The sequence below is a fragment of the Elephas maximus genome, chromosome 5 (genome assembly GCF_024166365.1).
Source record: "Elephas maximus indicus isolate mEleMax1 chromosome 5, mEleMax1 primary haplotype, whole genome shotgun sequence".
In the NCBI taxonomy this organism is placed as follows: Eukaryota; Metazoa; Chordata; class Mammalia; order Proboscidea; family Elephantidae; genus Elephas; species Elephas maximus.
Window position 1 is genome coordinate 107,523,109 of NC_064823.1, and position 144,179 is coordinate 107,667,287.

The 144,179-nt window shown below is 38.7% G+C and overlaps 1 protein-coding gene across 1 annotated transcript; it reads left to right on the top strand.

The window, feature by feature from the left end:
* The first annotated feature begins 19,766 nt into the window (after nucleotides 1-19,766).
* On the top strand, nucleotides 19,767-70,026 carry CHIC2 (cysteine rich hydrophobic domain 2). Its single transcript, XM_049886925.1, has 6 exons — nucleotides 19,767-20,268; nucleotides 49,086-49,140; nucleotides 49,259-49,414; nucleotides 65,887-65,943; nucleotides 66,110-66,169; nucleotides 69,853-70,026. The coding sequence occupies exons 1-6, from the start codon at nucleotides 20,150-20,152 to the stop codon at nucleotides 69,901-69,903; spliced, it is 498 nt and encodes a 165-aa protein (XP_049742882.1). The 5' UTR covers nucleotides 19,767-20,149; the 3' UTR covers nucleotides 69,904-70,026.
* Nucleotides 70,027-144,179: the final 74,153 nt, after the last annotated feature.

A 144,179-nucleotide genomic window follows, 5' to 3' on the forward strand; every position in this document is an offset into this window, starting at 1 on the left:
AGAAATTAATATTGCCACTTCTGCTCTTTTTTGATTGTTGTTTGCTTGATTTTTTTTTTCCCCATCCTTTGAGTTTTAGTTTGCTTGTGTCTCTAAGTCTGAGGTGTGTCTCTTGTAGGCAGCATATAGACGGATCGTGTTTTTTTCATTCATTCTGCCCTTTCTGTCTCTTTATTGGTGCATTTAGTCCATTTCCACTCACCGTAGTTATGGATAGGTATGAGTTTAATGCCATCATTTTGATGTCTTTTTTTGTGTGTTGTTGACAGTTTCTTTTTCCCACTTAATTTTTTGTGCTGAGTAGTTCATATGTTGTCTTTTCCTCTTATTTGTTGTTGATTTTGTTTTTGCTGAGTCTCTATTTTTTTCTTGTATTTTATTTTGATGAGCAGGATTGTTAGTCTCCTTTGTGGTTACCTTAATATTTACCCCTGTTTTTCTAGGTTTAAACATAACTTTTATATCACCTTTTCTTCCTCTCCATATGAAAGATCTTTGACTACATTTCTTATTCCCTCTTTATTGTTTTAATGTTGTCTTGTTTTACATAATAAGATAACTGTTTCCCTGTTTTGAGTTTTTTTTTTTTTAAGTCTTGATTTATTTTTGTGATTTCCCTATCTGGGTTAATATCTGATTGCTCTTTGAGTGTTCTAGTCCTGGGTTAATTGATTTTCTAACCAGGGAACTCCTTTTAGTATTTCTTGTAGTTTTGGTTTGGTTTTTACAAATTCCCTAAACTTCTGTTTGTCTGGAAATGTCCTAATTTCACCTTCATATCTGGAGACTGTTTTGCTGCCTACATGATTCTTGGCTGGCAATTCTTTTCTTTGATGCTTATGTAAGTCATCCCATTGTCTTCTTGCCTGCATGGTTTCTGCCAAGTAGTCCGAGCTTATTCTTATTGACTCTCCTTTGTAGGTGACTTTTTGTTTACCCCTAGGTGCTCTTAAAATTCTCTCTTTTTCTTTGGTGTTGGCAAGTTTGATCATAATATGTCTTGGTGACTTTCTTTTAAGATCTACCTGATGTGGAGTTTGATGAGCATCTTGGATACACATCTTCTTCTCATCTTTCACAATATCAGGGAAGTGTTCTGCCAGCAACTCTTCTACAATTCTATCTGTTTTTTCTGTTATCCCTCCCTGTTCTGGTACTCCAATCACTCTTAGGTTGTTTTTCTTGATAGAGTCCCACGTGATTCTTAGGGTTTCTTCATTTTTTAAAATTCTTTTATCTGATTTTTCTTCAAGTGTATTGGTGCCAAGTGCTTTATCTTCAATTTCACCAATCCTATCTTCCATTTATTCTATTCTGCTCCTTTGGCTTTCTATTGAGTTGTCTAATTCTGTAATTTTATTGTTAACCTTCTGAATTTTTGATTGTTATCTCTCTATGATTCTTGCAGCTTATTAAAATTTTCATTATGTTCTTGAATAACATTTTAAATTTCTTCAACTGCTTTATCTGTGTTCTCCTTGGCTTGTTCTGTGTATTGCCTGATCTCCTTCCTGATGTCTTGAAGAGTTTTGTATATTAAGCTTTCTTATTCTGCATCCAGAATTCCAGAAAGGCACCTTCATCCAAAAGATCTCTTGATTCTTTGTTTTCAGAGCTTGTTGAAGCAATCATGGTCTGCTTCTTTAAGTAATTTGCTGTTGACTGTTGCCTCTGAGCCATCTATAAGTTATTGTATTAGTTTATTTTATGTTTGCTTACTGTATCTTAGCTTCTTGCTTTGTTTCATTTTGACATGCCCAAATAGGTTTATTGAGTGAGCTAGCTTGATTAATTTCTCCTTTGAAGCTCTAACATCATGTCAACAGATGGCTAGAGCTGTTATCAGGTATATAAGCCTAGGAGTCCATTCACTTTTCTTGTGTGGATTCAGCTCAGGTGTCCAGGTAGTTGGTCACCAAGTGTGGGGTACAGGCTCTGTTCTACAGTCTTAGAGTAGGTACTGGTATCTGGTTGCAGGAGGGGGTCATGATCTGAACAAGGTAGGGGTCTGACAACTGCCCCCTGGGTGTCTGTGAGGAAAGCACATCCCTGTTCCCTAGATCGCACTGGTGGGTGGCTTCTGTAAATGGACCATGGGCACCCAGTGCTCTTGGTTGTAAGGACTGGGAGGTACCAGTTATCCTTGGACCCCTGTCACGGGTCACTGGGTTCCCTGAGTGGAGCCACCAGTCCTCAGAACCCTGATGTGGGTAAATGAGGACCCTGTTTAATAGGCAAGGCAATGTCAAACATAAAACACCCACCTCTCCACTGCACAGCTGAAACGGTTGCAGTCTGCCAACAAGGGCCTATTCTCCTGAAATAGGCCCACACAGGTCCATGCAATGGGGAAGTGTATTCAAGGTCCATGGACCGTTTATGCCTGGACTGGAGCTGCTTCTGTCCTGAGCTCCCCAGGTTAGTGGGTCTGGTAGATTATCTCTTCCCCTAATTGTGAATTTTTTCCTTCTCTAAGGTTAGAGTGCTCAGCAGGGTTTGTCTCAGGCCCAGGGAAATCAACTGCCACTGAAGCTGGCTTGGGGATGGGAGGCACGGTAAAACATATGCATGTACTTAGCTTTTATGAGAGTGCAGTTCTCTGGTTCTGGAGGTGTGAGTAGGCTGTGCGGCTGCCTGTGTCTCCTGGAGGAAACTGCAGTCAAACAGTACCACCAGCTCGCTGCATTTGCTCCCGGGAATGGTGCCTGAGGGTTCCCAGAGATTCAAGTCTGGCAACTGCTCTCCACTTCTGAAATGTCTCTTCCTCCCCCTGCTGCTCTGTCTGTTTTCTAACTTTGCTTTGATGTTCTGGGCTCCTAGCTTGTCATAAACATAATCGTTTCACTTGTTTTTTAGGGTCTTTGTTCTAAGAGGGATCACGGGAAGCATCTGACTACTCCACCATCTTGGCCCCACCTCCTAGTCTTTTTTATGTTTAATGAGACAGGATTACTATAGGGTTTATCTTGAGTTAATCTCTTTTGAGATATAAAAGAAAATAAACAAGCAAAAGAGAAGTAAGCAGATATGGGGGAAGGGAGATGCCAAACCACATGGAGATTGCCCAGGAGCGGAAGCTCAAAGAGAAACGAACCTTCCTTCAGAGACAACAGAGAGAGAGGAAGCCTTCGCCTAGAGCCAGCACCCTGAATTCAAACTTCTAGCCTCCTAAACTGTGAGAAAATAAATTTCTGTTTGTTAAAGCCACCCATTTGTAGTATTTCTGTTACGGCAGCACTAGATAACTAAGACAAATATCTTCTTGTATTTCCTGCTTTATAGGTGCTCAGAACATGATCAAGCATGATGAATTATTTCTGTGAAAGAGGTAGCTGAGAAGGAATATAGTTTTCATTCTGTATATAAGAGAATTGTAGGAAGATAATGTAGAGTTGGATGATTACAATGCAGATTTGAAAATTCACATCTAGTACTCTTTGTTCTAAGGAGCTCAGGTGGTGCAATGGCTAAGTGCTCAGCTGCAACCAAAAGGTTGGCAGTAAAAATGCACCACCCAATCCATTCCAGGGAAAACAGACCTAGAGATCTGCGCTTGTAAAGATTTCAGCATAGGAATCCCTATGGGGCAGTTCTACTCTGTCTTATAAGGTCACTATGAGTGTGAATCAACTTGATGGCACACAACAACAATTCTTTATACCAGTATTCTATCCAGTGTGCTTGAAATAACACCATCATCATCAACAACTAATGTATGAGCATTTATCCTGCTTTACACATATTATCTCATTTAATCTTCCCAACAACTGAAATAAGTGCTATAATTAGCTCCCTTGTACAGATTAGAATAACAACTTTTGTGTAAACCTAGTTTCCCCAGTTACTTAAATATCATTCTGAGATTGTTAAATGTTTGGGGAGGTATGTGAACTCTTTCTATAACCACTGAGCAATTCCTCATTATACTGAGCAAAAACAGTTAACCTTATTTTCTTACTAAGTTTGTATTTTTTACTTCTTATTTATCTTCCCTCTCTTGTAATGGCAATTTATCTTTAAAAGGAGGCTTAGACCTTAGCTGTATCTCGGCTTTTTAGGAGCTCTACTCAGTATAGAAGGAGCCCTAGTGGCACAGTGGCTGGGCACTCACCTGCTAACCGAAAGGTTGGTGGTTCAAAACCACCAGCCACTCCACAGGAGAAAGATGTAGCAGTCTGCTTCTGTAAAGATTACAGCCTTGGAAACCCTGTAGGGCAGATCTACTCTGCCTATAGGGCTGCTATGAGTCAGAATCAACTCAACAACAGTTAGTTTGGTCTGGGTATTCAGTATGGGAAGGAACTACAGAAGGGCACGAATATCAGATGGTGTGTCTCCTTAAGGGCCATCTTGGAGGCTTGGAGGCTATCATACTCATTGAATCACACTGTGTCTGGTTCTGAGCCCCAAGTGTTAAGAAGGGTATTTATCAAACACAGACTGATAGATGTCAGAGACAACCTCCACAAATAGGACAGAACTTGAAATAAACTTGGAGGAAAAAGAGTTGAAGTAAAGGGGCATGTTTAGCTCAAAGAGAAAAGATTTGGGATGTAGACATCTTCACATATTTGAAGGACTGTCACATATATGAATGAGTAGACTTGCTTTGTGTCTCCACAGAGATTGGAACTAGAACTAACAGATAATGATATGTTGAATGACTCTTGGATACCAAGCAATATCCACAAGCTTGGAATAAAAAAAAATTAGTGAAGACATAGTTCTAGACCTTAAAGAACCCAGTCTTTTATGTATGTGGAAAAAATATACTAAAGTATTTTTATATACTCTCAATATGCTATAGATATTCAGTATAATTACTGGAGGTGTTCAATTAGAAAAGGAAGCACCATATGATTTAGACCGAAGCATAGTTTTGAGGTCCAAGGTAGACCAGATGACTTCTAGGTTCCATTCTGTATTTATGAGCCTATGATTCTGGGAGTAGTATGAAGACTCAATTATCTACCATTTAATTTAAAATATGGCAGTGAGGAGAACTCAGTACAACTTACATTTCATATTTACAGCAATGGTTAAAATCAAGAGAAAAATCTAAAGAAATGAACACGGATTTTATAAATTTATTATAAAAATATTTTGGGGGCAGACTTTGAACTAAATATGTATACACAGTTTGAAATAAGAGCCACTGGGTGTCACAAATGGTTAAGTGCTCAACTACCAGTCAAAAAGTTGGCAGTTCAAACCCACCCAGAGGTACCTGGGAGGACAAGCCTGACAATCTGCTTCCAAATGGTCACAGCCTTGAAAACTCTATGGAGCAGTTCTACTCTGAACACAAGGGGCCACCATGAGTTGGAATCAACTTGACACCAACTGGTTTGGTTCTGATTTTAATAAAAAGAAAAATAGCTAACACATTCTGAGTGATTACCAGGCTCTAGGCATTGTATTCTAAATACCATCTTGCCTTTTCGGAAATGATATAATCCCACCCTCAACTAATTTCTTAGGCTGGCATTTCTGGAACCCAAAATTTGGTGTAAATTCAGACATGGCACCCAAGCAGAGTACAGTCCTGGGGCTTTGCTTTTTTCACCAAAGACCTTTTTTCCCTACACAGAATTCCAAGAGAAAAACTTTCTACACTGACTCCTTGGACAGAGTTTTTCTGGTTTCCATTTTCCTGAGTAGACAGCCTTTCTAAAGGCCTAGTTGGATGCAATCAGGGATGGATTACCCAATAAGCAAAGTAAGCACTTGCTTAGGGCATTGTCATAGGTTGAATTGTGCTACCCGCCCCCCCGGTATGTGACACAAAACATATGTGTCAACTTGGCTAGGCCCTGATTCCCAGTATTGTGTGGTTGTCCTCCATTTCGTGACCTGACGTAATTTTCCTTTTTTTTTGGTAAATCCTAATTTCTGTCTGTGGCTAATGAGACACAATTAAGTTATGTTAAAGAGGATTAGGATGAGATGCAACACCCTTACTCAGGTCATAGCCCTGATCCAATGTGAGTGGAGTTTCCCTGGGATGTAGCCTGAATCGCCATTTACTTTATAAGAGATAAAAGGAGAAAGAAGTGAGCAGGGAGAGGGGGAACTCATTATCACCAAGCAAGAAGATCCAGGAGTGGAGTGCATCTTTTAGACCCAGGGTCCCTGCACTGAGAAGCTCCTAGACCAGGGGAAGACTGATGACAAGGGCCTTCCTCCAGAGCTGACAGAGAGAGAAAGTCTTCCCCTGGAGCTGGCATTCTGAATTTGAACTTCTAGCCTCCTAGACTGTGAGAGAATAAATTTCTCTTTGTTAAAGCCATTCACTTGTGGTATTTCTGTTATAGCAGCACTAGATAACTAAGACAAGCATCAACAAAACAGGGGCACCAGTTGTCCAAAGCAAAGACCCATAGATACCAAGCAGACAGGACACAAGGAAAAGCCAGTACCTCAGTAGAAGGGAAATAGCAGGGCCCTAAATGAAATTGATACCAGCTCCAGTGTGTGAGTATGTGCTGGCCAGAAATAAAGTTCACGCAAGGTCATGAGGGCACCCATGCACAAGGTTGTTTAAACTATAAGGCCTCTACCACTTCAACATCTTCACTGATATCTGTCTTTTATGGTCCCCTCCTATGTGATTGAAACTCCTTATCTTGGCAGGTCTCTTGGGAGTATACTATTTCATTCTAATAAATAAGAGGTGGGGGTGGGCTGTACAGTCTAATTCTTGTTACGTTCACCCAACATGAAGCTGGATCCAACATTGCAGTTACTGGGCAAGGAGGGATTATTTTAATAGATAACAGGTCTCTAATCCATTTTGAGAGAACTGTCTTGTACACCCATGTCTGCTGATCCAACAACTCCAGCCAGAAGGGCCAGCAAACACTCTTTGCCATGATACAAGCAAATGGTAAGTTCTTTCGCACATCCTAGTAAACAGCCAATGGGAACTCCAGCCACAGATGATGTAGAAAAGTGAGGGAACTCGGATACGTCGACCACTGCAATGAGAAGAAACCACTTGTCTGCTCTCTGTCACCATAAACTAGAGGAAAAAGATAACTGTGTGGTATCTGTAAAGAAGAGAGAAAACCTCAGATTGTTTTGGCAATCGGATTTTTTTTCTAAAGAGTAGCCATTTAAAGCAAAATTTGTGAAAGTCAATTTTCTGTTGTGCAAGATCAATAAAATTTTATATTGATTGTTGAAACAATTAAGTTCACTGACTCATTTTCTTTGTTGTAGAATATACAAACTATTCCTTTTGTAGAAAATGTGGTATAGAGTCAAAATCTTAGTACTGTATATCCACTAAAAATTTTATAATCTGGTTCAACTCATGCTACTAAAATGTCATATGCCACTTTTGAGATTGGTCTTTTAATACAGTTGCATTTAAAAAGAAGTTACATCATGGAGAGCTAAGACACACACACACACACGCGCGTGTATATAACTCACATATCCCGTTCAAATCTGAGGAGTCACCAAAGATTATGAGTGTTTAGAACCCTCACATGCCTTAATCTGGCCCTGGATGCAGCGGTCCTACCTTAAACTGATTTCTGACCAAGTCTACCACAGCACGGGTGTTAAAACTCTGGTCTCTAGCTGCTAGTGCCTACATCCAGCTCAGTAATTTTTTCCCCACTCCTCCGAGCCCTCTGACCCCAGAGTCTTTGTTATCTGGTGCTGCTGTAACAGAAATCCCACAAGTGGATGGCTTTAACAAACTAGAAGTTTATTCTCTCAGTTCGTTGTTGTTGTTAGGTGCTGTCAGATTGGTTCCCACTCATATCAACCCTATGGAGAAGAGAAGGAAGCACTGCCTGGTCCTGAGCCATCCTCACAAATCATTGTTATGCTTAAGCCCATTGTTGTAGCCACTGTATCAATCTATCTTGTTGAGGGTCTTCCTCATTTTCGCTGATCCTCTACCAAGCATGATGTCCTTCTCCAGGGACCGATTCCTCCTGATAACATGTCAAATGTACATAGAACAAAGTCTCTCCATCCTTGCTACTAATGAGCATTCTGGCTGTACTTTTTCCAAGACAGATTTGTTTGTTCGTTTGGCAGTCCATGGTATACTCAATATCCTTCACCAACACCCTAACTCAAAGGCATCAATTCTTCTTCTGTCTTCTTTATTCCCTGTCTAGCTTTCACATGCATATGAGGCGATTAAAAACACCATGGCTTGAGTCAGGCTGTCCTTAGTCCTTAAAGTGACGTCTTTGCTTTTTAATACTTTAAAGAGGTCTTTTGCAGCAGATTTGCCCAATGCAATGTGTCATTTGATTTCTTGACTGCTGCTTCAAGTTGATTGTGGATCCAAATAAAATTAAATGTTTGAAAACTTCAATCTTTTCTCCATTTATCATGATGTTGCTTATTGGTCCAGTTGTGTTTTTGTTTTCTTTATGTTGAGGTGTAATCCATACCAAAGGCTGTGGTCTTTGATCTTCATCAGTAAGTGCTTCAAGTCCTCTTCATTTTCAGCAAGCAAGCTTGTGTCATCTGTATAATGCAGGTTGTTAATGAGTCTTCCTCCAATCCTGATGCCCTGTTCTTCTTCATATAGTCCAGCTTCTTGGATTATTTGCTCAGCATACAGATTGAATAAATATGGTGGAAGGATATAGTCCTGATGGGCACCTTTCTTGACCTTAAACCATGAAGCATCCCCTTGTTCTGTTCAAATGACCTCCTTTTGGTCTATGTACAAGTTCCTCATGAGCAGAATTAAGTGTTCTAGAATTCCCATTCTTCACAGTGTTATCCATGAATTGTTATGATCCACACAGTTGAATGCTTTTGCATAGTCAATGAAACACAGGTAAACAGCTTTGTACTATTCTCTGCTTTCAGCCATGATCCATCTGACATCAGCAATGACATCCCATCCCATGTCCTCTTCTGAATTGGGCTTAAATTTTTGGCAGTTCCTTGCCGATGTACTGCTCCAACCACTTTTGAATGATCTTCAGCAAAAGTTTTACTTGCGTGTGATATTAATGATTTTGTTTGATAATTTCCACATTCAGTTGGATTACCTTTCTTTGGAATGGGTACAAATATGGACCTTTTCCAGTCAGTTGGCCAGGTAGCTGTCTTCCGAATTTCTTGACATAGACCAGTGAATACTTCCAGTGCTGCGTCCATTTGTGGAAACATCTCAACTGGTATTCCGTCAATTCCTGGATCCTTGTTTTTTACCAATGTCTTCAGTGCAGCTTGGACTTCTTCCTAGAGTACCATTGGTTCCTGATCATATGCTACCTCCTGAAAGGGTTAAATGTTAACCAATTCTTTTTGGTACAGTGACTCCATGTATTCCTTCCATCTTCTTTCTATGCTTCCTGCACCATTTATTATTTTCCCCATAAATCCTTCCGTATTGTTTATTTTCCCCGTAAATCCTTCAATATTGTTTTTTATTTTCCCCATAAATTATTTAATATTGGAACTCAACTCTTGAATTTTTTCTTCAGTTCTTTCATCTCGAGAAATGCCAAGTGTGTTCTTCCCATTTGGTTTTCTATCTCTAGGTTTTTGCACATGTCATTATAATACTTTATTTTGTCTTCTGGAGTCACAGTTTGAAATCTTTCATTCAGCTCTTTTACTTCATCATTCCTTCCTTTAGCTACTCTGTGTTCAAGAGCAACTTTTAGAGTCTCTTCTGACATCTGTGTCAGTCTTTTGTTTCTTTCTTGTCTTTTTAATAACCTCTTTCTTTCTTTCTATGATGTCCTTGATGTTGTCTCATCTTTGGTCATTAATGTTCAGTGCTTCAAATCTATCCTTGAGATGCTCTATAATTTCAGGTGGGATATGCTTAAGGTTGTACTTTGGCTTTCGTGACTTGTCCTAATTTTCTTCAGCTTCAACTTGAACTTGCATATGAGCAACTGATGATCTGTTCCACAGCTGGCCCCTGGCATTGTTCTGACTGATGATATTGAGCTTTTCCATTGTCTCTTTCCACAGATGAAGTTGATTTGATTCCTGCGTATTCTATCTGGTGAGGTCCATGTGTATGGTCACCATTTATGTTGTGAAAAAAGGTATTTGCAATGAAGAAGTCGTTGGTCTTACAAAATTCTATCACCAGGGCCATATTTTCCAACCATTGATGCTTCTTTGTTGCCAACTTTTGAGTTCCAATTGCCAATAATTATCGATGTGTCTTGATTGCACTTTTGATTAATTTCAAACTGCAGAAGTTGGTAAAAACCTTCAACTTCTTTTTCTTTGGCCTTAGTGGTATTAACTGGTCTTCGAGGCTAGATATCCTAATACAGAGCACCAGCTCCAGGGGAAGTCTTACTCTCTCTGTGGGCTCTGGAGGAAGGTCCTTGTCACTAATCTTCCCCTGGGCCTAGGAGTTTCTTAGCGCAGGGAACCTTAGTCTAAAAGATGCACTCTGCTCCTGGCTGTTTTTACTTGGTGGTAATGAGGTCCCTCTCCTCTCTACTCAATTCTCTCTTTTATACCTTGAAAGAGATTGACTCAAGATACAAACTAATCCTGTAGATTGAGTCGTGCCTCACTAACAAAACTGCCTCTAATCCTGCTTCATTAATGTCATCATAGAGTTTAGAAATTACAACACAGGATAATCACATCAGATCACAAGATGGTGGACAATCACACAATACTGGAAATCATGGCCTAACCAAATTGACACACATTTTCGGGGGACATAATTCAACTTGTAACACCCAGAGTGTAGTCTATGAGCTTATCACTGAAGTTTATACTTATGTTTGTTGCTTGCACTAAGGAATTTCTCTTCTCGAACTCAGCTACATACTACCGTATTATTATTTTTTAATAGACTTTATTTTTTACAGCAGTTTTAGATTATAAAAAAATTGAAAAGATAGTACAGAGAGTTCCCCAGTACCCCTGTACTATGTCCCCAATTATTAATATCTTAAGGTATATTTGTTAAAATTAATAAACCAATATTGATACATTATTATTAAGTTCATAGTTTATTTAAATTTCCTTAGTTTTTACCTAATGCTCTTTTTCTGTTCCAGAATCCTATCAAGGATACCACATAACATTTAGGTGTCATATCTCCTTAAGCGCCCCTTGATTGTGATAGTTTCTCAGACTTTCCTTGTTTTTGATGGCCTTGACAGTCCTCAAGAGCATTGTTCAGGCATTTTGTAGGATGCTCCACTATTGGAATTTTTCCTAACGTTTTTCTCACGTGCAGACTAGGTTTAAGAATGTTTGCGAGAGAGATCTGAGTGGAAAAGTGCCATTTTCATCACATCATATCAATAGTACATATTATCAACGTGATTTATGACTGTTGATGTTGAATTTGATCACCTGGCTGTCAATATTTGTCAGATTTTTCCACTGTAAAGTTAGTCTCCCCTTCCCCCCCTTTGCATACTTTACATTTTGGAAAGAAGTCAGTATGTGCTGCCCACACTTAAGGAGTGAGGAGTTATGCTTCCCCGTATCACTATTTTTTAATGGTTATATTTAATCTAGGAATTCTATACGTTTATAGTACGAAGGAGATTTGTGTTGTCTATCAGTCAAGATCCTGGTTGTGAAAATTGAGTCCTTCCCCAGGGGTATTGATTGAATTCTGTTCCCCAAAAGATATGTTCAAGTCATAACCTGTAATACCTGTGAAGGTAGCCTTATTTGGAAATAGGGTCTTTGTTCATGTAATTAGTTCAGTTAACATGAGGTCATTCTGGTGGGCCATATCCGATAAGACTTATAAAACGAGGAGAAGAGACACATAAATAGACTAACAGACCCAGAGGAAAGATAGGCATGTGGAGATAGAAGCAGAGATTGGAGTTATGCTACCAAAAGCCAAGGAATACTTGAGGCCAGTAAAAATTGGAAGAGATAAGGAAGAATTATCCCCTAGAACCTCGGAGAGAGGTTGGACCTGCTGACACCATGAATAAGGATTTCTAGCCTCCAGAAGTGTGAAAGAATAAATTTCTGTTGTTTGAAGTCACCCAGTTTGTGGTAATCTGTTACAGCAGTCCTAGGAAACTAATATACCCAGTGTTACTAGTTTCCTAAATAAAATGGACACTGGTTCCCATCTTATGCCACCTCTGCAGCTTTTGGCTTCTGTGATACTACACCCTCAGTTTACCTCTCACCACTTTGGCTACTCCTCTCAGTCTCCTTTGTCAGTCTCTCCTCTTCTCTTCATCTCTAATAATTGAAATTTCTTAATCCTATGTCCTCTTTAAGAAGCCGTGGTGGTGCAATGATTAAGCGTTCAGCTGCTAACCAGAAACGCTGGCTGTTCAAACCCACCCGGCAGCTTTGTGGGAGAAAGGCCTGGTGATCTGCTCTTGTAAACATTACAGCCAAGAAAAGTGTATGGGGCAGTTCTACTCTGTCACATGGGGTCACTGAGAGTCAAAAATGCCTGGACAGCACCTAACAACAACATATCCTCTTTAACTAGAACATAAAGAAAACAAAAATGATCCTTACAAGTAGACCAGTAAACAACATGATTTCATTCTTCTTGGATCAATAATCAATGCCCACAAAAGTAGCAGTAAAGAAATCAAACAACGTATTGCATTGGGCAAATTTGCTGCAAAAGGTCTCTTTAAAGGGTTAAAAAACAAAGATGTCACTTTGATGAATGAGGTACACCTGAAACCCAAGTCATGATATTTTCAATTTCCTCATATACCTGTGAAAGCTAGACAATGACAAAGGAAGACCAAAGAAGAATCGACGCATTCGGACTGTGGTGTTGGCAAAGAATATTGAGTATACCATGGACTACCAGAAGAATGAACACATCAGTCTTGGAGGAAGTACAGCAGAATGCTCCTTAGAAGTGAGGATGAGGAGACTTTGTTTTGCTTACTTTGGACATGTCATCATGAGGAACCATCTCTGGAGAAAGGTATCATGTTTGGTAAAGCTGTTCTAAGGTGCTGTCGAATTGATTTTCAACCCATAGTGACCTTATATGACAGAGTAAAACGGCCCCAAAGGGTTTTCTAGACTGTAAACTTTATTGAGCAGATCACCTGGTCTTTATCCTGTGGAGCTACTGGGTGGGTTTCAACAGTTTACCTTTCTGGTTAGCAACTGAGCACTTAACCATTGCACCATGAGGACTCCTTGGTAAAGTAGAGGGTCAGTGAAAAAAAGGAGACCTTCAATCAGATGGATTGACAGAGCAGCTGCAACAATGGGCTCAGACATATTAATGGCTACCAGGATGGTACAGGACCAGGCAATGTTTCATTCTGTTATACACAAGGTTGCAATGAGTTGGAGCCAACTCTACAACGCCTACCAGCAACAACAACAACACATCCTCCTACCTTTCACTCTTTCCCTAGGCCATCTCACCTCTAGGCGTCTTGGTCACCTTTGCCATCTAAGAGCTGATGGATCCCAAATGTATTATTTCCCTCCAAGACTTCTCTTTTGAACCCCTCCTTCTTTTTCTCTCCCTTTTTCCCTCTCTGTGTTAGTTATCTATCCATCCATCCACCCACCTATTCATCTATTCATCCATTTAATATCTCTGTCCATCTATCTATGTTCTACTGGATGTCTGTCTATTTTCGCTTGGGTATCTCACATTCCCTCAACTGAATTCTTCATCCTCTCCTACAAATCTGGGAGATCTTTAGGTGTGGCTAACTTCAGGGGACTCAATCATGGTCATCAAGGTCATCAAGGCCAAGTTAATGTTTACTTCGTCTCCTGGCCCTGTTTTCTATAATGTTGGCGTAATTCTGGGGCTGTTTCTACGATTGCAGGAACAAGATGGCTACTGGTACGTGCACAGAAAAAAAGAGTTGGTTTCCCCCTACTCCCTTCCCAGTAGTGCTATTAAAAGCCCTAAATCAAATCTCACTGGCTCTGTCTGAAGCTGTACTTATTCGAACCAATCAGTGTGCCCCAGGACAGCCCATGCCTTCTGATTGATCAACCTTAGGTCATATGTCCACCCCTGAAATTGGAGCTATGGGCCACTTAACCCAACCCACATGTACTGAGGGTAGGGAGATATGATTTACCAAAATGAAAATTTGGGAAAGCATTGTGTGCTGTTTTCAGAAGACAGGGGTCATGCATGTCAGGTAGGCTGGATCACTAGTCTCTCATTTGGGGATTTTAAAATGTGTAACTGATAATGTCACTCTCTTGCTTCAAATCCTCAGTTTAGATTGATGAACTGCAGGCCTTTGACTTTCTGCCCGCGCTCTGACCACATCTCAAGTTTGGCTCTGCCTTCTTTACTATGGTCCAGCCACAATGACCTTGGTTTGTACCTCATTTGGACCATGGTTTTTTCTGCATCAGGGTCTTTAAACACGCTGTTCCCACTGCCTGGAACTTGCTCCTCCTCTCTTCTCTCTACTTCCCACCCCCATACCTTTGCTTAGCTCATTGACTTAAATGTCATTTCCCCCCAAAATAATTCCTGTTTTCTCAGAGTGAGTTAGGTCTGTTAACTACTCTCATGGTTCCCTGTACTTCTTCACAGGACTGATCTTAATTCTAATTAGTTGATTACTTTTATAATTATCTGTCTGTCTTCTCCAATGAACTTTAGGCTCAATGAAGGCAGGACAGTGTTTGTTTACTGCCTTTGTGCTTTAGCACTGCCTCGCACAGTGTGTGTGGCCCATAGGAATCATTTGATGCATATTTGTTTAATGAGTGGATGAGTGAATGAATGAGAGTTTACATGATAACTATCCCATGACTTAGGATCTATTTTAGGATAAGAAAAGGAGGTTCGGAAAGTTGCCCAAGATCATTCAGCTAGGCAGTGGCAGAACTTGGATGTTTTCATATCTAGGAATATTTGTCTTAAAAACAACTGAAGATTTGTTACCTCATGAAGCCTCTGAGACATTATCCTGTTGGTTTGTTTGGATTTTTTTTTTTACTTACCTTTCTTCTTTTTGGAGTCTCTGGGCGGTGCAAATGGCTAATACACTCGGCTGCTAACCGAAAGGTTGATTGTTTGAGTCCCCCCAGAGGCACCTCAGAAGAAAGGCCTGGCAATCTGCTTCCGAAAGATCAGCTATTGAAAACCCTATGGAACATTCTGCATCCCACTTTGAAATGTGGCGTCTGGGGTCTTAAATGCTAACAAGCGGCCATCTAAGATGCATCAATTGGTCTCAAGCCACCTGGATCAAAGGAGAATGAAGAACACCAAGGTCACACAATAACTATGAGCCCAAGAGACAGAAAGGGCCACATGAACCGGAGACTTACATCATCCTGAGACCAGAAGAACTAGATAGTGCCCAGCCACAACCGATGACTGCCCTGACAGGGAGCACAACAGAGAACCTCTGAGGGAGCAGGAGATCAGTGGGATGCAGACCCCAAATTCTCATAAAAAGACCATACTTAATGGTCTGACTAAGACTAGAGGAATCCCGGCAGTCATGGTCCCCAAACCTTCTGTTGGCCCAGGACAGGAACCATTCCCGAAGGCAACTCATCAGACATGGAAGGGACTGGACAATGGGTAGGAGAGAGAGGCTGATGAAGAGTGAGCTACTTGTATCGGGTGGACACTTGAGACTGTGTTGGCATCTCCTGTCTGGAGGGGAGATAGGAGGGTAGAGAGGGTTAGAAACTGGCAAAATTGTCACGAAAGGAGAGACTGGAAGGGCTGAATCATTAGGGGGAGAATGAGTGGGAGTATGGAGAAAGGTGTATATAAGCTTATATGTGACAGGCTGACTTGATTTGTAAACGTTCACTTAAAGCTCAATAAAAATTGTTTGAAAACAAACAAACAAAAAAACCCCATGGAGCACAGTTCTACTCTGACACATAGGGGGTTGCCATGAGTTGGAACTGACTGGATGCCAACTGGGTTTTTTTTTTTTTTTGGTTCTTTTTATCCGGTTTCCGTTTGAGCCATCTGCTCTGGAGGTAAATGTGAAAGTGCGTGAGGCAGGAGTATAAAGGGGAACTCAAAAGAAGAGATGTCCATGCAGGGATGGGCCCTTAGCAGGGAACAGGAGAGCACCTGACAGAGGGAAAAGATACTGAAAAACTGTGGTTCATTCCACAAGTGATTGGGGGAAGGAGTTTGACAGGAAACCTGATTCTAGGAGGTCGGGCATGGAGCTTGGAGTTCTGATGTCAATTGTCATCAGGAAAATGTTTGACTCATCTTCCTTCACCCTCTCAGCCTTGTTACCAGGTCCCACACCTTTTTGCTGGCTCTGACAGGTTTTTTGCAGAGCAGGAAACAGAAGAGCAAAATAGGAAGAGCAAAAATAAGGCAGCCCTACCTTACACTCAGGCCGTGGGAGTTACAAAGATTTCTCTGTTGAATAGATCTTAGAAAAAGAACATTTCTCCCACATTGAACTGGTATTAAGATAAGGGTGAGGTTCACACAGTCCTCTGAAGCCTAAGGAACTCATGATATTCTGGAAATAGCACTAGTAATAATATATCTCAATTCAGATAACATTTATTGAGTTCTGAAGCAGGAACTGTGGAGAGCGCTGGAGATTTACGTAGCTGTGCATGACTTCCTCTGCCCTTGAGGAGTTGTCAGCTACGTGATGATTTAGATACTTTGGGGTGCCAGCCTCTTACCTTGGCCACTGTTTCTGCAGAAAGGTAAATTCACAGCCACAGCACACGGAATGCGGGCTGGCTAGGACCATGCTGACCTTCCTTCCTCTTGTTCTTTCTTCCTACCCTCCCGTTTGCAGCTGCACCTTCTACTGAGTGCAGACTACCTCCTAGTTTCTGCCAAGAAGGAAATTCAGAGTCTGGCTTACCCAGTGCGCTGGAGTTGAAGCCCTGAGTTTGATCATTAAATAATTATGTGATCGAAGAATGTCATCAGTGTCACTGAAATGTACATGTACAAACTTGAATTGGGTGTATGTTTTTGCTGTGTATGTTCTCAACAACAAAAATTATTAAAAATAATAAATAAATATCAGTCATAATAATTTTATAAAATGTAGTCTGTAAAATACTTTGTATCATGTTTGGAAAATGATTTCCTTGTGGCAATGTACTTGTGGAAACATACTTCCTCAAATTCATTAAATTAACATGATTGTCCTAAAAAAAAAAATAGTCATATGGGTAAGTCACATAGCACCTCTGAAACTAAGTAATAAATGACATTTCTCCTTGCTTACCTTACAGAGTTCTTGGGGGAATATTACATGTTTTATTATGTATGTGCATCAAAAACTGTAAAGCCACCAGGGTTTCCGTAAAGCACTATACAAATACAAAAATTGCAATGATCCTTCTAGAGTCTGGGGGCACTCTGGATGGGGCCTTAGAGTTTGTTCAATGTCGCCTGTGTGCCGGGCACTGTTCTAAGCACTTCACATGTATAAAGACATTTAATCTTCAGAGCAAGTCCCTGGGTGGCACAAGTGGTTTGTGATTTGCTGGTAACCTAAAGGTTGGTGGTTTGAACCCATGCAGCAGTGCCATGGAAGAAAGGCCTGGTGATCTGCTTCTATAAAGCTTATTGTTATTGTTGTTGGTTGCTGTTAAGTCGATTCCAACTCATGGGGATCCCGTGTGTGTCAGAGAAGAACTGTGTTCCATAGGGTTTTCAAGGTTATGACATTTCAGAAGCAAATCTCCCAGGCCTGTCTTCCGAGCTGTAAGGATTACTGCTAAAAACACCCTATGTAACAGTTCTACTCTGTAACACACGGGGTTGCCATGAGTTGGAATCGGCTGGGCAGCAATGGATCTAACCTTCAGAGCAACCCTGTGACATAGTGTCTTAGTTATCAAGTGCTGCTATCCCAGAAATGCCACAAGTGGCTTTAACAAACTAAAATTTATTCAGGCCAGAAGTCCAAAATTGGGGTGCCGGCTCTAGGGGAAGGCTTTCTCTTTCTCTTCACTGTGGGGGAAGGTCCTCATCAATCTTCCCCTGGGTCTAGGAGGTCCTCAGCGCATAGGCCCCGGGTCCAAAGGACTCGCTTCGCTCGCGGCTCTTCTTTCTTGGTGGTGGTAGGTCCCCCCTTCTCTGCTCAGTTCTCTCACCTTCTATCTCTTGTAAAATAAAAGGTGATGGAAGCTACACCACAGTGAAACTCCCGTTACATCAGATCAGGGCTGTGACTTGAGTAAGGGTGTTGCATCCCACCCTAATCCTCTTTAACATCATCTAATCTTGCCTCATGAACCACAGGCAGAGATTAGGATTTACAACACATAGGACAATTACTTTAGGTCACAAAACACACAATACTGAGAATCATGGCCTAGGCAAGTTGACACACATTTTGGGTGGACATAATTCAATCCATGACGTGTAGGTACTATTATTATCCTCATTTTACACAAGAGGAAGAGAGAGGTTAAATGACTTGCTCAGGGTCACATAGTAAGAGGCAGAGCTGAAATGCAAAGCCAAGCAGTAATGCGTTAACCACCAGACTAAGCTGCCTCCTGTGTGCACCATTAACACCATCTGTATACTTCTCTAGGAGTCAGAATCAAGTAGACTACAAAGGGTACACTTGACTAGGAACACTTGGTAGAGAATTATAACTGCTTGCCTTAAAGGTAAATAAACTCCTGGAAGGCTGGGACTGTACCTCCTTCATACACATGCTCACACACTTGCACATTGCCTGCCAATTAGCTGGAGCTCTGTAAAATTTGCTGAATGAATAAATGCGTTTTGGGGAGGGATACAAGTCTGGTACACCTGCTGTGTTTTTCCTTCTTTTCTTGGCTGACTGCTTATTTCCTTCAACCATTCCCAAGAGGAGATTGTCATTTCTCACTGTTCTCGTTGCTCTCCTTTGCACAATCTCCTCTTCAACAAATGGTGCATCTTAAGTGAACTACCTTAATGTGAACAGAGTACCTGGGGAATATTCCGGGTGGGGTGGGACTCTTCCTTCCTCCCCTCACAGTATGTTCTCACTATCCAGGACTCTGTCCTCAGAAGTCCACTCCTGCCCCTGCAGTATTTGTTTGCCTGGGCAAGTTCTTGGCTCTGAGATCAAGTACCCGAGATGACCCTAACGCCTTGACCAGAGGTCTAGGCAGGTAAACGGAAATCAATCTTTTTTATTTTTGCGGAGGACGGGGCGGGGGTGGAGGGAGTTGAAAGGAATTCTTTAAGCTTTTAAAGAAAGAAAACTGATTATGGGGAGGGGGGGAGAGTTGGGGCAGGAAACTGCATCTTCGAATCTAGAACCCAGAGAATTATTATCCATTTCATTTCCTGGCGCTACTACGGTGATCTTTCTTGAAAGAAGATTTCGGGACTTGGCCTCATAAGTTGGACTGTATTTAAGGGGATAATAGGGCAAGATATATGAATTTGGAGATGTGTTGGAAAATCTTGTAGTAAAGTGGACAAAAATGTTTGCACTGTGTCTGTTTGGCTCCTCAAATTGGGAAAATACAGACCCCGGTTCACAGTCCGAAAAGTCTGATGAAAAGAGAGATTAGATTATTAGATAAACTGGCTATCATATGCGGGATAAATTTTCCAATTCCAACCAGGGCTTTATTCTTCGTTGTTTGTTTTGGTTAGAGACTACTTTGGGGAACTGTACGCTCCACTGGACGCTCCGCACTGTTCTGGGTAACAGGTCTCGCTGCCATTCCCCAGAGCCGCCCCTTTCCCGGGGCAGGAGGGCGGGGCCGCGCTGGCGGGAGCGCGCGCCCGAGGCGGAGTCTGCGGTGGGAGTGGAGGAAGGAAGGCGGCCTGGGAGCGCGCGAGGCTGCCAAGTGCGCGCGCCCGCCAGCCCGCTCTTGCGCCCACGCGCTTGCCCGCACTCCCGGGAAGTCTCGCGATGTCGTAGCCGGCTGCTCCCGCTGCGGGTGGCTCGGGCTGTTGCTGTGGTTGCCTGAGTTGCTGCTGCTGCTGTTGCGGCAGCGGTGGTGTTGGTGGAGGTGTCGGCCCCGGGGCGGGCGGATGTTGACATTGTTGGTGTTGTTATTGCTGACGGTAATGGCGGCGGCGACGGCCGGGACCCCATCTCCTCTGTAGCCGGAGCCGAGAGACAGCCTAGAGCGAACTCCGCGGCCTCCGAGCCGGCGGCAGCAACTCCCCTCAGCCTCCGCCGCCTCGCCAGCCCGGACCCCCGCCCCAGCTCCTGAGTCAGGCCCCTTTGGGCAGGGGTCGCGGAGGCTCGGGATGGCGGATTTCGACGAGATCTATGAGGAGGAGGAGGACGAGGAGCGGGCCCTGGAGGAGCAGCTGCTCAAGTACTCTCCGGACCCGGTGGTGGTCCGCGGCTCCGGTCACGTCACCGTGTAAGGCCCGGAGGAGGGTGAGGGCGAGGACGGGAGGTGCCGGCCATGGGTGGGCCCCACTTACACCTCGGGAGCCCCTTTCCCCCTCGGTGTCCGCTTCTGTCGGGGGCCTTCGGCAAGAGAAGGCGACCAGGAAGTGAGAACTTGCTTTATTTTCATTTGCTTGGGTTTCCCAAGTAGGGACAGACACTGCCCTTCCTCGCCCCACACACCCCTTTTAGCAGGCCCCACAGGCCTGGGCAATGTGACGGATCCCAGTAGCGAAGGTTTTTCTTTCGGAATCTGCTCTGCGGGCTACCTGCAGCTTTGGGGTGAAGTACACGTATTTTCGAGGTGCCCCTCCCTTGTTTTCTCATCCAGTTACCCTGCGGGTCTCTCCTTCTCTGCCTTTGAGACTAGTGACATATGTTCCGGAGGCCAGATCTGGGCCATGGAAACTGCAGTGACCATCAGGATGGAGGTTCACTCTCGTTTGTGTTTTTCACACATACGCCAGGTCTTCCCAGTTTCTTTCAGAGTTAGTTTCTGCGGAACTAATGGCAAGTTCCTGTAATTGTTTATGATACAATATATAACGAAAGTATAATTAAAATGTGCAGAAAGATATACCGTTTACAACTAATTTTTTAAAAATCTACATGATAGACACACTCTGTTCAGGTTACTGAGGATTCGCAGTAATCTAAGTCCCTTCTTGGGCCATGAACCCTAGCATGGCTTCTTCATTTGATAAGGTTTTTTGTAAATCTGGCTAGCAACATTGTAAAAGTCCAATATTATTCAAACAATAGGGAATGAAAGCTTTCTGAAGAGTCATGACTAATAAAGGAATGTGAAGACTTGAACCAAATAATGAGCTGTCTGGAAGCAGGAAGTTTTGTATGTTTCTGTGAGAAGTCCAGAGTTTTGTACAACTTGAAGTATTTATACGTTGTCATTTTAGGCCTTTTGTTTAGATCATCGATCAAACTTTCATATATGCTTTACCTTTTTAGTAAAATAGAAGGACCAGCAAGTCTGAGACTATCTGGAGCAGTTTCATTATATTTTTGGTATAGGATGAGTGGCATGTGCTGTGAATAACTTAGTGAAACAACAGAAAGACTTTCATGTAAGATTTTCAGCAAAATCCTTGCATTTTTCAGTGTACAATATGACTAGTCATATTGTTGTTTGGGTATGCTTATGTAATGCTTTGGTCTGTTTAACACCTGTTAGTTTATATTCACGTGATTTACCAGGGTAAAACACTGTGTAATTGCTGTCACAGCACCATAAGACAATGGAATTTATCACCACAATAACAGTTACTGTTTTAACTCTCATTACCAGTTGCAGTTAATACATATAACCAAATCTGGATATTAAGCCTTTTGTTAACATACATAGCAGAACTTTTTTAGTCTCATAACCTGACATTTAATTTTTAGTTCAACTCTTAAGGTCTTTTTACATTATTTTAAACCTGAGGAGTAAATGAGTGCTTAAAGAAGGGATTTTTCAGACTTTTTCATGTTGTCTACTCTTCCCCTTGTTCTTATACATTCCTCGTGTCAAAGAAAATCTGGTGACATTTTGTTATTTAAGAAGGTGGAGCTATAGTTGTACTGGAAACCTGGCGGTGCACTGGTTAAGAGCTAGGCTGCTAACCAAAAGATTGGCAGTTTGAATCTACCAGCCACTCCTTGGAAACCCTATGGGGCAGTTCTACTCTGTCCTCTTGGGTCGCTATGAGTCGGAATTGACTCGATGGCACCCAACAACATCAACATAGTTGTACTCTTTCCTTTGTTAAAGGTAAAGAAAAGCTAAACACTTTGGGTGCCTAAATGGAAAATATAATGACTGAAGTGCTCAGAACCAAATAGGTGATCAGTAAATCGGATTGTATAGGCAGTCCCCAACTTAAAACAGGGTTCTGTTCTGACGACTCTGTCATAAGTCATTTCTGATGTAAGTCAAATCTCTCTCTCTCTTTTTTAGTTTTCATTATTGTTGTCTTTTATTCCAAAAACCAAAGACCAAACCCAGTGCCATCAAGTTGATTCCGACTCATAGTGACCCTATAGGACAGAGTAGAACTGCCCCATAGAGTTTCCAAGGAGCGCCTGGCGGATTTGAACTGCTGACCCTTGGGTTAGCAGCTGTAGCACTTAACCACTGTGCCACCAGGGTTTCCCTACCTTTTATTAGCAGTATGTTTATAAATGAGGACCCCTTGTGGCATAGTAGTTAAGCACTGGGCTTCAACGGTTCAAACTTACCAGCTGCCCTGCAGGATAAAGATGTGGTGATCTGCTCCTGTAAAGACATTAGCCTCAGAAACCCTATGGGGCAGTTCTACCCTGTCCTGTGGGGTCACTGAGTTCGAATCTACTCGACGTCAGTGGGTTTGGCTTATCTTTATAAATCTAATCTTTGAACACCTGCAAGTGAAAATTTAAGAATGATAATATTAGCAGTTATGTGCTGCAATATTGTATGTAGTACATGCTACGAAGAATAAGATGTACCAAAAACAAAACAAAACAAAAAAGCCCCAGACAGTCTGTAAGTGCAGTTTGTCGAAACTCAAATATGTTGTAAGTCCTGCCTGTGTGCAACCCAAGCCAACTGAAGGCCAAATAGCTGAGAGAGGGGCCTAGCGTTGCTATTTGGGAAAAAAAAAATCCCACAGATGATTCTAACATGAGCAAGGGTCGAAAACCATTCCATGGTATAAGAAGGAAATATATGTCACCAGTAAGAGTATGCCTTTCTACATTGGAAATTAATGTTTTTGTGATCCACCTCAACCACTTCCCTCTCCTAGTTACCTTGGTTTTATGCTCTGGATTCAAATATAACCTCTCCCATTTCTTGGGTAAATTATTTAGTCTGTGCGTTTTCATTTAAAATAGGGATAGTTACAGTCCCTAGTTTTTAAGATTATTAACGTTTAAATGAGACAGTCCATGCAAAGAATTCATCACAGTATGTGGTGTGGTGCTCAATAAATGTTACAACAACAACAAAAAAAAACCCAGTTGCCATTGAGTTCATTTTGACTCATAGCAACCCCATGCGTGTCAGAGTAGGACTGCGTTCTGTAGGGTTTTCAATGACTGGTTTTTTGGATGTCTTTGTTAATTATTATCCTCCTTAGATACAGATTTTTTTCTTTGAGAAATGTAGGTGTAAATCACAATACTAAGAAATCAGGACTGACATTTTCAAACACACCGTAGATTCACTTTAGCTTATTTTTCCATTTCTAAATAACTTGTTTGAGCTTAAATTATGTGTGTCGATAATACTTAACTGCATTGAAGACTTAAGCTTTTTTAAGGGGGGAGTAGCATGAATATAGTATACTTGTTGCTGTCGAGTCAATTCCGACTCATAGCGACCCTATAGGACAGAGTAGAACTGCCCCATTGTGTTTCCAAGGAGTGCCTGGTGGATTCGAACTGCCCACCTTTTGGTTAGCAGCCAAACACTTAACCACTGCACCACCAGGACCCTGTGGATGTAGTATAGTAATAGTATTATAAGCCTTTTTTTAACATGGCTCTGTCATGCATAATTCATAAGTGTTCTGTGCCAGTGGGTAGCCCATTTAGCACCTATAAAGATTTTTGAAATTGGTGCTTATGTGTTACTATAATTGTTAAACACTTTCAGTTTTTCTTGCCTTTAAATATAAATGGGAAGAACTATTAAGACAATTACAGTAAGACTGGCTAAGTTTATCACTGCCCCGCCTTCCCTTCCTCCTTTCCTCAGAGCAATCGTTCCTCACCACTTTGAATGAAAATAAACTATAGTGTATTAATATAGTGTAAAAAATAAACAGAATGTTCTACAATCCTGAGCTGTCTGGAAAGGATATAGATCCTTCTGTATGTGTTTTTCATAGATTTCATTTTTAGTGGGTTTTTGCAGTTGAGTATCTCTACTCTCTTTCTGTTTTAATATATCCTACTAGAGTACTGCTTCATTTTAGACTTCGTGTTCTCATATGACATGATTGGCATGTGATTGTGGTGATGTGAGAATGTGAAGTACCTTCTGTTTTCTACTACAGGTCTGGATTTTTGGGACATAAGGCTGTAAAATGCTAGTCTGCCTAAACAAAGCCCAATGTGGTTTTTAATACAAATATTTTCTTATTGACCCTCAAATGGAGCCCTGGCGGTGCAGCGACTGCTAACCAGAAGTTCGGCAGTTCGAATCCACCAGCTGCTCCTGAGAAACCCTATGGGGCAGTTCTACTTTGTGTTATAGGGTTGACGATTGATGGCAACAGGGTTTTTTTTTTTAACTTGGACCCACAAATCAGACATATATTTTACACTTTGATCATGATCAGTAGTCTTTCTTGATAACCTCTGGATGAGTATAATATTTTTCTTCATTTTTAGATTTGGGTGCAGCAATAAAGAAGGCAACAGCTCACACAGAAAACTTACACAAAAACATATTTTGGGGAAAAGTGATATTGAAAGGAAAGAAATGATAACTTATATTGTTATGGCATAGTATGTATGTATACATGACTTAAAAGACTTGAGTTCATGATTCAAGTAAAAGTACATTTCCTGTTTTGGTGGAGACTGACTATATGACATAGTTTTCAAAGTGACTTTATATTATGTAAGAAAGATGAGAAAAAAAGTGACTTATTAGGAAGTATTTACCAGATCTTAAAATTATGGACTTCTTTACCCCTCAGAATAAATTTGAGCAAAATATATTGATCATCTGTTGAAGATTTTCATATTTCACAGCGATAACTCAAAGGGATGTGTTAATTCAAAAAATTAGAATTTAGAAGTGGTTTTAGGCCATTATTTCCTAGTTAATTTATCACTAAAACTGATATTTGTTTCTTTCTCATTTTAGGCCTTCCTATATTAGAATCAAATGAGCACTTGCCTAGAGCATGTACAGCCTTTGACTTCTAATATAAGCCCTGTCACAGAGCCAAGTTACTTTGCTGAGTTTTGTTTCTAATATTATTCTCTTCTAATTTCACTAAATTGTGGGTGTCTTTGTGTACTTTTTCCTGAGGTACAGTCTTCTTATATTTCCACAAATAGTTCTTTATCCTTCAGCACCAGTTTTTATCAATTGCTGTTATTGCTTGTCTTCATCTTAAGTGTGCGGTGAAAAACAAAAAAGAAAATTAGAAGTGTGAATTGAAATGGAAAAGTTTGGAAACTATTTTGGGGTACAACATGATGTTTGCGTAGGAAGTATCACAAGAACACCTCAGTGTTTGACGTTCCAAATGGTAGAGTTAATAAAAAATTGTCTTGAAATGCATCAGTTTCTCAAGATTGCTGCTAGATGCTGTGGTTACAAGAGACCCAAACGTGAAATCACTTCAGTTAAATGTTTTTTCTTTAAACTTCATGACTCCCACCTAGTTTTCTCCACTCAGCATGATAATATAAGGCATATTGCATTTTTAAAGATTAAACTTTTGAGATTCTTGAAGACCGTATTGATTTTTCTCCACAAGACTGTAAACTCCTTGAGTGCAGGGACTGTGCATATTGGTCTTTATTTCTTCACTACTTAATATAGTGTCTGGAATATTATAGATTCTGTGGTATTCTTTAAATGAGTGAAGTGATTGCATACATCTTTGGATCTTGCCAGAATTGCCAAAGGAATGACCTTTTTTTCCCCCTTTCTGCATCTCCTAATAAAGGAGAACTGTTTTAAAATAGAACTCTTACAAAATCACATTCACAAGATGTGGCTCTTTTTTTCTTTTTAAACAAAATTTGGTAACTGTGAGGAGATTATCAAATTAAGATATATTTTTCCTCAGAAACTTTTCTTATTCCTTATCATTTGAAAGAAAATTAATTTGATTTAGAATATAGTACTGAACATATCTTTGGTAATATGAAAAAATGCTAAACATTTTAATTGGAGCAACTTTTTGAGTAAACTTCCTTGGAAAAAATGAGACATATAGTAGTGAACTAAGTTTCAAAGTTTTAGCGTACTTGAATTTGAAAATTCACCTGGTGTTTCAGTCCAAGAAATTCAATCTTGGTTTCCTGCATACCAAGAGATGTGAAACTGACTAGTTCTAAAAATTTTATGTGACTAGCTAAACAGAGTACAGAGGCTAAGTGGTGAAATGTAAATTATATTTAATTGTTTACAATGGCAAATAGTTCATCGAATACTATTATTATCGTAGATAATAAATAATATTACTCAAAAAAAAAAACCTTTTAATATGAGATCTGCTCTTGAATTTCAACGTGTGTTTATATTCCTAATGGGCTAAAAGACTCAGAACATTAGACTAGCTACCTACTCAGAAGGGAATCTTTTAAGTCTCTGTAGTATGTATGGAAACCCTGGTGGCATAGTGGTTAAGAGCTGTGGCTGCTAACCAAAAGGTTGCAGTTTGAATCCACCAGGCGCTCCTTGGAAACCCTATGGGGCAGTTCTGCTCTGCCCTATAGGGTCGCTCTGAGTCAGAATTGACTTGATGGCAATGGGTTTGGTTTTTTTGGTTTTATAGTATGTATATCTGGTTTAGCTTTCTAAGATTTCATTCTCAATAAAATTAAGCTTTAAATATAACGTTGGCAACAGATGCTCTCAAGTTTCCTTACTAGTATCTCCTGTGCAGGATTTTTTGGTGACTTTTCACATTTTGTTTCAGAACCCATTTATAAAATCAGATCCTCTGCCAGTATGTCCATGTGCATGCAGCCTAGCTTGATCTCAGGGTGAGATTTCCTAAATTTGCCTGATTATCAGAATCATCAAGGGCACTTGATGAAAATACAGACTTTAGGTTCTTACCCTAGACATCCCCAGACAGAATCTTTAGGGAAAGGGTCTAGGAGTTTTATTTTTAGTAAGAGGTTAAGTGACACATTTGGAAAGTAATGGATGCTATTATAGACAGACTGATTTTGAAGTCCAGCAGATTGGTTTCAATTCTCAGAAACTTCCTAACTGTAATCATAGGCAAATTAATCTAAGTTTCAGTTTTCTGATCTGTAAAAGGAGATAGTATTTACCTCACAGCCTAGGTGCGAGAGTCAGAAATAACTTATGTAATGACTTGGAACTGAAAGATTGGAGGTTCAAGTCCACCCAGGGGTACATTGGAAGACAGGACTGGTGATCTACTTCTGAAGAATCAGCCATCGAAAACCCTATGAAGCACAGTTCTACTTTGACACACATGGGGTTGCCATAAGTTGGAATTGACTTGGCAGCAGTCAGGTTATAGTGGAGGAGGCATAGTAGGCATTCAATGAATTACTGCATCTCACATATTTTGATATTTCTGCATGTACATTTTTTGTTAATATTTACCATTTTGTTGTAAATTAATCTAAAATGTGATATATGCTTTCCTGCTTTAAAACAAGATCCTGAACATAATTCAGATTTATCTGGTTAACTAAATCTAAAAAAAAAAACTAACCCTGTTGCCATCAAATCACTTTTGACTCGTAGCAATCTCAAAGTAGAACTTCCCCATAGGGCTTTGAAGGCTGTAATCTTTACAGGAGGAGACTGCCACATCTTTCTTCCTCTGAGAGGCTGACCTTTCAGTTAGCAGCCGAGTGATTAACCACTGCACCACCAAGACTCCTTTCTGATTGACTAAAGGAGTTATTTCATCAAAAGTAGGTATCGTCATGTTGGTACACAGTGATGTACTTAGGGATTGTTGAGGTATGTTGGGGTTTAAGGGCCTTCTCTAAATGGCACTTTCTTTTGAATTTTGTATGTGTGGACTGTTGCTTTCTGTTGGAAGTGAAAGAATCTTGGATGTGAAATAACCACCATTACTAGAACTATGTATGAAGTAAAAGAAGTTGGTTCTGAGTGCTGGATTTAGATGCCTGAATTTTAGGACTTGAGTTTTTTTCTTTCTTTTTTTAATTGTGGTAAAACACATGTAGCATTTGTCGTTTTAATCATTTATTGGGTTTTAAGGTATTTATTTTGTTTGCTCAGATTATTTTTTGGCTTAATTCTTGATTATCAGCTATTTTATTGAGATTTCCTGATAAATAATTTAAAAATATTTATTAAATTCCCATTGTATTATGCCAGGTATTTTGTGAGGCTCTGGGTATACAGTTGTGAATGAAACACACATAATTCTTGGCCTCATGGAGACCACAGCTAATAGACAAATTGTATGTGAGAAAATCACTATGAAGGAGACTAATAGGGTATTGTGAATGAAAATAATGTAATGAGTAAGAAACTCTGAGAAGGTAACATTTAGGAATGATGAGAGAGTCCTGGTGAAGAGCATTCCATGTCTGGAGAACAGCAAGTGCCAAGACTCTAAGCCAGAATGAACTTGGTTTGTCTGAGGAACGGAAAGGATACTTGGATATTATGGCTAGAGTGTAGTGAATAAAGGGGATATAGTGCTTTGAAATGAGGCTGGAGAGTTCAGTACGAGCCAGAAAGGACAGTAGAGTGATTAGAGTAAAAATGGGGAGAGTGATTAGGAGGCTATTGTAGCAGTCTAGATGAGACATGATAGTAGCCTGGGCTAGGGTGCTGCTCTTTAGAAAAAGGAGGTATTACAGTTCCGGCTATAGGCCAACACATTTTATGAATTTCCTATGAGATATGGAAAAATAGCAATGGCTACTTTGTCATCTAACCCCTGAATTTGTTTTCTTTCTTTTTTTTGGGGGGGGGTGCTTTGTGAAGGGTGGGGTCAGAGAACTGTGGCTGAGGACTATCTTGATGACATACCTGCCCTTCCTGTTCTGCTGCCAAGGGGCGGCTAGGATGCCAAGACAACAGCCTGGCCAGAAGTACAGAGGGGCTTTCTCACAAGATCACAGATTTTGAAATGAGCACCTTCGTAAAGTGGCAGTCTATAATTAAAAAATGTGTGATGTTTGACAATAATCTGTTCATTAGATTTGAGGAAAGATAGAAGAATTAATGCCTTTGACTTATGGTGTTGGTGAAAATACTGACTATACCATGGACTACCAGAAGAATGAATATGTCTGTCTTGGAAGAAGTACAGCCAGAGTGCTGCTTAGAAGCAAGGATGGTGAGACTTTGTCTCACGTACTTTGGACATGTTATTAGGAGTGACAGTCCCTGGAGAAGGACATTATGCTTAGTAAAGTAGGTCAGCAGTAAAGAGGAAGACCCTCAATGAGATGGATTGACCAAGTGGCTGCAACAGTGGACTCAAACATAGCAACCATTGTGAGGATGGTACAAGACCGGGCAGTGTTTTGTACTGCTGTACATAGGGTCGCTGTGAGTTGGAACTGACTTAAGGACATCTAACAACAACAGCAACAGTGCTTTTTATATCTTATCCTTAAAGCTGAATTGGATCCACAGGAGCTGAAAATTTCTCACAAGGGCCCTGAAAAATATAATTATTTTCCCTTTAAGCCCATGAGTCGGAATCGACTCCATGACAGCAGGATATAGTAAATGAAGTTCACTTATGGTAGAGTTGGTTGGGCTCTGACGGTAACCTACCTTTGTTTTTTTGATTGATAAAGGTAAGCGCATATATAATGAGCTTCCTGCCAGAGCTCCTTGTTTTATTCTCTGTCATCTTGCATTGTAGTTATATTGCACTGTAGTTATATTGGTTAGTCTAGTAAAGGAGTTCCTGTGGAGTCAACCTTCTTCCTCTGTCCTTGGTTAACTATTTGATTGTACTGTTGAAATTGATATTTTTTGGTGGTATATCAACCATATACTGTCTCTTAAACCAAAAACCAGTTACTGTCAAGTCAGTTCCGACTCATGGCAACCCATGTGTGCCAGTGTAGAACTGTGCCTCACAGGGTTTTCAGAAGTAGATCACCAGGACTTTATTCTGAGGTGCCTCTGGGTAGACTCGAACCACCAACTTTTGGTTAGCAGCTAAGTGTTTAACTTTTAGTGCCACTCAGGGACTAGTATTATCTTTTAAATGAACATAACTTAATTATCATCATTGTTTTTGCTCATAAGATTCATTTAAGTATGAAGAATATTCTAAACTATGTATAAATTAGATATACAAAGATCTTTTTCCAAGAATGGTAGAGATAATTTAAAGTAGTTGAGTGGGATCAGTTGAATCCCTATATCATCAGAAGTTAATACCATGAATTTTAATAAGCATACATTTATGGAACTTTCACTGTTTAACAACATACGTAATAGTCTGTTAAGAATTGAAAATATCTTAAGAATTGGAAATTAGTAAAATGCTGATGCTGGAATACTATAGGACTGTGGATAGTGATGAGTTTTATGAATACAGTACATTCAATACATGATTTAAGTAAGTCGTTGATTTCACTAGTTTCATGAATGAGATTGTACTTTCATTGAGCCAGATGAACCCGAACACTGTTCAGAATTTGGTTACAAAGTTAAATTTTTTAGACTTAGTTCTGAGAGTCATATATGTGTTTCCAGCTCCTAGAGGTCTCTATCTTCTGGGTAAACATAGTACACTTTCAGTTCTATCTTTCCTCTTAAATTAGGCCACATTAATATTCAAACATATATTGAGGCAACCAGAAAAATTTAAAGCATGATTTATGTGCATTAAAACCTGTTAATTTCTTCCATAGTTATGACTTTATCTCCAAAAATAGCTAAAAATCTGATTCCATTGAGCTCAGCATTCAGCATTAGGAAATAAGTGCTGTCTTCACTTGCCTTCTGCATAACCCCTGTGTTCAGCTTGAGTCTGCAATTTCTAGTTAACGTGTTCATAGGTCTTGTCACATCGTAGGAAGATTCAGTTCTGTCAGTCTGTCAGTTTGGACAGGTTGAGTGTCTGAGAATCCAAAATGTCCAAAACTGAATTCATAACCTTAACACCTCCATATCAGCTTCAACTGCAGCCTTCCCATTTTCAGTTGATGGCAGATCCGTTGTCCTAGACCAAAAATCTTTGAGATATCCTTGATGCCACACTTTCTCTTTTACTACATCTAAGCTGTCAAGAAATCCATTTATTCTGTCTTCAAAATATATTCAGAATCTGACCACTTTTTACCACCTCCAACTGCTGGTATGAGTCGCCATCGTCTCCCTCCTAACTTACCTTAGGACTTCTCTTCTCCTTGCTTCCACCTTTGCCTCTCCCCCTTTACAGTCTTCTTGGTGCATCTGCCATAATGATTCTTCTCAAACATAAGTCTGTTCATCTCTCTTTTCTGTATAAAATCCTCCAAAGGCTCCCCATCTCCTTAAAGTCCTTTTAATGACCTACAAGACCCTACATGATCTGCACCTTTGTTACTTCTCTTCTTTCCTACTGTCTTCCACTTGCTTACCCTACTCTAGTCACATTGGTCTCCTTTCTATTCCTTGAACACTCCAGGCACTCCTGATTTAAAGCTTTTGTGCTGGCTAGTTCCTATTTCTGGAATATTCCTCTAGATACTCTAACGGCAAACTCTTTCACCTTCTTCAAATCTTTCTCAGTTATCTTCTTAATGAGGCCTATGTTCTTCCCTGTTAAAAATTACAACTCATCTACCTTCCCCTTATACTGCTCTTTCTTTTTTTTTTTCATAGTGTTTCCTCTGTCAGAATTTGAGATGAGGTAGACTTGTTAAAGAGTACAAACGTCTGACAACCTTTTATTGTAAAGGGGAAAACTCTCGGTGACCTTTGACGATAAAGTTTTAAAAACTTTCTCCCTATTTTTTATCTGTTGTCCTATCTGTAGAAGGTGAACCCAGAAAACTTTGCTGATTAGATTTTGAATTTTTTTTTCTTGAAAACTTTGGTGGACAGCATTTGACCTTTGGGTGTTGCCTTACCTGAGACAAAACCAGAGGGAGATTTGCTTTCCTAACAGAATATACTTAGTTGATATCTGAATTAGGATTAGAATTCAGGCATTCTGTCTCTCTTTTTTTTTTTTTATTGTGTTGGGTTTCTGTCTTTACCACAGCAACTTTTTTGTACTTTTCAACCTTTGTCTTATCTGTTTGGATTCCTGGCCTAATGCTTGCCAGTACTAGTTAAAAACCCTTTATTATTGGCTGGCTCTCCTGAATCCAGTACTTCTCTTGGGCACCCTGTTTCTTCCATTCCAACTCCGAACTTGGAGAGATTGGCAAAAAGTTCAAAAGTCTTTGATAGTTAACATTAGCCAATTTGATAATTGTTTATTTGCTTTGCTAAGTGTATCCTCCTTGAAGAGAATACTTGTGAAGTCATTGAGATCTGGATATTTTCTTATTCAAGTTATCTATAGTGGATATTTAAATGATAACACTGCTCACTTTATTAGAGGATGATAACCATTATAAAAACACAGCAGACATTTACACTGTTTTGTAATAATGAAAGTAGCTAAGACTTATGTAGGGTTTGTATGGTTATATATGCCATGCACTGTTGTTGCTTATATATGTCAGTTCATTTAATGAATTAGGCACTCTTATCATCCCTGTTTTAAATCTAGGGAAACTGAGGCTCAGAAAAGGTAACTCGCTTCCTCAAAGTGACACATCTAGAAAATGGCAGTGTCAGGATTTCACTCCAGGTAATCTGGCTTCAGAGTCCATGTGCTTAAGTGCTCTTTTATTTTGTTGAATCAAAACCACTTATGTGTTCTCTATGGCATTTCGTCCTGTTATATATGAGGTCGCCATGAGTCAGAGCTGACTCAATAGCAACTAACAACAGCAGCATAGTATTTTTCAACATAAACATTTATAACGAAATCCTCTATATTTTGGGATTTTAGATACAAATGTGAAAAGCTCAAAAACAGATTTATTTTTCTAGACCTGCATGGAAATTTAATATTTGTTACGTACTAGTCTTAATTTTATGGAGCCATGGAACAGTGGTTAAGAGCTATGGGTGCTAGCTAAAAGGTCAGCAGTTCAAATTCACCAGCTGCTCCTTGGAAACCTGTGGGGCAGTTGTACCCTGTCTTGTAGGGTCACTATGAGTCAGAGTCAACTTGATGGCAGCAGGAACAGGTAGTCTTAATTTTGTAATTTCTTTTTGATGGAAAAAGAAGATATTCTGAAATATGTTCTCACTTTAGAATGTCTAATTCAAGGGAATGGAGTCCCTGGGTAGTGCAAACAGTTAATACACTTGGCTGCTAACAGGAAGGGTAGAGGCTCTGTTCTACCTAGAAGTGCCTCAGAAGAAAGACCTGGTGATCTGCTTCCCAAAAATCGGTCATTGAAAACCTTATGGCACGCAGTCCTACTCTGGCACACATGGGGTCACCATGAGTTTGAATCGACTTAATGAATACTGGTACTGATAATTCAAGGGGATAAATATTTTCTATGCTTGCAGAGAAAGCTATTAGAGACATTGTCCTATAGTACACAGAGCCCTGGGTTTGGTTCAGGAAGAGTATGACTCTAGCCGAGATCCCATGCCTTAATTAGCCATGAAACTCAGAGTCAAGTAACTTGGCTCTTGTGTATCAATTTCTTCATTTGTAAAGTGAAATGTTTTTTCTAAATGATTGTTGTGGTCTCTTCTAGCTCTTAAATTCTGAGATTCTGCTGTTGTAGAATTAGAAATTACTTTTTCTCTTTAATTTCTAAATTCTCTATTGTTGTAGTGGGCCACTGTTGATTCTGACTCATAGCAACCCTATAGGACAGAGTAGAACTGCCCCACAGGGCTTATGGGAGGAGATAATCAGATCTTTTTTTACTGCAGAGCAGTTGGTGGGTTCGAACCACAGACCTTTTGGTTAGCAGCCAAACGCTTAGCCTTGCACCACCAGGACACCTCAAATTCTCTAGTATACTTAAAATATACTCTAAATCCATTAGGATTATCTCTAAATCTGTATAGATCAATTATACATCTATTTAAAAAAAAAATCTTTCAATCATTTTTTTTGTTTCTTTAGGTTTTAATCCTTTTTTTAATTATTAAGAAAAATGTAAAGATTATTTAAAAAATTGGGAAGTAGAACTTCCTAGTGAAGGAGAAAATAAACCACCTATAATCACTAAGTGGCAAAAGTCATTTAACATTTTGGTATATTCTTATTGTTTTTTCTTAAATAATATTGTGTCTTAGGTAAAAATTTACACAGCAAATTAGCTCCCCCTAACAATTTTTATACAAATTGTTTCATGCCATTGGGTACAATTTCTACAATGTGTCAGCATTCTCCTTGTTGCCATTCTGTTTGTTCTGTTTCCATTGATCTAGCTTCCCTTCTCCTCCTTGCCTTCTCCTCTTTGCTTTTTGGTAACTCTTGACTGTTTGGTGTTAATTGTTTAAGGGAGCACATTACTCAAGGTTGATACTATTTTATAAGCCAATCAATTATTTGGCTGAAAAGTGACCTGCAGAGATAGCTTCAATTCCAAGTTCAAAGGGCATCTTAGGGTGATAGTCTCGGGCCGCCTTCCAGTCTCTGTTGGTCCAGTATGTCTAGTCTTTTTTAGGAATTTGAATTTTGTTCTACATTTTTCTCCCATTCTATCCAGGACCTTCTATTGTGTCCCTGGTCAGAGTGGTAGGTAGTGCTAGCTAGGCACCATCTAGTTCTTCTGGTCTCAGGTTAGAAGAGGCTGTGGTTTGTGTGGGCTATTATTCCTGTGGACTAGTTTCTTTTCTGAGCCCTTGACTTCCTTCATTCACTTTTGCTCCATACGAGTAAAGACCAATAGTTGTAGCTTGGATGGCCACTCAAAAGGTTTTAAGACCCCAGATGCTACTCACCAAACTAGGATGTAGAACATTATCTTTGTGAACTGTGTTATACCAGTCGGCTAAGTTGTCCCCTGAGACTATGGTCCCAAGCCTTTTGACCCAGTAAACCAATCCTGTGAGTTGTTTGGATATGTCTAGGAAGCCTCTGTAGCTGTGTCCCCTATCTAGTTATATATGTGGATATGTATGTAGAACACACAAATGTACGTAAAGATACGCCTGCAGATACCCCTGTACATGTGTGTGGATTTACTCTTACATGCCGTCCTATACACATATATACATCCATATCTACCTGTGTAACCACATATGTTTTTTGGTTGTTTTTACTGGTGTTGCAAAATTTTATATATTATAGCATTTACTGAAATTGTCCCATTTTCTGGCATACTTCTTAGTGTCTTTATTTACCTTGGTCAGGTTGTGCTGACTTCACCCATATCTGGAATTACCTTTCTCATCACCAAAAGTAACAAGTGTCTACTATCTACAAAGTGATTCCCCCTCCTTTTCCTTCCCATCCCTTGTAACCATCAAAGAGCTTTGTGTTCCCTGTGTGTATCTATTCTTGACTCTATAATAGTGGGACTATACAGTTCGGTTTTTTGGTGACTCACTTATGTCCTGCACATTTCATCCATGTTGTAAGATATTTTGCGGACTTGTTACTCTTTATTAAAAAAAAAAAAAAAATGGTATAGTATTCCATTGTATGTATGTACAACAGTTTGTTTATTCATTCATTCATTCATTGATGAGCACTTAGTTTGTTTCCACCTTTTTGTTATTGTGACTAATGCTGCAATGAACATAGATGTGCTTATGTCTATTTGTGTCACTGCTGTTGTATCTCTAGGATATATATCTAAGAGTAGGATTGCTGGGTCATAAGGTATTTCTATTTCTAGCTTTTTGAGGAAGCACCATGCTGTTTTCCATAGTGGTTGTACCATTTTATAATACCACCAGTGATGTACAAGAGTTCTAATTCCCCCAAAACCTTGCCAGCATTTGTTGTTTTCTGCTTTTTTGATCATTGTGATTTTTGTAGGGGTGAGATGGTATCTCATTTTAATTTTGATTTGCATTGCTCTAAAAAAAAAAAAAAAATTTTTTTTTTTTTTTTTTTAATGGCTGTAGAGCCCTGGTGGCCATTAGCTGTAGAGCCCTGGTGGCCATTAGCCAAAAGGTCTACAGTTTGAATCTGCCAGCTGCTGCTTAGAAACCTTGTGGGGAAGCTCAACTCTGTCCTATAGGGTTGTTATGAGTTGGAATGGGCTCAATTACAATGGTTTAAAAATCATATAGGTGCTTGACCAGAAGTGGTGAGATTGAACCAGGAGCTAGAATCTATTCTGGAGCCATGCTGGCACAGTGGTTAAGTGTTGGGCTGCTAACCAAAAGTTGGCATTTTAATCCACCAGCTGCTTCTTGGAAACACTATGGGGCAGTTATACTCTGTCCTATAGGGTCATTGTGAGTTGGAATTGACTTGACAGCAAATGGTTTGGTTTGATTTTAATGCCTAATAATCGCAAGCATCTTTTCATGTATTTGTTAGCTGCCTGAATGTCCTCCTTGGTGAAGTGTCTGTTCATGTCCTTCACTTGTTCTTTGATTGGACTGTTTGTCTTTTTGCTGTTGAGTTGTCGAAGTTATCTATATATTTTAGAGATTAGATACTTACAAGATACGTTGTTGCCAAAGATTTTTTCCCAGTCTGTAAGTTCTCTTGGTAAAGTCTTTTGATGAGCTTAAGTATTCAGTTTTCAGGAGGTCCTAGTCATCTTGTTTATCTTCTGCTATTTTTAGTTTTGTTTGATAGGCTAGTTATGCTGAGAATTAGGCCGCTTAGTTTTGACCCTATGTTATCTTCCAGGAACTTTATAGTTTTAGCTTTAATATTTAGGTCTTTGATCCATTTTGAGTTAGTTTTTGTGCATAGTATTTTTTTATAAGGTATGGATCCTGATTCGTTTTTCTGCATATTCATATAGATACCTAGTTTTACCAGCATCATTTATTAAAGAGACCGTTTCTTCCCCGTGGAATGGATTTGATCCTTTGTCAGAGATCAGCTGCCTGTGGATGGATGGATTTACTTCTGGGTTCTCAATTCTGCTCCATTGGTCTATGTGTATGCCGTTAAACCATTACCAGGCTGTTTGGTTTACAGGGGCTGTGTAGTAAGTTTTGAGATCCGGAAGTGAGAAGCCTACTTTGTTCTTCAGTATTGCTTTAGCTCTTCAGGGCCTCCTACCTTTCCGTATGAAGTTGGAGATTAGTTTTTCCTTTTCATTTAAAGAATGTTGTTGGGATTTGGATTGGGATTGCATTATATCTATAGATCCCTTTTGGTAGTATTGACATTTTCACAATGTTATGTGTTCCAATCCATGGACTGGAATGTTTTTCCATTCATATAGATCTCTTAGTTTCTTGCAGTAATGTTTTATAGTTTTTCTTGTATAAGTCTTTTATGTCCCTGCTTAGGTTTATTCCTACATATTTTATCCTTTTGGGGGCTATTGTAAATGATATTGTTTTCTTGATTTCCTTTTCTGAGTCCTCCTTGCGACAGTTTTTTGCATGTTGATCTTGCACCCTGTCACTTTGCTGAATCCTTCTATTAGTTCTAGTAACTGTCGTATAAAGTCTCTGGGTTTTTCTATGTATAGGGTCATGTCATCTGTGAATAAGGTTAGTTTTACGTCTTCCTTTCTAATTTAGATACTATCTGTTTTTCCTTCTTACTGCTGTAGCTAGAACGTCTAATACAGTATTGAATAAGAGCAGTGATAAAGGGCATCCTTTTCTCATTCCTGTTCTCAAGGGGCATACTTACTCTTTTAATTTTCTTTTTTTAGAAATATTTTTTAGATTAAAATAGTAGTATATTTTATTATAGAAATTTGGAAAACATGACCATATGAAAATGAAATGTCACCCATACCTTATTAGTTATTAATATTTTGGTGGATTAACATTTTCTGTTTTTCTTCTTTTGTGTATGTATAAATATTTTTATAAAAAAAAAAACAAACAATACCATATTAATAAAATTTTGTATCCTGAATTCTTCATTTAATATTATATTGAGAACATTTGCCGGCGGAATTGACCCAATGGCAACTAACAACAACATTAGGTTTTGTTGCAATTATCTAGTGCTGCTGTAAAAGAAATACCGCAAATGGGTGGCCTTAACAAACAGAAATTGATTTTCTCACACTTTAGGAGGATAGAAGTACGAATTTCAGGTCCTAGCTCTAGGGGAAGACTTTCTCTTTCTGTCAGTTTTGAAGGAGCTTCCGCTCCTGGGCAGCCTTCATGTTAGCTTTGCATGTCTCTTCCCTCATCTCTGTTTCTTCAGCTTGCTTATTTAATCTCCTTTATATCTCAAAAGAGACGGACTTAAAACGCAGCCTATACTAATCCTGTCTTATTAACATGACAAGGACAGCCCATTCACAAGTGAGATTATAACCACAGGTGTAGAGGTTAGGATTTTCAACACATATTTTTGAGGGACACAATTCATAACAGGTTTCAAGGGAGTCCTTTGGTGGTACAAATGGTAAAATACTCAGCTGCTGACTGAAAGGTTTGTGGTTTGAACCCATCCAGAGATGCCTTAGAATAAAGTGCTGGCAGTATGCTTTGGAAAAATCAGCCATTGAAAACCCTGTGGAGTTCAGTTCTCTGCAACACATGGGGTTGCCATGAGTAGGAATTAGAGTCAAGGGCAACTGGTTTAATTTTTTTGGTATTAGATTTCAAAGAACAGAACCACCCAGGTAGCCTTAAGCGATGTAAATTTATCATATGAATACCTGGGGACTAAGGAAGATAGGAAGCTTTGCCTGACAGGAAGCCAGGCTTCAGGGGGATCAGGCATATTATGTTTAGAATGTAGCAGAGCCCTGGTGGCACAGTGGTTAAGACCTTGGCTGCTAACGTAAAGGTCGGCAGTTCAGATCTACCAGCTACTCCTTGAAAACCCTGTGGGGCAGCTGTACTCTGTACTATAGGGTCACTAGGAGTGAGAACCGACTCGATGGCACCCAGTGACAACAACTGGTGATGAAGTTATTCTGTCTTTTTTTCTCGGCAGAGTGTCCTTTGCTTCCTGGTCTAGTGCTCTGTCAATGGCTTACCTACTTTCTGTTTCAGTTTCTGTTGTCCTGTATGTCAGTATCCAGTATTTCCGCTACTAGGCAGGCCCTCAAGGGTTACTCTCTAGTACAGATGGTTTTTAACTGTGTAGTATTTTTTGGATTGATGTATTATAATTAATTTAATGTAATTGTAAGATAAATTGTTCACTGTTAAAACTTTCACTTTTAAAAGCAGCATTGCAACTGAGAAACAAGAAAAATTAACGGAGCTGTTTGGCTAAGGATAAGACAAGTTGAAGCAGTCAGATTCTTGTAGTTCTAAATTTAAATGGCAAAGTTCACCATGAGTTTAAAACATATCTTAATTCAAAATGACAACAGTGAATTCTAGGAGACTTAACATGAGGAGATACAAGGAACATAGCAGAGTTAAAAACTGAAGTAAAAAAGACTGGGGTTATGTGGACTTGAACTATGGAAATGGTTGAAATGCATCCAAGGAAACTGTTGATTTAGTGAACCAAAACCTCCCTGTTTACTTACGATAAATTATCTAGTTAATAGTTACTGTAAACCTGTTGCCATCAAGTCAGTTCCAACTCCTAGGGACCCTAGAAGATAGAGTAGAACTGCCCCATGGGGTTTTCAAAGAGCTGCTGGTAGATTCGAACTGCTGACCTTTTGGTTAGCAGGCGTATCACTTAACCACTGGGCCACCAGGGCTCCAGCAACTATTATATATCCACTGAAAAATAGCTCCTATTTTAAGAAACAAGAAATGAGACAAATTATCTTTAATGTCCCCTTCCCAAAATGATACTGCAGAACATTTGATTGTTATCAATATATTTGTACCACTGTAATTATTTTCTTCTGATACATTTCTAGAAGTATAACTGCTGGTCAAAGGGTTTGAAAATTTTTATATACTATCAAACTGTATTCTTCAAAGTTCTATCAATTTGTAATTTTTTTTCTTTACAGTTGAGATCTTGCCATGTGTAGTTTTTTAAATATTTTTTTCTTTAGAGTATACACAGCAAAACATACAAGCAGTTTCTACATGTACCATTTAGTGACAGTGATTACATTCTTCAAGTTGTATAACTATTTCCTCATTAACATAAATTCACTGCCCCTAAGGTTTTTATCTTTCCAGTTGCTGTTGTCACTTTGATTCCATATAGATAGTTCTTAAAAGAGCATAATGTTCAAGGCAGACATTTTTTACTAGTTAAGCTAACTGTTGTTTGGTTTTAAGAAGACTTCAGGGAATATTTGTGGTTTAAGTTTTAAATTATCTCAGGGCAATGATTTCAGGGTGTATGTACAGTTTTTCGTTTTCTTTTTTACTTGTTAATTGTTGTCAAGTCTACTCTGATTCATAGCAACTTTATGTTTAACAGCACAAAATGTTGCCTGGCCCTGCCCCATCTTCATGATAGAGTCCAGTGTTTTGGCCATTGTGTCAATCCATCTCATGGAGAATTTCCCTTGTTTTTGGTGACCCTCTCCTTTACCAAACATGATGTTATTTTCTAGTGATTGGTCTTTCTTGAAAGTAAGAGAGCCAGAGTCTCACCATCCTCACTTATAAGGAGCATTCTTTTTGTATTTCTTCTAAGACTGATTTGTTTGTTTTTCTGGCAGTCTCTGGTATATTCAGTATTCCTTGCCAACAGCACAGTTCAAATGCATCAATTCTTCCTCTGATTTCCTTTTTCTTTGTTTTATATGTACATGCCATGTTATTAAAACCTTTGCAAACTTTATTAAAGAGTTGTACGTTAAGTGAAAGTTTACAGAGCAAATTCCTTTCCTATTTGGTAGTTTGTATAGAAAGTGAACAAACATTGTACATGAAACATTGGTTTCATTCCCCACAATGTGTTAGCACTCTCCCCATTTCTGCCTTACGCCCACACTGTTTCCTTTTGTCCTGATTTTCTACTGCTTCATGCCTTCTCATCTTTTCTTTTGGGTAAATGTTGCCGTTTAGAGCACATATAATTCATTGTTCTAAGGGGCATGTTCCTCTCAGATGTTATTTTTTATTTTATGGGCCTGTCTATGCTTGGCTGAAAGGTAGTCTCCAGGAATGTCTTCAGTTCCAGTTCAGAAGGGTGTCTTAGGGCCATAGTCTTGGGTGTTCCTCCAGTCTCTGTCAGACCAGTAAGTCTGGTCCTTTTTCTGGATTTGATTTTTTATTCTACAATTTTTTCTCTTCTCTGTCTGAGACCCTCTGTTGTGATCCCAGTTAGAGTGGTCAGTAGTGGTAGCTGGGTACCATCTAGTTATTTTGGTCTTGGGGTCATGTAGGATGTGGTTCATGTGGTCTATTAGTCCTTTGGGCTGATTTCTCCCTTAAGTCTTTGGTTTTTGTCACTCTCCTTTGCTCTGGATGGTAAGAGACCGATAGTTGTATGATAGGTGGCTGCTCGAAAGCTTTTAAGACCCCAGACGCTACTCACCAAACTAGGATGCAGAACTTTGTCTTTATGAACCATGTTGTGCCAGTTGACGTAGATGTCCCCCGAGTCTATCGTCCTTCACCTTTGAATCTAGGAACTTCGTCCCATGAGGTGTTTGGTTATGTCTAAGAAGTTACCCTGACTTTGTGTTCTATTGTCTATATTAATATATAAGCAGCACCTACAGTTATGTGTGTAGAAATACCTGCTACCAAACCTATATCTGCGGGTGGTTATGTTCACCTACATCCGCCACACCCCTTGGTGTATCTATCTGTGTATCCATTTTAAATAAGTATTTGTTAATATTATTGTTGCAGGATTGTCTATGGTATAGTAATTACTATTGTTGCCCTTTGTTCTTACATTCCTCCCATTCTTGGTCATGTTCTACTGACATCCCCCATATCGTGTATTGCCTTTCCCTTCACCAGTATTAACATATATCTTCTATCTACTTAGTAATCGCCCCTCCCCCCCCGTCACTGGTAACCATCAAAGAATTTTTTCTGTGTGTGTGTAAACCTTTTCTTGTTTTTTTATAATAGTCGTCCCATACAATATTTGTCCTTTTATGATTGACTTATTTCGCTTAGCATAATGTCATCCAAATTCCACCATGTTGTGAGATGTTTAGCACATTCTTTATTGTTGCATAATATTTCATTGTGTCTATGTACCACAGTTTCTTTATCCATTCATCTCTTGACGGGCACTTAGTTGTTTCCATCTGTTTGCTATTGTGAATAATGCTGCAGTGAACATGGGTATGAATATGTCTATTCATGTCACAGCTCTTAGTTCTTTAGGGTATATAACTAGGAGTGGGACTGCTGAGTCATATGGAATTTCTATTTCTCGCTTTTTAAGGAAGTGCCATATGATTTTGTATAGTGGTTGTACCATTTTACATTCCCACCAGCAGTGAATGAGAGTTTCAGTCTCTCCACAATCTCTCCAACATGTGTTATTTTCTGTTTTTTTGATTGATTAGTGCTAGTAATGTTGGGGTGAGATAGTATCTCATTGTAGTTTTGATTTGCTCTCTGTAGTGGCTAGCGATTGTGACCATTTCTTCATGTGTTTGTCAGCCATCTGAATGTCTTCTTTGGTGAAGTGTCTGTTCATATCCTTTGCCCATTTTTTATTTGCATTTTTTGTCTTTTGTTGTTGAAATATTGAAGTTTTCTATAAATTTTAGAGATTAACCCTTGTCAGATATATCATAGCTGAAAATTTCTTCCCAGTCTGTAGGTTTTCTTTTTACTGTTTTGGAGAAGTCTTTTGATAAGCATAGGTGTTTAATTTTTAGGAGGTCCTATTTATCTAGTTCATCTTCTGCTGTTCGTGCACTTTTAGTTATGTTTGTTATTCTATTTAAGCCATGTATTAGGGCCCCTAGCATTGTCCCTATTTTTTCTTCCATGATCTTATAGTTTTATATTTAGGCCTTTGATCCATTTTGAGTTAGTTTTTGTGTATAGTGTGAGGTAGGAGTCCTATTTTCTTTTTGTGCTTTTTTTTTTTTTACAAAAGGACATACAGTTTTACCAGCACCATTTGTTAAAGAGACTGTCTTTTCCCCATTTAATGGACTTTGGCCCTTTGTCAAAGATCAGCTGTCCATAGGTGGATGGATTTATGTCTGGGTTCTCAATTCTGTTCCATTGGTCTATATGTCTGTTGTTGTACCGGTACCAGGCTGTTTTGACTACCATGGCTGTATAATAGGTTCTGAGATCAGGTAATGTGAGGCCTCCTACCGTTTTCTTCTTCAGTAATGCTTCATTTATCTGGAGCCTCTTTCCGTTCCTTGTAAAGTTGGTGATTAGTTTTTCCATCTTATTAAAGAATGCTGTTGAAATTTGGATCAGGATTGCATTATTTCTGTAGATTGCTTTGCATAGTATTGATGTTTTCAGTGTTGAGTCTTCCTTTCTATGAACATGGTATGCTTCTCCATTTATTTAGGTCTCTTTTGGTTTCTTGCACAAACTTTATTTTTAATGGTTGTCTAATATTGTGTTTGGACCCTCGGTGGTGCAGTGGTTAAGCACTTGGCTGCTATCCAAAGAACTGGCAGTTCGAATCCACCAGCTGCTCCTTGAGGCAGTTCTACTCTGTCCTGTAGGGTTGTTATGAGTTGGAATTGTCTTGATGGCAGTGGGTTTGGGTTTTTTTTTTTGGTAATATTGTGTTCCACCACTCATCTGTCAGTTTGTTGTTTTGTGGTGGCTTGTGTGGTGCTACGATGCTGGAAGCTATACCATTGGTATTTTAAATATCATCAGGATCACCCATGGTGGAAAGATTTCAGCAGCGTTTCCAGACTGAGACAGACTAGGAAGAAAGGCTTAGAGATCTACATCTGAAAATTGGCAGTGAAAACTCAATGGCTTACAATAGAATATTTTCTGATAAAGTGCTAGAAGATGAGCCCCTCAGGTTGGAAGGCACTAAAAAAAAGAAAAAAAAAAAGTGATGACAACAGTAGCCTCAAGAATACTAACAATCTTGAAGACGATATAGGACCAGACAACATTTCGTGCTGTTGTACATGGGCTTGTCATGAGTTGGAGCTGACTCAGTGGCAACTAACAACCGTGAAAATATTCTTTCTCACTGAGAGACCATCATTTGTTAATCATTCCCCTAGTGTTATTTTGTTTGTTTTTCTTTATTGTAAATACAGCATCAGTGAAGTTCTTTATACATGAATTTTTATCCACATTTTAGATTTTTTTTCAAGATTATATTCCTAAAAGAGAAATTACTATGACAAAGATACAATAAATATTTTTAAGACTGAATTGATTTCTCGATAACTGAATTAAGATGCCACCCAACTTGAATCATATGTTTTTAAATTATTAAATGCTGCTTCCAGCTTTTTGGATTAACAGAGTATTAGGTTATTAGATTTGGGTTTGACTTCTAAGTTTAAAAGAAGTTCAGCTTTCTACGCAATGTAGGAATCATTGTTCTTTCAAACGTGTGAAACCATGATTTTATGGAATGAAAGTTAGCCTTTCTAATATTGTCCGGGGCCAACTGTACTTTGTTATAGAATAAAGGAAATTATTTTACAATGTTTAAAAACTTCAACATAAAATTGTAGGAGCATAATGGATAAAAGAAGTAATTTGTAATGTCAGTTTAAACTGAAACAGGTATCCCATTTTTACTACTAAGAACTCCCACCTCCTGCCAAACTTACAAAAAATAGAAAAGCCAGAAGGAAAAAAAAAAAAAAAGAAGAAGAAGAAAAAAGGTAGTATCAAAACTAGTCAACTTACATTAAATTAAAACCATGAAGGGAATATTTTGCAGTTGTTATATTAACATGAAGTATACCTTATCCATTTAATAAAATGTGATGGTCTTAAAACTTCACTTGACAATATTGTTTTGGTTGGTTTAGATTTAAAAGGGGGCGGGGGAATAGGCTTTGACAGAGATGAAAGACATAGAAAAGGAGGTATTTGCTGTGACCCGTGTTCCAGATATGACATTCTCACTCTGACTGTCAAGCTCTTAGCTAGGAGGAAGCATGCTGCATGAAGGAGGATCTGCTGAAAAGAGTTGTTTTTAGTGGCTCTAATGAGAGAGAAGTCTTCTCAGTAAAGAAGTGTGAGTTAAAGTCTGGATGTAGTTTGAATAATGAATAAGAGGTGGGTGAGATAAGGGTAGTGAAAGTAGACTGCTCTTTGAAGACACTGGTGTAAGAAGGAGAGGAGATGGATACCTTCATACATTAAGAGAGAGGAATAGGGGCTGAGCTTCTCAGGCTGGGTAGACTTGTGCAGATTTTTAGACTACGTGGGAGGAGTTAGTAGAGAAGAGAAATACAATGGATTACTGTGGAGACTGGAAAAGATTCAGCCAGAAGCAAATGGTTAGCTTTGGAAAGCTTTCCTTCACTGAGAAAGACGGTAAAGATAGGGAAGCCATATAAATAAATTTAAGAAGGAAAGGGAGGGAAGGTAAAGCAGCTCACGCCCAATGATCTTTTTTTCTCTAGTTGATGTTAAGGGCTGTGGTTATCTGCAGAAAATATGGGTTGTGAGGATAAGGTTGAGTACATAAGGAGAGGGGCAATAACTGGAGCATGGAAAAGGTAGCTGATTAGGAGTCAGTAAAGATTGCTATAATATTAATTTAACTTGTTAGAAATAATATGTTAGTAATGGTTATGTGATTTTTTGTCGGTAGCTCCAGGCAATGGGAATTGAAGTGAAGAAAGTAAACAGTTCAGTTGATCCTGGGTTGGCAAGAGACACTTTAGTGATGCAGAAAATAAAGTGTGCCTGTTAGAGTATAGTCAAAATGATTGACCTTGTAGTTCTGCCAGATAAGGAGGGAAGTGGAGTCATAAGGGAGCCGATATGGAATGGAAAACCAGGGAGAGGTGGGAAGTGATAGGTTACAACCAGAGACTGCTGGGTAAGGGTGGGAAAAGTGAAATAATTGATGGTAGTGATAAGAGGAAAACTTTACAGCTCAAAATTTCAGAGACAGTAACAGTGTTATGAGTCGGAATCGACTTGATGGCACTGGGTTTTGGGGTAACAGTGCTGGTGGCGTAGTGTTTAAGAGCTATGGCTGCTAACCAGAAGGTTGGCAGTTCAAATCCACCAGGTGCTCCTTGAAAATTCTATGGGGGCAGTTCTCTGACCTATAGGGTCGCTATGAGTCAAAATCAACTCCACGGCAATGAGTTTAACAGTCCCAAGTAATACAGATATCTAGAGTATATCACAGTGAGTCGGGTGCTGAATTAGTGAAAGTGAATTTCCTCCAATGAGGTCAGGTAACCAGTTAGGCTCTGGTGCTGAATATTAAACTAATTGGGATGAAGACACTGTCACCACAGAAAGGAAAACTGAAGTGGCCAGCATCCTTAGAGTGAAGTTGTACAGCGAAGAGTTAACAGCAGACCTGAGACTAGAGAGGCTTGCATGCAATGTTGGTCCTTTGCTGGTATCTGGCAACTTGAATTTTGGAAGGGTTCCCAGCATTCCTAGAACTGCTAAGACTGGCTCACTGTGCCTAAACTGTACAAACAGTGTGGTTTATACTGAACACCTGCTTTCCTTCTGGTAGTCTAGAATTTTAGCACATGTTAGGCAAAGAATTCCTATATGTATGTGAGCAGCCATCAGTAAAAACCTTGTTCACTGAGTCTCTAATGAGTTTCCCTGGTAGACACCATTTTACATGTATTGTCAAAACTTGTTGCTGGAGGAATGAAGCACATCCTGTGTGACTCCAGTGGGAGAGGACTCTTGGAAGCTTACACCTGGTTTCCTTTGGACTTCTCCCCATGTGCCTTTCCCTTTGGTGATTTTTTTTTTTTTTTAAATCCTTTTTCTGTACTAAATCTTGGTAGTGAATAGAACTATGTGCTGAGTCCTGTGAGTCCTCCTAGTGAATCATTGAACCTGGAGGTGGTCTTGGGGACCCCCAACACAGGGAGTGACCTGGAAGGATGAAAATGACAGTAATTGGTGTTTGGAGTAAGGTGGTATAATCAGAAAGCATGGGCATCAGAGGGAGAGGGAATGTACAACAATAGGTTGGAATTTTGCAGTGAGGAGTTAGTGGAATGTAGATGTTTCATCTGGCCCAGAAATTTATTATTTGTTTAGCAAATATTTATTGAATACTTATTATTTACCAGGCAGTGGACCAGGCATTTGGAGTATAAAAATAAGACACTCTAATCCATTGTCATCAAGGCGATCCCCACTCAGCGACCTATAGGACAGGGTAGAACTGTCCCATAGAGTTTCCAAGGAGCAGCTGGTGGATTCAAACTGCCAACATTTTGGTTAGCAGCCAAGCTCTTAACTGCTGTGCCACCAGGGTTCCTAAGACACTCTTCTTACCCATAAATGACTCATTGTTTAGCAGGGGAGGGAGTTAGGCTTGTAAACATTAATTATGATAAGGATTGTTTAAGAGAGAGAATTTAGGGAATATGGAAGATGGAGCCTGGAGAATGAACTGTAGTTGAGAATTTTTAAGGTAGGAGTATCAATTTCAACAGGATTTTTCGTTGAAGTGAAGAAATAGAGGTTTTTGTTTTTTTTTTTAAGACATGCTATAAGGAGGTATTCTAGAAGCAGATTAAGAGAGTGTTGAAAGGAGTTTGGAAGGGGAAGAATCTTTCAGGAAAGGGAAATGCTGAATTGGATGAGAGTTTAGGGTAATAGATTGGAGTGGTTTACACTTTGAGTTATAGCTATAGACTATAGGAATAAGGAGACAGTGAAATGGAAGTAGGCAGATGGGATATGAGTGTAACAAGCCTATTTCAAGATTCCAGTTAGAATTTAGATGTAAAGTTGTAGTCCCTCTACGAAGCCTTACCAGGTATATTACATGAACTTTAAAGTTACCTCAAATTATATAAAAGTTAAATTGGCCTTGTATATGATTTCATTTTTTTTAAAAATGCTATAAAGCCTCCTATTGTAGGACCTTGTGAAGTGGCACATAGAAGGTGTTCAGTATTTGTGGTTTGAATGAATTCTCTTTTCTCCAAGTACTAGTAGACTCCTAATAGTTACGCATGGAATTGCTTATTAAGTTTAATATGTCTTTTATCTTGGCATATTTGCCATTCTTTGAAAATAGTTTAAATCTTTTATCAATTCTAAAGCCATGAAGTACTTCAACTGTGATTCAATGAAAGGCCTTTTAGGTAGTAGAAACATGTATAAATATAGCAGGTGACTATATTTTCTTGCCTACCACCTAATGAACTGACAATTTAAATAGGTATTGAACGGTACCCAAGGCAGTTGTTGGTGGTACTTTGCCAATTCCTATTTCCCTTTTTAATTTTGTCTCTTCCCTTTCTACTTCCCCACTCTTTCCTCTACATTTTTCCTTCTCCCACTTAATTGCTTGTGTATGCAAAGGACATCTGCTAAAATTTACAGCCATTGCTTATCTCCATCAGTAGCATTGAAAGCTAGAAAAATATTGCTATCCCATATATTACAATCATGTTCTTTGAAGTTAGTTTTTAAGGTTTAAATGGTAGTTCAAATAAAATAGGACATGTGAATGATCCACCTATTCTCTTGTTTCTATAACCCAAAAAACTGATTGCTCTTGAGTCAATTCCAACTCATAGTGACCCTGTAGGACAGAGTAGAACTGCCCCATGGAGTTTCCAAGGTAAGCAGACTGCCACATATTTCTCCCGCAGAGCAGCGGGTCAGTTGAAACTGCTGACCTTTTGATTAGCAGGTGAGCGCTTAAGCACTGCACCACCAGGGCTCCTTCTTGTCTATGTACTGCCGGTTCATTAAGTCTCTTATCACTATATAAAAGTTATGATTCAACTGCCAAAATAAATGCTTGTTATATTTCATAAATTGCTGATGCGGTGTTTTTGTCTTAAACTTCCATTGTTATTAAATGTATATAAAGGTACATTTTAGTTATAAAGAACTAAAAAATTTTTTGCAGCAATGGCACGTAATAACATATTCCTTTTTTTTTTTTTTTTAAATAGATTTGGACTAAGCAACAAATTTGAATCAGAATTCCCTTCTTCATTAACTGGAAAAGTGAGTGTCTGTTCATTATTTAGGTACTATTTATATGCTTTAAAACTAGAAAAAAAATTGAGGCATATTTGTTGACATTAATATTGTAATGTTTTTATTTCTTAAATTTTTTCTCTAGGTAGCTCCTGAAGAATTCAAAGCCAGCATCAACAGAGTTAACCGCTGTCTTAAGAAGAATCTTCCTGTCAATGTACGTTGGCTACTTTGTGGCTGCCTTTGCTGCTGCTGCACATTAGGCTGCAGTATGTGGCCGGTTATTTGCCTCAGTAACAGAGTAAGTTGAATCATATATTTTAACTTAAATGTAGAAGTAGACAAACAAGTCTTGCATTATTTAGTTTTTATTTTTTGTATTGAATGAATCACATTATCCTGAATGCTATCCAAAAATAATCGGATCCAGTAGAGGAGTGTTTATGTGAATTATGTTACATCCACATGCTGTTATATTAAATAGCCATTAAAAATTATATTCATAATAGGATAAATATTATAATATATAAATATATATTTTAAGACATAGGAAATTACTTAACAGCAAAGAATAGAGTATAGCATTCTGTATATGTAGTAATGGTGGTATAGTGATCAGGAGTGCTGAGTTACTCTATCACTTACCTCTGTGACCTTATGACCTTAGGCATGTTTTCTAATCTCTTTAAACTTTGGTTTACACATCTATAAAATAGCAATAATCATCTGCCTACCTGAATAGGATTGTTGTAAGGATGAAATAAAATAGTGTCTGTAAAGCTCTTAGCTTAGTAGCTCAAAGGAAGTGGTTAATAAATAATTGTTAGCATTATCACTGATATGTAAGATAGTATCCACAGAAAAAATAAAACCATTACAGTGGTTGTCTCTAGTTGGTAAGATTGTTGGAAATTCTTTGTTCTTTTTATTTGTATTTTATGATCTTGTAATGAGCATATAGTGATTCTGTAATCTGAAAAAATGAGTCATAGTTTCGACTACTTGTAATAAAAAATTCCCAAGATGTTGGTAGAGATGGGGTAAAGTCAGTATAGATTGAATTCATTACATTTTTATTAATTTTTTAAAAAAGTAACAGTAGTTTTATGTGTAAGAGTGAAATATTGTTAAGTTGAAATTGAATACATGGTTTTTGTGTTTACATTCCAAATAATGGAATCAAATACAGAAAATACGGAAAAGCAAGTTGCATTTGCTCCTTGACTTCTGTTTTAAGAGGTATATTCCTACTAAAAAATTTTTTAACTAATACATTTTATTGATAGGGAGGAGGTAATGCATTTGTAATAGAAGTACCCTTGTAATATTTCCTGTAATATTTGTAATATTTATTTTTCTCCAAGAATATATTTTTTTTCCATAGTTCTCACCATATTATCTTCAGACCATAGGAATTTTTTTTTTCGTCTCTAGTGGTCCCTGGACCCACAGTTGAATACAACTCTTATAGTTTAGATCCCCTCACTTTGAGTGTTTCCATTATTCAAATGACTGCTAAACCTTGGTGGTGTACTGGTTAAGAGCTACAGCTGCTAATGAAAATGTTAGCAGTTCGAATCCACCAGGCACTCCTTGGAAACTCTGTGGGGTAGTTCCACTCTGTCCCATAGGGTCGCTATGAGCCGGAATCAACTTGATGGCAGTGGGTTTGGTTTGGTAAGTTGCTGTCATTTAACCCAAGGAATCATGGAGTTTTATTACTGATGGAAACCTTTGAGATATAGTCCATCCTGTTTTTCACTTTTAAAATGAGTAACAACATATTGCAATGTATACACAGTTTAGAATTTTGAAAAGTAAACTTTTTTCCTTTGCCAAACATTCCTAGCAACTTAAAATAATTTTCCAAATGGTTTCATTACCTTTTTATTTGAGACATTTGGTAGATTGGTTATTTTAGGCTATTCCATCTGTAGTTTCAGAAAGTATATTTCATTTAACATTGTAGTATTCAGCTTAAGGTCTCTGTATGTGTGACTAGGTTGAGCCTATGTTTGATACATGTAATTTTACATGAAATCTACTACCTAGTAAGCATAAACAAATATGACTACTGCTTAAAAAAAAAAAAAAAAGTTGGGCATTTCCCTGTCTTGGGAGTAAACTCTCATATAACCATGGACAGAGTGACACTTCTTGTACCTGTGAAGGATGTTAGAGGTCCTGAGAAAGGGGGTGCTTTGTAAGATGATGACAAGATAATTTAGAACAGGGATTTATAACCTTTTATTTTGTCATTGACCCCTTTGGTAATCTGGTAAAGCCTACTATGATTCCTTTCTCAGAATAACGTTTTGAATGTATTTTAAAAAAATTTAATGTATCTTAGATGGCTAAAATAAAATACATAGGATTACAAAGAAAAACCAATTGTATAAAATATAGTTATTAAAATACTAAAACACCTCAGATTTATGATGTGGAAATACTTGTTTATTAATGCATAGAAAATATGATAACAGGGGGTCTGTGGTAGTACGATGTGAGATGGAAATAACTGTGATTTCTGTGAATGATAAAGGCACAGGTCCCATTAGTCTATTGCAGTTAGCTGTGCACATTCATAACTTAAGGAAATAATACATTTCAGTTAAAGGTTAGTGAAAATAAAGATGAATTTCTGTCCCACCCACTTTCATGTGATAGGTCTTTTTAATTTTAGCCATTTCAATTGGTATATAGTGGCATAGTGGTTAAAGAGGTTGGCTGCTAACCAAAAAGTCGGTGGTTTTAACCCACCAGTTGCTCTGCAGGAGAAAGATGTAGGAGTCTGCTTCTGTAAAAACTTACAGCCTTGAAAACCCTGTGGAGCAGTTCTACTCTGTCCTATAGAGTCACTATGAGTCGCAATCAACTTGACCGGAGTGGGTTTAGGTTTTTGAGTATAGTGTAATCGTTATGATTTTAATTTGTATTTTCCTAATGACTAATGATGTAGAACATCTTTTTATGCTTATTTGTCGTTTGTATATCACCTTTAGTGCAGTATCTGTTAAGTTTTTTGCCCATTTTTTCGTTGTTTATTTTCTTATTGTTGAGTTTTGAGAATTCTTTACATATTCTGAATACAAGTCCTTTATCAAGTATATTCTTTGCCTAGATTTCTCTCAGTCAGTGACTTGTCTTTTCTTTCCCCTAACAATCTTTTCAGGAGCAGAAATGAGTGTTTAATTATGATGAAGTCCAATTTATCCATCTGCTCTTTTATGGATTGTATCTAGTAGCTCTTTTCCTAAGTCTAGGTCACAAAGAGTTGTTCTAGAGTTTTGTAGGATTTTGAGTTAATTTTTTTATATGTTTTTATGATGTATGGAGTAATTTCAGTTTTTTTTTATGTAGCTATCTAATTGTTCTAGTAATATTTGTTATAAAGATTTTTTTCTTCACTGAATTGCCTTTGCACCTTTGTTAAAAAGCAGTTGTCCATGTATGTATGGTTCCCTTGATTCAGTTCTATTCTATTGATCAGTTTGTCTGTCTTGATGCTAATACTGCCTTGAGTACTGTAGCTTTATTAATTATGTCTTGAAATTGGGCAGTGTTAGTCCTCTAGCTTTGTACTTCTTTTTCAAAGTTGATTTTGCTTGTCTAGATTATTTGCGTTTCATATGAATTTCAGAGTCAGCTTATCAATTTCTACAAAAAAAAAAATCCTGCTGGGATTTCAGTTTAGATTGCATTGACTCCATGGGTCAATTTGTAGAAATTGGTATCTTAAAAGTATTCTTTAAATCCATGACCACAGTATTTCTTTCCATTTTCTGAACAATGTCTTGTAGAGTTTGGTGTATAGGTCTTGTACATTTTTTTTCAGAGTTATCCATAATTATTTTTTTAATGCTGCTTTAAAGGCATATAAATTTTAATTTTATTTTTTTCCTTACTTGTATATAGCTTTGGTAAATTCACCTGTTAGTTTCAGGCACTCCTTCGTAGATCCCACTGGATGATCTTCGTAGATGATCATGTCTGCACATAGGGTTTTACTTCTTTCTAATCTGAATGCTCTTTGTTGCCTCTCTTTGACTTATTGCACTGGCTAGAATCTCTGGAAAAACATTTATTAGAAGTGGTGAGAACAGGCATCCTTGTCTTGTTCTTGACCTTAAGGGGAAAACATTTAGACTTTCATCATTAAGTATCGTATTAGTTGTAGGGTTTTAGTAGATGCCTTTTTTATCAGCTAAGGAAGTTTTATTCTACTAGTTTGCTGAGACTTTTTGTCAGGAATAGATATTGGATTTTGTCAAATGCTTTTTGGCTCTATAGAGATGATTGTGTAGAGGTTTTTCTTTTTAATTTGGAAATATGTGAATTACACTGATTGAATTTCAAATGTAAAAAACCAGCTTTGCAGATTGAGATGAATCCCACTTGGTCATACGTGCTTTTCTTTTTATATTTTTATTGGGTTTGATTGCCTAAAAGCTCATTTAAAATTTTTTACATCTATGTTGATGAAGAATATTTCTTCATAGTCTTCTTGTAATGTCTTTGTCTGGTTTTGGCACCAGAGTAATCCAGGCTTCATAAAATGAGTTGGGAAGTATTCTCTTTAATTTTCTGGAAGAATTTATACAGAATATGTATTTTTCTTCCTTAAATTTTGGTAGAATTCACCAGTGAAGCTATCTGGTCCTGGATATTTTTCCCTTTTGTTGGAAGTGTTTAACTTCAATTTCATGGGGCTTTTCAGGTCATGTATTTTATCTTGTGTAACCTTTGTAGTTTGTATTTTTCATGGAATTTGTCCATTTTATCCAAATCGTAGAATTATAGACTTAGGGTTGTTCATAGTATTCACTAATTATCCTTTTACTATCTATAGAATTTCTGATGATGTCACCTGTCTTATTTAATCCTTTTGATTCTTGCTTTTATGGTTTTTTTTTTTTTTTTTTTGAAGAGAGACCAGAGCAGTGTTCAATCTAGAACTAATTATTCCCCATTACTGAGGCAAGTCCCTCCTGGGTAGTTCACCCAGTGCGCTGTGAATTATGCTGGATTTTTGAGTGCTGGGCACTATTACCTCTTATCCTTTCTCGTAGTTCTTTGCCCAGCCTCTGGTAGTTTCTTTACATGCATGTGCTGCTCGTGCTCATTTAACACCTAGTAGGGACTTTCTTCAGATCTCTGGAGTTGGTTCTCTGTGCAGCTCTCTTCTGTCTCAGCTGTGACTCTTTAACTCAGAGACTCTGCAAGACTATAGCTGGATTCCCCTCCTTTTGCTATGGCCTGGAATCTCTCTTATGTCAGTATGCTGGGGAATTGTAGACTCATCTCATTTGTTCCCTTCCCCTCAGGGATCACTGTCTTTTATTGCCTCAAGCCTAGTGTCTTGAAAAACATTCATATATTTTGTTTTGTTTAGGCTGGAGGGTAGATCTGGTGCCTTTTGCTGCATCTTGACTGAAAATGGAAGTATGAATGTGTTCTTGTTATGAAAGATAATATTATAGCCAAATCAATATTATTTGACTCAATCACCTATTATATGGTTTGTTAGTGATCACTATGAGTCAGAATCGATTCAACGGCAATGGGTTTTGGTTTTGTTAGTGTTAAGGCTGGGACAAAAATCTGATTTCCCTAGAATTTAGGGTGTCTTATTTATGAAATTAATTTATGTTCTTTTTTTTTTATGTAAGTGATCCTGTTTTACTTTCCTACTCTTTTGGAATGAACAAATAAGTGAAGGAGATAGGCAGTAGTATAGAACTGGGAAGCAACTTGCAATGTAATAAGGTCAGTATTAGAGTATATTTCTCTTACATTTAGGAGACCTTTTTTTTTTTTCAGGTCACTTGTAACCAAATAGAATATAAAATATCTCCACCCTAGGAGTTGATTCACAATTTGCAATATGTTCAGTTATTAAAGGAGACTGGTGGTACAATGGTTAAGGGATCATCTGCTAACCAGGAGGCCAGCAGTTTGAATCCACCAGCCACTCTTTGGAAATCCTGTTCAGCAGTTCTACTATAGCCTGTAGGGGTCAGTGTCACTGTGAGTCGGAATCGACTAAATGGCAATGGTTTTTTTAATATTATTAAAAGTACCTTCGTTTCATGTTATCTTTGAGGAAGTTAGAGTACTCTAATAAACATTGCATAATTTACATTTAAGTGTAATTTTTCGGTAGGTGAAACGGTAACTTTATTTTCAAGTGGGTTAAATTAGTATATGTATGTTCTCTGTCTTGTTTTGGATCCTTTTTTTCCTCCTTAATTTCCAGATGAATATCAAGAAGGGGAAAAAAATAGCTAAGCATTTATTTCTTGTCAGCGTCACTCTCATTTTCTTGTGACTTGAAAGCTTTTACTTTCTCAAAGACATAATTGGAAAAAAAAATGACTTTATACCCTGTTTTGACTGTTTCACAGGCCTTTCTCTGCATCTGGAACACATGTTGGTACTTCTCTCTTGGTCTTTTTGAAATATGAAATTCTGAAATTATAAAGAAATCATAGTCAGAGATGATGTATGTTTTAAATCTATTTCAGTCTGAAGAAAGATCAGAATAGTTTGAAACAACCCATCTGTGAAATCCACAAGCATTAAATCTGTACATTAGCCCTGCTTGGTATCATATAGGATATGGCCCGATTGGGAAGTCAAGATGGGAATAAACCAAAACCAAAAACCAAACCCGTTGCCGTCGAATTGGTTCTGATTCATAGCGACCCTATAGGACAGAGTAGAAGTACCCCATAGAGTTTCCAAGGAGCGCCTGCTGGATTCAGACTGCCAACCTTTTGGTTAGCAGCCATAGCTGTTAACCAGTACGCCGCCAGGGTTCCCAAGGTGGGAATAGTAGACTGAAAATTAGAGAAATGACCTTAGAAGTGACTTTTATGGACCAAGGGGAAGACATTATTGTTGACAAACATCTGTGGAACGTAGTTGATATGTAAGTACCACGCTAGGTGCCAGGGGTAGAAAGTTTTGTATGTTAATGCTCTCCTCAAAGAGTATATAGTCTAGTTGGAGAATTGACTGGATGAGTACAGAGATAGTATAAGTTTATAAAGACTCAGATTTTTCTAAAGTAGCTCCAGTAACAAAAGAGAATAAATAAGTATCATTAAGAGTTTAGAAATATGAAGTAGCTCCCCTATAATCACAAAGTACGTTTGAAGTTTTATATTATATCTCTAACATTCATGTAAATTTTCATTCCATTGCATAATATATATTTATTTTAATAGAAAATGTTTAAAATTACTAATTATTGAATAAAGTTAATGTTCTAGGAAGGTAAGCATATATGTCCTGTGAAATTCCTGTATTTTGCTGTCATTATGCTGCCATTGTGCCATTCTCTGGAAGTTACTCGTTAATTCAGTTCGTATTTCTGAAGTGGCACTTTGGGCTTGATGTCATTTTAGATGTTGAGGTTTTGTGACAGACAGTAAGGTGGTTCCTCTTGTGAACTTAAAAGATAGGCAAAAAGCAAGAAAATAAATATGAGATAATTTTAAGTAGTTTTAAGTGCTTCAAAGACAATAAAATAGGAAACCCCAGTTTTAATAGGTTCTTTGTAAGAGCATAGGAGCTCTCCTATGAATAAAATGCTTCAGCTTCGTTGAATAGGTTTTATGACATTTATTTTGCAAAAACTTTATTTTGTATTTCTTGGCTATGCCTGAGTTGTGATATTATAGCATAGAAAATTGATGTTCAGATAAGTGGAACTCCCTCTGACCTGTATGTACTTTTAGCTTGGCTCATTTTTTGAAGAAAACAAATTCCATAATTTTACTGCATATTGTGTTATAGTATTTTTTGTTTTCCCATCAAAAGTAACTATTAGTTTCACTCTTCTGAGATTTCACACTTATATATACTATCCCAACATTAGTGACTTTATAGAGTGACATATATATATGTATATATAGGATATATATACATATATATATATTCTCTCAGTTTATATCTGTTCTTACTGAAGAACCTTAATTTTTAGTCTGATTATACACCGACATCTTAATCTTGTTAGTTGTTTTACCACCTTTTTTTAGGGCTTTAATCTTTCTCTTACATATTATGACCAGAATTGTGTGGTTTTCTAGAAGTGCTATGTGTGGATTTGTTGTAAATAGTTTCTCTTTCCATTCCTTTTATATGCATATTTGGTATTTTGGCCAATATCAGGGAGTTTTTGCTCAGCAGTAGGGAAGTATCCTGCAACATACGGTGGCTAGGACTTGCACTTCGGAGCTAGAATCAGTTCAGAATGTGGCACTTACTCTGCATGACTGTGACCAAGTCACTTTCTCTAAACCTTAGTTTTTATTTCTCTAAAAAGGGGTTAATCCCTTCCTTATAGTTTTGTTTTTAAGAATTAGAGCAAGTGCATACATTTGGTATAGTGTTTTGTCTTCAGTAGGTGCATAGTTAATGCTTTTCTTATCATTTTATCGTTCTTGGTTTCTGTCTTGTTAACTACTGTATCTCCACTACCTCTTCCAGTGCCTAGCGTATAATTGGTGTTCAGTAAATCTTTGTTGAGTCAAAAATTCACCCAACAACTTGACGGCACCTAACAACAACAAAATATAATTTAAGATATTAACACTTGGTTTATAATATACATCACTCCAAATTGCTAAGTTCCTTATATTTTCATAACTTAAAATATTTTGCTATAAGATGTAAAATCTGTAGTGATATGCAGTGGAATAATAGACTCCAAGGAGCAATTGAAATTTTCTTATTTCACATTTGCAAAAGTAAGTTTATGAAAAAAAAAAAAAAAATTACCAAAGCCCTACACTTTAGTTTTGAATGAACTTTTGTACAGGCAGTCCCCAGGTTATGAACATCTGACTTACATACAACTCATAGTTATGATCTAACCTGGTAAACCCTATTATATTAAAAATTCAAGGTACATACAATGGTTTATAATAATAAAAAGGCGCCTAAGTGCATCAAAACATTGCTATTGTTGTTAGTGTATTACGTTAAAGATGTTTTAGTGTATCTGGAAGTGTTTCTTTAATGTTTTTTATGCATAGAACATACACTGTTGCGGTGTAATGGATTGCTTTTGTGTGGCCTTTCTCACCATGGCCTTGTAATTCTCACCCAGGGACTGTGCTGATAGGGTAATGATAGCCTACAAGGGGATTGATCAATTTTGCCATCCTGCTGAGCTTGAAATAAGCCACTCCAGAAGTGAGAAAGAGAGGACCCCACCACCACTAAGGAAAAAAGAGCCCGTGCATCCTTTGGACCTGGGATCCCTGCACTGAGAAGCTTCTGAAACTAGGAGACAAAAAGAGAGAGAGAGAGCTCCAGACCCAGCAGCAGAGAACTGACAACAGGAGATGACCAGATGGGCTTCCTGGCCTACGAAGAGAGAAAGCTGAGTGCTTTTGGGCAGAGGCTGAGGGTGAGGGAGAGGTGTGCCTGTGAGTATGGCTGGGAAGAGCCTGCCCTCAAGGAAGAACTATATCCTTGAGTGTTTCTGAGCCTGAATTGTAACTGTTACTTCCCTAATAAAACCCATAATCGTGAGTGTGGTCTCTGAATTCTGACCATTGCAATGAATTATTGAGCCCAGCACAGATGTAGAGAGTGCCTTGGGAGGGGTGGTTGGTGTCAGAATTGGAAAAAATGGTGGAGAGGAGAGGCATGTCTGACCCTGACCTCGTAGGAATGAGCCTTGGGCTGTTGATCTTGATTCTCCTTTCCTCATGTGAACTTAGAGGAGGTCAGACACTGCCCCCATGCTGTCTTTACAACTGTATACTAAATACTAGGACAAACATTTGACTATCTGACGTTAGATACCAACATTACCTAACTGTTCCAACTTACATACAAATTCAACTTAAAGACGGGCTTAGGAACGGACGGAGCTCATTCGTAATCCAGGGACTGCCTGTATTTCCACCCTTCCTAGATAGGAAAAGAGCAAAATGAAGAAAAGGGTAATATTTATTGGACACCTGCTATTCTCAAGTCATTCTCTTTTATACATATTATATATAAAACTACGTATATATAATTTTGGAAACCCTGGTGGCGTAGTGGTTAAGAGCTACAGCTGCTAACCAAAAGGTCATTAGTTCAGATCCATCAGGTGATCCTTGGAAACCCTTTGAGGCAGTTCTCCTCTGTCCTGTAGGGTTGCTAATGAGTTGGAATTGACTCGACGACAGTAGGTTTTTTTGGTTATATATAATTTTATATATAAAAAATTATTTATGAAAGCAAAGAGGACTTGAAGCACTTACTGATAAAGATCAAAGAATACAGCCTTCAGTATGAATTACACCTCAACATAAAGAAGACAGAAATCCTCACAACTAGATCAATAAGCAACGTCATGATAGAGGGAGAAAATACTGACGTTGACAAGGATTTCATTTTACTTGGATTCACAATCAATGTCTGTGGAAGCAGCAGTCAAGAAATTAAACGATGTATTGCATTGGGCAAATCTGCTCCAAAAACCTCTTTAAAGTGTTAAAAAGCAAAGGTGTCATTTTAAAGACTAAGGAGTGTGCCTGACCCAAGCCATGGTATTTTCAACTGCCTCATGTATGCAAAAGGTGGTCAATGAATAAGGAAGACTGAAGAAGAATTGATACATTTAAATTATGGTGCTGGTGAAGAATACTGAATATACCATGGACTGCCAGAAGAAGACCGATCAAATCTGTCTTGGAAGAAGTACAACCAGAATGCTCCTTAGAAGTGAGAATGGAAAGGCTTCATCTCATGTACTTTGGACGTGTTACCAGGAGGGAGCAGTCCTTGGAGAAGGACATCATGCTTGGTAAAGTAAAGAGTCAGTGAAAAAGAGAAAGACCCTCAATGAAATATATTGACACAGAAGCTATAACAGTGGACCCAAACATAGCAACAATTGTGAGGATGGCACAGGACTCGGCAGTATTCATTCTGGTGTACATTGGGTCACTGTGAGTCGAAACTGACTTCACGGTACCTAACAACATTTTTTATGTACTCTCTTTCAGTCTTTTTCCTGAAGTTTTTTTTTATGTATATGTATATATATATATACACACACACAGACACACGCACACAGAGAGAGAGAGAGAGAGAGAGAATCCTTCAGTATTGCAACTCGAGGCTTGAAGTTTTTCTTCAGTTCTTTCAGCTTGAGGAATGCTGCGTCCTTCCCTTTTTGTTTTCTAACTCCAGGTCTTTGCACATTTCATCATAATACTTTAGTTTGTCTTCTCTAGCTGCCCTTTGAAATCTTATGTTCAGCTCTTTTACATGATTGTTTCTTCACTTTGCTTTGTCTACTCTGTGTTCAAGAGCAAGTTTGAGTCTCTCCTGATATCTATTTCAGTCTTTTCTTTCTTTCCTGTTTTTTTTAATGATCATTTCCTTTCTTCATGTGTGATGTCCTTGGTACCATCCCACAACTTACCAAGTCTTCAGTTATTAGTGATCAAGTGCATCAGATCTATTCTTGAGATAGTCTCCAAATCAGGTGTGATATACTCAAGGTTATACTTTGTTTCTTGTGGGCTTGTTTTAATTTTCTGCGGTTTCAACTTGAACTTGTATATGAGCAATTGATGATCTGTTCCACTGTCAGTCCCTGGCCTTGTTCTGACTGATAATTCTGAGCTTCTCCATCATCTCTTTCCACAGATGTAGTCGATTTGATTCCTGTGTTTTCTATCCAGTGAGGTCCATGTGTATATTCACCGTTTGTTATTGAGAGAGGTATTTCCAATGAATAAGCCCTTGGTCTTGCAAAATTCTATCATGCGATCTCCAGTGTCATTTCTATCACTGAGGTCCTATTTTCCAACTACCAATCATTCTTTGTTTTCAGCTTTCACATTCCAGTTATCAGAAATTATCAATGTATCTTGATTGCATGTGTGATCAATTTCATACTGCAGAAGCTGGGAAAAATTTTCAGTGTCTTCATCTTTGGCATTAACCATTGATGTATAAATTTGAATAATTGTCATATTAACTGGTCTTCCTTATAGGCATATGGATATCATCTTATCATGCGACAGCATTGTATTTCAGGATAGATCTTGAAATGTTCTTTTTGGCAATGAATACGACGCTATTCCTCTCCAATTTGTCACTCTCAGCGTAGTAAACCACATGACTGCTTGATTCAGAATGGCCAAACCAGCCCACTTCAGCTGAGTTAATACCTAGGATGTTGATCTTCAGACATTCCATTTTATTTTTGACAACTTCCAGTTTTCCTAGATTCATACATAGTACATTCAGTGTCCTGATTATTAATGGATGTTTGTTGCTGTTCTCATTTTGATATGTACCACATCAGCAAACAAAGGTCCTGAAAGCTTTACTCTATCCATGTCATCAAGATTGACTCTACTTTGAGAAGGCAACTTTCCTCAGTTGTATTTTGAGTGCCTTTCAACCTGAGGGGCTCGTCTTCCAGCACTATATCAGACAGTTTTCCACAGCTAGTCATGAGGTTTTCACTGGCCAGTTTTTTTAGAAATAGGGGAAATAAGCCATACCTAATATTATTGTTGATTAATGATACTTAATTAGCCATTTAGTGAATTATCCAGGTCCTTTTACTTCTTTTTCAGTTTTTTGTGTTTTGAGTTATTTCTACAATTCTGTCAAAAATTTAGGAGGGACCAGAGCCAATAGAAATAGAAGGTAAAATTTCTGTTGTTATGTCACTATTACTTGTAATTAACTTAGTAAATAAGTCAGGTTAGTAACTGAAATTGTTTTTGAATCTGGGTTATTTTTACTTTAACAAAACTAAATGGCTGTATTAGCATTAGTTCCCCAGTGAGAAAACTATAACTACCAAGATGTTGAAATGAAGAAATGTGTTCAAAGAAGAGGTAATTTAAAGTGTGCTCTGGGATGAGGGAGATGAGTGAGAGCCCAAATGCTTGGAGCTGTTCTGTTCCAGACCAGGTTACTGATAAAACCAAACCCAGTGCTTTCGAGTCGATTCCGACTCATAGCGACCCTATAGGACAGAGTAGAACTGCCCCATAGTTTCCAAGGAGCGCCTGGCAGATTTGAACTGCCGACCCTTTGGGTAGCAGCCGTAGCACTTAACCACTATGCCACCAGGGTTTCCAGGTTACTGATATAACCTCATTATTACAGAAGAGTTGCTTTGCTTGCATGGTGCTAGTTTAGTGGTCTTGGTGCTTTTAATTAAGGATAAGAATCTGTGATAAAATTAGCTTTCTTGTTGACTATCTTAGGCAGGACTGTGAGGATTCATTGGTAAAAAACCAGTAACCTGTCCTCTCACCCCCAGGGTGCAAACAGTGAAAAGGATTAAGGCCCACTGTAGGGAGGCTTGGACTAAAGTCTGCACTGCCCTTTCCCCTGTTCTTTCAGCTAAATAGAAGATTTTAGTTCCCATGACTATCAATCTGGTGCTTTTCACAAGCAAATTATCTTAAGAAAATTAAGATGACTTATTTTTAGAAATTCACTGACCTAGAATACTGAAAGATGATGTTATATTGATATTTCATATTGATAGATCCTGTGCATATTTTTTCTGATGCATATTAATTTTCTTTAACCTTTTTGAAAGTTTTGGAGGTTGATACATGTAAAAATCAAGTACAGATTTCATATGGCTAGGTTGCTTGTCCAGCAGTAACTTGTAGAGTTTGGCAGTGTTGAGTCTTATGTTTTGTTGGAAATTGCTTTCTGACAACCCTGTGGACATAAAATTTAACTTTTATTTTTAGGTGACTGCAGTTGTAAAGTGCTTTCTTTTTGTGTCTGAAGGCTTTTAAATAGCTGTTACAAGTGCTGAAGTGTCATATATTTTTTCAGTGTCTGTCAAATTGTTATTGTATTTAATCTTGAAGCTATATTTTGATTTTAACTAAAAATAATTACAGAGTATTAAACATTCTTAGTAGTTAAAGCTCCCCCCCCCCCATTTAATTTGAGCTTTTGTTGTTACTAACAAATAATTTGTGGCACAGTTTCTTTTCTTTCTTTCTTTTTTTTTAAATGGCTGCTAGAATCTCTATACTTGTCACCTTAGTGTGCTAGAAATGTTCCCCTCAAATCAAGGGGTTCCTTTCTGGTTTTGTGTGTTCTCACCTGCTCCTCACTGTAAATCACTGAGATGTCAAGTGCGATGATTAATTAAGCTGCACGTGCAAGTGCTTTTTTTCCCCCACTTGTCAAGCAGGAAAGAAGTCTTAGAGCAAGATTAGGTGGTACCGTCTAATTCACAGCTTTTATCCCAGGCTGTCAAGTGTGCAGAAATATTTTCTATTTCGATGTTTTTTCAGAATTTGGCAGCCCAGGGTTTGTTTGGTTTCAAACTCTAAAATATTGCAAGATACACTTAATATGCCAAACCCTATCATTAAAAAAAAAAAATTTATTATCATTAAACTCTTAAATAGAGGCAAAGAATAAGTTCAGAATTCCTACATAAATATTTTAGAATTTACAGTTTGTACTTTATAATTCTCTTTTAATCAAATACTGATAGTTGATTTAAGTGAAGGTAAATATCTAAATATTTTTAAATTGATTATATATATCATAATGAAATCCATTCTCATTATAATGTAGCATGAGTTTAAATTTGTGATGAAATGATTATGGTGGTAACTTTATTTTTAGTAAAAAATATTTGCAGTATGTAATGTTGCACTTTTCGGTACTATTTTTTATACATTCTTAGGAAACAACAGACTTGGAAAGCGGCTTCTCCCCACCATAGTTCTTTCATCACTTCCCCTGCTTCTCTTTTTTTAAACCATCAGCAAGAGTAAAACCCTCAAATTGTATAGTAATCTTAATCTATTATTAAAAGGTCCTAGAAAGGAAGATTACAAGGTAGATTCAGGTTTTGAATCGGGTTTGCCATTGGTTTAGCAGCGGGTGGGCAGGCAGATGCCTGCTCAGAGTAGAACCTATTGCCATTTTTCACCATTGATAGAGTAGCCTTTCAGAGTCAATGAGCTCTGTCAATGTGAGCTTGTCAAGGCTACAACTTCATAGACCTGAGAGGCGGTTTGAGAGGTCAGCCCTTTTCAGGTTCGCTGTGATGCAAATGAACTTTAATGCTTAAACAACTATTGGAATTTTTATGTCTGCTCCTTGTTCTTTTTTCTTCACAAAGTCATTGACGAGACATTCAGTGCTTTTTAAATTGGAAGTTGCATTGTGCTAAAGACCTAGTACAGATTTACGGAGGGCTGAAAGCAGTTAGATCATGTTCTTTTCATGGTGCGATTAGAATCAAATCGATTTCCCTACAGCCTTCAGCATTCAGATGGCAATTTTAACAAAGCTTGGGGGCTAGACAAGGGACAAAACGACTGAACTGAATGTTAATTACACTCTGCAGCCTTATTTTCTTTTGATTTGGGACTGACTGGCAACTAAATTAACAAAAAGTGTGACCATAACTGCTGCCCTATTTTCATTTAAAAGGAGAGCTGCCTCTAAAAGGCTATCTTTACAAAGAAACAAGTGAGATCTGCTGATCATTGTTAACAAGGGCACTATTTTTTTTTTCAAAATTCTTGCCTAAAAGACTCTGTTCAAAAACGTAATGTAATAAATTAATCATTGATGAATTATTACCAAGAAAGTTGGTTGATTTTCTGAATTTTATGATATAAGCTTGGGAAATGTAAGGCAGTAATGGTAATTCATTGGTAATTATGAATTATAATAAGCACCTATATGGCTGTGATGTGTCTTTAGCATGTTTAACATGAAAAGGTAATATGTTAACTAGATTACACAGTAGATACTTTAAACATTAATATTTTATTATATACCATCAAACTGTTCAAAACCACCTTGATCTTAACAATTTGTACTTTCACCTAGGTCATCCTTACGTCACATGCGTATTTTTGTATCTGATTATTAGTATTTACAGTTGTGTTGCATTAATAGTGCTAGATGCTTTTTTCCTTCCCTTTCAAGGAAGCTGCAGCTGCACTAAGTTGCAATGATCCTTGTGGCAGCACCGTCCTTTTTGCACCTGCAGCTGTGTCAGTCTCATCCTAACACCTGGCACCATGAATTAACCTCTTCTTTATTCATACTCTCAAGCAAGAAACATTTCATACTACATAGTATGTATTGCAGCAGTCAAGTGGTCCTACGTGGTAAATTTTTCAGTTGTTTCCTGAGACAGCACTATTGAATAGTTTGATTTTTTTCTCCAACATCACTTTTATGTTGGTTTAAATTAAAATTTGGCTCTTTCTGAAAAATCATCTGTGGAATCATAGACTACCTTTTGAATTTGTATATTATTTTTAAGTATGATGTGAAAATTAGTTATGAATTAGGTTTTTTATTTATTAACTTTTAATTTTTTAATCCACCGTAAAAGCCATTTGCATTTTGTTAACTAATATTTAAATAACTTTAGCTTGAAATATGTATTACTAGTCATGTATTGCAAAATTATTTTTGAAAGAAGTGGGGATATAAATTTATGTCATTTGGTAGGTAATATTTGCATTTTAGACTTTTTTGGGTTGTTTTAAAGTGCATTTGAAACAATTAAAAAATGATACACATGCTAAAAAGCAAAACTATATGTTTTTAAAAAACAGTACTATTTCCGTTCAGGTTACCATTTAGTTAGAACATTGACTGTGTTGCAGACCACCCTGTACTCAGTCACTGTCTTATACCTCTCCCCGTTTCACACAAAAAGCAGCTGCAAAACAAAGTTTTTCTAAAACCAGTCAAGAGTAAACTTTTTTCTCATTTGTCTTCTAGACACGAAGATCGATTGAGAAGTTATTAGAATGGGAAAACAATAGGTTATACCACAAGGTGAGTACCACAGGGAGCAGCTTCGTACTGTTGGGGTCTGAATTGCACAGTATGGAAACAGATGCTTTTGTTGAACTAAAAATATGAAAGGTGGACAAATGGGTTAGTCTGTGTGCTGCAATAAAATAGAGCTCATTTTTCTTGTTTTACTCTCCTACTTGTCTAGCTGTGCTTGCACTGGAGACTGAGCAAAAGGAAATGTGAAACGAATAACATGATGGAATATGTAAGTTAAAGGGCTGTTTTGTGAGTTTCTCTATTAAATGATCATTTATTTTGCTTCTGATCTTATTCTTTCCATGATTATTAATCAGCAAAGGTGTCAGGAGCTTAATCTCCTGAGTGCAAGAATTTTCTACGGTTCACAGATGCATGGTTTCATGTGTAAGACTGATTTATAAAGTTATGAATGACTTGAAAACAAGGCTTCACTGTGTTCTGAAAAATAATAAATTAATTGCCAAGATAAAATAGGCTGAACATGTGTTGATGGAGTGTGAAATTTTAGATGCTGTATAAAGAATAACCACAACTTTGGTTACGCAGCAAGTCAGATATGGCTTTTTTATTTAATGCTAATCAAGTTTCCAAGTATGGAAGAAAACCTTTCAGCCAAACTGTTGGAGCTTAAGAAACCTTTAGCCTTTATAGATTTTAGCTGCCCATACCTCAGTGGCCTTTAAAGAATCTTTCAAAGTCTTACTAGAATGTTGTTTTGTAAAAGTTATCTTAAAAGTAAGCAGGAGATGAGATGTTGCAAAGTGTGTTATTCTTTAGCAGAGATCTCATTTGGCATTTGTATACAGTGGATTTTGGAACTATTCAGTACGGGATTTAGTTTACCCAGCTGACTCCCTGATTTACTTGAACAATATTTGTTCTTTTGAAAAGTTCAGGAAACTATAGAAAATTATGATTTTTTTATTTATTCTCCCTCGAGCTTGGGTGTTTTCTTTTAATATGGGAATGTTATTACATTAAGAAAAAGATCTAAGAAAGGGTTAATTGTTGAAAATTAAAGTCAGCTTTTGTGAAGTACGTGGCAAAACATTTCTAACAAATTTTGTCTATTCTTTGAAACAGTATAGCCTTCATGTTAAGAAAAAAAAAGATTGATTAAAACAATGTTTAAATAGTTGGGAATTACTGTAAAATCACTTTTCTCTGTTAGCATTTCCCCTTTCTTTCATTATCATACAGTCAAATCCCATTTCTAGACTTGAACATAAACGACCTTTTCAAAAATGCCGTTTTTTTTCATAGATCTATTCAGTGAACTGAATAATATAGATTTTTCATATCTATTATATCAAATATGTTGATTTATGATAATGAGAAAGATACATGATACTTCTTTATAATCATGAAAAAAATGTATATCTGAGTATGTTGTTTTGATATTGACCTATGAAAATCCTAATTTTGTACTTTCATCATGGATAGTAAGAGAGTTTATGTGTGTATTTTGGCAGAAGGAGTGAGTATGTAGTATGTTTAAAGAGTTTTATGATAAAATATTTGCTACATTTATAAACCCAAACACTAAACTGAGGCTTTACCTTATTTTGTGTATATGTGTGAGTATTTCTAAATTCACTTTGGAAAAGAAAACATGAGTTATTCCCAATGCCATTAATTATCTCCAGATGAAGTTATATAAATGTCATTCATTCATAAAATATATTAATTTTATTCATTATTTTTATGAAACTCTTTTGCTAACTAAAAATAATTTAGTATTTTTCAAAAACATTCTCAACCATGTGCTTTGTACATAATTTACCATGAATTTTTAGATACACACTTCTACCAAAGCCATTATTTTTCACAGCATCATAGATGATATCCATGAGAGTAGTAAGAACAAAGACTATTTTAAAATTGCTTTAAAAAGTGTTTTTTTAGATTTGCTCATATTATGTATGTTTGTGTTGGTTGAAAGGTGAAAACATAGTTTCAAAAACCCCCTTTAAACCATAAAACTTAAAATAGCAAAAAATCTAGTAAGAAGAGAGTGCCTCCTTATCTAATGAATTTGGGCCTTTTTGCATGTATCCCTCTTTTGAGCTCAACTTTCCCATGACTTTTAAATATTTTTTGTTAGTAAAGAAAAGTCAGACTCCTTGACTACATTTTGAATATTAATCTAGAAAAATACTCAATACCAAGTTTTCTTTGTTCAGTTGTAGTAGAGAAGTGTGACCAAAAAAAAAAAAAAAAAAAAAATGGGACGGGTGACTAATTTCTATATGTGGCTTCTGAAGGAAAAAAGTTTATAGAATATGTTCTTTATAAAGCAATAATTCAAATATAGTCAAAGACTGTCTATTTTGTGTTACATTGTATACTCTATAAAAATGTAATGCCCACACTCAAGGACTAAAATTGTAAAGACTACTTGATTGAGGACGTGTTTCTAACATAGCAGTATTTATCGAACTTGCCTCTTAGTAGTTTGAATATTTAGTCTTCAAGTTTTAGAACTGCGAAGACTCTTATCATCTAGTCCAGCCTCTTTAAGTTATAGATGAGGAAACTGAGAAACAGGGAAATCCAGCTCAAGTGAAGAAGCTGGATTGAAGAAAGTACTTTAACAGTGAAGCAAGTAAATATTTTGTAGGCAAATAACAGGTCAGGAGAGTGGCAAAGTGGCACCTAAAGTTTAGTGTAGGGTAACTAAACAAGGAGAGGACTATTTTTTTTTTTTTTTTTTAATAATTTTTATTGAGCTTTAAGTGAACGTTTACAGATCAAGTCAGTCTGTCCCATATAAGCTTATATACACCTTACTCCAAACCTTGGAGAGGACTATTTTTGATCCAGGTATAAAAGTGCTTTCTTTATCAAGGCAGATCAAAAGCCAGGAAAACTGAGGAGTTGAAAATGAAGGTTCTTGGCTCAGAAGGCAAACTGTAGAAGAGTATCCGAGACTGGAGGTCGTATCAAGACACAGATTCTGAAAAAGAACGAGAAGTTCACCAAACTTAGAAGCTGTTCAAATCAAATAATTTTTTGTTTAGCATCTATTCCATGTAGAGTTGGAGCAGGGGAGAGAGTTGATTACGAGTTAGGACAGTTCAAGTTTGGAATCAAAATTAGCCCTGATCACCTTGTGTATTTCTGTGTTACTGTGTTTTGTTTTTGTTGGTTTTCCTTTAGTTTCCTGATGTTTAATTTTGCTAACTAAGAGGGAAAAGAGTTTTTAAAAAAAAAGAGTAAGTACTGGTACCCTTTATCTAGAGATTACATATCTGGGTACAGTAAAATGGGAGCAACTCTAAAACCTAGAGAAGACCCATGGAATTGGGTTAGATAGAAAGGAGGAATCTTGAAGAAATAAATACTGGATCAGCCACAGCCACATAACATAGTGTAGTAGAAAGGGCAAGGCTTTGGAGTCAACACAGTCCTTTGTTCAAATCTTGACTTCACAATCCATGGTCTGAAATTTCTTGGATCATCAGTTTCCTCATCTGTAAAATGGAAATGCCTCATAGAATAGTTGTTGAGATTAGATGGGTTCCATACAGAATGAAACACCTGGCATGAGGTTAGCTCTCAGTAACTCCCTTTTCTCATTCATTCATTCAAGCTCCTTCTGTGTGTTAGGGACACTATCTGTGTCGTCCACCTCTGTTCATCTTCCCAGACGTTGACTGTTGACTCTTCATAAAGTATAGTGCTGAAGTATTTTGCCTATTTGGTAAAGATCCAGAAATTAAAAAAAAAAGTTCCTTAATAATGGAGCTATCTGAGTTATCAGATAAATGTCTATTTTAATAATACAAAGTTGTGGTTATGAAATGTGCATGGAATTTCAAAAATTATTTAAGTGATAGAACATAGTTGAAGTTTTGTTAAGATAAAAGTCTATTTAAATCTTCTTAAAATTTTTTTCTCTTTCTACAGGTCATCCTCATAGAATTTTTACCAAAGACACCAATTTTTCGACCAGATTAGCATTTACTTTATTTATAGAGACTTTCCAAGTATGTTGTCTTTCCAATGGTGCCTTGCTTGGTGCTCTCCTGGTGGTGACATAACATTGGTTCTACAGAATCGTGTGGTGTTTTTTTTTTTTTTTTAAATAACCGCATGTTCTAAGTGTGCATTTTTGTCAACCTTTGCAACAGTTATTTCATACAGATGTTTAATACTTAAGTTATTGTGCTCTTTTCTGTTATGTATTCTGATTTTCAAGGATTACTTTTTTGTATTATCAAAAAAATACATTTGAACTTAGCCTAAAAAGTGGCCAGTGTTTTTTTATTTTATCACCAAGTACACAGAGTCCTTTTTTTATAAATTCCGTAACATAGAAAAACATCTCTTTACGTCTCTACTTATCTATTCTAACAAACACATTCTTTGTATTATTTTTCTTCCTTTTTAGATTTAACATGGTCATTTTAAATAGTTTTAAGTTTTCTTATTAGCCTTTTGGAACCTAACATACCCTTTCTCCTATACTTCCTAATGCTCTGTTTACAGCAGATGTACCTGTAATCATTATAAAGACCAGTTAGAAAGTTTGAAACTATTTCTGTCTTCAAAGGTAGCAAGGTAGGATTAAGGCATTCTTGTTAGAGTAGACAAGCCAGTGAACGGCGTGCATCTAATGGCAGTTAGGGCCCAGGATCACAAAATTTAGTAGCATCACAATCTGGGTATATTTTTGATCGAGATGATATTAATAATGGCCTTACTTGAGTTATTTTTTATAGTTTATCAAATCTTACATACGGAAGTATGGACGTATTCCTTTTAAAAATTTCTAAGGAAATATTTCTCCCAATCTAACACAATTGTGGAATGAATATATGTTTCTGAAGAGTCTTTGAAAGAAAGCAAAAGTTCTAGAATTAAAAGTAAGCTGGTGTTTAATACTCCACTGGTATTTGGAACATATTATTACTAAGAAATGGGGACATATTTAGTACTGTTTTTATATATTAGTTCACTTTCTATCCAGTTATGTATACACTTGACCGAGAGTATGACATGTTTGAATCATGTCAGCTTGTTTCTTTTAAATACACACGTACACATATTCTTTTCTCCTTTTAGTCATACATATCTCCATGCATTTTAAAACTTAGATTTTCTCAATGGGATATGTGTAAATTTTTTGTTTTTATAAGTCGGAAATTATACAAGTTTTAATGTATGTCAAGAACCTGTTCCATACAATTGTGGTATCGAGCAATAATGTGAATAACTTTGAAATTATATAAACTGTGCTTAATAATTTGTATTAAGAATTGGTACCACTATACAATACTTTCTTCCTTGTATTAAATCTTTTAAATGCCAGCTTCATTAATTTATATACCTGTATTTTTAAAAAGTACTTCTTTGTACTTCTCCAAAATACTGTAATTCCATATGAATCTGAACAGTTGAATGCCAGTATCCTATATTGGACATTAGAAACTATCTTAAAAACTAGGATTTTTTTTTTTTTTGGTCTGAGAGTTATTTGTTCCTCTTGCGCTCCCGCCCCCCCCATAACAACTTGAATTTATAGAATACTTTTCTTATGAAGAGCTCAAAGTACGAAGAATTAAAATACTTCTCACTCTTTAACGTTATGTCTAGGGTATGTGTCCTAGCTTCTTAAACAGTGCAATTAAAAGGTAATCCTATTCCAAAAACTCTAGTATTCCTCTGTGGTTTCCGTGTGAAAAATTTTTGTGTGAAGAGTGCTGAATCTGCTTCAGGATTCAGAAGGAGCAAGACAATATAAAGACTGTCGACTATGCAACACAGGCTTCAGTATCTAAAATTTTGTAAATCTGTAGTGCACCATACTGATCAGCATTACAAGAAGAACTGTACTTATTTAGAAATATTTTTCTCCTGTTATTGTTGTTAGGTGCTGTTGAGTCGGTTCCAACTCATAGCGATCCTGTGCACAACAGAACGAAATACTGCCTGGTCCTGTGCCATCTGTTGAATTACATAATCTGTTAAATTATATAATTATATAATCTGTTAAATTATTAATTATATAAAATTATATAATCTGTTAAATTATAGTTTTAAAATTGTTATTGTGTTTCCATAAGAATATTTTAACAATAAGATAATTTTCATAGTTGATAGTATCAAGTACAGGGTTTAAAAAAAATTTTTTTTTGTTCTAATTTTATTGAGAGGTGTCTCAGTTGCTGAAAGAGATTCCCTAAGAATGTGTACTCTTAGACTTCCAACTTACATATAGAAAAGAACCATGAATGCTTAATATGTGGCATTACGATAAGCCAATTATGCCTTGAACAGTACATTTGCATGCTTTGCTTTTCATTAGTAGCCCCTAGTATAACTGATTTATCCTTTTTTGAATCATGAATTAGGAGCCCAGATGGCGCAGTGGTCAAGTGCTAGGCTGTTAACCAAAAAGGTATGGTGGTTTGAACCTACCAGCTGCTCCACCGGAGAAAGGTGTGGCAGTCTGCTTCTGCAAAAATTTACAGCCTTGGAAACCCAGTGGAGCAGTATGGGGTAACTATGAGTTGGAATTGACTTGATAGCGATTGGTTTGTTTTTTATGAATCCTGAATTTAAGTGCTCATGTTATAAGAAATTAGAAATGTCAGAGATAACCTATGTGGTGTGAACATAGCCCAAAGGAAATATCTAAATGATGTTTGTTCTTCAGCTCTTGCCTTCTGTCTTAAAGTCTGTAGGACATGAAACATAGGTATTTCTTAAGCTTGCCAAGAAAAGGAATTATTGGCAGACAATTCAGTGTGTAGATTTTAGGTAGGCTAAGTGAAAGCATATCGTGTTTTTTAATACATTACTGACATTTTACGATCAGCCCACCATTCCTGTGTAGAAACATTCTTTCGTCATATAGTTTGCAAAACCCAAATATAATACATGACTTTGGATATTTGGGTAAAAATATATACTGCAAAAACTAATGACTATAGTAAAACTTTGATGTGACACATTTACTTCTAATGCAGGTATTGCCCCTCCCCCACAAGAGGTCCCTTTGCCTGTGTAAAATAGTCATCTTGGATGTTTTATAAAGGCTTCTTAGTGGCTAGGTTTCATCCATTCAAAATATGGCCATGTAATTTTGGCCAAAAAAATCAGTACCTGTTGAAACCTTAAATAATAAGAAACAATTTTTTTTTTTTTTTAATTTGAAAAACTAGTTTTGTAATTGAATAGTTTTAAGTCAGGAAGAACCACAACTTTCCCCATGGTTTTCTGTGTTATTTTAGAGCTCTTCTGGTTGTTTCTTTATATTAGTAGACACAAGCCAACCTGTAAAACTATGACAACATTGCATATCAATCTGTGGTTAAAAAAGGATGGTATTAAATAGTAATATGTACAGTTGGATCCACAGTTGCATGAGTTCAAACTACACTAGTTTTATGTAACTTTATGTACATGGTCTGGCTGTTTCAACCTTTGTGGTATTCTGCTTCATAATTATAACCTTTAAATGCATGTCTGATGTTTCACTGTAAGTATTTGCTCGATTCCTCTATCGGTAATATTGAATCAAAGGTATAATGTGTGTAAAGCTGTCTTTGACAGAACTCCAACAGCTAGTCCTGGCCCCTCTTTCCTTCTGTGCTACTGAGGCACTGTGAATCCTTCTGCTGCCCTCTTGATGTCCAGAGTCTTCACTCAGGCATGGACGTGGTTTAGAATTGCTAGCATCCTTCTCCAAAGCTCCCAGTGAGAACATTAGTTCTTTTGCATTCTTAGCTAGGTGTTTCAAAGACCAATTAAAGTAAGTGATAAACGCCTGACATCCTCAGTTCTACCAAGGTGGTTAGTACTTGCATTTTTAAAGAGGAGTTTCTTTACTTAAAGGAGCCCTAGTGGTGCAGTGGTTAAGGTGCATGGCTGCTAACTGAAAGGTTGGCGGTTCTTAAATTTCCAGTAGTGCAGTGGTGCAGGTGGTGTTTTCCTTCTCAACAAACCCTGTCACTCCAGACTTTCCAGGGAGGAAGGATGGTTGGACCTGGGGCTTCCCAAACTGCCATTTCTGAAGGAAGTTGATTTATACCTAGTATTTGGAAGGAAAGAATAGGCTCAGGGTCAATCCTAAACCAAATTTTTAACTATATTTCAGAGTAGTTTGTGATTAAGTACACCTTTTTATTTTTATTTATTTTTAAATATAAATATCCTTTTTTAAATGGAATAAAGCAACTCTTCATTTTCCAAAGCTATAAATAATATCAAACTTATAATACCATTTATATAAGTTGAGATTTGAAGAATGCTTGTAAATCTTGAGTTAGTGTCTTGTTCTGTAGCTTTACAAAGATTTAAGATAGTAATTTAAGAGAAGCCTAAACATTGTTTTTATTATTAATCATAATTCTGTGCACTTCTGTTTATGTAACAGGGAGCCATACCCCCATCCCTCCAGATGGCAAATTGAACCAACAGAGGTTGTCTAGCCTAAATGGACAGTCCTGAAAACAGTTATTCAGAATGCTAATCCTGATTTTGAATTCATGTCTGACATTATGCAAGATCATTAAGTTACTTGGGCTCTTTGGTTTTATTTTTATTTCCACAAAAGGCAGGTACTACGGCTACCTTCCTCATGGTGCTATCTTGTGAAACTATTTTTCAATCGCTTATTTTGCTGATATTTATTAAGTCCTATATAAAAGCAGGAAACCCTGGTGGTGTAGTGGTTAAGAGCTATAGCTGCTAACCAAAAGGTTGGCTGTTTGAATCCACCAGGTGCTCCTTGGAAACCATAAGGAACAGTTCTACTCTGTCCTCTAGGGTCACCGTAGGATCGCTGTGAGTTGGAATCGACTCAACGGCTACAGGCTTGGTTTTTTTTTTTTTTTGTATATAAAAGCAAGGAGCCCTGGTGGCACAGTGGTTAGGAGCTCAGCGGCTAACCAAAAAGTTTGCAGTTCAAATCCACCAGCCACTGTTTGGAAGCCCTATGGGGCAGTTCTCCTCTGCCCTATAGAGTTGCTAGGAGTCGGAATCAACTCGATGGCAATGGGTTTTGTTTTGGGTTTATATAAAAGCAAAGGAGCCCTGGTGGCCCAGTGGTTAAACATTCACCTGCTAACCAAAAGGTTGGTGGTTTGAACCCACCCAGCAGCTCTGCAGGAGAAAGATGTGGCATTCTGCTTCTGTAAAGATTAAAGCCTTGGAAACCTTATGGGGCAGTTCCACTCTGTCCTATATGGTCTCTAAGAGTTGGAATTGACTCGATGGCAACTTCTTTTTTTTTTTTTAATTTTTTGAATAGCAAGTAGCTAGTTGATTAGTAGTAATGATTGACTAGCATTTTTTACTTACAGTGTTCGCACAAACTTGAGTTATTGTCAAATTTTGCATTTATAATTAAAGAGCTAGAGTGGGTTGTCTCTATATGTACTTGTAATACTATTTTCTGTGTTTAAAAATTAGGTAGATAGACTTTTAAATACGGTTACTTCTGAGATACTTAAGCAAAATCATCCTTTTTTTTTTTTTTAAACATTTCTTCTACTTTATAAACATGGTGCTTTGAATTTGAGAAGACAGCTTTTTTCTCTTTATGAAAAATGTAGTCCTGATGGTACAGTGGTTAAAAGCTTGGCTGTTAACCAAAAGGTTGGCAGTTCAAATCTACCAGCCGCTTTTTGGAAACTGTATGGGGCAGTTCTACTCTGACCTGCAGGATCGCTATAAGTTGGAATTGACTTGACAGCAGTGGGCTTTGTTTTGTTTATATTGCTTTGCTAGATCTTTATCTCAGAAACATTTCAGTGAACTGAGCACACCAAGCATTCTTAATATTGGCAGATAAGCTATTTATTGCTTTTCTTTTTAAGAAACTGTCATTCAGCCTTCAAGAGATGTTTAGTAACAGGACAGTGTTTACTCTTCTTTATTGGACCATAGTATACCTTCAGACTGCAGATTTTTCTTTCCTGTTAACCTGTTCTGGAAACTGTGATGGCATAGTGGTTAAGAGCTACAGCTGCTAACCAAAAGGTTGGCAGTTCAGATCCACCAGGCACTCCTTGGAAACTCTATGGGGCAGTTCTACTCTGTCTTATAGAAAAAAAAAAAAAATTTTTTTTTGCTATGAATTGGAGTTGACTTGATGGCAACGGTTTTTTTTTTTTTTTTTAATTACCAGTTCTACTGGTTCTTAATTACAAAAATCTCATTACATTGTCATGAAGTCTTCATAAACAGAAGTTTGTTTTAACTGTGAAGTTATCAAAATCCTTCCAAGGTCTCCGTTTCTTTGTACATTTGTTGGAGCTGATGACATTGTGCCCTCTCAGAAGAGTTAAGTATTGTGAAACTTAACTGGCAGTGAAGCTAAGGTAGACATTGTTGGAAGGCAAGATTCTGAAATCTACTGGTTGAGAGAGATAACTGCATTGTTATCCTACACTTTGGTTTGCGATGTTCAAAGTTATACAATGCCCAGGAATTACAGCCAGCTTTATGCTTTCTTTTATACTTCCGATATGTATTACAGAGCCCTAGTGGCACAGTGGTTAAGAGCTCAGGCTGCTAACCAAAAGTTTGGCAGTTCCTTGGAAACCCTATGGGGCAGCACTACTCTGTCCTATAGGGTTACTATGAGTCGAAATCAACTTGATGGCAATGGGTTTGGTTTTGGTTTTTGGTATATGTATTATAATGAAAATTATTTTTAAAGGAAAAAAAAAAACAGCCTAGACAGAGCTTTTCTCTGCTGTCTTGCCCTTTGAGAAAATACTGGGAGTTATCTTGTATGAAATATACTTCTATTTATTTTTTATAATTAAAATGAGGCAAACAGGAAAAACATTAAAGGATTTTAGGAATTTGTTCTTATGTCCTTAAAAAGACATGTAATAGTTTTAAAATAAGATAATCAGGAACTTCTGATGGGTGAGCACTTAAGCAGAACTAGGAGCAAGGTCCCTGTTAATTATGGTTTCAGAGATTATAAACTCAGGTAAGTCTAGTGATATTAAACAAACAAAAAATGAAGGTAGCTTTAGTAAACTAGAAAGTTGAATTTTAAAGGTGTGTACTTCTTTCCCTCTTTATTAAGAAATTACAGCCAATGCCAAAACAGACATGGTCTATTTTTCTTAAAATGAGGTTTTTTTGGCTAGGTAAAAATTTGTGGACCTTCATAACTGTGAAGAAATAAATAGATGGGTTGTATTTAAGGTGACATGATTTTTGGTTCCATGTAGGTTGCCGTATATTTAATCTTGTTAAAATTTCATTTTATTAAGTCTTCACTGACTGGAATTTTCTAGTAAACAGATTTGAGCCAGGGAATTTTTGTTTGTTTGCTTGTTTCTGGCTAGTAGAATTTTTATTGTTTTTAAGTGAATTTGTTGCACCACATGGTCTCAAAACATGATTCCATGCTTGAAATTAAAATGTAGTATTTGTTCTCCAAAGACTATAATACAGTCTTTAAAATCTTAAGCCAGTTTACACAGCGTTGGGAAAGGGAATCTGGAACTTATAGAGATCAAATCACTTTAAAGGAAGTTGACCAAACTAACGTCTGCTGAAATAATCAAAAGAACACACGCACACACAAATCCTTTTCTTCTGTGAACATGACCTGTAAAATATCAGGGAATAAAATAATTACATTGACATTGTTATGAATATGAGTTTAGGAACTGTGCAATGAACTTGAAGAAAATTTTATATTATGTCTTTATGAACTTGCATCATACTTGGGAAGAAGAGTAGAGAAAAAAAATACAACTTCTGTATTGCAGTTTTTCTCCAAAGATCTTGTTTTTGTTATGCCCAAATTAAAAAACCATTGTGGCTTTTATATAGGAGTCTCAATCATCCTATTCAGATTTAGCATTAGTTTTTAAACTTTCAGGGGGAGGCAGAAGTAATTCTGATCACCACTCCTGTAAATACACATATTTAGCTGTATTTAACTAGAGCTTATCTGTCACATTGTATCAAATCACTATTTGACACATACACTTTGTCATTTTACTCGATTGTTCTGTATTCCAGTCAAACCTTTATGAAAATAAAAAGAATCCCATATATATGGATAAAATAAATACATATTTTTATATTAAAGTGTGTACATACAAAGATAATAAAGTAATTATGACTTAGTTTACTAAGGCATTTCTTTGAGGGAGGTGGTAAAAATACTTTTATCTCCATCACCTGTATTGTTTTAGTTAAAAACTAAGAGGGAAAAATTGTGCCTGATGGTTTTGTTTCCTTGAATGATGTCAATATCATAGTTTTTTAAAGAATAGGTTCCTTATATTTTCTGAATTTCTAGTCTTTCATCCACTTTTTCTTCATCCTGACAGGATAACTGTGAGCCTTTCAGAAATTTATTTTCATTTTTCACAAATGGAAAACCAAACAAAAATTCCATTACTTATGCAGTAGCTAGTATCTTAGAATCCATCACAGAAAACCTAAAATATAGCCCCCAATTTTGTATACAGTCTTAGATATTGTTAGATAACCATTCAGTTTTCTTTGCATTGTGTGTGCGATGAATATTTCTTGAGACTTTTGTTTGCTTTGCTAAAGAAATCAACTAAGGGGGAAAAAAAAACCAAAAACAAAACAAACAAAAAAACACCCTGTAACTCATGTGAAGCATGCAGGGTGTTGTAATTTCAGTTTGCAAAGCGGTGTGATACAATGTTGCCGAGCCAAAAGCACACGATAGATTTAATGTAGCCAATTGTGTACTTTTGAAAAAAAGAGTAACTGTTCCCTGTGAGTTAATTTTGGATTTTTTCAAAATCTCTCTTTTAGGCTTTGTGCTGGATTCTTCCAGACAAATGCGTATTCCATGTGGGCCACTGTTCTGCTAAATGCTCTCAGTTCTCCTTTTGCAATCAAGATTATGTTGCTAAGGAGATTTTGCTTTTATTGGTGCCATTGATTTGTGTTAATACGTTTTGAATACCTCTCGGTATTCTTCCGTAGACAAGGCCAAAAGAAAAACTTCCCCGAGTTTCCCAATTTACATTACAAATGGAGCGGTGGTGTAATGAAGCCGATATAAAGTGGGCAGTTGAAAGGGAACTAAAGAAGGGCACTCAAGTGAGAAATGAAGAAATGTGCCGAGTGCAGTCCATGGGCTGCCTTCAGTCCAGCTGCAGGAACTGGCTCCAGCCAGAGGTAGTGAGCAAGCACCTCCTCTGCAAAGACCACCCACTTTCTGGAGCCTGGGCTGGCACACCATAGATTACCTAGTTGGCTAATACGGGGCCTTTACAAAAGTGAGAAACTTCTCCTGAGGCTCTTTTCCACCCCTAAATCTCTCCCCGAGTCTTTCCTAGACCATGTCTGAGGCCATACTTGCTTTAACTTAAGACTTTAAGTCGTGTTTTAAAGGAAGTCCTATGGATAAGCCAGGCTCTTTTGGTCCTGAGGACTACCATATTCAAATGTTGTTGGAAGGTCTCCCTAGACCTAAAGGATGTTGACTATACCAAATTAAAGGTTTTAGTTATATACCCTTTACTTTGTATCATAGTCTGGATTCCAAAGACTCCATACTATAAAACTCAAATATGCTGTCTGTGAATGGAAGGGGAAGTCCAATGCATGTGTCTTTAACCAGTAAAGTGGTTTGCTTAGGTTGCAGTAGTTGAAGGTGCTAAAGAATACCTTTGTGGCACAATCGTACCCCTTTAGTGGCTTACATTCTTAAAATAGCATGATAGTAACTTTTTTTTAAAAGCATAAGCGCTGCACTGATAAAACTTGAACTTTTAGACATTTTAAATTAGAAATGTACAAGAAATATAGAAACTGTGAGTGAAAATTGCTACAGAAGTCTGAGGAAATTGAAAATCACAAGGGAAATTATCTCACATGTTTATAAAAAACAAGCCTGCATTGTTTGGATATGAAAAATGATAGTTTCTGTAGAAACAAAAATTAAGTCATTAAGTAAAAAGCCTAAACTATCAGTCATTTAAGGTTGAATATGTGCAAGAAGCACAAATTTGCAAGACAGTCAGCTATTAATGGGAAATAGGAAATTTATAAAGACTTCAGAAAAGGAAGTCCTTAATTCCTATATTTACAGTGTCTTTTCAGTAACCTTCTCAAAAGAGACTTGTCAACCGCTATGCTTCAGACGCATAATTTCCAGACCAAATGTAGTGACAATCAGTGATCTTTGCTTATGTCCCAAAATGTTGGTTTACTTATACTTCTGTTTTTTGTTTGTTTGTTTTTTTAACCTGCAATATTTTTACAGCTTTTAAAATTCATTAACTCCAGCTTAAAGAATAAAGTTAAAATATAGGGATGAATTTATATTTTTAACCTGGTAGTCTTGCCTGTATCTGTCAATGGTTTTTTTAATTAACAATACTGTTCTTCTTATTGCATAATACTAAATAATTGTAAAAACTAGAATGAAGAAAACAGCTAAGAATTAATTATAGTGAAAGATAGTGAGACATAGACAAATATATCTGTACTGTATATTGATAGGTTTGTTTTTTTTTTTTTTCAAGTTGGAATTAATCTATTGAAACTGACTTAAATTACTTTAAACTTTTAAATTCTTACCCTTGGAAAGCCTGACCTGAAGAAGTAAGCAAACCTGTTCATACACAAAAGTAAGTAGTACAGTTTTACTCCCAGCATCCAACATGTAACATGAACTCTTATTATTTTCCTAAAATATGTGAATCATACCAGGGGATTCTAAGACTTGGAACTCTGAAAAGCCATGTCTTCCTAGTCTTATGTTTATAACGGTAACTGCTACTGGCTGGATGGTTATTTTGTAAAAGAATGCAAGAATAAGAAATCTACTCTGCCTTAACGGCCCAGTATTTCCCCCTATTTGTTCCTTAGAACAAAGACAGTTTAGGTCTTCTGTAAATGCATTACACATTTTTAAATATTGTCAAAAGCAGTAACAGGCTGCAGCAGGAAAAAGGAACTTGTAAGAAAGTACGTGTGTGGAAAAGCACTACCTTTTCCAATTCTGTCAACACTGTCTTGCTCTTAGCCATAGCCCATGTCCATTAAACAAAACAAGGTGAGGTCTCAGAGCTGGAAGAAACCTCTGAAGTGTCTAGTAGGAACGAGCATTAGAATCACTGGGGAGTTTTTTTTTTTTTTTGCCATTTTTGTTTTTAAATATACCTGTGCCCCACCCCCCATTAGACTTGGGAGGAGAGGAAATGAGAGCATATATATTTTGAAAAAATTTTCTCAATTATGACAAGACATCCCCCCATCCCTTCTAACCAAATTTTATAATAACATTAATACCTAGGGAGTTTGTCACTGGTCTGAAGTTGTTAGTTCTCTCAGGTTGTTAGTGACAGTGCCAGAACTAAAATCCCAGACCTAGGATCTCTAGTTCACAAATGTAGGCCTTTCCTGCAATACATAGTAGAAATAGGATCTTCCTTTTTGTAAACTTAGCAATTAAAAAAATCCTAAAGGTGATCCTTGGAAATCCATGTAAGAAATCATTATAAAAATGGATTCTCTCTAACTGAATGATCACCGCTTATGGCTAAAGCACCTAAAAGCAAATTGTTAGACTACCCCCTCTCTTTCCAAAAAAGTTGCTTATTAAATGATGAAATTTTAGCTTTTTTTTTACTGCCCCATCTGAGGACTGTGACTTAGACATTTAATTATTTATTGCTGGTCCGTGTGAAAACATTCTGAATGGCTGGCAGCCTACCAGACCCTGAGTTAAACATTCTACAGCTTGACTAGACTGCTGGGTAGCCAACTTCACATCAGATTAAACACATTCTCTTCGTGATGAATAGCTTGGAACCCAAAAACTTGATTTCATTACAAAAAAAGGCAAGGGGTGTGTTCTTTGCTAAATTAAAATTATTTTACATTTTACTGCCACCATTCTGATTGTGGTTGTCAAACGTATTTTCTTTGGTGGTGGTGAGATGGAAGGGAATTCGACAATGAGGAACTTTTGGTACTAATAAAATAAAAAAGGACTCCTACAAGGTCAGACACAATGCAGCCTAGAGATGAACATTCATGAATTTTGTACTGAAAAAATTTACATTTCATTAACATCTTAAATTACAAAGGCAGGTCTACAAATACCAATTTTTGTGTTTGTTGTCATTGCATTTTCCAAGCAAACATGAATAATGTAATGCTAACTACTGCCCTGTGTTTCCTTGCCATTAATTTCCTTTTTTTATTTTGAACTGTACACTAACTGTAATGTGTAGTAACATTAATTTCAATGAACCCTACTTTGTTGTCTACATTATCTATAGATCTATGAACATAAACTCCATGTAATGTACCCTCGTATAATAAATAGTTTGGAATAATGAAGGGTACTCTGAGCCTCATTGCTCAGCTGTGTGGTAAACCAGCTCTCCACAGACTTGCCATTCTCGTTCTGCGTCTACCAGGAGCTGAAATTAGCCATCATGATAATAAGTAGCAATATAGAAATGTAATATTTGATGATTGACATACACTAGAGATTAAGATTAGGTTACAATTATTACACTTCAGTTTGCCATTCTTTCTGAACATGTTATATTTGGGTAAGGCCTGTGAAGTTACAGAGTTTGAAAGTGTGTGGGGGGGGGTGGGGGGGAATGGTGACTGACTAATGTAATGAATTAAAGTGTTGGAACTAAGAACTCTGTATGCTCAAAGGAGCTGGCTGTTGACCAGGCTGCCAATTGAGAGTAATTGACAAGCAGGTGCCTGAAAAATGACAGGCAGGGCCCTACTTTTTAGTTATTGGTGTCAGTAATAATAGCGTTATGGCTTTAGGTCATGATTGAGGAAAATATTTTCAAGAGTAAAATCGTGTATCATACACATTTGAAGGGTGTTAACTATTCAACTGCAGAAAGTTACAGTGTCTAAAGTTGTTTTTACTGACTGCCTTTTTATTAGAATCTCTTATTTAGGAATTCGTTCTTCTGCAGTTTGAAAAATTAGCAGCTTAAAGAAAATAGCAGCTTTAGATATATTTTTGATAAAAAAGAAATCTATAAGATACACTTTAAAAATCCCAGAGTTTTAAATGCTTTTATTTCATGAATGTGCTTTTATTGAATGCCTAGAGCACTCAGAAACATACGTGGGTTTGGAGTTCTCTTCTTGAAGAATCAGCCATCAGTGAAAAACACAGCCTTTTGATGTTACAGGATTACTGAACTCAGAGAGTTGCCTTTCTTACACCATTTTCTTCCAGCAGTATGGTGTGCCTATAAACTATGCTTCACATGTGCTGGGATTCTTCACCAGGGCATATGCAAACTTGAATGGGCAAACAGTGAACAATTTGTGGTTATCTTCTTTGCTGTCTCCCCCACTAAACTACTTTTTTAGCAAGTTCATGTTAAAACTCTGATTTACTCATCAGAGTTGCATCCTTCAAATGAATTTGTATCAGGATCACAAATGAAAGTCAAAATCAACTGGAGAAGGTTTTTAATTAAATAGGAAAATGAAGTAAAGGAACTAGCTATGTTGAAACCTAGGATTCTGAATAGTATGTTAAAATTTGTTTGAAGAATGCTTTTGGATGATATTTAAAATCAATTGGAGTAATATTTAAGTTGCTTAAAATGGTGGGAATAAAAGAGAAATGACAGTTTTTGCTTTAAATAATTCAAAGGGTTGGTCAGAGATACAAAGTCAATGGTAGCCCTGCCTTGGAATAACATTTAGATTTCAGAATTTGAGTTTTATTTTTATGTTTGTTTTGACAAAATGGTTATTTGCTTTCTCTCTCTAACAGTACGAGATGGTTTAAGGCTTTGAGCTTTTTGAAACTGGGCTAGATATAATTGTTCAAGCCATTAAAGCCTATGGAAATAAAGATAATGTCAAATAAATTCAAACAAGATAGACTTTACTATCACAGCCAATCTACTCACAAAATTGCCTCTAAAGCACAACTCTTTCTTAAAAAAAGGAAAGAAAAAAATTATTATTGACATTTCAGTGCCACTTTAAACATGTATTTTCTTTGTTCTTAATTTTATTCTTAACAGTTTTAGAAGAGAGGGTTAGCTAACTCCTTTTTCTGAATTTAACTCAATTTTAAAAACCTACTTTTAAACCTGCCTTTTTAATGTACTTTAATATATTGTCCATTACATTTAAATGGGTAAAGTAAGTTGCCTCTTAATTATCTCACAAAGCTGTATGACTTTATTTCCATTCCTTCCAACAACTGCATTTTTAATTTTGAAGAAATTTTTATAGATTTTTTGCATCAATTCAAAATTGATAAGGTACCAAAGAGAGTAGTACCTGGTTTCTATTTTCTTCAGTTTGCTTCTCCAAAGTAATAGTTCTATTTTGAGGTTTTTTTTTTGTTGTTGTTGTTGTTAGTATTGATTTTCCTACTAGTTATCAAGGAAATTTATTACTACACTGTGTCCCCAAATCATGTATAAACAGTGGCCTGGAATAGCAGATGAAGACTTCCTCAAAAAATATATAACAGAATAAGACATAGAATGGGACAGCAAGCGACTTGGTTACACACTGTAACACCCTTAGAAACACCACATTTATTTGGTTGGTTACCATCAGGAATAAGTACATGGGCTAGGTCACTACTGCAGGGGATAGTAATATTCTTATTCTGCATCCTGATAGTATTAGGGATGATAAAATTTCTGTTACCCTACATACTTACTTATAGGGTCACTATGAATCGGAATCGACTCAATGGCAGTGGGTTTGGGTTTTTTTTTACATACTTAAAAAAAAAAGCCTTGAGCTAAAATGTTGATGCACATTAATTAGACCTCTCACTTCTGCAATGTGATTGATTAGAACATTGCTCTTACTTAATAACCTGGTGAAGAACCAGATGGTATCCAGTGGAAAACCAGTATGTGAGTTTAAAGAGCCTGCAGTGGCCGCCATCTAGGAGCTCAACTAAATCCAGGTATTGATCATTGATGTGTTATCTCCAATCTCTGATCAAAAGGGGGGAATGATTTAGGAAATAGTATTGGAGTCATTATTCCCTGTCCTTGAGTATAGAGAATGTGACCCATCTGGAGCTAGGCTCAGGAGGACACATCAACTGGGCCTGAGGGATAAAGACAATAGGATAATCTTGGAAAATGTCTTTTAGGGAACCTTCCATGTAAGCCAATCTAACAGAACACAAAAGACTTTCCACTCTTTTTGTGTTAGCATTCAGTGAATAGAAAATTTGTTGGACCAATGAAGACCCTCCTGACTGCGGTTACTGTAGCCTGTACCAATGATTGTTAAGAAAGACAATTCAAAATGAAAGATCACAGTTTCTAGCCAATCTGTGAAAAGATGAAGCTTTCAATGATTTTGCCCATTTTATAATGTTAATATATACTGATGACTGTAATATTCTTTGGACTCCGACACACGTGGCTGTGGCAGCATGCTTGTCCATTTTCCCATTCTTGCCTATTCTGTCATATTCTTTTGACAGTGGCAGACATGGCTCTAGCAGCATGCTCGTCTGATTTTCACTTTTGTCTGTTCTGTAATATTTCCTTGCACTCTGGCAGACATGGCTCTGGCAGCATGGTTGCCCGGTTCCCACTTTTGCCTTTTTGAATATATGCTGAATAAAACTTTCTTTTTGCTTTAAAAATATATATATATATATATATATATATATATATATATATATATAAAAGGCAGGGTTAAAAGTAGGCTTTTACAATTGAGTTGGATTCAGAAAAAGAGGTTAGACCTGTTGCACTTCTATTCCTGGGTAAGAAAATAATCCAGTTATTGTCTTGCAATCCACAACAGATCTTAGGAAAAGAATTTGAAAACCAACTGTCCATCATCATGGCTAATGCAGAGTTTATTAAATGCTCAACTTGGATTTCTTGAGTATCAGGTAGCAGAGCTAGAAATATGTTACTAATAAAATTGGGGAATTGTTCTTTTTAATAGAATCATACTTTAAGTTGGTTTGGTGAAGGCTCAAGGAATATACGTTAGGCTTGGACCATTTCCAGGCATCATGCCAGGTGAGAAGGATATCAAGGGGGACAATATCTCAGTTTCTGAAGAGTTGATGCTGGAGGAATAAGCATGTAATGTGATATGATAAGTGCCATTGGTCAAGGGAATGTACACGGTATGGTGGGGCTACAAAGAAGCAATACATTTTGTATTGTGTGGAAAGCTCATGGAACTTGACTGAAGAGATAGTTAAGGTGATTTTGAAGGATCAGTTGAAGGCAGAGATGTAATATGCTGCAATGAAACACTTTGAAGGGTTCTGCATGCTGGAAAGTTGGGAGAGATGGCCTGATAATAATTACCTGTTAATATAATGAATTGTGGGGAAGCATCAGAAGATGAGATCCTTGCATGGTGAAAATAGTTAATGTGCTTGACTGCTAACCGAAAGCTTGGAGGTTCAAGTCCACCCAGAGGCACCTCAGGAGAAAGGCCTGGTGATGTATTGCCAGAAAATCAGCCACTGAAAACCCTCCGGAGTACAGTTCTACTCTGACACATGCAGCTGCCATTGAGTCAGAATCAACTAGAATGACAACAGATTAATCGGGAGATAAGATCAGCAATGGTAGGAGGGACCTGTGTATTGTGCTGAAACTTTTAATTCTAACCTGAAACTATCGAAGGATTTATAGAAGAGTAGACCTGATCAGATCTGTCATTTAGAAAGCTCATTCTGACCCTGCCCTGAAATAAGCCAAAATTAACAAGGCGTAGTGTCACACTGTGTGTTAACCTCTATAGTTACATAACTAGTCATTGTTCCTTAATTAAAGAACTCACTGTTTCAGCAATAAGACCAAACAGTAAGTAAGGTGGAAAGAATGTTTTGCCATTTGTGAAGCTGAAAGGCTAGTCTTCTAACAATTCTGGGTAATTAACTGGGGACATTATCAGAGGACCACTTCGGAGTAGTCAAAGAAACTTGGGTTGAATTCTGGCTCTGCCACTTTCTAGCCGTATGATCTTGTCCCTCGGTTTCTTCATTTGTAAAATGGGTATAAAATAACACCTGTTTCAAGAAATAGTTGTGAGGTTTAAATAGCAATTTTTTTTTTTATACCACCGTCAATACCATCCAACCAAAGACCTACCAGGAACACACATGTAGTTAGGTTGGCTCTATTGCATGTTGAAAGCAGAGCACACACCATAGGGAGTGTGGGATCATTTCAGTCAGAGGGAGCTAGAAATGCCTAATATAACTTGGACTTGTGTTAATTGTGATTTGGGAATAGCTCAAGGAAGCAGAAATTTACCCTGGATTTGGAATCTCTCAGGAAGTGGGGTAATTTTATGATTGGGTACCTTAATGGATCTCATTTAGAAGTGGGAGGAATGAAGCAAAGCTGAAGCTGCGATTGACAAAGCAGCAGCAGTTGCTCGAATTAGGAGGGTATTTACTGCTTTGCGGTGTGGTGGTTAAGTGCTACAGCTGCTAACCAAAGGGTCAGCAGTTCGAATCCACCAGGCACTCCTTGGAAATTCTAAGGGGCAGTTCTACCCTGTCCTATAGGGTTGCTATGAGTTGGAATTGACTCGACAGCCCTGGGTTTGGATTTTTTTTTTACTGCTTTGCACTGTAACTTAGTTTTTGTCTGTACTTAGACAAAGTTATAAAAAGGCCTTATATTTTGTCTCATTTCATCAGGGTCACAGTGACCTTGCTTGGTGGTGGTGTTAGTGAGATTAAGTGTATGTTCAACAGGAGAACACTGAGGCCCAGCTAACACTAACAAGCCAGCTCCCAGATGCCAGGGGCTGCTTCCCTTTTTCTTATCACTTAGCACAATGCCTAGCATAAAGTTAAAGCTTAAGAAACATTTACTAAAGCATCGTAACATTGAACCCAACTCTCCAATTCATTCTGACCCTGGCGTAATGGCAAGTTTATCTGGTCTATTTTTGAGATTAACAGTGTTGTTCAGTTTTATTCTTTACCAATGACAGCTTTATTCTTATTCAGCACATTCTTTCTGTGAATAGATTTGTCTTATGTTTTAGATTTTTACTTTGAGTCAGTATTTTTCATACTCAAAAAGGACAAATGTTAAGCTTCTAACAGATCCTTTGAACATTTTTGCCAAAGTTTAATTAAAAGACAATTTTTAAAATCTACTCACTCCGACATCTCCATTTTATTTAAATACAACACTGGTTAGTCTATATGGTATCTATTGTGACTAAACATAAATATTTATTTAGTGTAGTTATTTGTGTAGTGCCCGTGTTCCTTGTTACACCATGAAAGCAGGCCCCTGTCAGCCTTGTTATTTATCCCTAGCACCCAGAGCAGTGCTTGGCACAGACCAAGTGTTGAAGAAATGGTTGCTGAATAACTGAGCAAGGAAAAGAAGTTGACTTTGGGCCCAAGTTTAAACTAACATAGATTGAGTGGCTACTGGATGCCATGTACGATTTTAGGCACTATATAAAAGTTATAATTAAATCCTTACAGAAATCCTGAGACATAAGGGGTAGACCCTAGTAGTGCAATGGTTAAGCACTTGGCTGCTAACCGAAAGGCTGACAGTTCAAACCTACCAGTCGCTCTGCGGGAGAAAAGTTCTGGAGATCTGCTCCCATAAAGATAACCACCTAGGAAGCCCTATGAGACAATTCTACTCTGTCATATGAGTCAGAATAGACTTAGTGGCACTCAACAACAACATCCCAGTTCTGCGAAGGAAACGTTGACTCAAGCTGTAGTTAAGTAACTTGCCCTTCTAGAAAGGGATAAAGCTAGAATTTGATTCCATGTCTGTGTCATTCTGTCATTCGTCAAACATTAAATAAACATGTGCCTTGTATTGCACTGGAGATTCAATTTATCATAGACTACCATTAGCAATTGTTTCTTTGTATCACATACACTTGTTTATCCATTCTCCCTTGGTCATGGTCACCTGGGAGTCCCAAGCATTTTAAACACAGCTGCGCCTAAAAGTTGACAAGTGCTAGAGAAAAACCTACAACCATGCTAATTTCATTTTAAGGTTATTACCACAAATTTCAAATACATATTACCCAAAAATCTTACTATACTACAAAAATATGTCTGTTCCTTTGCTCTACAAAATTACTGTCATACCTTTGCTCCCCTTTTCAAATGCCCGGTACCACTCTTCCCTTAGTATTGGGTAATTCCTTTAGCATACAAACATTTTCTTTTGCGTCCCATCTTTAAACAAAATGAAATCCTCCCTTGACCTCACTTTCCTTTCTGCCACTTCTCTTGCTTCTTTGCAGAAAGCTTCGAAAAGGTGCTCCACATTCCAGTTTACTGACCTTAACTGGTGGCGTAGTTAAGAGCTACGGCTGCTAACCAAAATATTGGCAGTTTGAATCCACCAGGCGCTCCTTGGAAACCTTATGGAACAGCTCTACTCTGTCCTATAGGGTGGCTATGAGTCAGAATCGATTCGATGGGGCTCTTGTCAAAATTACCAAACACCTCCTCCTCTTTGCCAAATCAGTGATCACTCCTATGTGTTACTCTTCCTCAGCATTTGCATAGGTGACCATTCCATCCTCTTAATACATTGTTTTCTCTTGGCTTCTCTAACAGATGCTCTCCAGTTTCTTCCTTCTTGCTTTATCCACTGTCTCCACTTCCTCCTCTTAACCATTTAATGTTGGAGTACTTCAGAAGGAGCCCTGGTGGCACAGTGGTTAATTGCTTGGCTACTAACCCAAAGGTTGGTGTTTTGAACCCACCGGCCGCTCTGCGGGAGAGAGGTGTAGCAGTCTGCCTCTATAAAGATCACAGCCTTGGAAACCCTATGAAGCAGTTCTGTGCTGTCCTACAGAGTCATTGTTAGTCGGAATTGACTCGACTGCAATGGATCCCGAGCCCAGGCCTTCTGGTCTTTTCTTTCCTATCCCCCACCCCCCCACCCCCGCAAAACCCAAAAAACAAACCTGTTTTCGTCGAGTCAATACCACCTCTAGGACAGAGTAGAACTGCCCCATAGGGTTTCCAAGGTGGAGCTGGTGGATTTGAACTGCTGACTTTTTGCTTAGCAGCTGAGTTCTTAACCACTGTACCACCAGGGCTCCTTCTCTACCCAATTTCATCTAATTCCACAGTTTAGATAACATCTATATGCAAATTTATATTGCTAACTCTGACCTTTCCATTGAGCTATAAATTTAGATATCCAAATGTTGGCTTGACTTCTCTACTCTCTACTTGAAAAACAAATAGGCATTTCACAGTTAAAATGGCCAAAACAGTACGCTTGACTTTCTTCCCCTTGAAAACTCACCTCACTGTGAGGCATCTGCTCTCACTCAGATATTCAGAACAAAAACCTTGGAGTTGTCATTCCCCTCCATTTCCCATACTACCCATACGCTTCCTTTAAAATATATCCTCAACACATTAATTTTTCTATATTTCCATTGCTTTCTCTTTCGTCTAAGCTTCCATTATCTTCTGTCAGCTCTTGCCCGAATTTTTACAATAGCTTCTTAACGCTTCTTCCAACTTCCTACAAAACCTGGCCCTTGCCTACGGTTTGACATCATTTCCTTCCATGCAAAATTTCACTCACTGTAGTCTAGCTGCATTGTCTTTTTCTTGGTTGCCCAAAAAGGCAAAGTTAGTCCTCCCTTGGGGCCTTTGTACTGGTTGTTGACTCCCAGTCATTCAGGTCTCAGCACAAATGTCCCTTCCTCAGTGAAACCTGTCTCAATCACCAAATCTAAATTAGCTTCTCAGCCATGTCACTGTTTTATCACCCTACTCTATTTTCTTCATTATACTTTTCACTGCCTGAATTTATTTTATTCATGTATATATACATATAATTACTATTTGGAATGTCTTCTATTAGAACATCAGCTCCATGAATTTGAGGACTTTGGCTGTCTTATTCATCACTATATTCCCAGCACCAAGAACATTGCCTGGCACATAAATGGTCAGTAAATATTTGTTGAATGAATAAATACATTTTTTAAACATATTTGTTTTAATATAAAATTGTATTACCCCACGATTTTGGCTCCAGGAAAATGTGTCTTGTTTATCCCATGGCTTTGTGTGGACACTGGTTTAGAGAATATACAGCCTCCTGGAAAACATTGCCCCAACCCTGCAAAGTATTGCCACCTAGCTGGCACCATAATTATGTCTTTAGAAGGCCATTTCATCGTTCTACGAAGCCAGCTGCTTCAGTAAAATAGGGAACATGGTAAGACCAGTGAATTCCATGAATACAGGCCCATTGCTGCACTTCATTTGCTGTGAAGTGAGTCCCTTGACCTGAGGCTGTGTGGGATACCGTGATGGTGGATAAGGCATTCTTTGAGTCCACAGAGTCATAAGTCCAGGAATCAAGGAGTGAAGATGTGAGTGGTAACACTCACTATTGCTCCTAGTGACCCACTCACAAAATTTTTATTTCTTGTCCCTGCAACCCTACCTATGCTCTGTGGGTCTAGAGGTCTTAGTTCCAAAGAGGAATGATCCCACCTGGAGACACAATGATTCTATTGAAATAGAATTTAAGGATTCCACGAGGCCACTTTGGGAGCCTCATGCCCCTGGATCAACAGGCAAAAAAGGGATTTACTATCTTGGCTGGTATGACTGATCCTGATTATTGCTGTTGTTAGGCGCCATCAAGTCCAAGTTAGATGTCAACTTATATAAATCTGATGTAAATAGAACGAACTACTGTCTGATCCTGAGCCATCCTCATAATTATTTCTGTGGTTGAGCCCATCATTGCAGACAATGTGTCAATCTGTCTTGTTGAGGGTCTTCCTCTTTTTTGCTGACCCTTTTTTTTTTTTTTTTTTTACCAAGCATGATGTCCTTCTCCAGGGACTGGTCCCTCCTGATAACATGTTCAAAGTACGTGAGATGAAGTCTTGCCATCATCCCTTCTAAGGGGCATTCTGGCTGTACTTGTTCCAAGACAGATTTGTTTGTTCCCCTGACAGTTCATGGTATATTCATTATTCTTTGCCAACACTGTAATTCAAAGGCATCAATTCTTCTTTGGTCTTCCTTATTTATTGTCCACTTTCACATGCATATGAGGAGATTGATAATACCCTGGCTTGGGTCAGACACACCTCAGTCCTCAAAGTGACATCTTTGCTTTTTAACACTTTATAGAGGCCTCTTGCAGCAGATTTGCCCAGTGCAATACATCATTTAATTTCTTTCTTTCTTTCTTTTTTATTGTGCTTTCGGTGAAAGTTTACAGCTCAAGTTAATTTCACGTACAAAAATTTATACACATATTGTTATAGGACGTTAGTCACAATCCCTATAAGGTGGCAACACACTCGCCCTTTCCACCCTGGGCTTCCTGTGTCTATTCAACAAGCTCCTGTCCCTTTCTGCCTTCTCATCCTTCCCATTTAGTCTCATGTATTTACTTGAACTGAGAAGCACACTCTTCATGAGTGTCTTAGTCATCTAGTGTGGCTATAACAGAAATACTACCAGGGGACAGCTTTAACAAAGAGAAGTTTATTCAAGAGGCAGGGCCAAGATGGTTGAATAGCCAGATGCTTCCTGTGATCCCTCTTACAACAAAGACTGGAAAAATGAGTGAAACGATTATATTTATGACAATCTAAGACCCCTGAATATCAAAGGCAAAGTTGGAAAATGGGCTGAGTGGTAGGGGGAGTGAAAGATGGTTCAGCAGTGGAGAGGAGTTGCCAGATCTGAACCACCAGGATACCTCAGGCACCATTCCCAGAAGTGGCTGTGGTGGGCTGGTAGTAGCATTCAGCCACAGTTTCCTCAGGGAGAAGCAGCCAGCTGCACAGCCTACTCACACCTCTGGACCAGAGAAGAACAACGCTCTTGGCAAAAGCTAAATACTTGTGAATAGTTTACTGTGCCCCCCACCCACAAGCTGGCTTCAGAAGCTGTTGATTTCCCTGGGCCTGAGATAGGGCCTGTTTTGCACCCAGAGCCATCCTCCCAGCCTTGGAGTTGGAATAAATTCGCAACTGGGGGAAAAGATAACTTGCCAGCCCCACTAACAGGGGGGGATCAGGACAGAAGTGGCTCCTGTCCAGGCATAAATGATCCATGGACTTTGACTAACTTTCTCCCCTGCATGGGCCTGTGTGGGCATATTTCAGGAGAATAGGCCCTTTTTGGCAGACTGCAACTGTTTCAGCTGTGCGGTGAAGAGGTGATTGTTTGATGTTTGACACCACACTGCCTATTAAACAGGGTCCTCACCTACCCACATCAGGGGCCTAAGAACTGGTGCCTCCACTCAGGTCACCCAGCCACCCACGACAGGGGTCTAAAGATAACTGGTACCTCCCAGACCTTCAACCAAAAGCACTGGGTGCCTATGGTCTGTCTGCAAAGCCTACCCTCCTGTATGCTGTAGAGAATAGGGACACGATTTCCTCACAGACACTCGGGGGATGGTTTTCAGCCCCCTGCCTGTTCAGAGCGTGACCCCCCTGCTGCAGCCAGATACTGGTACCTACACCAATCACTCCTGCCCCTCTAAGACTGTAGGACAGAGCATGTACCACACACTTGATGACCAGCTTTCTGGGCACCTGAGCTGAATTCATATAAGTGAATGGACTCCTAGATTGATACACCTGATAACAGCTCTAGCCATCTGATGACAGGATGTCAGAGCTTCAAAGGCAAAAACAATCAAGCTAGCTCACTCAAGCAACCCATCTGGGCATATCAAAACAAAACAAAGCAATAAGCTAGGATACAGTAACCAAACTTAAAAAAACTAATACAATAACTTATAGATGGCTTGGAGACGATACTCAATATCAAGTCACATAAAGAAACAGAAAATGATCACCTCAACAAGCTCTCAAAACAATGAATAAACTGATCTCCTGGATGAAGGTGCCTTCCTGGAATTACTGGATGCAGAATTCAAAAGGTTAATATACAGAACTCTTCAAAATATCAGTAATGAGATTAGGAAGGAGATCAGGCAATAAGCAGAACAAGCCAAGGAACACACAGATAAAGCAGTTGAGGAAATTAAAAAGGTTATTCAAGAACATAATGAAAAATTTAATAAGCTGCAAGAATCCATAGGGAGACCAAACCAAAAAAAACCAAACCCAGTGCCATCGAGTTGATTCCAACTCATAGTGACCCTATAGGACAGAGTAGAACTGCCCCACAGAGTTTCCAAGGAGCCCCTGGCAGATTTGAAATGCCGACCCTTTGGTTAACAGCCATAGCACTTAACCACTAAGCCACCAGGGTTTTCCGAAACAGGGAAATAGCGATGTTATTATGTAAAAGAAGACAACATTAAAACAATAAAGAGGGACTAAGAAATGTAGTTATAGGCCTTTCATATGCAGAGGAAGACAAGGCAATACAAAAAATAAAAGTTAGGTTTAAACTTAGAAAAATAGGGGTAAATATTAAGGTAACCACAAAGGAGACTAACTATCCTACTCATCAAAATAAAATACGAGAAAAAAAAAAAGACTCAGCAGATACAAAATCAACAACGAAGAATAGGAAAAGACAACATATAAACTACCCAGCACAAAAAATTAAGTGGGAAAAAGAAACTGCCAACAACACACACAAAAAAAGGCGTCAGAACGATAGCACTAAACTCATACCTATCTATAATTACGCAGAACATAAATGGACTAAGTGCACCAATGAAGAGACAGAGAGTGGCATAGATGGATAAAAAAACACAATCCGTCTGTATGCTGCCTACAAGAGACACACCTTAGACTTTGAGACACAGATAAACTAAAACTCAAAGGATGGGAAAAAATATATCAATCAAACAACAATCAAAAAAGAGCAGGAGTGGCAATATTAATTTCTGACAAAACAGACTTTAAAGTTAAATCCACCACAAAGGACAAGGAGGGATGCTATATAATGATTAAAAGGACAATATACCAGAAGGATATAACCATATGAAATATTTATGCACCCAATGACAGGGCTACAAGATACGTAAAACAAACTCTAACAGCACTGAAAAGTGAGATAGCTCCACAATTATAGCAGGAGACTTCAATACACCTCTTTCAGTGAAGGACAGGACATCTACAAAGAAACTCAAAAAAGACATGGAAGGTCTAAATGCCACAATCAACCTAATCGACCTTATAGATATATACAGAACACTCCACTCAACAGTAGCCAAGTGCACATGGAACATTCTTTAGAATAGAACACATATTAGGTCATAAAGAAAGCCTTAGCAGAATACAAAACATTGAAATATTACAAAGCATCTTCTCTGACCATAAGGCCATAAAAGTAGAAAATCAACAACAGAAAAAGCAGGGAAAAGAAATCAAACACTAGGAAACTGAACAATACCCTATGCGAAAACCACTGGGTTATAGAAGACATTAAGGATGGAATAAAGAAATTCATAGAATCCAATGAGAATGAAAACGCTTCCTATCAGAATCTTTGGGACACAGCTAAAGCAGCGCTCAGTAGTCAACTTATATCAATAAATGCACACATAAAAAAGAAGGGCCAAAATCAAAGAATTATCCTACAACTTGAACAAATAGAAAGAAACAAAAGAAACCCTCAGGCACTAGAAGAAAGCAAATAATAAAAATTAGGGCAGAATTATATTAAACAGAAAACAGAAAAACAATTGAAATGGTTAACTGCACCAAAAGCTGGTGTTTTGAAAAAATTAACAGAATTGATAAACCATTGCCAAACTGACAAAAGAAAAACAGGAGAGGAAGCAAATAACCTGAATAAGAAATGAGTTGGGTGATGTTACAACAGACCCAACTGAAATTAAACGAATCATATCAGATTACTATGAAAAATTGTACTCTAACAAATTTGAAAACCTAGAAGAAATGGATGAATTCCTAGAAACACACTACCCACCTAAACTAACACAAACAGGGGTAGAACAACTAAATAGACCATAACAAAAGAAGAGGTTGAAAAGGTAATCAAAAAACTCCCAACAAAAAAAAAGCCCTGGCCCAGATGGCTTCACTGCAAGTTCTACCAAACTTTCAGAGAAGAGTTAACACCAGTACTACTAAAGGTATTTCAGAGCATAGAAAAGGATGGAATACTTCCAAACTCATTCTATGAAGCCAGCATATCCCTGATACCAAAACCAGATAAAGACACCACAAAAAAAAAAAATTACAGACCTATATCCCTCATGAATGTAGATGCAAAAATCCTCAACAAAATTCTAGCCAATAGAATTCAACAAAATATCAAAAAAATAATTCACCGTGACCAAGTGGGATTCATCCCAGGTATGCAGGGGTGGTTCAACATTAGAAAAATAATTCATGTATCCATCACATAAATAAAACAAAAGACAAGAACCACATGATTTTATCAATCGATGCAGAAAAGGCATTTGACAAAGTTCAACACCTATTCTTAATAGAAACTCTCAGCAAAATCGGAATAGAAGGAAAATTCCTCAACATAATAAAGGGCATTTACACAAAGCCAATAGCCAACATCATCCTAAATGCAGAGAGTCTGAAAGCATTCCCCTTGAGATCGGGAAGCAGACAAGGATGCCTCTTATTCAACATTGTGTTGGAGGTCCTAGCCAGAGCACTTAGGCTTGATAAAGAAATAAATGGCATCCAGATTGGCAAGAAAGAAGTATAAGTATCTCTATTTGCAGATGACATGATCTCATACACAGAAAACCCTAAATAATCCTCAAGAGAACTACTGAAACTAATAGAGTTCAGCAGAGTATGAGGACACAAGATAAACATACAAAAAACAGTTGGATTCCTTTACACCAACAAAAAGAACATCAAAGAGGAAATCACCAAATCAATACCAAAAGATAAAATACTTAGGAATAAATCTTACCAGAGATGTAAAAGACCTATACAATGAAAACTACAAGACACTACTGCAAGAAGGCAAAAGAGACCTACATAAGTAGAAAAACATACCTTGCTCATGGATAGGAAGACTTAACATTGTAAAAATGTCTATTCTACCAAAACCATGCATAGATACAATGCAATTCCAATCCAAATTCCAACAACATTTTTTAATGAGATGGAGAAACAAGTCACCAACTTCATATGGAAGGGAAAGAGGCCTCTGATAAGTAAAGCATTACTGAAAAAGAAGAACAAAGTGGGAGGACTCACACTACCTGATTTTAGAACCTATTTTACCGCCACAGTAGTCAAAACAGCCCGGTACTGGTACGACAACAGATACATAGACCAATGGAACAAAATTGAGAATCCAGACATAAATCCATCCACATATGAGCAGTTGATATTTGACAAAAGCCCAAAGTCAGTTAAATGGGGAAAAGAAAGTCCATTTAACAAATGGTGCTGGTATAACTGGATATCCATCTGCAAAAAAATGAAACAAGACCCATACCTCACACCACGCACAAAAATGAACTCAAAATGTATCAAAGACCTAAATATAAAATCTAAAACAATAAAGATCATGGAAGAAAAAAGAGGGACAAGGCTAGGAGCCATAATACATGGCAGAAAAATTACACAAAACACTACCAACAGTGCAGAAGAGAAACAAGATAACTGGGAGCTCCTGAAAATCAAACACCTATGCTCACCCAAAGACTTCACCCAAAGAGTAAAAAGGTTATGTACATACTGGGAAAAAGTTTTTAGCTGTGACATGTCTGATCAGCGCCTGATCTCTAAAATCTACATGATACTGCAAAAACTCAACTACAAAAAGACAAATAACCCAATTAAAAAATGGGCAAAGAACATGAACAGGCACTTCAGTAAAGAAGACATTCGGGTAGCAGATACATGAGGACATGCTCATGATCATAAGCCATTAGAGAAGTGCAAATCAAAACTACAATGACATTCCATCTCACTCCAAAAAGGCTGGCATTAATTGAAAAAACACAAAATAATAAATGTTGGAGAGGTTGTAGAGAAACTGGAACACTTATACTTTGCCGGTGGGAATGTAAAATGGTACAACCACTTTGGAAATTGATTTGGCACTTCCTTAAAAAAACTCAGAATAGAATTACCATACGATCCAGCAATCCCACTCCTTGGAATATATCCTAGAGAATTAAGAGCCTTTACACGAACAGATATATACACACCTATGTTTTTTTTTTTTTTTATGTTCATTGCAGCACTGTTTATAATAGTAAAATGATGGAAGTAACCAAGGCGCCCATCAACGGATGAGTGGACAAGTAAATTATGGTGTATTTGCACAATGGAATACTATGTAAAGAACAATGACGAATCTGTGAAACATTTCATAACATGGAGGAATCTGGAAGGCATTATGCTAAGTGAAATGATTCAGTTGCAAAACGACAAATATTGTATGAGACCACTTCTATAACAACTGGAGAAATAGTTTAAACAGAGAAGAAAATATTCTTTGATGGTTATGGGAAGAGGGAGGGAGGGATGGAGGGAGGGAAGGAAAGGGGTATTCACTGGTTAGATATTGGATAGGAATTATTTTGGGTGAAGGGAAGGACAACACACAATACAGGCAAGGTCAGCACAACTGGGCTAAACCAAAAAGCAAAGAAGTTTCCTGAATAAATGGAACACTTCGAAGGCCAGTGTAGCAGGGGTGGGGGTTTGGGGACCATGGTTTCAGGGGACATCTAAGTCAATAGGCATAATAAAATTTATTAAAAAAACATTCTGCATCCCACTTTGGAGGGTGGCTTCTGGGGTCTTAAATGCTAACAAGCAGTCATCTAAGGCGCATCAATGGGTCTCAACCCACCTGGAGCAAAGAAGAATGAAGAACACCAAAGACACAAGGTAATTATGAACTCAAGAGATAGAAAGGACCACATAAACCAGAGACTGCAATGGCCCAAGAACAGAAGAGCTAGATGGTGTCTGGCTACAACTGATGCCTGCCCTGACAAGGAGAACAACAGAAAGCCCCTGTGGGAGATGGAGAGCAGTGGCATGCAGACCCTAAATTCTCATAAAGAGACCAGACTTAATGTTCTGACTGAGACTAGAAGGACCCCGGAGCTTATGGTCCCCAGACCTTCTGTTACTGCAAGACAGGAGTCATTCCCAAAGCCAACTGTTCAGACAGGGATTGGACTGGACTATGGGGTAGAAGATGATACTGGTGAAGAATGAGCTTCTTGGATCAAGTAGACACATGAGACTATGTTGGCATCTCCTGTCTGGAGGGGAGATGTGAGAGCAGAGGGGGTCAGAAGCTGGCCGAATGTACACAAAAATAGAGAATGAAGGGAAGGAGTGTGCTGTCTCATTACGGGGAGAGCAATTAGGAGTATATAGCAAGGTCTGTATAAATTTTTATACGAGAGACTGACTTGATTTGTAAACTTTCACTTAAAGCACAATAAAAATTAAAAAGAGAAAAAAGAGAAGTTTATTCTCTCACAGTTCAGTAGGCTAGTAGTCCAAATTCAGGGTGCCATCTCAAGGGGAAAGCTTGCTCTCTCTGTCAGCTCTGGAGGAAAGTCCTTGTCCTCGGTTTTCCCTTGGTCTGGGAGCATCTCAGTGCAGGAATCTCAGGTCCAAAGAATGCACTCTGCTCTCAGTGCTGCTTTCTTGGTGGTATGAGGTCCCCCATGTCTCTCTGCTCACTTCTGTCTTTTATATCTCCAAAAGGATTGGCTTAAGATACTATCTAATCTTATATAAAAAAAATATATATATAGATCACATCAAAATAACTGCTGTGAAACCCTGGTGGCGTAGTGATTAAGTGCTATGGCTGCTAACCAAAGGGTCGGCAGTTCGAATTCACCAGGCGCTCCTTGGAAACTCTATGGGGCAGTTCTACTCTGTCCTATAGGGCCGCTATGAGTTGGAATCGACTCAATTGCACTGGGTTTGGTTTGGTTTGGTTTAATCCATCTGACTAACATAATACTGATAGGATTTGGAACACATAGGAAAATCTCATCAAATGACAAAATGGTGGACAATCACACAATATATGCTAGGAATCATGGCCTAACCAAGCTGACACATTTTGGGGGAGCACAATTTAATCCTTGACAGTGAGTATTATTTTATGTTTTATAGTCCAGTCTAATCTTTGTCTGAATCTTTGTCTGAAGAGTTGACTTTGGGAATGGTTTAGTTCTGGGTTAACGGAGTCCGTGGGCGATGTCTTCAAGGGTTCTTCCACTCTCAGTCAGACTATTAAGTTTTGGAATTGGGTAATGGGTAGAGGCTGGAAGAGTTTAAGGTACTTTTTTTTTTTAATAGTAAAAGCTCAGATTGTCTTGAGGAAGCTGTTGGTAGAATTATGGGCATCAAATGCAATTCTGGTGAGGGTTCAGAAGGAAATGAGAAGAGCTATAGAGAAAGTCTCTGTTGCCTTAGAGGAGACTTTTGGCACCACCTACAGTATATTTCTAGAAATGTGGACATTATATTGCTTCTGGTGAAGCTTTAAAGTGAAACAATGACTATGGGATTAGACAGCGGAAGAAGGGCAATGATTTTTATGTTATGGCAAGGAACTTGTCTGGACTATGTTCAAATGTTTGGTGGAAGGGAGAACTTGTAAGTGGTGAACTTGGATATCTGGCTGATGAGATTTCTAAGCAAGGTTAAAGGGGCCATGTGATTTCTCCTTGCCACTTATAGTAAAATGTGAGAAGAAAGAGATAGGAGAAGAGAGATGCTAAGCCACGTGAAGATCCCCCAGGAGCAGAAGCTGAAAGAGACAAGGACATTCTTCCAGAGCTGACAGAGACAGAAGCCTTCCCTTAGAGCCGGCACCCTGATTTCAGACGTCTAGCCTCCTAAACTGTGAGAAACTAAATTCCTGTTTGTTAAAGCCACTCATTTGTGACATTTCTGTTATAGCAGCCCTAGATAACTAAGACCGAGGCCAAAACAAAAAATAGAGACACTGTCATTTTATAAAATTCTCCTCCCACACACTTGAGTATTTGGCTTGACCCTTGATTTACATAAATGAGAACTTTTCTGATGAGGCTGATATATGGTAATACACTATTATGTGACATTAAGAGGGATGTCTTAGCCTGGATTCTCTAGAGAAGCAAAACCAGTAAAGCATGTAAGTATATATACATATATATATAGAGAGAGATTTATATCAAGGAAACAGCTCACTCGATTGTATAGGCTGGAATGTCCCAAGTCCGTAGATCAGGATAGAGGCTTTTCCTGATTCACGCAGCTGTAGGGGCTGATGGACCCAAGATCGGCAGGTTGGAGAGCAGGGCTCTCTCACTCACAGGCTGTGAAGATCGATGAATCCCAAGATCGGCAGGTAAGCTGCTAGCTCAAGTCCCAAGAACCGGAATTCAGATGAACAAGAGGCAGCTGTAGGATCCAGAGCAGAAAAAAGCCAGGATGTCCATTTATATTTTGATGTAGGTTACACACCCAAGGATACTCCCTTTCAACTGATTGGCTACTCACAGCTGATCCCGTTATGGGGTTATCATATATAAACACTGAGAATCATGGCCCAGCCAAGTTGACACACAATCTTAACCACCACAAGGGATGAGACAAAGGCTGTTGTCTACTTTGACAATATGTACATCTCTGATAGATCATGACTTTTGACTGCACACAAACTGTCCTGAGGAAAACACAGGAAAGAAAAGCAACATAAATATCTCTGTCCTTTTTGTGTTTGTCCAAAGCAGAGTTTAAAGGACAATGCCAAGGGTGCAATACTTTCTTTCCCTGCCATAGAATACTCTTTCTTCTTCCAAGCTGAACATAAATTTTTTTCAAGTGAGTGCAAGAATGAAACTTGGTCTTAATTAATCCAAATGTATTTCCTAATGTTAGAATGTGTATCAACTTTACTAAGCATTTAACAGTAGAAAGTATAGTATGATTACTACTCTATTTACGTCATCTTTTTCTTACTCAGAATTTGTTTTCAAATATGGAAACTCTTCTATCCATGACAGCTAAGAAGAAACTGGTAGTTCATGGTCTAAATTAAAGTTTAGCAGTTCATGAATTAAGGGTTGTTTCAATCTGTTTATTACCAACCACGTTCACTTTTGCTGTTGATTTTTGCTAGGTTTCTGCTTTTTTATCTGTAGCAGGGGATAGTGTCTAGCCAATATCGTTAAGGGAAAAACAAATGGTAACAAGACAGATTAGAAAAACTTTAAAAATTAATCATTTGCACTTAGTCTACCCGCTTGTTTTTTATCTGCAAACAAATGATGAGGAAAAGAGTTGAAATTTTACTGTGTGCTCAAAACAATAGTATAATTTTGCCAAACAGGTTGGGAGCTGGGTCATTCCAGGAAAAAACAAACAGAAATTAACAATTATCCATGAGATTTTAATTTCAACAAAACTGGCTTTTTTCCCTTAATGATGGAAGATAAAATAAACTTGTTTTCCTTCTTTTCTAAATCATCTGTCCATTATCAATGAGTAGAATATAAAGCAGTGAACCGAGTGCCGTTGAGTCGATTCTGACTCATAGCAACCCTATAGGACAGGGTAGAACTGCCCCATAGAGTTTCCAAGGAGCGCCTGGCGGATATACCAAAAGTAAATTAAAAACAATGAACTTTTTGAGTGTCTTTATTACTTAACACTTTAGTTAAATAATAGTAGAATTACTGTTTATACTACAGTTCATTTCATACTTGCTAAATAACAACTAAGAAGCCCCATTGGTGCATATGGTTAAGCACTAGGAATAGACTAGATGACACCCAACAACAAGAACAAAAAATAATTATAGAAAGTCAATGCCGGATGTGACCTATTTAGCCTGGGCTTTTGCCATCTCTTCCAACATCATTTGCTCATTTCACCAGCTCTGGTCCTTATTTCGCATTCGCTCCAGCAAAACCAGCCCCTTAAGGCACTCAGTGCTGCCATTGTCCCTCAGTCTGCAGCAGTGACTGCCTGTATGGCTTTCTTCTGTGCCATGTGCCCTGTAAGAGATGCTAGAGAAGAGGCCAACACCCTCCATTCTGCAGGGCCATTGACAACTCTGCTCAGGAGTGATGAGGTTAGAATAATCGGTCTACGTCTTAGAAGGAAAGGAGACCTGGTGGCACAAACATTTAACCCCTAGACTGCTAACCAAAAGGCCAGCTGCTCCACAGGACCTGGCCATCTGCTTCCATAAAGATTATACAGTCGAGGAAACCCTATGGGGCAGTTCTACTCTGTCACACGGGGTCGCTATGAGTCAGAATCAACTAGGTGGCACCCAGCACATCTAAGAGGGAAGGCTCAGGGAAGAGGGCTTAGCACAGAACAGAATGGATTTAAAAATTATTTGTCACTTTCAACTGGGATTTTAAAAAAATCCCACAAGTACAAAGGCTTTCCCACAAAGGCGTGATGCACCCTTAAAGATAGTACACAGCGCTGAGGGTGAGTAAGAGGGCAAACAGAGCTCTCCTGCACCTCTCTTCCTAGTGACAAGGTTGTGGGGGTGTGGCTGGAAGGGAGGTGCAGGGATGAGGTCGAGGTGGCAGAGGTGCTGACTTATTTTACTTCCTTGCACTGCAATTTCAAAAAGAACAGGAGTCATTAGCCGCTGTTGAGTCACCCCTGACTCACCGAACCGTTGTAGATCACCTGTCTTAGTCTGGAAACTCCGCTGGCACCTGTTCAGTATCATAGCAACACACAAGCCTCCACTGACAGATGGGTGGTGGCTGCGCATGAGGTGCATTGGCTGGGAATCGAACCCAGGTCTCCTGCATGAAAGACAAGTTTTCTGCTGAATCACCAGTGTCCCTGCAGATAGAATGGAGCAAATGAGCCAGATCAAATCTTTTTTGCAATAAGGCACAGTGCATAAAAATATTGTTGATTTTTGTTAAAAGCCTATAGATCTTGCAGACAAGGAAACATTAGGAGGAAATGGAGGAGGGGAGAAGAACATAACATAAAACTGGTGAAGCCTATTCCTTCAAGGGAAGCCTGGGTGGCACAATCAGTTTGCAATTGGCTGCTAACCCAAAGGCTGGCAGTTTGAACCCACCCAGCCACTCTGCAGAAGCAAAGTCCTAAGGAACTGCTTCCTGGCGATCTGTTTCTGTGAAGAGGACAGCCAAGAAAATCCTAAGGAACAGCTCTACTCTGTAACACCTGAGGGGAACAGCGAGGGGTCACAGCATGGGGTCCTTTTCCCTAGAAATGCAGACCAGAAAGAGTGATGCAATATGTCTAAATTTCAACGCCTGAAGGGTAATACAAAGATGAAGTAGGAAAGTTAATGAAGCAGTAGAGTGCGTTTGTGTAGATTTGGTACATGTATATCTTGCTAGGCTCTCTGTCCCTCTTCTTTGAAAGCCCTGTTGCTGTGTGTGTGTGAGGAGACAGAAAAAGCGAAGAAGGGAGGAGGGAGAGGAGAGGGCCTTCCTCAAATATCTGGTCGTGGTACTGTCCCCAGCTCACCAAGAGAACTCTGAACAGTGTGACTCCTTTCAGACGTCAGAACAAGTACCTATTGTTTGGGCTTAAATAGCTCTACGTGTTTCTTCTAGAGATAATTAATTTAATTAAAACGGCCCCTGAAGCTAAACTGACCTTCATATTGAGTACTACATACATTCCTTCCAAAATCCAACACAGGGCTATTCAGAACAAGCAAGCTGTAAGCCATGTAGCTTACCAGATGCGCTGACTTGGCCTTTCTGAATTGCCTTTTTACTTCTGTTGAAATGGAGGGCCTAGGACAGGCGCTGGGGCAGGAAGCTCTTCTATCAGTTCTGATACAATGAAAGAAAAGATCCTCTTTCATACGTAGATTTAATTCCAAGAATGATGTGGGCATTTTTACCTTCCTGGTGGGTTGCTATGAGTTGGAATCAAATTGATGGCAATGGGTTTGGTTTTCTGGTTTTTAGTGGGTTAAGAAGAAATTTGGCTTCCTGGCTGCATCTGAATGAACAGTCCATTGTATAAATTCAGTGAGTTGGTGATCAATAGGTGCATGTTGAATGAATGAGTGGATGTTGTTAGGCACCATCTAGTCAGCTCGAACTTATAGCCATTCTCTGTGCAACAGAACAAACCACTACTCAGTCCTGCACCATTCTCACAATTGTTGCTATGTTTGAGCCCATTGTTACAGCCATCTCGTCAATCCATCTTGTCATCCTCTTTTTTTGCTGACCCCCTATCTTACCAAGTAGAATGAGTGAATAAATGAATGCAAATCAATAACTTTCATTGGGAATAGACTGACATTTCAGCCTCTTGTCTCCTGGAGTAAGTAGACATTTGATCTTAGATCAAAACTATCAAATGGCCACGTGCCCCGGTATGGAAGAATAAGACTCTGTGACATTGGATGGAGTCCCAGGGTGACACTAAGAGTTAATGTGCTTGGTAGCTAACCAAAAAGTTGGCCGTTCGAGTCCACCCAGAGGTGCTTCACAAGAAAAGCCTGGCAATCTACTCCAGAAAAAATCAACCATTGAAAACCCAGTAGAGCACAGTTCTATTCTAACACATAGGGGGTCACACACTGGGATTACCATGAGTCAGGATTGACTCTACGGCAACCGGTACTGGTGGTACTGGATGGTGGCTTGCTTACGGTGGATATAATTCAATAAGTTTATTCCAACCACTTGGTATGGCCGCTCAGCAAGCAGACTGCAGTCAGGAAGACTGGCTTCCTGGTTGTTTTCCTTTCTTGTGATATAATCATGGGCACTTAAAAAATTTTTTTTTATTGTACTTTAGATGAAGTTTTACAGAACAAACTAGTTTCTCATTAAACAGTCAGTACACACATTGTTCTATGACATTGGTTAACAATCCCACAACATGTCAACACTCTTCCTTCTCAACCTTGGGTACCCTATTACCAGCTTTCCTGTTCCCTCCTGCCTCCTAGTCCCTGCCCCTTGTCTGCTGTGCCCCCTTTAGTCTTTGTTTTTTGGGCCTATACAATCTTTGGTTAAAGCCCTCAGGAGTGACTTCATTACTGAACTGAAAGTGTGTCTGGGGGCCATGCTCTCAGGGTTTCTCCAGTCTCTGTCAGGCCAGCAAGTCTGATTTTTCTTTCTGAGTTAGAATTTTGTTCTGCATTTTTCTCTAGCTCTGTCCAGGACCCTCTATTGAGATGCTTGTCAGAGCAGCCAGTGGTGGTAGCCAGGCACCATCTAGTTGTACGAGACTCAGTCTGGGTGGAGGCCATGGTAGATGTGGTCTATTAGTCTTTTGGACCAATCTTTCCCTTGTATCTTTAGTTTTCTTCATTCTTCCTTGCTCCTGAAGGGGTGAGACCAGTAGAGTATTCTAGATAGCTGCTCACAGGCTTTTAAGACCCCAGGTGCTACTCACCAAAGTGGATGTAGAGCATTTTCTTTATAAACTATGTTACGCCAATTGATTCAGATGTTTCCCGAGACCATGATCCCCACAGCCCTCAGCCCAGCAATTCTGACCCTCAGGGAGTTTGGATGTGTCTATGGAGCTTCCATGACCTTGCCTTGTATAAGATGTGCTGGCTTCCCATGGGCACATTTTTAACCTCTCTCAGCATTGATTTCCTCAATGCTGATAATATAAAAATAATATAAAGTCTAACTCATAAGGTTGTTGTGAGGTTTAAGTAAAATAATTCATTCACTTATTCACTCATTCATTCATTCAACATATACTAAATGCCTTCTATGTGCCAAGCATTGTTCTTGGTGCTTGGGATATATCAGTGAGCAAAATAAAGATCCTTGTCCTTGTGATGCTTATAGTCTAGAAGGGACAGGGGGATGGGAGACAAACAAAAAATGTTGTTGAGTCAGTTCTGATTCATGGCAACCCCATGTGTGCAGAGTAGAACTGCTCCATAGCATTTTCAAGGCTGTGGCCTTTTGGAAACAGATTGCCAGACCTGTCTTCTGAGGTGCCTCTGGGTGGGTTCACACTACCAACCTTTCAGCTAGCAGTCCAGTGTTTAACCATTTGTGCTACGCAGGCGAATTACGTAATATGTTAGAAGTTCTATGTGCTATGAAAATAGTAGTGCAGGGTCAGAGTTCCACTGTCAGGGTTGGGGGAGATAAGAGGGTGAGAGTGGGTTAGAATTTTAAATAGGGTGGTGTCTTAGGCTGGGTTCTCTAGAGAAGCAAAACCGGTAATGCATATAAATATATAGAGAGAGAGATTTATATCAAGGAAGCACCTCACACGATTGTAGGGGTTGGAACTCCCCAAGTCCTTGGATCTGGATGGAGTCCTTTCCCAATTCACGGAGCTGCAGAAGCTGGTGAACCCAAGATAAGCAGGTTGGAGAACAGGGATCCCACTTACATGTTGTGACAGTCTAGGAATCCCCAAGGTCGGCAGGGAAGACTGCAAGGTTTCTCCTGAGTCACTAGCTGTAGGGCTGGAGAACGCAAGATAGGCAGGTTGGGGAGCAGGACTCTTGCTCGCAGGCCGTGAAGATTTGCAGATCCCAAGATGGACAGATAAGCTGCTAGCTCAAGTCCCAATAACCAGAGGTTAGACAAGAGACAGCTGCTGGATCCAGAACAAGCCAACAACCTTTGCAAGACAAGCAGGAAGGAAGTAGGCTGCAGAAGGTGGAGAGGTGAAGGCTGAGGGGGCGTTGAGCCACCACAGGCCCCATCCCACTGCTACCACTCAGCAGATTCCATCATGGTGGTGATCACATAGAATTTTGCTCTGTTGTGATCCTTATCAGAGCAGTCAGTGGTGGTAGACAGGCATCATCTAGTTGTACTGGACTCAGTCTGGTGGTGGCCATGGTAGATGTGGTCTATTAGTCTTTTGGACCAATCTTTCCCTTGTATCTTTAGTTTTCTTCATTCTTCCTTGCTCCCAAGGGGGTGAGAACAGTGGAGTATCCTAGATGGCCGCTACAGTCTTCTAAGATCCCAGATGCTACTCAACAAAGTAGAATGTAGAATATTTTCTTTATAAATTATGTTATGCCAATTTCCTCATCTGTAAAATAAAGATAATATAAAATCTAACTCATAAGGTTGTTGTGAGTTTTAAGTAAAAGAATTCATTCATTTATTCACTCATTCAACATATATTGCATGTCTTCTAAGTGCATTCAATTCATTTGATCACATATCAAATTTCAACAGGAAGGTGATCACAACATTATACAACTGCCAAAACACTGAGAATCATGGCCCAGCCAAGATGACACACAATCTTAACCATCACAGGTGGACAGGGTAGGCCTCATTGAGAAGGTAACATTTGTGCAAAGACTTGAAGTTGGTGAGGGTGTGAGCCGTGTACCTATCTAGAGGCAGACTGTTCTAGGCAGAGGGAATAGCCAATACAGAGTCTGTAGGGCAGGTATACGTCAGGAATGCTCCAAGGCAGAGAGCAAAGACGCTGATGTGGCTTGGGCAAAGCAGGTGAGGGGGAGAATTAACTGCTGATCAGGTTGTACAAGATCCAGAGGCCAGTGTAAGAACTTGTAGTAACCCTGTTTGACTAATTTTAAAAGATCATGAGTGGTGGGAACAGCTATGAGAGAAATAATAGTATGTTTGTGTGCTGATGGGAATGATCCAGTTGAGCGAAAATCGATGAGGCAAGGAGAGAAGGGCATGCTTTTGTAGGTGAGAGGGGTTGGCTGCAGACGGGGTTTGCAGGGAGTTCATCTATGGTAACAGGCAGGAAAGCAGGGGCTGGACATCATTGCTGGTAGGTGGGTAGATATAGTTGTGGGAGCCTGTGGAAGTTTGCTCCTGGTTCTCTCCAATTTCTTGGAGAAGTGGGAAGCAAAGTGATCAGCTGAGAGTAAGTGGATAGAAGAGGTACTGAAGTTTTAAAGAAAATATGAAATTGTTATCTAAGATAACAGGAGAATGAACGGACTAGAGAAACATGATAAGATTGCAGGCATTATTAAGGGCCCACTTTGTTGTTGTTGTTTGCCATCAAGTGGATTCTGACTCATGGCGACCCCATGTGTACAAGGGAGAATTGCTCCATAGGGTTTTCAAGGCTGTGACCTTTTGGAAGCAGATTGTCAGGCCTGTCTTCCGAGGTGCCTTTCGGCAAGAAGTTGAATGTTTAATCTTGGGGGCCTACTTAAGGGTTAATAATCATGAACTTAAAACCAGGCTAATCAGCACGGCTGTTTGTTTTTCACCAGTCAGGTTCAACTGTTCAGGTACAGGTGAAGAGTTGACTTTAACCGGGGTTGTGGTTTTGCTAAGCAAGTAGCAAGGGATTTGAGGGGATCTGAAATGAATCATTACAACCTAATAATGGACCAAAGAACTTAAGCCAGGGAAGGAGGGAAGAGAGGATTGAAGTGAAAAGTGGAGAAGGGCCAATGGATCAGAGATCCCCTTGGTTTAGAAGGACTGGAGGAATTGAGGTACTAGAAGGAGTGTGCTGAAAAGATAGGAGGTGGGGTCAGTGAAAGCGTGAAATTAAAATTATGTAAATGCATCTAAAGTGTTCACACAGTATCTGATGCAAAATTCCATAATTAATAGCTACTGTTAAGGGTTCATAGTACTTATCGAAAACACTTGAGGCCAGATATGTTTTGTAAATCAGAATTCTTCTGATGGTAGAAAGGTTTTATGGTGCATATACATCCCCGCTGAGGCCTTGGAAGGCTGTCCATAATCAAACATGTTAGTATTTCTTCAGTGAAATCTAGAAATATTTGTATTAACTGGGATAAATAGCCTCATGCAGGTTTAGGCCAGGTTTTGCTGCTTAATAAATTTTAGGACTACATTAAAAAAAAATTTTTTTTTTAAAGAACCTTTGGGATTTCAGAATTGCAGATAAGAGAATATGAACCCATATTGGCATTGGACTCGTTGTGAATTTAGGGGAAATCACTTCACCTCTTTAGGCATTAGTTATTTCCATATAAAAAGAGAACTTTGAATCAGAGAATTTGAGTTTCCTTCCAGCTCTAACATTTTATGATTTCTTGATACCATTGCTGGACTTAAAAAAAAAAAAAAAAGGATGTTTTACTAGTAAATTCTCCATAAGATGATAGGATGAAGAGGCTGGGCCTAAATTTTGTATTAATAAACAAGTTTATTTTTATTGATTAGAGTACTCCTATTTAAACTGATAACGTCACAAGAATTTGTAAATTTTCCTTTCTATATTCCAGGACAAGTCAACCACATGCAATTCAGTATCTATCAAATTTGGTGAAACCTCGTAGGTTAAATAGGTAGAAGAAGGTCGAGCTGAATTAATACGAAGCTTTAATAAAAGTGCTTTCACAAAGCTGCATTGTGTAATTAAACTCAGATTTTATTTATTTATTTCAGATTTATTTTTGTAATGGCTAAGTATTTCTCAGTAGATGTTATGCCAAGATTTGCTTTGATGACATGATGAGGCTGAGTTTTAATTTAATGCATGACATTATTTGCATATAGTGTGCTTACAGAATGCTGAAAAAACATGTCCTTGAACCAGATAAAGTATGTCCCCTGCCTTCCATTACTCTGTTAATTATCTGAGTCAATATTTTCCTCATTGGTGCAGCAAAGATAAATGTCAGCCCAGCTTTGTGCAATGATCACATATTCCTTGTGGAAGCTCTCCAAAATGGAAATCACTTTCTGGAAGTGAGCACAATTGCAAAGAATGGAGAAAACCCTAAGTACTAAGAAATAGAATGTCCTACATTGTATTTCTTTTCTATAAATAATGATAAGATATACCAAGTTTAAACTAAAAAGGCCCCAATCTTAATTACTATTTTTTACTGTGCTTTAGGTGAAAGTTTACAGCTCAAGTTAATTTCTCATACAAGAATTTATACACTTATTGTTATGTGACATTAGTTGCAATCCCCAATGTGACAGTACACTCCTCTTTTCCACTCTGGGTTTTCCATGTCCACCTAACCAGCTTTTGTCCCTTTCTGGCTTCTCATCCTGCCTCCGCACAGAAGCCACCCATTTGGTCTCGTGTATCTGCTTGAATTAAGAAACACACTCTTCAGGAATGTTATTTTATATTTTATAGCCCAGTCTAATCTTTGTCTTAAGAGTGGACTTCGGGAATGGTTTTAATTCTGGGTTAACAGAGAATCCAGGGGCCATAGCTTCAAGGATTCCTCCAGTCTCAGTCAGACCATTAAGTCTGGCCTTTTTACCTGAATTAGAGTTCTGCTCTACACTTTTCTCCTGCTTCATCAGGTACTCTTTGTTGTGTTCCCTGTCAGGGTGGTCATTGGTGGTAGCCGGGCACCATCTAATTCTTCTGGTCTCAGGCTGATGGAGTCTCTGGTTTATGTGGCCCTTTTTTCTCTTGGGCTAATATTTTCCTTGTGTCTTTGATCTTCTTCACGCTCCTTTGCTCTCAGTGGGTTGGGACCAATTGATGCATCTTAGATGGCTGCTGGCAAGCTTTTAAGACCCCAGATGTCACTCACCAAAGTGGGATGCAGAACATTTTCTTAATAAACTTTGTTATGCCAATTGACCTAGATGTCCCCTGAAACTGGGACCCCCAAATCTCAGCCCCTGCTACTCTGTCCCCTGAAGTGTTTGGTTGTGTTCAGGAAACTACTTAGCTTCTGGTGTGGCCCAACTATGCTGACTTCCCCTGTATTGTGTGTTACCCTTCCTTTCACCTAAGATGATTCTTGTCTACTACCTAGTTAGCGAATTCCCCTCTCCTTCCCTCCCCACCCTCATAACCATCAAAGAATGTTTTCTTCCATGTTTCAACCTTTTCTTGAGTTCATATAATAGTGGTCTCATACAATGTTTGTCCTTAAAAGGGACCTAATAAGAAAGGAGAGACTGAAAGGGCTGACTCAAGAGGGGGAGAGCAAGTGGGAGTAGGGAGTGAGATGTATGTAAACTTATATGTGACAGACTGATTGGATTTGTAAACGTTCACTTGAAGCTTAATAAAAGTTATTAAAAAAAAAAAAAAAGGGCCCTAATCTTTAGTCCAGATCTCACTCCTGAGCTTTTACCCATATATCCAGCTGCCATTGCCACTTGGATTTGAGTTTGACTCAAAACCTTGTTTTTCAGCCTTCTTTTACAAAATAGCTTTCCTTCTTCAGGATGTTCCCGTACCGCCCCTCCCTTCCTTTTGCTTAGCTAAATGCTCCTCATTCTTTCTACCACCAGTCTGTAGTTTGTCATACTGTGGTGGTTTGCATGTTGCTCTGGTGGTGAACCTCTGCCAACAGTATTTCAAATATCAGCAGGGTCATCCATGGTGGACAGACTTCAGGGGAGCTTCCAGATTAAGACAGACTAGGAAGAAAGGGCTAGTGATTCCTTCTGAAAATTAGCCAGTGCCAAAGCTATGGATTGCAACAGAATATTGTCTGATTTGGTTCTGGAAGATGATTATCCTAGGTTGGAAGGCACTTAAAATACACGGCGGCTACACCAATGGACTTGAGCATACCCACAATTGTGAGGATGGAGCAGGGCTGAGTCATGTTTCATCCTGTTGTACATGAGGTTGCTGTGAGTTGGTGCTGACTTGATGGTAGCAACTAACACCACCACCACCAACTCATTGTTTTTTTATATATAATATTTTATTGTATTTTTGGTCAAAGTGTACACAGCAAAAGAAGTTCCCATTCAACAGTTTCTACACATATTGTTCAGTGACATTGGTTACATACTTCACATTGTGTCAACATTCTCATTATTTCCATTCTAGTTGTTCTGTTTCCAATAACCTAGTCTTCCTGTCCCCCTACCTTCTCATCTTTGCTTTAGAGTAATTGTTGACCATTTGGCCTCATATAGACGATTTTTTAAAGGAGCATAGTACTCACAGGTGATATTCTTTATTTTATGAACTGACCTGCTATTTAGCTAAAAGGTGACTTAAACCTTCCATTCAAGGTTTAAAGAGTATCTCAGAGCATCAGACTCAGGAATTCCTCCAGTCTCAACTGGTTGAGTAAACCTGGATTTTTTAAGAATTTGAAGTTCTTTTCTACATTTTTTTCTCTTTCTCTCAGAATCCCTCTATTGTAGTCCTGATCAGAAAGTTCACTAGTGGTAGCCAGGTACCATTTAGTTCTTCTGGTTTCAGAGCAACAACTCGTTCTTTAATACAGGGTTTTGGTGACACCAGTGAGCCCTGTTGGTGCAGTGGTTAAAGCTCTTGGCTGCTAACCAAAAGGTCAGTAGTTTCATCTCACCAGCTGCTCCATCGGAGAAAGATATGGCAGTCTGCTTATGTAGAGATTTGCAGCCTTGGAAACCCTACGGGGGCATTTCTACTCTGTCCTATAGGATTGTTATGAGTCGGAATCAACTCGACAATAGTGGGTTTGGTTTCGTTGGGAGATGACAACTTCTTTTTTTTTTATTTTTATTGTGCTTTAAGGGAAAGTTCACAAATCAAGTGGCTATTACACAAAAATTTATATACACCTTGCTTTATATTCCTAGTTGCTCTCCCCCTAATGACACAGCACACTCCTTCTCTCCAGTCTCTATTTCTGTGTCCATTCAGCCAGCTTCTGTCCTCCTCTGCCTTCTCATCTCCCCTCCAGACAGGAGCTGCCCAGTTAGTCTCGTGTGTCTACTTGATCCAAGAAGCTCACTCCTCACCAGCATCATTTTCTATCTTATACTCCAGTCCAATCCCTGCCTAAAGAGGTGGCTTTGGGAATGGTTCCTGTCTTGCAGTGACAGAAGGTCTGGGGACCATGACCTTTGGGGTCCTTCTAGTCTCAGTTTGACCATTAAGTGTGATCTTTTTACAAGAACTTGAGGTATGCATCTCTCTGCTCTCCTACTCCTTCAGGGGTTCTCTGTTGTGTTCCCTGCCAGGGTAGTCATCGGTTGTAGCCAGGCAGCGTTTAGTCCTTCTGGTCTTGGTCTGATGTAGTCTCTGATTTATGTGGCCCTTTCTGTCTCTTGGGCTCATAATTACCTTGTGTCTTTGGTGTATTTCATTCTCCTTTGCTCCAGGGGGTTGATCAATTGATGCATCTTAGATGGCCGCTTACTAGCATTTAAGACCCCAGACGCCACTTTTCAAAGTGTGATGCAGGTTGTTTTCTTAATAGATTTTATTATGCCAATTGATCTAGATGTCCCCTGAAACCATGGTCCCCAAACCCCCCTCCCTGCTACGCTGGCCTTCAAAGTGTTTACTTTATTCAGGAAACTTCTTTGCTTTTGGTTTAGTCCAGTTGTGCTGACCTCTCCTATACTGTGTATTGTCTTTCCCTTCACGTAAAATTGTTCTTGTCTAGTATCTAATTAGTGAAAATCCCTCTTCCTTCCTCCCTCCCCCCTCTCGTAACCATCAAAGAATATTTTCTTCTCTGTTTAAACTATTTCTTGAGATCTTATAATAGTGATCTCATACAATATTTGTCGTTTTGCAACTAATTTCATCAGCATAATGCCTTCCAGATTCCTCCATTTATGAAATGTTTCACAGATTCATCATCGTTCTTTATTGATACATAGTATTCCATTGTGTGAATATACCATAATCTATTTATCCATTCATACGTTGGTGGGTACCTTGGTTGTTACCATCTTTTTGCTATTGTAAACAGTGCTGCAATGAACACGGGTGTGCATATATCTGTTCGTGTAAAGGCTCTTATTTCTCTAGGATATATTCCAAGGAGTGGGATTGCTGGATCTAATGGTTGTTCTATTTCTAGCTTTTTAAGGAAGCGCCAAATCAATTTCCAAAGTGGTTGTACCATTTTATATTCCCACCAGAAGTGTATAAGTGTTCCAGTCTCTCTACAACCTCTCCAACATTTATTATTTTGTGTTTTTTTGATTAATGCCAGCCTTGTTGGAGTGAGATGGAATCTCATTGTAGTTTTGATTTGCATTTCTCTAATGGCTAATGATTGTGAACATTTCCTCATGTATTTGTTAGCTACCTGAATGTCTTCTTTAGTGAAGTGCCTGTTCATATCCTTTGCCCATTTTTTAATTGGGTTATTTGTCTTTTTGTAGTTGAGTTTTTGCAGTATCATGTAGATTTTAGAGATCAGATGCTGATCGGAAATGTCATAGCTAAAACCTTTTTCCCAGTCTGTCGGTCATCTTTTTACTCTTTTGGTGAAGTCTTCAGATGAACATAGGTGTTTGATTTTTAGGGGCTGCCAGTTAGCTAGTTTTTCTACTGGTGTTTGTGCACTGTTAGTAATGTTTTGAATACTGTTTATGCATGCATTAGGGCTTCTAGCTTTGTCTCTATTTTTTTCTTCCATGATCTTTATTGTTTCAGATTTTATATTTAGGTCTTTGATCCATTTTGAGTTCGTTTTTGTGCATGATGTGAGGTATGGGTCTTGTTTCATTTTTTTTGCAGATGGATATCCAGTTATGCCAGCACCATTTGTTAAAAGGACTTTCTTTTCCCCGTTTAAGTGACTTTGGGGGCCTTTGTCAAATATCAACTGCTCATATGTGGATGGATTTATGTCTGGATTCTCAATTCTGTTGCATTGGTCTATGTATCTGTTGCTGTACCAGTACCGGGCTGTTTTGACTACTGTGGTGGTATAATATGTTCTAAAATCAGGTAGTGTGAGTCCTCCCACTTTGTTCTTCTTTTTCAGTAATGCTTTACTTATCAGAGGCCTCTTTCCCTTCCATATGAAGTTGGTGGTTTGTTTCTGCATCTCATTAAAAACTGTCTTTGGAGTTTGGATCGGAATTCCATTGTATCTATAGATTGCTTTTGGTAGAATAGACATTTTTACAATGTTAAATCTTCCTATTCATGAACAAGGTATATTTTTCCACTTATGTAGGTCTCCTTTGGTTTCTTGCAGTAGTGTCTTGTAGTTTTCATTGTGTAGGTTTTTTACATCTCTGGTAAGATTTATTCCTAGGTATTTTATCTTCTTGGGGGCTATTGTAAATGACATTGATTTGGTGATTTCCTCTTCGATGTTCTTTTTGTTGGTGTAGAGAAATTCAACTGATTTTTGTGTGTTTATCTTATATCTTGATACTCTGCTGAACTCTTCTATTAGTTTCAGTAGTTTTCTTAAGGATTCCTTAGGGTTTTCTGTGTATTAGATCATGTCATCTGCAAATAGAGGTACTTTTACTTCTTCCTTTGCAATCTGGATACGCTTTATTTCTTTATCTAGCCTAATTGCTCTGGCTAGGACCTCCAACACAATGTTGAATAAAAGTGGTGATAAAGGGCATCCTTGTCTGGTTCCTGCTCTCAAGGGGAATGCTTTCATACTCTCTCCATTTAGGATGATATTGGCTGTTGGCTTTGTGTAAATGCCCTTTATTATGTTGAGGAATTTTCCTTCTATTCCTATTTTGCTGAGAGTTTTTATCATGAATGAGTGTTGGACTTTGTCAAATGCCTTTTCTGCATCAATTGGTAAGATCGTGAGGTCCTTGTCTTGTTTTATTTATATGATGTATTACATTAATTGCTTTTCTAATGTTGAACCATTCCTGCATACCTGATATGAATTCCACTTGGTCATGATGAATTATTTTTTTGATATGTTGTTGAATTCTATTGGCTAGAATTTTGTTGAGGATTTTTGCATCTAAGTTCATGAGGGATATAGGTCTGTAATTTTCTTTTTTTGTGGTGTCTTTACCTGGTTTTGGTATCAGGGATATGGTGGCTTCTAAGAATGTGTTTGGGAGTATTTCATCCTTTTCTATGCTCTGAAATACCTTTAGTAGTAGTGGTGTTAACTCTTCTCTGAAAGTTTGGTAGAACTCTGAAGTGAAGCTGTCTGTGCTAGGGCTTTTTTTTTGTTGGAAGTTTTTAAATTACCTTTTGAACCTCTTCTTTTGTTATGGGTTATTTAGTTGTTCTACCTCTGTTTGTGTTAGTTTAGGTAGGTAGCGTGTTTCTAGAAATCCATGCATTTCTTCTAGGTTTTCATATTTGTTTGAATACAATTTTTTGTTGTAATCTGATATGATTCTTTTAATTTCATTTGGGTCTGTTGTAATATCACCCATCTCATTTCTTATTCAGGTAATTTGCTTCCTTTCCTGTTTTTCTTTGGTCAGTTTGGCCAAAGGTTATCAATTTTGTTAATTTTTTTAAAGAACCAGCTTTTGGTCTAGTTAACTCTTTCAATTGTTTTTCTGCTTTCTATTTCATTTAGTTCTGCTCTAATTTCTATTTTTTCCTTTCTTCTAATGCTGAAGGTTTCTTTTGTTGCTCTCTTTCTATTTGTTCAAGTTGTAGGGATAATTCTTTGATTTTGCCCCTTTCTTCTTTTTGGATGTGTGCATTTATTGATATAAATTAATCTCTGAGATTTAGCTGTGTCCCAAAGATTCTGATAGGAAGTGTTTTCATTCTCATTGGATTCTATGAATTTCTTTATTCCATCCTTAATGTATTCTATAACCCAGCCTTTTTTGAGCAGGGTATTATTCAGTTTCCAAGTGTTTGATTTCTTTTCCCTGCTTTTTCTGTTGTTGATTTCTACTTTTATGGCCTTATGGTCAGAGAAGATGCTTTGTAATATTTCATTGTTTTGGGTTCTGCTAACGCTTGCTTTATGACCTAATATGTGGTCTATTGTAGAGAATGTTCCATATGTGCTGGAAAAGAAAGTATACTTGGCTGCCGTTGGGTGGAGTATTCTGTATATGTCTGCGAGGTCATGTTGGTTGATTATGGCATTTAGCTTTTCCGTGTCTTTATTGAGCTTCTTTCTGGATGTCCTGTCCTTCACTGAAAGTGGTTTGTTGAAATCTCCTACTATAATTGTGGAGTTGTCTGTCTCACTTTTCAATGCTGATAGAGTTTGTTTTATGTATCTTGCAGCCTTGTTATTGGGTGCAAAAATATTTAGTATGGTTATGTCCTCCCGGTATATTGTTCCTTTAATCATTATATAGTGTCCTTCCTTATCCTTTGTGGTGGATTTAATGTTATTTTGTCAGAAAATAATATTGCTACTCTTACTCTTTGATTGCTGTTTGCTTGATGTATTTTTTTGTATCTTTGAATTTCGTTTGTTTGTGTTTCTAAGTCTAAGGTGTTTCTCTTGTAGGCAGTATATAGACAGGTTGTGTTTTTTTTTTTTAACCCATTCTGCCATTCTCTGTCTCTTTATTGGCACATTTATTCCATTTACATCAGTGTACTTACGGATAGGTATGAGTTTAGTGCTGCCATTTTGATGTCTCTTTTTTGTGTGTTGTTGACAGTTTCTTTTTCCCTCTTAATTTTTTGTGGTGAGTAGTTTATCTTTACATATTGTTTTTTCCACTTTTTTGTTGTTGTAGGTTTTGTTTTTTGTGGTTAAGTGCTACGGCTGCTGATCAAAGAGTCGGCAGTTCAAATCCGCCAGGTGCTCCTGGGAAACTCTATGGGGCAGTTCTACTCTGTCCTATAGGGTCGCTATGAGTCGGAATTGACTCGACGGCACTGGGGTTTTTATTTTTTTCTTGTATTTTATTTTGATGAGTAGGATTGTTAGTCTCCTTTGTGGTTACCTTAATATTTACTGCTATTTTTCTGAATTTAAACTAGCTTTTATTTCTTTATATCACTTTGACATCCTCTCTATATGAAAGATCTATGACTACATTTTTTAGTCTTTATTGTTTTAACGTTGTCTTCTTTTACATAATGACATCACTGTTTCCCTGTTTCGAGCATTTTTTTAATCTTGATTTATTTTTGTGATTTCCCCAACTGGGTTGACATTTGGTTGCTCTGTTGTGTGTTCTAGTCTTTGGTTGCTATCTGTTATTATTGATTTTCTAACGAGAGAACTCCTTTTAGTATCTCTTGTATTTTTGATTTGGTTTTTATGAATTCCTTCCACTTTTGTTTATCTGGCAATGTCCTAATTTCACCTTCATATTTGAGAGATAGTTTTGCTGTATATATGATTCTTGGCTGGCAATTTTTTCCTTCAATGCTTTATATAACTCATCCCATTGCCTTCGTGCCTGCATGGTTTCTGCTGTCTAGTCTGAGCTTATTCTTATTGACTCTCCTTTGTGAGTGACTTTTTGTTTATCCCTAGCTGCTCTTAAAATTCTCTCTTTATCTTTAGTTTTGGCAGGTCTGATTATAATATGTCTTGGTGACTTTCTTTTGAGATCTACCTTATGTGGAGTCCAATGAACATTTTGGATAGATACCTTCTCATCTTTCACGATATCAGGGAAGTTTTCTGCCAGCAAATCTTTAACAATTTTCTCTGTATTTTCTGTTATCCCTCCCTGTTCTGGTACCCCAGTCACTCGTAGGTTGTCTTGATAGAGTCCTACGTGATTCTTAGGGTTTCTTCATTGTTTTTAATTCTTCTCTCTGAGTTTTCTTCGAGTATATTGGTACCAAGTGTTTTATCTCCAATCTCACTTGTTCTCCCTTCCATTTCCTCAATTCTGCTCCTCTGACTTTCTATCGAGTTGTCTAATTCTGTAATTTTATTGTAGTCTTCTGAATTTCTAATTGCTGTCTCTCTATGGATTTCTGCGGCTTATTAAATTTTTCATGATGTTCTTAACCTTTTTGATTTCTTCAACTGCTTTATCTGTGTGTTCCTTGGCTCTTCTGCATTTTGCCTGATCTCATTCCGGATGTCTTGAAGAGTTATGTATATTAATATTTTGTATTCTGCATCTGATAATTCCAGGAAGACACACCTTTATCTGGAAGATTCCTTGATTCTTTGTTTTGAGAGCTTGCTGAAGTGATCATGGTCTGCTTCTTTTTGTGATTTTATATTGACTGTTGTCTCTGAGCCATCTATAAGTTATTAGTTTATTTTATGTTTGCTTACTGTATCCTAGCTTCTTGCTTTGTTTGATATGCCCAAATAGACTGCTTAAGTGAGCTAGCTTGATTATTTTCACCTGTGAAGCTCTAACATCCTGCCACCAGATGGTTAGAGCTGTTACAATGTATATGAGCCTCAGAGTCCATTCATTTCTTTTGTATGGATTCAGCTCAGGTGTCCAGGTTGTTGGTCATCAAGTGCATGGTACTGGCTCTGTCCTACTGTCTTAGAGGGGCACTGGTGATTAGTGTAGGTCAGGTATCAGGCTGCAGCAGCGGGTCATGCTCTGAACAAGGCAGGTAGCTGATAAATGTCCCCTGATAGCGTGCAAGGAAAGCACGTCCTTGCTCCCTAGAGTGCACAGGTAGGCGGGTTCTGCAGATGGACCATGGTCACCCAGTGCTTTTGGTTGTAAGGACCGGGGGGCACCACTTATCCCTGGATTCCTGTCATGGGGTGCTAAGTTGTGTGGGTGGAGTCACTAGTCCCTAGGCCCCTGATATGGGTATGTAAGGACCCTGTTTAATAGGCAAAGTGAAGTCAGGCATCAAAAACACACCTCTTCACTACACAGCTGAAACAGTTGCTGTCTGCCAACAAGAGCCTATTCTCCTGAAATAGGCCCAATACAGGTCCATGCAGGGGTGAAAGGTATTCAAAGTCCGTGGGCCATTTGTTCCTGGACAGGAGCAGCTTCTGTCTTGAGCTCCACAGTTGAGTAGAGCTGGCAGATTATCTTTTCCCCCAATTGCGAATTTATTCCTTTTCCAAGGCCAGAAGAATTGCTCAGGACATGCAGCATGACCTATCTCAGGCCCAGGGAAATTGACAACCAGTGAAGTTGGCTTGGGGCTGGGCATGTGGTAAAGTAAATGCTAGTACTTAGCTTTTCCAAGAGTGCTGTTCTTCTCTGTGTGAGTAGGCTGTGCAGATCACTGTCTTTTCCTGAGTAAACTGCCTGGAGTGCTAACACCGGCCCCACCACAGTCATTCCAGTGAAAGACGCCTAAGTGTTCCCGGCAATTCAGGTCTGGAAACTCCTTGCTGAGTCTGAACCTTCTCTTCCTCCCCATGCCACTCAGTCCATTTTCTAGCTTTGCCTTTGATGTTCAGGGCTCCTAGCTTGTCATATATATAATCGTTTCACTTGCTTTTTCAGGTCTTTGTTGTAAAAGGGCCACTGGAAGTGTCTGACTACTCTGCCATCTTGGCCCTGCCTCCCGATGGCAACTTCTTAGGGAATCTTTTCTGTCCCTATTCCCAAATCTATTTCCAAGAGCTGTATGGGTGCCTTTCTGAAGTGACCCTATAGCAACACCGTATGTTCCCCATTTTATTGTGTATCCTTGTAAAAGCCTAAGTAGTTGTCTCTATCACTAGGCCACCAAGAGGGTAGAGACTGTGCCTGTCTTATGTCACATTATTTCTCCAAGGCCTACCTGTGTTAGGCTAATTAAAGCTTAGATTTGTAGCTCCAGAAGTAAATCTTTGCACAGCAAAGTCAGGAATGGGTAAAACAAAGCAAAGGTCTTCCTGGGGCCTAGGGCAAAGAAAGGAGGTGGATCCCTGGCTAGAGAGAGGTCAGAATCATAGTTGCCAGTCACCACTCCAGACAGGGTCATGCATGTTGATGTCAGAGGGTGAAGTTGTTTTTGTAGCAGAGTTGTTGTTGTTAGTTGCTGTTGAGTCTATTCTGACTCGTGGCAATTCCACCAGTGCAGAGTAGAATTGCTCCACAGGGTTTTCAACCCAGAGATCCCCTAGGGAAACTGGGTTCTTCATCTAGTCAGCGGAGACATAGCACTTGTCTCAGGAGGTCTCAACAGGCACAACCATAGAGGCTAAAATCAAATAAGACAACTAACTATCTGAACCCTTTTCCTGGGTCACCTACATACATCCATGATTCTGATTAGGAGGGGGATGGGGGAAGCATGAGGGAGGGAGAAAGGAGCGCTCAATGCTTAGGGGATACTGAGCTATTAAGGGTGATGGAAAAATTTGGGGAAGTGTAAGGGTGATGGTTGAATATCATGATGAACATAATTAATGCTATTAATTGTACATGTGAAGATTGTTGAAATGGCAAATGTTTTGCTACATATATATTTACCACAAAAAAGAGAAAGGGATTGAGCTACCCATGCACACACTTTTAAAGACACTTCGTTCCTTTAGAAACATATAGCTAAAAGCTAATAATACTCTAGCATTTTAAATACAACACTGGCTTCTAAACTCAAACTTCTGTATTATAATCAAATTGCATCAATCGCCATTATATTTAAAGCCCACAGACTTCAATTAAGTCAGAAGACTGGTGACTAAAGAAAGAAACTTCTACTATAACATAGTATTTGCTTAGGTACCCCAGCTCCCAAAAGATGATGTCCTGGGATTCCCTACCTAGCTACCACGACATACTATTTGGCATAATTGTTGTTGTGTGCCATCAAGTTGATTCTAACCCATAGTGACCCTGTGTGACAGAGTAGAACTGCCCCATAGGGTTTCCTTGGTTGTACTCTTTGTGGAAGCAGATTGCCAGGTCTTTCTCCCATACAGCTGCTGGGTGAGTTTGAGTCTCCAACCCTTCAATTAGCAGCAGAGCACTTAACCATTTGTGTCACCAGGGCTGCCGTATCATTGGATCAATACTTTGAAAATGGGATCTTTACCGTTTATCCTTTCCCCTTTGTCTTAGTTATCTAGTGTCGCTGTAACAGAAATAACCACAAGTGGATGGCTTTAACAAACAGAAATTTATTCTTTCACAGTTTAGGAGCCCAGAAGTCCAAATTCAGGGTGCCAGCTCTAGGAGAAGCCTTTTTCTGTCTCTGTCAGCTCTGGGGAAAGGTCCTTCCCAGCAATCTTAATGGTCAAGGAGTTTCTCAGCAGAGGGACCCCTGTTCCAAAGGACACACGCTCCTGTTTGTTCTTGCTTGGTGGTAATGAGGTCCCCATGTCTCTCTGCTCACTTCTGTATTTTATATCTCAAAAGAGATTGGCTTAAGGCACAACCTAATCTTATAGATTGAGTCCTGCCTCATTAATATAACTTCCACTAATCCCACATAGGAAAATCACATCAGATGGCAAAATGGTGGATAATCACACAATACTAGGAATCATAGACTAGCCAAGTTGACACAGATTTTTGGGGGACACAATTCAATCCATGACACCCTCTTGTTCCTTAGGTTACGCTAAATGAGTTCACGGCAGCACATGACCTCAAATTCCTCTACATGCAGGAGTGAAGATATTGATAAGAGCATAGCTGAGGCTCTCCATTTGACTGAGGATTCCAGCCCAGACTTCATCAAATATGCTAATTATTTATGTGATGGAGGGTGCAGGGGATATCTGTATGGCAGCCTTGCTTCTCTGTGGTCCTTGGGCCAGCAACATCATCAACCATCACCTGGGAGTTTACCAGATATTCAGAGTATCAGGCCCAACATTAGACCACCAAAATCAGAATCTGCCCTTCAACAAAATCCTCAGAAGATTTTACACATGCTAAAATGTAAGAAGCATTGGAGAAGTTGGTGATGGAGTTGAGGAAGTTGAAGAAGATGAGGACGAGGGTGAAGTTGAAGAGGAAGAAAGTGAGAAAGGTGAGAAGAGGAAGAGAAAGAGATGATGAAGGAGAAGATGATGTTAAATTAGGGATGGATTACCCAATAAGCAAGGTAAGCACAGGCTTACTTGTGTTTATTTACTAATCTGTAGTGCATAGTTTCACCACATCAAAAAATTGTGCACTACAGATTGGTAAGTAAATATGTAAGCCTGTGCATTCCTTGCTCACTGTAAGCCATGTGTACCTTGCTTACTGGTTAATCCACCCCTGTGTTAAATGAAATCAAAATGGAGTAGGTGTGGTTGACAAAATGGCATAGGCAGTTGAGTGGACAATGCCCTGAATAATTGCTTTTACCGAAACTTAAGCTTAGCTTTCTTCTAAATCAACCCACTCTCATTGACCAATGAGATTCTGACAGTAACTCTGCTCTTGTTGACCAATGAAATACTGACAGTGTTTCAATAGTAAATTATATAAGCCAATCAGAAAGAAGCTTCATTTGCTTCCAAGCTTTTCTATATAAGCCAATCACTGCTGATAGAAGGTGGAGTACCTTTCCACATGTGGTTTAGTGCTACTTGATTCTCAAATCTTCCACCCAAATAAACCTCATCTAATAGATTAATTTTATTGTTGACTCAGTTTCTTTTGACAATGATTAATTCCCCAAATATTGCACAAAGAAAGAACTGTTCAGTATTTGTTGGACTGCTCATATGGATTTGGTAACTCTTTAAACAAAACAAAAAAAAAAGGAGCTATGATACAAATCTCAGGACACCACCCACCCAAAGAACCAAAGAACAGTTCCTGTGACATCCCGTCTTCCTCCATTTAGTCTGTCTTAGATATCTACCAAGAAGCATGGGGACTTTACCCCAACAAAATTGTAAGCATTGTTAGGTTTTTGTAAAAGACTCTTGCTATAGCGTGAATAGATTTGATAGGTGAATCTAACCATCTGTGACTACAGATTACACTGAGATTGTAACAGCATTTTACTCTCAGTACAAAGAAGCTTTGTAAATAAAATTTTAACATTTCGGATTTGTTAAAAAAAAAAAAAAAAGAAGCACTGGCTGAGAGAGCCAAAGGAAAATCAGAGCATGAACCTCACAGAATGTGTATTCATTCAATGATAACACAAATGTTTCTAAGATTACCAGGACAGTTAAAGGGGGGCTGGAACCCAAGAGAAAGAAGATAAGGTAGTCCATCCAAAGGGGACTGGAACCCAAAGAGAAAGAAGATAAGGCAGTCAGTCCAAGGGAGGTTGGAGGTGGGCAAGAAAATCCCTAGTGACATATGGGTTATACCAGGCCTAGATCTGGACCCAAATCAGTGACGGAACATTAAGTTAAGTCTTGGTGGGGCACTGCTTTGAGCTCAGGGAGTGTTATGGATTGAATTGTACCTCCCCAAAACAAATGTTATAAATCCTAACTCCTATACTTGTGGATGTATTCCTATTATGGAATAGTGTTTTGTTTGTTATGTTAATGAGACCATTAGTGTTGGATGTGTCTTAAGCCTAACCACTTCCAAGATACAAAAACAGCAGATTGAGCACACAGAGAAGCAAGCACAAATGGAGGAAAGATAGATGCCACGTGGAGATCTCCAAGGAACCTAGGAACACTCGGTTACAGAAGGTGAGACAAGGATTTTCCCCTAGAGCCAAAAGAGAGAGCGAGAGCCTTCCCCTAGAACCTCCCAGAGGGGACAGAGAGAGAGCCTTCCCATAGAGTTGCTGAATTTGGACTTTTAGGCTCCTGAGGGAGCCCTGGTGGTGCTATCAGATAGGTTGGTGGTTTGAACCCACCCAGTGGCTGTGCTCGAGAAAGATCTGATGATCTGCTTTTGTAGAAAACCCCATGAGGCGATTCTACCCTGTCATATGGGGTCACTATGAGTCAAAATCAACTCCTCAGCACCTAACAACAACAACAATTAATACACCCACTCCTCCCTTATTGATATGGTTAGGTTCCAAAGACCAGGTTGTTATGTGAGAAACAGCATTATGTAAAAATGAAGGATGACCATATCAGATCACAAAATGGAGGATGACTACATCATTACACAGCTGTAAGATTACATCGTTACGTAATGGCCAAACCATTGAGAATCATGGTCCAGCCAAGTTGACACATAACCTCAACTATCACAGTCAATGTAACTTTCACCTTGAATCTCGGCATTCATTACTACCAAATGTACATCATTAATGTACAAAAGAGTAGGACAGTAGATTTTTTACTATTGTTGTAAATGTAAAGTGTTGGATAAGGAGATAGTTGATAAGTGAGGAGTAGGTGTACTGGTGAGGTTTAGACTTAAATAGAGAAGTGGTGAAGTAAATCAAACCCATAAGGTTAGCATTTCTTGTAGGTTGAGGAAGCGATTTTTACAGTCTTAAGGATAATATGTGTTAGCTCGGGATTTAAAATGTTTAAAAAGAGGATTTAATTTGCTAAAGAATTGTGATTTAAAGAGCGTAGTTTCTAGTTGAAAGGTATAAACTGACTTTTAAAAACATTTTGACTAGAGTTCAAAACCATTTTGGAATACTTAAGAGAACTTTAGATTTACTATAATTACGTTTTACAGGAGTCATTTAAGTACTTGAGAACATTTTATTTTTTAGAAATATTTGAAGTGCTAAAAAAGATTCAATATATTGAATATATAAATGCAGTTTTAAAATTTGTATTGGAAACCCTTGAGGCGTAGTGGTTAAGTGCTATGGCTGCTAACCAAGGGGTCGGCAGTTTGAATCTGCCAGGAGCTCCTTTGAAACTCTATGGGTCAGTTCTACTCTGTCCTATAGGGTCGCTATGAGTCGGAATCGACTCGATGGCACTGGGTTTAATGGAATTTAGCTGAGTGTTTAACATGACTGTTTAGGGGAGTTTAGTTCCTGCAACTTTAGGTGCACAACTTTCTGTTTTTGTTGTTAGCTGCTATTTAGCTTCTGACTCATGGTGACTCCATGCACAGTGGAACTGAAGCTATTAGCTTAATGTCCATGTGGCAAACTGTGTACATAGACTCTTCTATTTTTGAAATGAGATGGAAGGGCCCCACACTTTAGTTATTCAAAATGGTCAAGTTGTTCCTTTAATATGAGCTTGCTCCATCAGTCTTCCTCCAGGATTATTAATGCTGAATGCTCAGCCATAGTGTGGTGAAGAATATAGGAATCAACAATGGCAAATCCTCAAACATAGCATGGCAAAGCCTGTATAAAACATTAGGTGATGCCCAGCTACAACAGAAGGTAGCGTCCAGAGTTTTAAAAGGTTACCCTAGTAAGCAGTCACCCGAGCAATTTTCTCAGCGAATAGTCCATGCAGAAGAAAGCACTCAAATAGCCAATGTTCCATAAATAGTCCATGCAGAAGAAAGTATTCAAACATCTAGTGATGAAAGGCTGTTCTTAGAAATCCTTGGTCAAAAGGAGGGAATGATGAGGAGCACTAAATTTTAGAGGCACTTGACTAAAAGAAAAATAGCTAATTTAAAATCAGGACTTAAGCCCCATCTGTAACTCCAGAAGAAGCTGACCTATGTAACAGAAACTAGACCTGCTTATTAAGTTGTTTTTCTCTGTGGTCAGCTTGTAGAGCTGTTATTGTCGCTGAGCTATTGACACAAATGGTTATCAAATCCTTAGTACAAAACACCCTCAAAAGATGTTCTGCCTTAAGCAAGTTATTCTAACTGTTCTCAGAATATCTGTCTTGTAGTGTTCTTGTGAGTAATCATGTGCTTATGAGACAAGCCCTGTATGTATACTGTGTATAAGGTCTTATGACTAGGACTCCTCATCATTCTGTAACTCAACAATCAGATTATTTTTGGTTGTACCTCCTAATCTTGTGCTATAACTAGGGTTCTGTCACAGCCCCATCCTGGATTGATTGTTTTCACTTTGGTGAAGCTCACACTTCCATCATTTGAATGATTCCTATACTTCCAATAAACCTCTTTATTTTACTTTAAGTGAACTTGAAGTTTTCCTATGTGAGATATATATATATATATATATATATATATATATATATATATATATATATATATATATATATATATATATATATATATATATATATTTGTCTGTCAGGTTGTCATACTGTGGGGGCTTGCGTGTTGCTGTGATGCTGGAAGCTATGCCACCGGTATTCAGATACCAGCAGGGTCACCCATGGAGAACAGGTTTCAGCTGAGCTTCTGGACTAAGACAGACTAGGAAGAAGGACCCAGCAGTCTACTTCTGAAAAGCATTAGCCAGTGAAAACCTTATGAATAGCAGCGGAACATTGTCTGATATAGTGCTGGAAAATGAGTCTCCCAGGTTGGAAGGCACTGAAAAGATGACTTAATGATGTGGATGGAGGAAAGCTTCCTGGACCTTCATTTGCTGATGTGGCATGACTCAAAATGAGAAGAAACAGCTGCAAACATCCATTAATAATTGGAACCTGGAATGTACGAAGTGTGGAATCTAGGAAAATTGGAAATCATCAAAAATGAAATGGAGCACATAAACGTTGATATCCTAGGCATTAGTGAGCTGAAATGGACTGGTATTGGCCATTCTGAATTGGACAATGATATAGTCTACTATGCTGGGAATGACAACTTGAAGAGGAATGGTGTTGCGTTCATCGTCGAAAAGAATGTTTCAAAATCTATCCTGAAGTACAACGCTGTCAGTGATAGGATGATATCCATACGCCTACAAGGAAGACCAGTTAATACGACTGTTATTCAAATTTATGCACCAACCACTAGGGCCAAAGATGAAGAAATAGAAGATTTTTATCAGCTGCTACAGTCTGAAATTGATCGAACATGCAATCAAAATGCATTGATAATTACTGGTGATTGGAATGCAAAAGTTGTAAACAAAGAAGAAGGATCAGTACTTGGAAAATATGGTCTTGGGGATAGAAACAATGCCGGAGATCGAATGATCGAATTTTGCAAGACCAACGACTTCTTCATTGCAAATACCTTCTTTCACCAACATAAACAGCGACTATACACATGGACCTAGCCAGATGGAACACACAGAAATCAAATTGACTACATCTGTGGAAAGAGACAATGGAAAAGCTCAATATCATCAGTCAGAACAAGGCCAGGGGCCGACTGTGGAGCAGACTATCAATTGCTCATATGCAAGTTCAAGCTGAAACTGAAGAAGATCAGAGCAAGTCCACGAGAGCCAAAATATGACCTTGAGTATATCCCACCTGAATTTAGAGACCATCTGAAGAATAGATTTGATGCATTGAACACTAGTGACTGAAGACCAGATGAGTTGTGGAATGACATCAAGGACATCATCCATGAAGAAAGCAAGAGGACACTGAAAAGAAAGGAAAGAAAGAAAAGACCAAGATGGATGCCAGAGGAGACTCTGAAACTTGCTCTTGAGCATCGAGTAGCTAAAGCAAAAAGAAGAATTGATGAAGTAAAAGAACTCAACAGAAGATTTCAAAGGGCCTCTCAAGAACACAAAGTATTATAAGGACATGTGCAAAGAGCTGGAGATGGAAAACCAAAAGAGAAGAACAAGCTCGGCGTTTCTCAAGCTGAAAGAACTGAAGAAAAAATTCGAGCCTCGAGTTGCAATAGTGAAGGATTCCATGGGGAAAATATTAAATGATGCAAGAAGCATCAAAAGAAGATGGAAGGAATATACAGAGTCATTATACCAAAAAGAATTAGTCAATATTCAACCCTTTCAAGAGGTGGCATATGATCAGGAACCGATGGTACTGAAGGAAGAAGTCCAAGCTGCTCTGAAGGCCTTGGTGAAAAACAAGGCTCCAGGAATTGATGGAATATCAATTGAGATGTTTCAAGAAACAGATGCAGCGCTGGAGGTGCTCACTTGTTTATGCCAAGAAATATGGAAGACAGCTTCCTGGCCAACTGACCGGAAGAGATCTATGTTTATGCCTATTCCCAAGAAAGGTGATCCAACTGAATGTGGAAATTATAGAACAATATCATTAATATCACACGCAAGCAAAATTTTGCTGAAGATCATTCAAAAATGGCTGTAGCAGTATATCGACAGAGAACTGCCAGAAATTCAGGCTGGTTTCAGAAGAGGACGTGGAACCAGGGATATCATTGCTGATGTCAGATGGATCCTGACTGAAAGCAGAGAATAGCAGAAGGATGTTTACCTGTGTTTTATTGACTATGCAAAGGCATTCAACTGTGTGGATCATAACAAACTATGGATAACACCGCGAAGAATGGGAATTCCAGAACACTTAATTGTGCTCATGAGGAACCTTTGCATGGATCAAGAGGCAGTTGTTCGGACAGAACAAGGGGATACTGATTGGTTTAAAGTCAGGAAAGTTGTGCTTCAGGGTTGTTTTCTTTCACCATACCTATTTAATCTGTATGCTGAAAAAATAATACAAGAAGCTGGACTATATGAAGAAGAACGGGGCATCAGGATTGAAGGAAGACTCGTTAACAACCTGCGTTATGCAGATGACACAACCTTGCTTGCTGAAAGTGAAGAGGGCTTGAAGCACTTACTAACGAAGATCAAAGACCACAGCCTTCAGTATGGATTACACCTCAACATAGAGAAAACAAAAATCCTCACAACTGGACCAATGAGCAACATCATGATAAACGGAGAAAAGATTGAAGTTGTCAAGGATTTCATTTTACTTGGATCCACAATCAACAACCATGGAAGCAGCAGTCAAGAAATCAAAAGACACATTGCATTGGGCAAATCTGCTGCAAAAGACCTCTTCAAAGTGTTGAAGAGCAAAGATGTCACCCTGAAGACTAAGGTGCGCTTGACCCAAGCCGTGGTATTTTCAATCGCATCATATGCATATGAGAGCTGGACAATGAATAAGGAAGACCAAAGAAGAGATGAAACCTTTGAATTGTGGCGTTGGCGAAGATTATTGAATATATCATGGATTGCCAAAAGAACGAACAAATCTGTGTTGGAAGAAGTGTGGCCAGAATGCTCCTTGGAGGGAAGGACGGCAAGACTGTGTCTTTTATACTTTGGACATGTTGTCAGGAAAGATGAGTCCCTGGAGAAGGCCATCATGCTTGGCAGAGTACAGGGTCAGTGGAAAAGAGGAAGACCCTCAACAAGGTGAATTGACACAGTGGCTGCAACAACGAGCTCAAGCATAAGAACGATTGTAAGGATGGCGCAGGACCAGGCAGCTTTTGGTTCTGTTGTACATAGGGTCGCTATGAGTCAGAACCGACTCAACAGCACCTAACAACAACAACAAATGTATATACACACGCACACACACACACACTGTTTTTTGTCTTTTTTTTAATACACACACTACAAAAAAAAAAAAAGTACTGGTGGTGGGGGTGGTGGTGATGGAGGAATTTATATCTTTAGTAAATTTCCCATTAATTAAAGAAAAAAAACCCAAAGTATCTACAAAAAGTCTTCACTCTACTCTAAAATCACCTTCGGATTTTCTTGGCTGTAATCTTTTCGGGAACAGATTACCAGGTCTTTCTCCTGCGGAGCAGCTGGGTAGGTTGGAGCCACCAAGTTTTCGGTTAGTAGCTAAGCACTTCACTGTTGCACCACCTGGGCTCCTTGCTTTTATAAAAAAAAACAGCAAAAATTCATAGTGACAGGAAAAACTGACATTGATTTCAGTATCCGGCAAGCTTTGAGACATTTTAATGTCAAGACCTTTTTAAAATTTTTTTTTTGGTTATGTGTGGGACATTTCTCTCACACTGAAATTTTCAAAGGTATAACCTTTAGGCTCACTGGCAAATACCACTTTATCCTTAGAAAACTGGCCAGCATACTACACAAGTGGCCTCTAAGGTTCTTTCCCAGTCACTGCCACCACCAAGCATTTTTCTAAAGTCCCCTCTGCTTCACACCCAGAAACCCATCACAGGCAGAGGGGGAAGTACACCTGACAAACCAAGAGGCTGAAGTTCTGGCATGATTTTGCTGATCCGCTCATACATTAGAATCACAACAGCTTGTTCACTTTCCTCTCCTCAAAAGTCCAGAGCTCGAGTCTGTGTTAAAAACCACAAATGGTTTGGAAAATTCAATTTAAAAAATGATACTTAGTATTCTGAGGAGTGTGTCTTCTGGCAGAATGAGGCAAAATCCCTGCTGATGGTGATGCTCAGGATCCAGGAAGACACTGGAATTAAAGGAAGACTTGGGCTTCCACAGTCTTTCAGACTGACAACTTTGATTTTGTTGGTTCTTCGGAAGACTTAAAAAAAAACAAAAATTTAAAAAAAAAAGGGGAGAAAAACATTCAAACCAATCCTTCCTATAGAAAGAGCTGTACACCTAATTGCTTCATAAGTCCAGCTGGTTTAATCATGGTAATCACAGTGAAATCGATTCACTGAAGCTCCATTGGGTGCTTGATGTTGAAAAGTCTGCCCCCTTCCCCACCTTTGTGATAAATTTGAGCCAAGGAGAGAAGGAAGCTCACATAAACAGCACTTTTTTTTTTTTTTAAATCTAGCATGATAAAGGGCAAGCTCTTAAGGCTTTTGCTTCTAAATTGATGTACCTGATGCCAATTTTTTTTATCCCCTCTTTCCTGAAGCCTTTCCTAGATACTTTTTTTTTTTAATAACTTTTATTAAGCTTCAAGTGAACGTTTACAAATCCAATCAGTCTGTCACATATAAGTTTACATACATCTCACTCCCTACTCCCGCTTGCTCTCCCCCTCTTGAGTCAGCCCTTTCAGTCTCTCCTTTCTTGACAATTTTGCCAGCTTCCCTCTCTCTCTATCCTCCCATCCCCCCTCCAGACAAGAGTTGCCAACACAATCTCGAGTGTCCACCTGATATCATTAGCTCACTCTTCATCAGCGTCTCTCTCCCACCCGCTAACCAGTCCCTTTCATTTCTGGTGAGTTGTCTTCGGGGATGGTTCCTGTCCTGTGTCAACTGAAGGTCTGGGGAGCATGGCCGTTGGGATTCCTCTAGTCTCAGTCAGACCATTAAGTTTGGTCTTTTTATGAGAATTTGGGGTCTGTATCCCACTGATCTCCTGCTCCCTCAGGGGTCCTCTGCTGTGCTCCCTGTCAGGGCAGTCATCGATTGTGGCCGGGCACCAACTAGTTCTTCTGGTCTCAGGATGATGTAAGTCTCTGGTTCATGTGGCCCTTTCTGTCTCTTGGGCTCTTAGTTGTCGTGTGGCCTTGGTGTTCTTCATTTTCCTTTGCTCCAGGTGGGTTGAGACCAATTGCTGCATCTTAGATGGCCGCTTGTTAGCATTTAAGACCCCAGACGCCACATTTCAAAGTGGGATGCAGAATGATTTCATAATAGAATTATTTTGCCAATTGACTTAGAAGTCCCCGCAAACCATGTTCCCCAGACCCCCGCACTTGCTCCGCTGACCTTTGAAGCATTCATTTTATCTCGGAAACTTCTTTGCTTTTGGTCCAGTCCAATTGAGCTGACCTTCCATGTATTGAGTGTTGTCTTTCCCTTCACCTAAAGCAGTTCTTATCTACTGATTAATCAATAAAAAACCCTCTCCCACCCTCCCTCCCTCCCCCCCTCATAACCACAAAAGTATGTGTTCTTCTCAGGTTTACTATTTCTCAAGATCTTATAATAGTGGTCTTATACAATATTTGTCCTTTTGCCTCTGACTCATTTCGCTCAGCATAATGCCTTCCAGGTTCCTCCATGTTATGAAATGTTTCACAGATTCGTCACTGTTCTTTATCGATGCGTAGTATTCCATTGTGTGAATATACCACAATTTATTTACCCATTCATCCGTAGATGGACACCTTGGTTGCTTCCAACTTTTTGCTATTGTAAACTGAGCTGCAATAAACATGGGTGTGCATATATCTGTTTGTATGAAGGCTCTTGTATCTCTAGGGTATATTCCTAGGAGTGGGATTTCTGGGTTGTATGGTAGTTCTATTTCTAACTGTTTAAGATAACGCCAGATAGATTTCCAAAGTGGTTGTACCATTTTACATTCCCACCAGCAGTGTATGAGAGTTCCAATCTCTCCGCAGCCTCTCCAACATTTATTATTTTGTGTTTTTTTGGATTAATGCCAGCCTTGCTGGTGTGAGATGGAATCTCATCGTAGTTTTAATTTGCATTTCTCTAATGGCTAATGATCGAGAGCATTTTCTCATGTATCTGTTGGCTGCCTGAATATCTTCTTTAGTGAAATGTGTGTTCATATCCTTTGCCCACTTCTTGATTGGGTTGTTTGTCTTTTTGTGGTTGAGTTTTGACAGAATCATGTAGATTTTAGAGATCAGGCGCTGGTCTGAGATGTCGTAGCTGAAAATTCTTTCCCAGTCTGTAGGTGGTCTTTTTACTCTTTTGGAGAAGTCTTTAGATGAGCATAGGTCTTTGATTTTTAGGAGCTCCCAGTTATCGGGTTTCTCTTCATCATTTTTGGTAATGTTTTGTATTCTGTTTATGCCTTGTATTAGGGCTCCTAGGGTTGTCCCAATTTTTTCTTCCATGATCTTTATCGTTTTAGTCTTTATGTTTAGGTCTTTGATCCACTTGGAGTTAGTTTTTGTGCATGGTGTGAGGTATGGGTCCTGTTTCATTTTTTTGCAAATGGATATCCAGTTATGCCAGCACCATTTGTTAAAAAGGCTATCTTTTCCCCAATTAGTTGACACTGGTCCTTTGTCAAATATCAGCTGCTCATACGTGGATGGATCTATGTCTGGGTTCTCAATTCTGTTCCATTGGTCTATGTGTCTGTTGTTGTACCAATACCAGGCTGTTTTGACTACTGTGGCTGTATAGTAGGTTATGAAGTCAGGTAGGGTGAGGCCTCCCACTTTCTTCTTCTTTTTCAGTAGTGCTTTGCTTATCCGGGGCTTCTTTCCCTTCCATATGAAATTGGTGATTTGTTTCTCTATCCCCTTAAAATATGATTGGAATTTGGATCGGAAGTGCATTAAATGTATAGATGGCTTTTGGTAGAATAGACATTTTTACTATGTTAAGTCTTCCTATCCATGAGCAAGGTATGTTTTTCCACTTAAGTATGTCCTTTTGAATTTCTTGTAGTAGAGCTTTGTAGTTTTCTTTGTATAGGTCTTTTACATCCTTGGTAAGATTTATTCCTAAGTATCTTTTATCTTCTTGGGGGCTACTGTGAATGGTATTGATTTGGTTATTTCCTCTTCAGTGTTCTTTTTGTTGATGTAGAGGAATCCAAGTGATTTTTGTATGTTTATTTTATAACCTGAGACTCTGCCAAACTCTTCTATTAGTTTCAGTAGTTTTCTGGAGGATTCCTTAGGGTTTTCTGTGTATATAATCATGTCATCTGCAAATAGTGATAACTTTACTTCTTCCTTGCCAATCTGGATACCTTTTATTTCTTTGTCTAGCCTAATTGCCCTGGCTAGGACTTCTAGCACGATGTTGAATAAGAGCGGTGATAAAGGGCATCCTTGTCTGGTTCCCGTTCTCAAGGGAAATGCTTTCAGGTTCTCTCCATTTAGAGTGATGTTGGCTGTTGGCTTTGCATAGATGCCCTTTATTATGTTGAGGAATTTTCCTTCAATTCCTATTTTGGTAAGAGTTTTTATCATAAATGGGTGTTGGACTTTGTCAAATGCCTTTTCTGCATCAATTGATAAGATCATGTGGTTTTTGTCTTTTGTTTTATTTATGTGATGGATTACATTAATGGTTTTTCTGATATTAAACCAGCCTTGCATACCTGGTATAAATCCCACTTGATCAGGGTGAATTGTTTTTTTGATGTGTTGTTGGATTCTATTGGCTAGAATTTTGTTGAGGATTTTTGCATCAATGTTCATGAGGGATATAGGTCTATAATTTTCTTTTTTTGTAATGTCTTTACCTGGTTTTGGTATCAGGGAGATGGTGGCTTCATAGAATGAGCTGGGTAGTATTCCGTCATTTTCTATGCTTTGGAATACCTTTAGTAGTAGTGGTGTTAACTCTTCTCTGAAAGTTTAGTAGAACTCTGCAGTGAAGCCGTCCGGGCCAGGGCTTTTTTTTTTGTTGGGAGTTTTTTGATTACCATTTCAATCTCTTTTTTTGTTATGGGTCTATTTAGTTGTTCTACTTCTGAATGTGTTAGTTTAGGTAGGTAGTGTTTTTCCAGGAATTCATCCATTTCTTCTAGGTTTGCAAATTGGTTAGAGTACAATTTTTCATAATAATCTGAAATGATTCTTTTAATTTCATTTGGTTCTGTTGTGATGTGGTCCTTCTCATTTCTTATTCGGGTTATTTGTTTCCTTTCCTGTATTTCTTTAGTCAGTCTAGCCAATGGTTTATCAATTTTGTTAATTTTTTCAAAGAACCAGCTTTTGGCTTTGTTAATTCTTTCAATTGTTTTTCTGTTCTCTAATTCATTTAGTTCAGCTCTAATTTTTATTATTTGTTTTCTTCTGGTGCCTGATGGATTCTTTTGTTGCTCACTTTCTATTTGTTCAAGTTGTAAGGACAGTTCTCTGCTTTTGGCTCTTTCTTCTTTTTGTATGTGTGCATTTATTGATATAAATTGACCTCTGAGCACTGCTTTTGCTGTGTCCCAGAGGTTTTGATAGGAAGTATTTTCATTCTCGTTGCTTTCTATGAATTTCCTTATTCCCTCCTTGATGTCTTCTATAACCCAGTCTTTTTTCAGGAGGGTATTGTTCAGTTTCCAAGTATTTGATTTCTTTTCCCTCGTTTTTCTGTTATTGATCTCTAGTTTTATTGCCTTGTGGTCTGAGAAGATGCTTTGTAATATTTCGATGTTTTGGACTCTTCAAAGGTTTGTTTTATGACCTAATATGTGGTCTATTCTAGAGAATGTTCCATGTGCGCTAGAAAAAAAAGTATATTTTGCAGCAGTTGGGTGGAGAGTTCTGTATAAGTCAATGAGGTCAAGTTGGTTGATTGTTGTGATTAGATCTTCCGTGTCTCTGTTGAGCTTCTTACTGGATGTCCTGTCCTTCTCCGAAAGTGGTGTGTTGAAGTCTCCTACTATAATTGTGGAGGTATCTATCTCGCTTTTCAGTTCTGTTAAAATTTGATTTATGTATCTTGCAGCCCTGTCATTGGGTGCATAAATATTTAATATGGTTATGTCTTCCTGATCAATTGTCCCTTTTATCATTATATAGTGTCCTTCTTTATCCTTTGTGGTGGATTTAAGTCTAAAGTCTATTTTGTCAGAAATTAATTTTGCTACTCCTCTTCTTTTTTGCTTATTGTTTGCTTGATATACTTTTTTCCATCCTTTGAGTTTTAGTTTGTTTGTGTCTCTAAGTCTAAGGTGTGTCTCTTGTAGGCAGCATATAGATGGATCGTGTTTCTTTATCCAGTCTGTGACTCTCTGTCTCTTTATTGGTGCATTTAGTCCGTTTACATTCAGGGTAATTATAGACAAATAAGTTTTTAGTGCTGTCATTTTGATGCCTTTTTATGTGTGTTGTTGACAATTTCATTTTTCCACATACTTTTTTGTGCTGAGGCGTTTTTCTTAGTAAATTGTGAGATCCTCATTTTCATAGTGCTTGACTTTATGTTAGTTGAGTTGTTACGTTTTTCTTGGTTTTTATCTTGAGTTATAGAGTTGTTATACCTTTTTGTGGTTACCTTATTATTTACCCCTATTTTTCTAAGTAAAAACCTAACTTGTATTGTTCTATATCGCCTTGTATCACTCTCCATATGGCAGTTCATTGCCTCCTGTATTTAGTCCCTCTTTTTGATTATTGTGATCTTTTACCTATTGACTTCCATGATTCCCTGTTATGTGTATTGATTATTTTTTTTTAATTAATCTTAATTTGTTTGTTTTTGTGATTTCCCTATTTGAGTTGATATCAGGACGTTCTGTTTTGTGACCTTGTGTTGTGCTGATATCTGATATTATTGGTTCTCTGACCAAACAATATCCTTGTAGCTACAAGTATTTCTTGTAGCTTTAGTTTGGTTTTTGCAAATTCTCTAAACTTGTGTTTGTCTGTAAATATCTTAATTTCGCCTTCATATTTCAGAGAGAGTTTTGCTGGATATACGATCCTTGGCTGGCAGTTTTTCTCCTTCAGTGTTCTGTATATGTCGTCCCATTCCCTTCTTGCCTGCATGGTTTCTGCTGAGTAGTCAGAACATATTCTTATTGATTCTCCCTTGAAGGAAACCTTTCTTTTCTCCCTGGCTGCTTTTAAAATTTTCTGTTTATCTTTGGTTTTGGTGAGTTTGATGATAATATGTCTTGGTGTTTTTCTTTTTGGGTCAATCTTAAATGGGGTTCGATGAGCATCTTGGATAGATATCCTTTCGTCTTTCATGATGTCAGGGAAGTTTTCTGTCAGGAGTTCTTCAACTATTTTCTCTGTGTTTTCTGTCCCCGCTCCCTGTTCTGGGACTCCAATCACCCGCAGGTTATCCTTCTTGATAGAGTCCCACATAATTCTTAGGGTTTCTTCATTTTTTTAAATTCTTTTATCTGATTTTTTTTCAGCTATGTTGGAGTCGATTCCCTGGTCCTCCAGATGTCCCAGTCTGCATTCTAATTGCTTGAGTCTGCTCCGCTGACTTCCTAGTACGTTGTCTAATTCTGTTATTTTATTGTTAATCTTTTGGATTTCTACATGTTGTCTCTCTATGGATTCTTGCAACTTATTAATTTTTCCAGTATGTTCTTGAATAATCTTTTTGAGTTCTTCAACAGTTTTATCAGTGTGTTCCTTGGCTTTTTCTGCAGTTATCCTAATTTCATTTGTGATATCATTAAGCATTCTGTAAAGTAGTTTTTTATATTCTGTATCTGATAATTCCAAGATTGTATCTTCATTTGGGAAAGATTTTGATTCTTTTGTTTGGGGGGTTGGAGAAGCTGTCATGGTCTGCTTCTTTAAGTGGTTTGATATGGATTGTTGTCTCCGAGCCATCACTGGGAAACTAGTTTTTCCAGAAAATCTACTAAAAAAAAAATGCAGTCAGATCCCTATCAGAGTTCTCCCTCTGGCTCAGGCTATTCAGATGTTAATGAAGCCGCCTGGGGAGGGTGGGGGAGGGAACAGAGAGATAGGAGAGTAGCACCTCAGAATATAGCCAGAGTTGCTTGTCTTGCTTGTAATGACTATTATATCTGAGATTCCCGCGGGCGCGTCGCCTATGTGTGCTGGCTGTGTGGAGATTGCCCCCGGGGGGTCTGGCCCGCTGGAGTCACAGTCAGATCCTCCGCTTCCAGCCCCACGCCCAGCGTCAGGGCTCCCCTACTGGGACGGTGCACTCTCGACTCCAAAATCAGTCGCTGCCTCCCGGGGACTTCTCGTCCCTCCAGCCACGTGGCCGTACTGCTCCCGAGAACCAGTTGGGCCTCCTCCCGGGGTTAGTTCAGATGGGTGGAGCAGCTCCCCGTGCTTGTGCCGTGACCGAGTGTCCCGGCTGGGATGCTGTTCTCCCCGCTCCAATATCAGTCGCTGCCTTCCGCGGACTTCTCCTACCAGCTGCGTCCCACGCCACCCACGCAACCCGGCTGGGCCCCTTCCCGGGGTTAGTTCAGGGGGGTGGAGCAACTCTCCGTGTTTATGCCGTACCTGCGTCCAGTCCAAATCCCTGCAGGACGGTTCCCCCGCTCGGACGTTGCTCTTTCTGCTCCAAGACCAGTCACTGCCTCCCGGGGACTTCTCCTACCGGCTGCGTCCCACGCCGCCCATGGAACCGGCTGGTCCCCCTCCCGGGGTTAGTTCAGGGGGGTGGAGCAGCTCTCTGTGCTTGTGCCGTACCTGACTGGTACGCTGGCTCCAGGCTCTGGAAACAATCGCTGCTTCCCCGTATTAGTTCGTTCTCCGTCTCTAAATCTGTGTTTGTTGTTCAGGGTTCGTAGATTGTTATGTATGTGATCGATTCACTTGTTTTTCCGTGTCTTTGTTGTAAGAGGGATCCGAGGTAGCGTCTGCCTAGTCCGCCATCTTGGCTCCGCCTCTTTCCTAGATTCTTGATCAAAAAAAAAAAGAAAAAAACACAGTGGAGTCAATTCCAACTAATCAAGTCCCTGTAGGGTACAGTAGAACTGCCCTATAGGGTTTCCAAGGAGCAGCTGGTGGATTTGAACTGCTGACCTTTTGGTTAGCAGTTGAGCTCTTAACCACTGTGCCACCAGGGCTCTGTCAGTACCTTGTTTTATCACATGTATTGTAATTTGTGTGTACTTATTTATCTTAACCCCGTAATGGATTGAATTGTGTTCCAGCAAAACACATTGGAGTTCTGACCCTTGTACCTGTGGATGTAATTCCTTTTGGATGTTCTCCATCTTAAAAAAAAGAAAAAAATCCTTCCTCAATCTTGTATCTCCTTGTTGTTGTTGTTAGCTGCCATGGAGTTGGCTCCTGATTCGTGGTGATTGCATGCATAATGAATTCAACTCTCTGTAGGATAAACTGTTGTGATCTGTAACGTTTTCCTTGACTGATTTTCAGAAGTAGATCCTTGTCCATCTAATCTGGAAGCTCACCTGAAACCTGTTGAGCATCACAGCAACACGCAAGCCACCACTGACACATGGGTAGGAACTGAACCTAGGTTTTCCACATGGAAGGCAAGAATTCTACCACAGAACCACCACTGCCCTCTCCACACCCACCGACCTCCTACCCCCACCATCTCTCTTTCTCTATCCTCTCCTAATCCCAGTACATTGTGGATTTCCACTTGTTGCCCTCACTCTTTTCTACCAGCCTCCTCTTTCCCCAGATAAATAAATAAAACAAAACAGAAAACTGCTCGGTAGTATGATCAGTGACCCCCTCACTGTCAACTTCCACAAACACTCGGCTTCTCTGGCAGATGATGTTGTTGCTATCCTCCTTCTCCATGAAAACTATTCTGCCTAGGGTTCTGGAACATTGATCTTCTTTGCTGGCTTGTCTTTCCATGCCTACGTTTAAAGAGTGGGGTTCTCTAACCTTCAATCTTTAACCTGCTGTTAGTCTCACTATATACTGTTCCTGAGTAATTTTATTGAATCCAATGGATTCAACAACTATCTCTATTCAGATAAGCATTAAATAGCTCTAACGATAATGACCAAATCTGTCTTTCCTGAACTCTCTTTGGGCACCAGGCCCCTGATGCCTGAATGCTCAATCTCTGTAATGAGCTATCAGGTCAGACTTCTCCATCTGGATATATCCTGCAGTATGCAAATTAACTTTTCCCTCATTCCCTAATCCATTTTTCTACTGAATTCGTTGTCATTATGAATAGTACCATTCCTCACCCAAGTGCCCAGAGTAGGAGATCTAGCCCCCATACCCTAAGTCTACTTGGTGTCTTCTGAAAGTTACCCCCTAATGTTCTCTGGGACCTGCTTCCTCCTTTCCACTCTGAGTGATATGCACTCAGCATCTCCTTCTGGAATTATTCTGAGAGTTATCTCCTAAGTCTTTCCCTCATCAGCCTCTTTTCCTTCAAAATTATCTTACTCTATACCCTGGTGGGGCAGTGGTTAAAAGCAAAAGGTCGGCAGTTCGAATCCACCAGCTGCTCCTCAGAAACCCTATGGGGTAGTTCTACTCTGCCCTGTAGGGTCTCTATGAGTCAGAATCGACTAGAGTGCAATGGATCTGGATTTTTTTGGATTATGCCTGAAAAAACAAAGATGTCATGTTGATGACTAAGGTGCACCTGACCTCATATACAAAAGCTCATATGCAAAAGCAGGCAATGAAAAAGTAAGATGAAGAACTGATGCTTTTGAACAGTGGTGCTGGCGATGAACATTGAATATGCTGTGGACTTCCAGAAGAAAAAACAAATCAGTCTTAGAAGAAATACAACCAGAATGCTCCTTAGAAGCAAGGATGATGAGACTTCAGCGTGCTTAATTTGACACGTCATCAGGAGGGACCAATCACTAGAAAAGAACATCATAGTTGGTAAAGTAGAGGGTCAGTGAAAATGAGGAAAATCCTCAATGAGATGGATTGACACAATAGCCGCAACCATAGACTAAAATATACCAACAAAAATCATGAAGATGGCACAGGACTGGGCAACATTTCATTCTGTTATACATAAGGTCACCATGAGCTAGAGCCGATTCGATGGCAGCTAACAAGAAGAACATGCAGAAGGAGTATATTTACAAACATCACACCTGCTACATTATTCTCCTGCGTATAATTCTCCATTGCTTGGGGGACAAATACCTTATCCCTTCGAAGAGCATTTAAGTCCCTCTGTCTTCTGGCTCCAGATCACTGGGTGGTGCAAACAACTCGCCCGTGTCAACTAACCAAAAGGTTGGTGGTTTGAACCGACTCAGTAGCATGTGGTAAAAAGACCTGGTGATCTGCTTCCATAAAGATTATAGAAAAGAAAACCCTATGGAGCAGTTCTACTTTGACACTCATGGGGTTACCATGAGTTGGAATTGACTTGGCAGGCAACTGTTTGTTTATTTTTTGTCCTCTGGCTCCATTCTCAACTCCCTTCTCTTAACTGTAACCACTACATTCCAGCCTCAGGCCTTCCGTGTGCTCTTTTAAGCAGTTCCCTCTGTCCTAAACGTCCTTGACTCTTGCCCACCCAGAAAACAAATAAAACCAAACCAAACCAAACCCATTGCCGTGGAGTCGATTCCGACTCATAGTGACCCTATACGTCACTCATAGTGACCCTATAGGACAGAGTAGAACTGCCCCATAGGGTTTCCAAGGAGCAGCTGGTGGATTCAAACTGGCGAACTTTTGGCTAGTCTTAACCAATAAGCCACCAGGGCTCCAGAGAACTAATACTTCCATTTAACATTTAAACATTACTCCAGGGGGCCTCCAGGTGGGGTTGATGCTACTACAGGATCGGGCTTGGTTTTATTTTTCTTTCGTCTTGGCATGGCACAGAGAGGCCCTACCTAAGAAACCCAAACCCATTGCCATTAAATAAATTCCAACTCATGGCGACCCTATATGTTAAAGAGTAGAATTGTGCTCCATGTGGATTTCTTAGCTGTAATCTTTATGGAAAAAAGATTGCCAGGCCCTTCTGCTATGACACTGCTGAGTGGGTTTGAACCCCCAACCTTTTGGTTAGTAGTCAAGTACGTACTGTTTGCACCACCCAAGGAACTAGAAAGTCCCTGTTGTTAGTTTCCACTGAGTCAATTCTGGCCCAGTTGTTAGTGTCAGGTGCCGTTGAGTCAATTTTGACTCATAGCGACCCCATGTGTCAGAGCAGAACTGCCCCAACCTTCCAGTTAGCAGTTGAGTGGTTAACTGTTCCTCCACCTGGGCTCCTGATTTTTTTTTTTTTTTTTTTTAGATGCCAAAGGAGGAAAGGAGAGTTAATAATCTCAAGTTTCTACGCTAATGCTTTAAGCAACCAGGCTTCATGAGGAGTAATTTTTTTTTATTCATTCATAGATTCATCTTATAAGAGTCATGATCAATGATACTAAAGGGCTGCTTTTTTCCTATTGCTCAATTCTTCCCAGGGCTTGGTATGAGGGAAGTGAATTCACTCTCGTTGAGAACAAGGAAAGGAGCCCTGGTGGTATAGTGGTTAAGCGCTTGGCAGCTAACCTAGAGGTCTTTGGTTTGAACCCACCAGCCACTGTGAGGGAGGAAGATACAGCAGTGGCCTTCTGTAAAGATTACAGTCTTAGAAACCCTGTGGGAGCAGTTCTGGTCCACCCTATAGGGTTGCTGTGAGTTGGAATCAACTCTCAGCGATGGATTTGAGTTTGGTTTTTTGTTTGGAAATCAGGATGCCATTTAAAGCCTCACTGTGATAGTACAGCAGGCTCTGGCTATAGGCTCATGATTCCTGTGAGCTGCTCAAAGAGCTGGCTTCCCGACCCCCCTCCCCGCAACACCATTGCATTAGAAAATGAAGCTGAGGAAGAAATTATTTACTTCCTTTGAAACCTCCCTCCTGTAGGTGATCTGCCACCTTGCCGAGTGATCTCTATTGTTACACAACATCATTAATGATAGCAGTCTTCTGGAGGATTAAACTGTTTCCGATCTTTCATTTTTAAGAACACTTTAGATCTGCAACATAGAACAGTAAATTTACGATGTTATAGAAACCAAATAAAAGATTAGTGCAATTAAATGAAAACCACCGCCAATTAATTTAATCTAGACTAAAAACTGCAACATGGTTACTAATACTTATCATAATTACAATGACATTAAGGCGCCTTTTCTGGGTTGTTTTTGTTTCTTTGTAAATGGGATTTAAGTAACATACCCTACGAAGATGATAAATCTAACTGCATGACGACCAGGTGCGAGAATTCTATTTGTGTGGCATGAACAGGGCCGCTAATCCCTCACTCGTTCTTTTCTGTTTGGCAGCTAAACACTTCCTGGTGTGCCCTGTAATAACAGGCAGCTGTCCTGTCAGCTCTGCTGAAAAATGAGATAATAAGGCAAGCAAATGGTGTCCTTTATGTCCCAAATCTACCACTTCCTGCAGTTTCCTTCTCAAATGCTTTAAGTAACAAGGGTCTGTGCAATTTTCACACTGTTTCTTCTTCTTCAGAAAAAAGTTTGTCCAAATTCTTGGTGAATGTCATTTCCCTTTGGGGCATTCGGTGGAAAAGGAGGCAGCCTGCTTCATTGCACTAGGACAGAAGGCTTCCAAAAAGCCTCTGAATGGGGCCTGTGAATAGAAGCCCTCCCCGGCCCAAAGTAACTGAGGTGATCAGAACTGGGGCTGGTGCCTGGAGGGATGGGGCTGGGCTCCCCCAGAAGACACTGCTGTGGACTTTTCTGTTGAGCCACTGGGGTAACTGGCCCTTTTAAAAGCTGCAGCAAGAGCAACACTATCCAGACACCCTTGCAAAGGGCTGCCTGGTGGCCTCAGGGCTGGGAACTTTGAGGCGGGATTGGGAGGAGTTGTCTCACCCCTGGGAGCCCAGGAGGG

Coding starts and splice junctions, on each gene's coding strand:
- CHIC2 (XM_049886925.1), top strand. CDS start 20,150: ATGGCGGATTTCGACGAGATCTATGAGGAGGAGGAGGACGAGGAGCGG. Junction 65,944..66,109: donor ACAATAGGTTATACCACAAG/GTGAGTACCACA, acceptor CTACTTGTCTAG/CTGTGCTTGCACTGGAGACT. Junction 66,170..69,852: donor CGAATAACATGATGGAATAT/GTAAGTTAAAGG, acceptor CTCTTTCTACAG/GTCATCCTCATAGAATTTTT.